This window comes from Myotis myotis, unplaced genomic scaffold (assembly GCF_014108235.1).
Source record: "Myotis myotis isolate mMyoMyo1 unplaced genomic scaffold, mMyoMyo1.p scaffold_m19_p_5, whole genome shotgun sequence".
Taxonomy (NCBI): Eukaryota; Metazoa; Chordata; class Mammalia; order Chiroptera; family Vespertilionidae; genus Myotis; species Myotis myotis.
In genome coordinates, this window is record NW_023416357.1 from 21808793 (window position 1) to 21952971 (window position 144179).

Below are 144179 nucleotides of genomic sequence, written 5' to 3' on the forward strand. Positions count from 1 at the left end.
CAATATGCTATACTGATGCCCCTGGTGCTTAACTTTTCTTAATATAGTAAACTCTCCATAAAATGAACTAATTCAGGTGAGGCCCATTATATAATGAAATAGGTTTTCCGAATGCCCATGTTAAAAAATTGACAAATTAGTCCATATGTTTAACTTATGTAGTCCATGTTTGTGTAATTAGAATTAAGTATGGGTAAAAAGCTAAGTTACACAGAAAAGTTTTCTATATGCAATTACAGTAATTTTAAATATATAGAAAAGGTGACATTGGTCTAGTAAATGTGTGTATTCACCAGTCACTGAGAGTAAACAAGTACACATGCTGGAGCGTGGCTTAGTGCAGGTGGGTCACGGTGCAGTCAGACAGCCTTAGCAGAGGCTCCCGCCACCGCCGCTGTGCTCACCAGCTGTGAGCCTGGCTTCTGGCTGAGCAGAGCTCCCCCTGTGGGAGTGCACTGACCACCAGGGAGCAGCTCCTGCATTGAGCATCTGCCCTCTGGTGGTCAGTGCGCATCATAGTGACTGGTCATTCCCCTGTCGGGCCAAAACTGGTTCTCCGACATCCCTCGAGGGGTCCCGGATTGCAAGAAAGTCCAGCCCAGGCCAAGGGACCCCACAAGTGCATGATCAGATCTAGGGAGAGACACGGAAGGTTGGCCAACCAGGAAGGGGCCATGGGAAGACTCCAGGGCGTGTCCAGCCCATCTCACTCAGTTCTGATTGGCCGGACCCCAGCAGCAAGCTAACTTACAGGTTGGAGCATCTGCCCCCTTTGGCCAGTGCATGTCATAGCAACTGGTCGACTGCCCCCTGGTGGTCAGTGCACATCATTGTGAGCAGTTGAGTGACCTTAGCATATCATTAGCATATTATACTTTGATTGGTTGAATGGCCAACTAGACAACCAGACACTTAACATATTAGGCTTTTATTAAGTAGGCTATTTGTTTTTGTGTCACCCTGACATAACCTATCTATTAAAACTTACGTTTTTTATACAGGAACACATGAAACACAATGATAATAGAGTGAGTGTTATACACCTTTGTTAAAGGCACAGTTTGGCTCTATTTTTATTACTGAACTAAAAAAAAAAAATGTGTTGTTTTTTTTCAAGATTAACTTTAAGACATAATACAGAAGAAAATGCTAATAACAAAGATATTTTCAAAGGGAAAATATATTTTTAGCTAATACAGATATTGCCAGTTTGCAACTGTAGTGGCTCTTTTAGCTTGGGGGAGAACCCCCTGGAATGCTGTAAATGACAGTATCACATGTATTAGCAGATGTGGTACATCGCAGCAGCTCAGCTAGGTAAATTTCTGATCCTACTGAAAAATCTCAGGTTATATTACAGTTTATGATGCTACTAGATTTTGTAATTAGCTAGCTTTTCTTATTATGATAGCTCAAGACATGTGACTTTAAATTTTTTGCTATATGTAGCCATAAATGCTGTTATTAAAGAAAAAGTATTACTTTTATAGAAAATGTCCCATAAGTCACTTGTTTGATATTTTTCCTTTATAAAGGATTAGTCTTTCCGAAGTTATGATTATGTACTCAGCATGTTTCATAAATGAATTTCTGGTGTACATTTATGCCAAGTCCTGAAGTTTTTCCAAAGCACTTTTTTCCCCCTAAATAGAGGTTGGAAATCTCTTCATTAATGTTTCCAGTTGCTAAGCAATACCCCCTCTTTGCTTGTTGCCATAGTTTCCCTTGAATCAGAGAGGACACAAAGCCATCTGTTTAAACCAACATCCCTCCTTTCTCTGAAGTATGACCTGCTCTATTTATCCAGAGGCAAAATAAAGTTCAATATGACTTAAGGTCTAAGTATTTATGAAAGTAAAACTTTGAGATGGTTAATTTTTTTTAAATTAATCATTTGTAATAGAACATATAATCACTGTACAGCCAAAATACTATTCACAATAGATTGAAAGTACACTCTGAAATGATAAACAAGAAAAAGACAGTAAAACAAAACAAACAAACTAGCTTCAGGTATTTTAAAATAATCGGTTTTATTATTTTTTTATACCGTGGTTTTTGTTGTCTAGAAATGTACTTCCTAAAATAATATTTAAAAAGAATGTTTGAGTTGGTCACTAGAAAGCCAACTTGTTTAATCCAATGGAATCTTTGGGATAGAAGTGAACAAATTGGCACTAGAATTATCCAGAATAAAAACTGGAATTTGTCTTTGTTTTTGCTTTCCCAAAGTGAAACTAAGACTATTTTCTGGACTCCTAAGTAGGTGGTTTCAGAATGTGCCTAGGGAAATGGCTTCATTAAGGTTGAATGTTTCATCAAGTACCCTTTCTAGATGCACAAACATTTATAAAGAGACTGCTATTCTCAAGAATTTGTTCCGCGTCTGATAAAATAAGTAGAAAAAGTAAACTTTCACTTAGTTGGGATGTTAACAGTTTTGGAGTTTACCAGTATTTTCATCACAGTAAACATGAACAATGACCTTCATTCCTAATAGTATTTCTATTACAACTAGAGGCTCAGTGCATGGATTCATGCATCAGTTGGGGTCCTCAGCCTGGACAGCACCCTCTCATAATACAGGACCCCTTGGGGGATGTTGGACTGCCAGTTTCTGTCCAATCCTGCAGGCAGTCCGACATCCCCCGAGGGGTGTAGCAGTGCATGAAGTGACAGGTGGCAGGGGATGAGCCCAAGCCAGGCTCGATGCTCAGTGCTTGGTGCTCTGCGCTCCTCACCACTCACTGCTAGCCCCTAACCGCTCACCACTTGCCCCTAACCACTCACCCCTTACCACTCACTCCTTACCGCTCACCCCTAACCACTTGCTCCTTAGCACTGCTGTGGAGGTGGGAGAGGCTCCTGCCACCGCCGCTGTACTTGCCAGCCGAGAGCCGGCTTCTGGCTGAGTGACGCTTCCACTGTGGGAGCGCACTGACCACCAGGGGGCAGCTCCTTTGTTAAGCATCTGCCCCCTGGTGGTCAGTGGGTGTCATAGTGACCAGTCATTCCGGTCATTCAGGTTGTTCTTTCGTAATGGTACCTTAGGCTTAGATAGATAGATGATAGATAGATAGATAGATAGGATAGATAGATAGATAGATAGATACATACATACATACATACATACATACATACATACATAGATAGATGGATATTGCCATAGTATAATATTTGTTTTTCAGGTTTGTGTGATTTAATATCATTTTAAAATCCCGTGTTAAAAAAGATTATTAAAACAGTGAGTTCTGGTGATTCATCTTTGCATACCTCTCTTCTGGCCATTAGCTAAAATGTGGTAGAAACTCCACAGACTTACTTTTGGGGGCTATACTTGAAAATATATACTGTCAGATCATTTTAATTACATATAATGCATTATTACCTCTAAAAGTACTGTGATGTTCCAGAGAAAGCACTTTCTGGTTCCTAATACCTAACTGACTTATATGTATAAGTTTAGTTGTTTGCAAGAAAAATACACCTACTTTTACTTTAGCATCAGTTAGAATATACACTGAGTGGCCAGACTATTATGACCACCCCATCAGTACTTCATTGGGCCACCTTTTGCCTTCAATACTGCGGCAATTCTTGGCATTGACTCCACGAGATGTTGAAAGGTGATGTTGAAAGGTGAGGAATCTGACACCATGCCTGATGAATAGCACTGTCCAGTTCTGTGAGATTTGATGGCTGTGGAACCAGCTGCCTGATGGCTCTTTTAACTTCGTCCCACAAATGCTCATTTAGATTGAGATCTGGTGATCGTGGGGGCCACCTAAGCAAGGTAAAGTCTCCCTCATGTTCTTGAAACCACTCCTGCACAATATGAGCACCGTGGCATGGCGCATTGTCTTGTTGGAAGAAGCCATCTCCATTGGGACACGCCATCAACATGATAGGATGAACTTGATCAGCAACGATACTTAGGTATGTTGTGCTATTCAGATGTTGTTCCACACGAATTACAGGGCACAAATCGTGCCAGGAAAACATGCCCCAAACCATAACACTGCCCCCACCAGCTTGAAGGGTTGTACTCATGCATGTGGGGTGCATGCTTCCATGCCAAATTCTCACTCTGCCATCCGCATGATGCAACTGGAAAAGTGATTCATCGGACCACATGACTTTTTTTCCAGTGATCAACTGTCCAATCCTTGTGTTCCTGTGTGAATTGGAGACGTTTTATCTTGGTAACTACAGACAGCAAAGGTGTTCGAACAGGCCTTTGGCTTCCATATCCCATATGATGCAGTGTACGGCTAATTTGCCTACGAACGTCAGGTGGTCATAATATTCTGGCCACTCGGTGTATGTATTTACTAACTGCCTTATTAATCCTGAAATAAAAGTATAAAGTCAGCATTATAATGTTTTGGTTTTATGGCACACAAATGTCTTTAACTCAATATAGATTTGCCAAGGAGAAAATAAAGCTATTTCTTTTGAGTCAAATTAGACTCACTGTATCAATATTGTTGATTGATATTGTTGAATTAGCTTTTATTATGTTATTTTCTCTATCAGTTTTCTGTTTATCTTTATTTCATGAATTTTTACTTTCATCTTTACTGTTATTTTTATTTTTTGCTATCTTTGAGCTTAATTACCTTTGTTTTCTATTTTCTTAAAGTGGAAACTTATATCATTAATGTGAGACTTTTATTAATTTCTAATATAGGCATGCAGAGTTTTTATTTGTCCATAAGTACTGGTTTAGCAGTACCCCACAATTATCTATTATATTTTCATTTTTATTAAGTGTATAGTATGTTTTACTTCATTTTTCTTTGGAATTATTATTTAACCTAAGTATTGCTAAAAGTTTGTTGTTTCCAAATTTGGGGATTTTACAGATATCTTTTTAGTACTAATTTTGCATGTAAATCCTTGTGATCAGAGAACATACTGTATCTGACTGAGATTATTTTAAATCTATCAAGATTTATTTTATGAGTCACAATATGGTCTATCTTGGTAAATGTCTCATGTGCACCTGAAAGAGTGTACACTCTACATTCCTTTGAGGTGGTGTATTTACAAATGCCTATTAGGTCAACTTGGCTGATGGAGTTTTTCAAATCTATATCTTCACTGATTTCCTGACAATAATTTCACATCTTTATACCCAATACTGGTATTTAGTGGTATAGGTCACCTCTAAGTGCTCTTCTATTGGTATCCCATAAATTTTAATATGCTGTGTTTTTATTTTTATTCAGTTCAAAAAATTTTCTTCTCTTTTGAGTTGTTTCTTTTTCACCCATTAGTTGCTTAAATATGTGTATTCCACTATTCACATTTGGAGCATTTTGAGACATGTTTATGTTATTGATTTCTAAGTTGATTCTGTCTCAAAAATCATGTCTTGTATTACATGAAACCTAGTAAACTCATTGAAACATTCTCTATGGATCAGAACATGGTCTATCTTGATTGTTCCATGAGCCCTTTGAAAGAACATGTATTCTATTATTGTGGAGTGTTGGGAGGAATGTTTTTAAAATGCCAATTAGGTCATGTCGATTGATCATGCTATTTAGGTCTATTATAAACTTCCTGATTTGATGCAATATCAATAGACTTATATTTTAGCAAGTGTGAAATTCAAGATATGTACTTACGTTTATTGCTATCAGAGCCCACTAACTCTATTAAAGCCATATTTAGTAAATACATACTTTTCAGTGGATAACCTACCTTAGTTATGTGCTAGGCATGGATGACCTTTTATTTAATTATTATGATTAAATAATAATAAATAAAACACTCAGCATGACATCTACTCTCTTGACAAATTTTTAGGTGTACAAATAGAATATTGCTAACCCTAAGAATAATGTTATTCAGCATCTAGAACTTATTTATCTTCTATCATAGTACCTATATACCCATTGAACTGCAACTTCCTGCTCTCTCCTTCCACTGTTTCTGGCAAACCACCATTCTACTCTGTTTTTAAAGATTTGACTATTTTAAGTCTCATATAAGAGCAACTATTCAAGTATTTGTCCTTCTCTGACTGACTTATCTCACTTAGCATAATCTCCTTCAGATTCCTTCATGTTATCTCATATGGCAGGATTTTCTTCTTTTCAAAGGATGAATTATATTCCATTCTACGTATGTACCACATTTTCTTTATCTAATTATCCACTGATAGATATATTTTTATTTCCACATTTTGGCTATTTTTAATAATGCTTCAATGAATAAGGAAGTGCAGATAACTCTCACCAATTCTGATGTCAATTCTTTTGGAAAAATACTCAGATACAGGAATTCTGGTTCATATGGTAGTTCCATTTTTAATTTTTGAGAAACCTCCATACTATTTTTGGTAATGCCTGCATCATATTTTATATTCACATCAACATTCCATTTTCTCCACATTCTAACCAACACACACACACACACATGCACACATACTTAAATGGCCATTTTAACAATTGGGAAGTGGTACATCATTATGGTTTTTATTTGCATCCCCCTGATAACTAGTCATGTTTGTTTGTTTTTTAAATATATTTTATTGATTTTTTACAGAGAGGAAGGGAGAACGATAGAGTTAGAAACATCGATGAGAGAGGAACATTGATCAGCTGCCTCCTGTACACCCCCCACCGGGGATGTGCCCGCAACCAAGGTACATGCCCTTGAACGGAATCGAACCCAGGGCCCTTCAGTCCGCAGGCTGATGCTCTATCTGCTGAGCCAAACAGGTCAGGACTAACTAGTCATGTTTGATATAGTTTCACAGCCTGTGGTAATTTATATGTATTATTTGGAGAAGCTTTTATTCAAATATTTCTTTTAAATATATTTTATTGATTTTTTACAGAGAGGAAGGGAGAGAGATAGAGTTAGAAACATCGATGAGAGAGAAACATCGATCAGCTGCCTCCTGCACATCTCCTACTGGGGATGTGCCCGCAACCCAGGTACATGCCCTTGACTGGAATCGAACCTGGGACCTTTCAGTCCGCAGGCCGACGCTCTATCCACTGAGCCAAACTGGTTTCAGCATCAAATATTTTACCCAATTTTTAATAGGGTTATTTATTTTTATGCTATTGAGTCATATGAGTTATTTATATATTTTAGAGATTAGTCTCTAATAAGATATGTAATTTGTAAATTTGTTTTCAATTTCATAGGTTTTCTTGTTACTGTGCATTTTAGTTTGATATAGTTCCACTTGTTTATTTTTCCTTTTGATACCTCTGATTTTGGTGTCATGTCCAATAAACTATTGTCAAGAACAATGTTATAAAGTCCCCCCCCCCCCCGCTAGGTTTTCTTCTAGGAAACTTATAGTTTCACATTTAGATTTAAATATTTCATCTATTTTTGAGCTTGTGTATGGTATAAAATAAAGATATATTCTTGACACTTGTCAAAAATCAGTTGGCCATATATTCATGTGTTTATTTCTGCACTCTTTATTCTGTTCCATTGGTTTATATGTTTATTTTTTGCCAGTACCATACTGTTTTAATTATTCTAGCTTTGTAATATATTTTGAAATTTAAAAATGCAATGACCCCTACTTTGTTCTTTCTTTAGATTTATTTAGCTATATGGAGTCCTATGTGGTTCCAAATTAGCAAATCAAAGTCAATGGCACATTAAAATGATCATACATCATGACAAAGTGAGATTTATCCCTGGGGTATAAGGATTGTTCAACATAAGCAAATCAAATAATGTGATATATCACATTAACAGAATAAAAGATAAAAACCATGTGATCATCTCAATAGACTCAGAAAAACAATATGACAAATGTAATACTCTTTTATAATAAAGGTGTCAATATACCACATGTAAAAAATCTGTAGCTTACACTATTGTGAAAAAATAAAAATGTGTTCTCTAAGAGTAAGAGCTCTCAAGGATGCCCACTCTCATCACTTCTATTTAATATTGTTCTGGGAGTCATAGTCAGGACAATTAGGTAAGGAAAATAAAACACAAAAGACTCAGTCCTCAAAATACTCTTTGAACTAATAAACAAATTCAGTTAACTTTTGAGAGGCAAGTTAAACATACAGAAATCAGTGTGTTTTCATGCACTAATAATAAACTAACCTAAAAAAAAAGAGAGTGAGAAAGAGAGAGAGAGAGAGAGAGAGAGAGAGAGAGAAAGAGAGAGAACAATCCCACTTGCAATAGAACAAAAAACTTATAAATTAACCAAACAAGTGAAACATTTATGTAATGAAAACTATAAAATATTGATGAAAAATTAAAAAGACACATATAACTAGAAAGATAAGTCATGTTCATAGATTCCAAAGACTTAATATTCTTAAAACATTCATACTATCCCAAGCAATATACAGATTCAATGCTGTCCATGTCAAAACCCCAATGGCAATTTTCATAGGAATTAAATTAAAAAAAAATTCTGGTCATGGATGATAATGAACGCAATAAATATCCTTAATACAATGAAATAAAAACTAAAATTGTGAACAAATATACACTTACATAAAAAAAAACTATTCTTAATGTGTTGATGTGCCTGACAAGGTTTCAAAATATAACTGTTTTATTTGCAAATTTATGCAGTTTTGAATAATACTACATGATTATTTACTGAATGGTTACTCAGAGAACATTACTATTCAAAAATTAATTATGCCATCATTTCCTTACAAAAATAGACACATATGTGTTCAAAGTCCCAGAAACTGAGAGCAAAGGATGAACATTACATAGGAATATCAGTCCAGAAAAACTACTTTTCACATATACTGGCAAGTGAAGGATAAATGAGAGAAACTCGAGGAGATAACTCATGTAACACCTTATCTCACTGATGTCATCAAAATTATGAATCATCTCTTGGGGGAAATTTGCAGAATCTATCTTTATGTGCATTTGCCATTACACTAACTCATTGGATTCTAGACTCCAATTTGAGTCTTGGTATATATTTTTAGAGCACATATTTTTTAATGCAATTAAAGGATTTTATTACCTTGCTATTCACAGGATTCTGTAACCATTGAGGAATTTTTGACAGGATCTAGTATTAACTAGCTGTAAACCTAGACAGTATTATAAAGTTACAGATTTTGTTGGTTTAGTTTCATAATTAGCATGAGGTATCTTTTAAGTAGTGTCTGTTCATTATTTAAATTGGAATTGAATCTAGTTAAACTTTTATGTTGACAAAGGTCTTCAAAAAGGAGTTATTTCAAAGAAAACAGAGAAGCAATCATTCATACTTACTATCTTGACATATAGATTTAACTGAATAAGGGATCAAATAATTCAAAGGAATGGATAGACTTATGCATATTATAGGAGGAAAGAAATGCCTGTGTTTTGAAGTATACAATTTAAAATAAGTAAGATTTTCTTTCTTCCTATTGCAGAATAAGATGAACAATAATACTGTTTATTTCTGTGGAGATTAAACAAAATGATAATGTGAATAATGGTTGACAGCTGTAAGATAAAAATGGTGTTACCTTTATTGTTTGGAAATATTTTAAACTGATTTCAGAGAGGAAGGGCGAGGAAGAAAGAGCTAGAAACATCAATGATGAGAGAGAATCATTGATTGGCTGAGAATGGCATTACCTTTACATCTTCTTCACAGAAGTATCTATCTCCCCTACTACTCAACTACAATGCATATCAATAAAGAACCAATAAGTGGAACCCAAGGGGTTCATTGAATATTGATATGTATAAACTTAGAGAAAATCCTATCTAATAAAGAGGGAACATGCTAATTGACCCTTACACTGCTGCAAAGATGGCAGCAACCACAGCCAATAAAAGGGGAATATGCTAATTGACTGCCCCGCCCTCAAAGATGACAGTGTCCACAGCCAATAAGGAGGGAATATGCTAGTTGATTGTCACACCCTCAAAGATGGTGGTGCCCACAGCCAGAAGATGGCAGCACCCAGTTCTCTCAGCCCCTGACAGGTTGGTAGGTGTGCAGCAAAGCTGGGCCTGCCCCCAAGTGGGCCTGGCCTTGCCGCACACCTGCCTCCAGAGTCCCCCAATCCCCTCAGCCCCTCAGCCGCCCAGGGCCAGCCCAAGGCACAGGTAACCAGGGCTGGCCAAGGCTTGCGCTGCTGGCAGTGGCAGCAGCACAGGTGTTATGGGGTGTCGCCTTCCCCTGATCACTGGGTCACCTCCCGCCCCTGAGGGCTCCCGACTGTGAGAGGGGGCAGGCTGGGCTGAGGGTCCCCCCTCCAGTGCATGAATTTTCATGCACCAGGCCTCTAATTAAATGATAAATGGGACTTGGAAACCATAATTAAGGAATGGAGATTAGCTCTTGAAAAAAAGGAATAATTGTCTGAAAATCTTGATCATGCTAACTAAAATAGATGGATAAATTAATCATTCAATCCACACTTGTTTAGTATAAAACATAAGCTAGGTTGTACTAAATATGTAAAGATTTTACAAACTAGAGAGTGCAATATGGCACAATAAACTAAAATTAATAGTAAGAACTATGAATATAAATAAAGATTACGAAGGTAATTTAAAGAGGCCTCATGAAAGAACAAATGAATGGTTTGTTTTCTTTGGAGGTGAAGTACTGGTAAACAATATGGAATATGAATGAAGGCATAAACATGGGAATAATATTAACTACAATAATTTCAGTGCTGACATTTTCAGGCAGGATCAATCAGTACCACAGACCTCTATTATGAATTTATTTTGTATTTTCCTGATAATTAATAAAGTTAAGCATACTTTTATATCTTTTTTTGTTCTTTGTTAATCCTCACTGGAAGATACTTTTCTATTGATTTTTAGAGAGATAATGGAAGGGAAAGGGAGAGGCAGAGCAAAACATCAATGTGAGAAAGACACATCAATTGGTTGCCTGCTGCATGCACCCCTACCAGGGCCAGGAACCTGCAACCAAAGCAAGTGCCCTTGAACAGAATCGAAACTGGGACCCTTCAGTCTAAGGGCCAACACTCTATCCACTGAGCCAAAAGGGCTAGGACATACTTTTATGTCTTAAAATATCATTTTAAAATTATATTAACTCTTTAACACCAAATAGGTAAAATAATTTTGTTGTGGGCTTTTGGTTTTCTCACATTTGGAAATAAGAAAAATGCAGTAACAACTTTTGTATAGACAAATTTTATACTATAATGGTTGGAGCAAAACTAGATTTACAGTATGAAAAATAATGCCATAATAAATACATAATAATACAAGAATAAACTACGTGTTTGTGTACTCACAATTGTAAACCTATTTTTGCCTTACCTTGTATTTCATGAGATTTTAAATAGTTTTAAAATTTTATTTTGAAATAACTTTAGATCAAGTAAAGTTAATACATTTTAAATCATTCTTTATTTGATAAATGTAGTAGTTAATTTTTGAAATACACATGGGAGGGATGCAAATTCTTTGAGAAATTGCAGATGTTTTTACCATAATTTTCTTTCCCATCTTTCATTACTACTTATGCTAAAGCTTTTAAGTTTACTATTAACAGTATGGAAAATAGGTGGAAAGTATAAGAGGAAGGCAAAATAAATTAAAGTTGAATATGCAGATACAACAAAGGAAAAATGTAAGAACTCGATCTAAACAAAGGTCTATTATTGGCCACCCTTAGAGAAAGTTGCAAAGTGAAGGATACAATAGGTAGTAAGAAGATACATAAGGCAGTAATAAGAGGAGTGTGGGACGGAGAAGGGGATTAAAATAAGAATGATGTGGGTCTTTTATTTCCTATATTGTTTTCTTCTATTATTCAATGTCCTCCTCTGTGCTGTACCTCATTGATTATAACTATAAAACTTAAAAAATGAAGGCTCTCCACATAGCCAAGGAGTAGGGTACTGCTTTAGTTATTTTGCAGTTTTACATTATATACTTTCTATTTATTGTTTCTTCTCTCCATTCTCCTATCCATCTTTGGTAGTTTGATGACATTAAATATGAAATAACCTAAACTGGCTATTTATTTTTATAGGTGATAAAACTTGGGTTTATTGGTATAAAAAAAGCTTGCTCAAAGCCCTACCTTCAGTTGCTATGCTGAAATTCAAATCTAGGGCAGTGTTAAAGGTAGTAACATAAAACTTAGTTATAAAAGGATGCAATGACTTCACATCAACCAGTATGGTTGAGGTAGAAATTCTTTCATTCAACGAATAATTACCAAATGCCTAATATCTGCCAAACAGAGAGTGCAAGGATGTGTAGAATTCATTTTCCACACTTATTTATGTCAGAATAGTGACGTAAGTAAGAAAATAAAATTTAAGGAAGTTACCTAACATTTTGTTGATATTATGGTGTAAGTATGGAAAGGATGCTATCTATAGCCATACATTAAGAGAGAGGTGTAAGAAAAAATAAATTAAGGAGTGTGTAGTCAAAGAAGGAAACTGGAAACTATGGGACCCCAATTATAAATGAAGAAAGAGTAGAAGTTAGTCCATTAAAGTACTTGTTGACAAGCAGACAAAACGTATATTCTAGGCTAAATTAATGACCAGAAACATTATCTACTTCAGTGTGTGTGTGTGGGATTTATGTTAGCGAAAAAGGGATGTTAGTGAGGAGGGTCTCTGTGGGGATATTGTATCAAAGATGTAAGTAATGTGTTCTTAACTTATTTTATGGACTGCATATATCATTCCAACAGTAACCACTACAGTTAGGAATCATTTGGTTGTTGGACAACAGATTTAATACAATTTCAATAGAAGACGACCTTTGCTTGCCAGACTATCTCTGATTACCAAGTGTTAATCACTTTACATGAAGATATATTTGATCTCTTAAGGTCCAATATCCCTTTGCTTATCTCCCAAATCCTAAATATCTTTAAGTCTCATCATTTTGAATCTCTAATATGCTCTGATAGCTAGTTACTTACATTTAATGCTTGCACCTGAAAAGAGAAGGCAGGTTGCCAAGAAACAGAATATTTAAGAGGGGAACATCACCCTTAAGCCTTGGAGCTTATGGTGTGAGACTGATTGATTAGATAGCCATTGTGAAATATAAATCAAAGTTGGCTGCCAAATAATGTATTAATAGAGCGGACATCCAAATTCCCAAAGTCAAAAAACTATTCAGCTCATGTTCCATCACTGGCATACAGAAGCAAGGAAGCAACAATGTATGAGAAGTGGGAATACCTTGCATGTTCTATATTAGCCTCCGAAGGGAAGGCAGGGGAGGGTGGGCGGGAAGAGAGCAACCAATGAACTTGTGTGCATATATGCAGAGCCTGTCAAAACAGACAGTGGGGTTGGGGAGGCACAGGAGCAGGCTGGAAGAGGTTAATGGGGGGAAAAGGAGGACCTATGTAATACTTTCAACAATAAAGACTTTTATAAAAAACAAGACAATGAGTTTGTCTGTGAAAGGGGTTTCCAAGCCCTGACCGGCTTGGCTCAGTGGATAGAGCGTCAGCCCGAGGACTCAAGGGTCCCAGGTTCGATTCCAGTCAAGGGCATGTACCTTGGTTGCGGGCACATCCCCAGTGGGGAGTGTGCAGGAGGCAGCTGATCAATGTTTCTCTCTCATCGATGTTTCTAACTCTCTATCCCTCTCCCTTCCTCTCTGTAAAAAATCAATAAAATGTATTTAAAAAGAAAGAAAGAAAGGAGTTTCCAATATCACACACACAAAAAGAAGGAAACTAGTAAAAGCCAGCTTCAATGAGAGATACAGTATGGAACTAGAAAGCCACCAGAAACTAAAGAGCAGCCTAGCATTTTCCCACTTGCTTAGCTACACTGTCACTCTTTCTCTCTCTTAGTGGTTACTTCATTCTTCTCATTAGTTGAGGATTGGTTGCCTGTACTAAATTAAAAAGGAAGATACTATTTTTAAATATGCTTTTGTTGATTTTAGAGAGAAAGAGGTAGGGGGAGGGAGAGAAAGAGAGAAACATCAATGAGAGATAAACATGATCAACTACCTCCTGCATGCCCTCTACTAGGGATCAAGCCCACAATCCTACCCAGGGGCCTCTTAGTGCATGGGATGATGCTCAACCAACTGAGCACACTGGTCAGAGCGAGAGAGTACTTTGAAATCGCTGTTGTATTAATACCTTTTAGTATGGTATTTGGAATACGCTGCCTGCTCAGTAAATACTGTTTAATGTTTATTGTTTCTCTGCACAGGCAATGGAAAATGCCTCCTTTAGATTTATGCATGTCTTCTGAGATTGAATATTGAATCTGAGACTAACTCAAATGACTGATAAAATTACAAATCACTGGTAGAGAAACACTAGCCTTATTGGAATTCCTTTCTTTATTGTCTCCTCAATGACATATGTGAGAGTAGATTCTTATAAAACAGATTTGACTGAAGGGAGTATGGAGTCATAGAAAATACAAAGGCCAAATCTTTTATGCACATATATATTTTATACAATAGAGATGGTGAGAAGAGTAGGTATTTATTTTTAACAGAGTATAAAAGATCACTAAATGTTTCTGAGAGGTGAAACAATATAATACAATCATATGTCCTTAGAAATAATCGCTGAAAGCAACAAAATTGGTTGGTGTTAGGGAAGACAGGATCCTGAGAAATCAGCGGGTAAAACAAGCTAAATGGTCCACTTAGAAATGGAAAGGAAATGAGAGATAAGTGATACAGTTTATAGCAATTAGAGCGACATGTTATATAATTTAAACATATGTCAATATATTAATGGACTAGGAATATGATACAGTAAAAGGTTTAATTTAGAAACAGGGGAAAAATCAATGCTTATAAAGTTCAAATAGACATGCTCTATGAATTTGAGCTGCCATCGTCACGTGTTCCTCTGAGTCACCAGATGAGTAACTATGAATGGGAATGAGAGCAGTTAAATCCACATCTCTGAACAATGTTGATTCTTAGATTAGGTATACTCTTCATTTCAGCAATGGATTATGTAGCTAAGAAGGCATTTGGGACATATGTGGATTTCAGATATCTATGAAATCTTCCTTGAGAACAGCTTGAGAAGGTTATTATGATGATACTAAGATCTTGCTGGTATAAATTACATTTTTAACTCAATTTAAATAATTTAAAATTTCTAATCAAATAATTTGGCTTTACTTTGATAATCTAAATAACCTGTGTACTGCATCATAAATACAGCTTTACAGAAAATAGACCCCTTGATTTCATTCACCTTTCCCTGTATCTGTGTGCTTTTCTGACTGTTTTGATCAATAGAATATGGAAATAATAACATATTGGAATTCTAAGACTGAGTTACAAAAAGATTATATCGGGTGTTGCTTAGATTAACTAGTTTTCTTTTGATTGAGCCTGTTTTCAGGGAGAAACATATTGGGGGAAAAAAAGCAGACCCAACATTTGAGTGTCAACCAATAACTGGGGGGGGAATAGCTAGATGAATGCATTATTTCCTATCTACTAAACACATGACATTCTCATTAAATGTTACCATTTTATGTCAGTCCAATAAACCTATTTTTTTAACCTAAAACCACTTATTTAAGTGATTTCTTTGTTTTTACTAATCAAAGTAGAAAGGACTCATCCATGGAATATCACAATGAATTCTGCCACTCTTTTTATAGTTTTTTAAAAATATATATTTTATTGATTTCAGAGAGGAAGGGTGAGGGAGAGAGAGATAGAAACATTAATGATGAGAGAGAATCATCTATTGGCTGCCTCCTGCATGCCCCCCAACTGGGGATCAAGCCTGCAACCTGGGCATGTGACCCTGACCAGAGTCAAACCCCAGACCCTTCAGTCCGCAGGGCAACAATCTACCCACTGAGCAAAATTGGATAGGGCTTATCTGCTACTCTTAACAGGAATAATCATCTCTATTCAGATATCTGAAACAGTTAAAGAAAATAAACATAATGAGCAGAAGTCTGAGGGAGCATTATCTTGAGTGAAACAACAAAAGGGAAAATACTTTTTTAATACAAATCATAAAAATTGTGTCTGTCTTGTTGAGATTTGAGTCTTTCCAAAATGAATCATTCAGTGTAGTGTCTAGTATGGAGAAGGAATCTCTCCTGCTACTTAGCCAAGAATCCCCATAAAAGTTCTAGCACAGTCATCATGACAGGGTTGTGAGTAAATTTAGTGCTCTAGTAAGTTTTTAAGTAAAATTGTGAGGCATTGTCTTTTGTCTTTCCAATGCCATTTCCCTTTTTATACTTGCTGATCTGTTTGGAATTTAAAAGTATGCTGCACTTTGTTATGGGTTAGTAAAATTTGAAGAAAAAATAAATTCTATATTCCAAAAAGGATGAATCAGAAGTCTTTCCATATAGTGAATGGCTGAAATAAAATTCTGCCTCCACCTAGGGGGCAATCATTTGTCTGATACTTATAAAGTTGAAAATGGTTCTTAAGTTGGATAAACACAATGTTAACCTTAACATGAGCAATGAGTTAAATTCATCATAGACAAGTGAGCATGTAGCAAAGTGATTGATTGTTGGCTACAGTTTTCAAAGTTATCCTAAATAAGTAACTACCTTTCTTTTTGTTGTAGCTAAAGTTTGGTGTAAGTTTTAAGGAAGCGTGGTTATCACCCTAGCGCAGTGGTTGGCAAACTGCAGCTCGTGAGCCACATGCGGCTCTTTGGCCCCTTGAGTGTGGCTCTTCCACAAAATACCGACTTGTGCACATGGGCCACGGAGTTTCAATCGCACTGTATGTGCGTGCCTGCACGTGATATTTTGCCGACCACTGCCCTAGCCAGTTTGGGTCAGTGGATAGAGCATCTGCCTGTGGACTAAAGGGTATGGGTTTGATTCTGGTCAAGGGCACATGCCCAGGTTGCAAGCTGGAATCCCAGTAGGAGGTGTGTAGGAGGCAGCTGATCAATGATCCTCTCTCATCATTGATGTTTCTATCTCTCTCTTTTCTCCCTTCATCTCTGAGATCAATAGATATATATATTTTTAAAAAACAGTGATTATTAACCATAAAATATTTAAATAGAAATGGCATGACCCATCTTGAAAATATGATCTTCCACAATCCTGATATCTCAAAGCTATTTTATATATAAAGTAGAGGCTCGGTGCACGAATTTGTGCACAGGCCCCACCTTGGCCTGGCTGGTATTCGAGGCCTATCAGGGTGCCAGCCGGCTGGGGAAGGTTGGCTGGCTTGTGGGAGGGGCCGTGGGAGGTTGGCTATGGGAGCACACTGACACTAGGGGGCAGCTCCTGCATTGAGCATCTGTCCATGATTGGTAGACCAGTTGTTCTGGTTGTTCTGGTTGTTCGGTCCTCATGGTCGCTTAGGCACAAAAATTTGTGCACTCGGGGGGGAGGAGGATCCCTCAGCCTGGCCTGTGCCCTCTCGCAGTCTGGGATCCCTCAGGGGATGACCACCTGCTGGCTTAGGCCTGCTCCCCGGGGGATTGGGCCTAAGATGGCAATCAGACATCCTTCTGGCAGCCCAACAGCCCTCGGTGGATGTCCACTTGCCAGTGTGGAGCAGGACTAAACTGCAGGCAGACATCCTTAGCGCTGCTGAGGAGGCAGGAGAGGCTCCCACCACCACTGCTGTACTGGCAGCCATCATCGTGGCTTGTGGCTGAGCAGAGCTCCTCCCATGTGAGAGCACCCTGACCACCAGAGGGCAGCTCCTGCATTGAGCATCTGCCCCCTGGTGGTCAGTGTGTGTCATAGTGACCAGTCATTCCCAGTCCTTCTGCTGTTAGGGTCAGTTTGCATATTACCCTTTTACTATATAGGATAGAAACCTGGTGCACAGGTGGGGGCCGGCTGGTTTGCCCTGAAGGGTGTCCCGGATCATGGTGGGGGTCCTGCTTGGGTGCCTGGCCAGCCTGGATGAGGGGATGATGGCTGTTTGCAGCTGGTCACACCCCCTTCAGGGTGGGGGTCCCCACTGGGGTGCCTGGCCAGTCTGGGTGAGGGGCTGAGGGCTGTTTTCAGGCTAGTGGGTGACTGAAGCTCCCAACCTCTCCTTTTTTTTCTTTTTTTTTAATTCTGGGATTTATTTACCTGCTATGGCTGTCACTGGAACTGAGAGCTGGCTTTAGCTCTGAGGCTTGGCTCCAGCTCTGAGACCTCTGCTGCTGAAAGCAGGTATCTGGGTTTGTTTGGCTTCTATAATTGAAACACTGTTGCAGCTCTAGCTCTGAGGCCCGGCTGGCTGAAAGCAGGTTTCTGGGGTTTGTTTAGCTTCTATAATTGCAACATTGTTTTTTAGAGTGCAGCTTAGAGGCCGGCAGTGGCAGGCGGGGAACCTTGGCTTCCTCCATCACTGGAGCAAGCAAGCCTCCTGTTTGCTTCAGCTGCCTGGCTGCCGGCCACCATTTTGGTTGGCAGTTAATTTGCATATCGCCCTGATTAGCCAATGGGAAGCATGTCGGAGGTATGGTTAATTACCATGTTTGTCTATTATTAGATAGGATATATGTAATTTAATTAAACTTATAAATATAAATTGAATATATACCATATTTAAAGAAAAATATAGTTTTAAATCTGATATGAAGAGATCATTAACTTCTAATATAGATGCCAGATAAAGTTAATATTGCAGATAAATTTGATCTGGAGAAATAACTTTCACTACAAGATGCCAGATAAAATTACCAGATAGGTTAGGGAAGGGAAGGCTATGGTTTGTTCTCCAATCTGAAGTTCTACTTTCACTCTTCTTCAGACAAATGATCTAAAGACAGAATGATTTGTCTTTCCTCTGAAAATAATTGTAGACTATTCCTCTAATTACCAAAGAGCTAATTAAGAGACAGCTTATTGGAAAATCTTCAACTGTAACTCGCCTGTAAGACCATGATCTATCTGTAACATACTGAGAACACTCTGGAGAATTTGTATAATCTTAGTCATTATGAATGTGTGAGAAACATGAAAAACAAAGCCAAGCTAGAGAAGATTGATTTGGGGGTGATAAGAGCAAATGGGAACTTGTGGAGCTCTTCCACTACAATTGATCTCTTCCACTACAATTGAGTAATCCAGACCTGACTGGAGGAAATTCACAGCTCTGAGTCTAGACTTACAGGAAACAGAGAATTCCTTTATCATTACTACCTGCCTTACTGCTGCTATTCACCTCCTTTTAAATAACTTACTAACTTACATAATTCTTTCTTAACTTTCATTATATACATTTTCTATATAATCCCACCAGTAGTTAATTTGGATTTTACTCTTATGCAGCTTAATAAAAAGATGAATAATAATTTACTCCTCTCCTCCCAATATAACTTAATGACAGCTTTGGTTATACTAATATGCATTATTTAATTGTTATCATTTTTAACGTGGTTCACTTGTGCAGTAATTGTTTTGAAGTGAATAACTGTCCTATGGGCCATGCATTTAATTTTACATATTTTTCCCTAAATTATTCCTATCTCTTTAGTAAATTCTGGAACATCTATAAAATGGTCTATATCTGATATTCTTTTCTATTTTTCTTTCTCTTTTCTTCTAGATATGCGTGTCTTTCTATTATTGTCTGCATGGGTTGATTTCTCTACACTTCTCTAGGGTGTTTTTTACATTTTCTTGAATATGGCTATTATTTTTTTTTCCAGATTACATTTTCTTTTTACTGGGTATTATATATTCATCTTTCTTCTTGCCATTGTTTTATTTTTTATATTTTGTATAGCAAATATAAATATATAAAATAAAAACCTCTGTAAATAGACCATAATTTAATGTTAAAGTGCCTAAATACTCTTGTGAAGAATTAGAGAATTATAACTTCCTGATTTCTTTATCACTATAATTCCTTGATTTTAGATAAAGCAGTGTAAAAGCATTACTTAGAATTTAAAGCTGTGGTTTTCTCAGAATTTCTAGAACAAGTAGATGTTCAACTATAATCCAATTTAAAAAATAACTTAACCGTTATAAAGAAGGATAGTATTTTTTAGGAATAGATTATAAAGTATAAGGTAAGTTCTTTAGGAATTTACTATAATTTCAGCACATGATCAAGTGCAGACTTCTCTGAGCAGTGCTGCCAAAGGTCTTTCTGGAATAATTCTAAAATAGTGAAATCCTCTTGTGGTATCACCAAACTCCTAAAAACAGAAAATAACTGAGGTCAATGCCTCCTCCAGTTCAGAGGGTTTATATATTATCAGTAGAATTTTTAGTGATGATATATTTTTATTCAGCAACTACAAACCTCTGTTTTAAAAAGGTGTTTATCACTTATGGGAATTTAAAATAAATCATATTGCCCATTGTTTATAGGCATGATATTAGTTTTGCCACATGATACCCCCCAAAAAATAGATAAATAAGTTCTAATCACACAAGTAACATTATTAGCATCAATTATAAGATAAGTCATGGGATGTAATTTACAACATGATGACTGAGTTAACAACATTGTATATTTGAAAGTTGCTAAAATAAATCCTAAAAATTGTAATCACAAGGGAAAAAATTGTAACTATATGAGGTGATTGATGTTAACTGAACTTATTGTGATAACATATCACAATATATACACATGTAAAGTCATTATACTGTTCATGTTAAACTTATACAGTGCTGTATGCCATTTATATCTCAATTAAACTGGGAAAAAAAGTTTTAAAAGGACAGATTACTTTTTTTTAAGGAAAATATCGGTACGACACCAGCATGGTAGTAATAATAAAGGCAAACAAGAAATACAGATTCACTGATGAATTTATGTTATACTAGTGGCCCATTGCACAAATTTGTGCACCTGGAAAGGAACTGTGGGCCGTGAGGCTGTGGTGGGCACAGGGGCGGGTCTCAGCCCATGCTCCGCATCACTGCCTGGCCCCTCCCACCTTGGCCCTGATCCCCTGTCTACCAGAAGCCCCTCTCCCACTGCCGCTCCCATGTGTTGACAGCAGCAGCCCTGCTTGAACCCCCTGACTGCATGGAGCTATTGGGGCCAGTGCCAGCAGCAGGTGTGAGTGAGGCCGGTGCCATCAGTGGGTGCGAGTGATGGCTGCTGCCCCAATTGCCCCTCAGGAGCAGGGGAGGTGGAGAAGCCCTAAGGGGCAATTGGAGCTGGGAGCCACCACTCGCACCCGCTGATGGTGCTGAGCAATTGGGGGTAGCGCCGGGCGCTGGCAGCAGGTGTGAGCAGGGCTGTCACCGGCAGCAGGTGTGAGAGGTGGCTTCTGGCCCCGATTACCCCTCAGGAGTGGGGAAGGGGGTGAAGAGGCCCTAAGGGGCAATTTAGGCTGGCACCAGGCATTGGCAGTGGGTGTGAGCAGCAGCTCTGGCACCAACAGCAGGTGCGAGCTGGGCTGGCGCCAGCAGTAGGTGCAAGCGCCTACAGGACCGCGAAGTGCGAGAGCAAAAAATTTTCAGTAACCACCAGAGGCTCACCCCGATGACAGTAACCAGTGCCCCATCTTGGTCTGGTGCCCCTGCTAACCTGCTCCACCATTCCACCGTGGCCAATGCCCGCCATGTTCTGTGCTTGACCCCTGGTGGTCAGCACATGTCATAGCAACCGGTTGTTTGGTTGTTCAGTTGTTCTGCCGTTCGGTCTATTTGCATATTAGCCTTTTATTATATAGGATTACTGACTAATTTTTTTTTAATTGCTGTGGAAAATTGAATAACTGAAAGTAATGGATTCTTTCAGTTAATTTAAATATTCATCTCTAAAGTCACTTCTCTATTTAAAATCAATCACCAACTTTGAGGTACAATCTAACCTAATTAACTTGGCATAACACCTTCCACAACTAATCCTGGTATTTTTTCTCAGTTTCATCTACCCACTACCTACCACCCCAACCACTGAAATAGTAAATTATTTTTTGCTTCTGAGAATAAGCTTATTAATCACTATATAGAAAGACTTTTTCAACTATTGTTGATATCTGCAGAGAGTGAGAAAGCGAGATAAATACGAAGATGTTTTTTAGCTAGACTGCACATTAATCTTCTTTCTCTCTGCATTTATAGTAATTTCTGCAGTATAAGTTGCTGGAATAGAGAAACAATAAGGTCTTATTTTACCATCATTATCATTATTGCTGTTGTCATAAGCAATCACCTGCATCCTCTCAAGAAGTCCCTTAAAATGCCAGGTCTTTCATATTAAGAGAGGATCAATGACTGCATGTAATTATTTTGAAAACAACATCAGCATCAGTAGAAACAAAAATATACATACAAAAGAAAACTCCATAATTTATCAAAGTCTAACTATGTGAAAGTAACATACACATTTGTTTGGCCATGCACTTCCCCCTTCATGTATAAATATATATTTGGCAAATGCTTAAAAATATAAGAAACTATGTTTGATAAAAGAAAAATAAATTCAATTAATAACAAATGTTTTCTGATGTTAAAGGAAGTTTCTAGGCTAGAAGGAGAGACAGGTTTCTGCTAGTTCCACAGCCTGTGCTAGTTCTACTGGCCCACACACATTCACACAAAACTCTCCTGTCATAATTGATGTCCCTGAGAACTCATATTGGGAAGAAAACACAATGTGAAAAAGTACAGAAACAAGTCATTTCCAAAGCCTTGAAAAAAATAATTAAGTAGGGAAATTAAATGAATTTAATTGAAGGATGAGAAAATGAACACTTGCAACTTCATTCTGATATCAAAAATACTGTCATATATATGCACATGCACACAGATACAAATATATATATATACAAGGTTGGGAAAATAATTTACAGTTATAAGCACATGAAACACAGTTTATTCTTTTATTACTTATTAATTATTGTATTATTTTCCCTGTGAACAACTGTAAGTCTACATTTGCCTCACTCTGTATCATTTTGTGTATAAATATATATATATATATATATATATATATATATATACACATTTTATAACACATTGACTTTTATTTCTGATTTTATTTTTGTTTTGACAATTAAAATAATATAAATATATACTGTGGGATTAATAAAAATGCATCCAGATATAAATTCTCCCAGAAACATACTAAAATTCAGAATTTTAAAACAGATTCACATAATATTAACATTCAGGAATTATGTGAATCAAGAGGTCAAATAGTTAAATGAGAAGTTATCTCCTGAACTATTAAAATAGTGTATGAATATAATCTATAATAATAAAAGCATAATATGGTAATTAGACTGGATGTCCTTCCATCCTTCCAGAGGAAGCCAGGGCTGCTAGGGGAGCCCAGGTCCCGGGTGCCAGAGGGAAGCTGGTGCCAGCAGCTGGGGGAAGGAAGGCCTACTCTTGCACAGATTTCATGCATCGGGCCTCTAGTTGCATAATATCTGCTAATCACTGCTGCTTTTCTATTTGATATCAGCTTAATGCTTTGGGGGACACAAAGTTACTTTTATAGTTTGTTAGAATTTTTCTCTGCTTAATTTGGCAATGTTTGAGAAGTATTCCAAACATGTGTATTAAGTAGTGATAGCTACCTCCAAATTATCTATATAAAATTAAAACGTATTTTATGTTGTCATTATATAGAAACTATAGGCCTGATGCACGAAATTCATGCAAGAGTAGGCCTTCCTTCCCCCAGCTGCCCACACCGGCTTCCCTCTGGCACCTGGGACCCGGGTTTCCCTCCCAGAGGGAGGCCCTGCCCACTCGCTGTAGCCCGCAGGTCAGTTGCAGCCGTGGTGGCTTTCCTCTGCCCTTGCAGCCGCAGCAGCTTGCCTTGGCCCTCATAGCCCCAGCTTTGTCCAGAAGGTCATCTGGAAGGTCATCCAGTCTAATTAGCAATGTTTTTATTTTTTGCACTATCTAATGTAAAATACTTACATATCATACATATCATACCTATAATGACAAAACACATTTAAAATATTATCTCTTACATGATATAAATCATGCACCTTGTTTGGTCAAAATTATGTTAACTTTCCTATAAGAACTGAAAAAGATTCTATATTTAATTACTTCAAAGAGAGTAAAACTAGATAACTCTATGTAACTGGATTAAAAGTCAGAGACAGAGAAGCATTGATTAGACCGCCAAACCTCAGAGGGAAAGTAGGGGAGGGTGGGAGTAAAGGAGAGAGATCCTATGTGCAACCAAAGGACTTGAATGCATGCACAGAAGCCTAACCAATGGACACAGACAACAGGGGGGTGAGGGCATGAGTTGGGGGGCAGGGGGGGGGTTAATGGAGGGATAAGGACACATATGTAATACCTTAATCAATAAAGAAATTTTAAAAAATCAAGGTATTATTTAATTTTGTTCTCTTTTGTATCTTCATTAGCTGATAAAACAGATTTCCCTTTTTTGCATAATGACACAGTTGTATTTCTCAAATTTAGTGATATGTTTTTAAGTCATAATAGTAATTTTGTATTATTTCTTTGGGGATTAATTTCCTTATAAATCACAAAATATAAATTAATAGAGAGCATAAGTCCTTCAACATAAAACACTTTTCCTATAAAGCAATGAAAAAAGTAATTGGAGGCTGAGCAGCTTTAGACATTTATATAAATGAATGCGTGTCAGCTATGAACTTTTGCACATCTTAATATTAAGTAAAGTTAAATTCAGCTATGAAAAAGTGCAGGTTGTTTTTTTTGTCCTTCTAGAAAATGCTATTTTATCTTTAAAATATCTTTCACTTCCAGTTTAAAAGATAATTCATTCACAGCTTTTAATAGATTAAGAAAATTATCTCACAAAATTTCTGATACGTGAAGTTTATTTGCTCAATTTTTACAGAATATGTTTGTTATTAATTTTCTTCCCTAAATTGTATATTCAAAGTGTAGTATAATCCATTATAGTCTGCTATCTTAAATTGACTGATTCTCTAAGAATGTTTAGAGCCACTTAGACTTCCTCATCACTGGGTGGCAGTTTTTATAATTTTATTTTAAAAAGAATTTTCCATTTTCTCAAAATTGCCAACTTTATTGACTATAAATTATTTACATAGTCTCAAATACATAAGGTTGTCTCATTATTAATTATTGTTATTGTACTTTTTATAATTTCACTAATTTATTTCAATATTTAATAGAAAAATATCAACAATAATATTTTCTGAAATAACTATTATCTTTGTTTCAATTTTATTATATTTCTAGTTCATTAACTTATGTCATTTTTATTATTTTCTCCAGTTTGCATTTTTACATTTGAAATATATGTTTCCAAGCATTTTGAAATGGGATATTTATTCAATGGTTTTCTACCCTGTTTCTGTATAAATGAATACTCTTAAGGTTATAAATTATCTTCTGAGCGAAGAATAACTGCATCCCACAGCTTCATATGTTGTTTCTTCATCATCCTTCTTTACATTTCTTTTAATATTCCTTATAAATCATAGTTTACTTAGATGTGTTTTGTTCCAAATGAGTGAAATTTTCAATTTATTTTTCTTTGATAGTTATTCCTAGCTTAATTTCACTGTGGACAAAGAACACTTCTTAATGATTTATGACACAGCATATAGTCAATAACTGTATCATATGCCTTTGAACAATGTAAATTATTATTGTTTGGTACATATTACATCAAAATTACTGACCCCACTTCAGACTCACCATAGTCTCTTCTCTACAGAGCTTTATGGGAAAGATTCACTGAGGCATAATAATCTAATTAAAAAAAATATGGTCCAGCCAGCTTGGCTCAGTGGTTGAGCATTGACCTATGAACCAGGAGGTCATGGTTTGATTCCCAGTCAGGGCACATGCCTGGGTTGCGGGCTCGATCCCCATTGTGGGGCATATAGGAGGCAGCCTATCGATGATTCTCTCTCATCATTAATGTTTCTAGCTCTCTCTCCATCTCTGATCTCAATAAAAATACATTTTTATAAATATGTTTTTTGTTCATTAGATTCCACATGTGAACGAAATCATTTGGTACTTGTCTTTCTCTGACTGGCTTATTTCACTTAGAACAATGCTGTCCAGGACCATCCAAGCTGTCACAAATGGTAAGATTTCCTCCTTTTATATAGCTGAGTAGTATTTCATTGTATAAATGTACCAAAGCTTTTTTATCCACTCATTTCCTGATGAGCACTAGGGCTGCTTCCAGATCTTGGCTAGAGCTGGCTGACAGCTGTCAGTGGTGAGCATGGTGGGGAGGGGGGCTGAGTAGAGGGGGTGGAGTGATTGAGCTAAAAAGGAAAACAAAAGGGAAAAAAAAAGCATGAACACAGACAAGAGTGTGGTGATTGCCAGAGGCTGGGGCAGGGAAGGGGAGGGAGGAAGTGGAGGAGGGCATCGGGGGGATAAATAGGGATGGACAGAGGCTTGACTTGGTTTGGGAAACACACAAGACAGTGTACATATGATGTGTTGTGGATTTGTACACCTGAAGCCTGTATAACTTTATTAACCAGTGTCACCCAAATAAATTTAATAAAAAGTAAAAAAATTAATAATATATGTTTTTAAATATACTACTGAATGAACTTCACAGGTTGAGAACCCCTATGTAACCATGTCTCAGATCAAGAAATACAGGGTGTCCCCCAAAAAGTATACACACTTTAACAGCTGACACCTCACTTAATTTTAGCTCCTTTTCAGGTTTAACTTATTTGAAATAATGGGTGAAGCCAGACTAAGGTTTGAACAAAGAAAATTTATCCTAAAGTGCCACTGGACTTTTTTTTTTTTTTTATGAGGACACATAAAATATAAAGTTTATGGTACAAAACTGGCAATAGTAGACAAATTGAACGCACACAAGTACCGAACAAAATTACATATATATTTTATTTCAGAAAAGAAGGGAGAGGTAGAGAGAGATAGAAACATCAATTATGAGAGAGAATCACTTATCGTCTGCTTCCTGCACGACCCCTCCTGGGGACCAAGCCTGCAACCCTAACCAGGAATCTAACTGTGACCTCCTGTTTCATAGGTCGATGCTCAACCATTGAGCCACACCAGCTGTTCCAAAATGATTTTTTCTGGCTTTATAATATTCCTTTTTAATTTAAATTCTTTATTGTTGAAAGTATTACCTATGTCTCCTTTTCCCCCATTGACCTCTCCCCACCCACTCCCTTCCCCCAGCACATGCCTACTGTCTGTGTCCATTGATTATGATTATATGCATGCATATAAGTCCTTTGGTTGATCTCCTACCCCTCCCACACACCCTCCTCTGCCTTCCCTCTGAAGTTGGATGCTGTTAGATGTGTCTATGTCTCTGTATTTACTTTTTTTCACCAGTTTATGTTGTTCATTATATTCCACAAATGAGTGAGATCATGTGATTTTTCTTTCTCCAACTGGCTTATTTCACATAGCATAATGCTTTCCAGGTTCATCCATGCTGTTGCAAATGGTAAGAGTTCTTTCTTTTTTACAACAGCATAGTATTCCATTCATTTTGTAATGGTACATCTACACAATGGTGCCGGGGTCCAACCCCAGCGGGTCCAGGGGTCCCCAAAGGTGTGGACGGAGTCGGCGAAGAAGGAAGGACACGGAGACAGCGTTCAGTTGATCAGCAGCCTAGCCAGGATCTCTAGCCAGGATCTCCAGCCAAGTTCTGGTCCGGATCTCCAGCGAAGTTCTGCTGTTTATTGTCTTGTTACATCCGTATTTATCCCAGTTGATTTTAATCCTGTCAATTTCTATTACAAAGGTTAGGGCATTTCTTATCTCCATTCCAGGGAGTAAAGATTATGTAGCTTAAGCATGATTGTTTGTAGTGATTAACTACCCGCCTGGCACTTAGTTAAGGAGTTTCATCCCCTCCCTGACTTCAGGGAAAAATTCCTACCTGGGGAAACAACCTTTCTTGGAGAGGTGACCTTGGTTAAAACACACAGCGCTAAGGGGAGCAAACATATTAAGAACAGTATGCTATATACGCCAGGTCCCTTGAAACATATGCTGTGCAGATGTTTCTTTCCTGCAGCGACTGTGTCAAGCAGCAAGGATGGACCGGCTTCCGGCACAATGGAATACTACAAAGTGACTCTTGATGTTCACTATTCCATTGCTTTGCATTATCACCAGTGCCTGGAACAGAATGGTCATTAGTTTGAAAACTGGTGTTGACAAAAACACATTATTCATTTCCGTAGGTTCTTTTAAAATTTGAAAGTGAACTTTATGTTAATAAGCACTGACTTTATAATCATTCAAATTGTGTATACATTTTTGGGGAAGACCCTGTAGAATACTGCCCACTTCAGAAGCCACCATAGGTTTACATCCAAGTAACTAACCCTTTCTACTCCATGATGACAAATGCCATCTTGTCTTCTAACATCATGGATTTGTTTTGTGTCATTTAAGGGATAAATGGTGATGGAAGGAGACTTGACTTGGATTGGTGAACACACAATACAGAGTACAGATGATCTGCTGCAGAATTGTACACATGAGTTCTGGCTAGTGTGACTCAGTTGGTTGGGCGTCATCCTGTGCACCACAATGTTGCTGGTTAGATTCCCGATCAGGGCACATGCCTGGGTTGCTGGCTTGATCCCAGGTAGGGGGTGTATCAATAGATGTTACCCTCTCACATCAATGTTTCTCTTTCCCTCTCCCTCTCCCTTTTTCTCTAAAAATCAAATTAAAAAGAAAAAAAAAGATTTGTGCCCATAAAACCTGAATTATTTTGTTAATCAGTGCCACCAAATACATTCATTAAAAATTTAATTAAAATAATATAAAATAAATTAGTAAAATTATACTTTAGTTTGCTTCTTTTCTTATCATCTTGTGAGTCATCCTGCTGTGTTTTGTTCATTATCCATCGTGACAGGCAGTGAACATTTGAACTGTTTCTTGCCATCTGTCATTATAAATAATGCTGCTCTCAACATTCTTGTGGCTGTTCATACTCATAAACATTCTGATATACCTATATCAATCATGAGTGCATGTATTATTAAATTTACTAGAAAATGGCAAATGGTTTTCCAAAGTTTTTCTACTGATTTAAAATCCCACAAGCAACATTTGAGAGGTCCAGTTGCCTCACATTTAATACTTGTTATTTTCAGGTTTTTAAATTTTATTCATTCAGGGGTGTGTAGTGATAGCTCATTTTTTTAATGAAATTATTAATTTATCTTAGTTTGTTTAATTTTCATTAAAGCAATTGATAATAAAATGAAGCACTTTTTAAAATGTCTATCAGTCATTTATCAGGTACACTGTTTAAGGAATTACTTGCAAAAGACTTCTTACCCATTTTTCTATTTTAGTGTCTTTTTTTCCAATTGATTTATAAATATTTTTCATGTTTTCTGAAAAGATTTTCTTTAATTTTTACTCTCAAAATGATGATTTTTATAGCAAAAGTTAATTTTAAAATAGTTGAATGTATCAATTTATGCTGAGTAATGTTTGATTTCCAGTAAAAAAAAATAAATTATTTTCTACCCACATTTATAAATTAGCTATTCCTAAAATAATGCTTATCGCATAATCTTAGCTAAAAAGTATTCAGGAGGGTTAATGTTGGCAACGCTGCGCATAGGGTGCAGCTGTGTTGCCTCTGCTTCAGGCTTCAGCTCAGTTGGGATGTTCTTACAAGTGCCTCTCATCCTCCTTGGACTAGAGTGCTTGCTGGTGAGTGTTCTCTAAGCAAGAACAGAGTAGACGGTGAAACACTCAAAGCCTCCTAAGTTCTCAGCTTGAAAATGGTACCCTGTCACTTCTGGATCATGCTAATTAACAAAGCAAGTCGAAATTTCAAGCTGTCAAATCCAAAATCAAAAGGGGACAAGAGGTGAAAGGGGGAGAAATGACAAAACCGTATGCCAAAACTTGGGTCAACAATAAAAGCTATTTCATCAAATTAGTGAAAATATTCTTATATGCCACCTAATATAATAACTTTTAATGTTCTCTTTTAGATACAAATTCTATCTAAATCTGATATCTGGGAGTGTCCAAGGTATGCATCAAGTTTTATTTATTTACATTTTTATATAGATATTTCAATTTAATAATTGTGATTTCTGGGGTCTCTGTTCTGTTCCATTGATCTATATGCCTGTTCTTGTGCCAGTACCAGGCTGTTTGGGCTACAGTGGCTTTGTAGTATGACTTGATAATTGGTATTGTGATCCCTCAGACTTTGTTCTTCTTTCTCAAAATTCCTGCGGCTATTCAGGGTCTTTGTTAGTTTCATATAAATTTTTGGAGTATTTGTTCTAGATCTGTGAAATGCGAATTGGTATTTTAATAGGGATTGCCTTGAATCTATAGGTTGCTTTGGGTGGTGTGGACATTTTAATGATGTTGATTCTACCAATCCATGAACATGGTATATTCTTCCACTTGTTTGTATCTTCCTCTATGTCTTTTTTCAACATCCTGTAGTTTTCTGAGTACAAGTCGTTTACCTCCTTGGTTAAGCTTATTCATAAGCATCTTAATTTTTGTTGTTGTTGCAATGGTAAATGGGATTGTTCATTTAGTTTCTCTTTCCGATAATTCATTATTGGTTTATAAAAATGCCATCAATTTATGGGTTATAATTTTGTATCCTGCTACATTGCTGAATCCATTTATTAAATCTAGTTTTCTTGGTAGAGTCTCCAGGATTTTTTATTTACAGTATCATGTCATCTGCAGATAATGAGAGTTTTATTTCCTCCTTTCCAATCCGCTTTTCACCACTCTTACTCAACATAATACTGGGAGCCCTAGCCACAGTGATCAGACAAGAAGAAAACATAAAAGGCATTCAAATTGAAATGCCATTTTTAAATAAATATTGGTCTATTTTTTGGTCTTTTTATAATACATGTTAGTTCCATATGTATACTTGTGACAAACCCACATTTTTTATTGTAGATTTAACTATATCTATTAAATTTTCCATTATTTTTTTATTTTTCAAGAAGATTTTGATGAACTCCAAGTAAAGTGTTCTAGTAGAATTATACATTCAAAGTCAACCAAAATAAAATGTGATGGTGTTTTGATTGGTACTGCATTCATCAATACACAAGATTGAGTATAATTTAAATCTTCCCATTTATGTAAATTTAAAACTTTAAGCAACCATCTACTGATTTAAGTATTCATTAATGTCTTACAATAATACTTTATAAATGCATTATAATTTTCTGTATAGTCTGGCAAATATTTTGTTAGAATTTTTACCTAGGCATTTAATAATTTTCTTTCAGTTCCATTACATAATTTTAGAAAGTCATGTTTGTACCACTGACACATAGAAGTACATTGGATATAAGCCATAGCTTTGCAAATAGCAGTTTTTAGATCCACCTCAAGTAAATAACAATTATTTAAAGACAATATTCAACATATTGCATATATTTACTATATATACTACTTATGTATAAATCTATTTACTATATATACTACTTTCTAACTCCCCTATTATAATATACTAGAGGTTTGATGCACAAAAATTTGTGCACTTAGGAGGGAGGGAGGGTCCTTCAGCCCGGCCTGTGCCCTCTTGCAGTCTGGGACCCCTCAGGGGATGACCACCTGCTGGCTTAGGCCCGCTCCCCGGGGGATTGGGCCTAATATGGCAATCAGACATCCTTCTGGCAGCCCGGCAGCACTCGGGGGATGTCCACTTGCCAGCGGAGAGCAGGCCTAAACTGCAGTCGGACATCCTTAGCGCTACTGAGGAGGCGGGAGAGGCTCCTGCCACCACCACTGTACTGGCAGCCATCAACTTGGCTTGTGGCTGAGCAGAGCTCCTCCCATGTGAGAGCGCCCTGACCACCAGAGGGCAGCTCCTGCATTGAACGTCTGCCCCCAGGTGGTCAGTGTGTGTCATAGTGACCAGTCATTCCCAGTCCTGCTGTTAGGGTCAGTTTGCATATTACCCTTTTACTATGTAGGATAGAGGCCTGGTGCACAGGTGGGGGCCAGATGGTTTTCCCTGAAGGGTGTCCTGGATCAGGGTGGGGGTCCCGCTGGGGTGCCTGGCCAGCCTCGATGAGGGGATGATGGCTGTTTGCAGCTGGTCACACCCCCTTCAGGGTGGGGGTCCCCACTGGGGTGCCTGGCCAGTCTGGGTGAGGGGCTGAGGGCCGTTTACAGGCTGGCGGTGACTGAAGCTCCCAGCCTCTTTTTCTTTTTTTTTTTTTTATTCTGGGATTAATTTACCGTCTATGGCTGTCACTGGAACTAAGAGCCGGCTTTAGCTCTGAGGCTCAGCTCCAGCTCTGAGACCTCGGCTGCTGAAAGCAGATATCTGGGTTTGTTTGTGTTCTATAATTGTAACACTGTTGCGGTCCTGCTAGCTCTAGGTCTGACGGCTGAAAGCAGGTTTCTGGGGTTTATTTACATTCTATAATTGCAACATTATTTCTTAGACTGCAGTTCAGAGGCTGGCAGTGGCAGGACGGGAACCTTGGCTTCCTCCATCACTGGAGCAAGCAAGCCTCATGTTCGCTTCAGCTGCCTGACTGCCGGCCGCCATCTTGGTTGGCAGTTAATTTGCATATCTCGCTGATTACCCAATGGGTAGGGTAGTGAAGTTACAGTTATTTACCATGTTTTTCTATTATTAGATTGGACTAGAGGCCTGGTGCATAAATATTTGTGCACTCGAGGGGGAGGGAAGGTTCCTCAGCCCAGCCTGTGCCCTCTCACAGTCTGGGACCCCTCAGGGGATGACCACCTGCTGGCTTAGGCCCGCTCCCCAGGGGATTGGGCCTAAGATGGCAATCAGACATCCCTCTGGCAGCCCGGCAGCCCTCGGTGGATGTCCACTTGCCAGTGGGGAGCAGGCCTAAACTGCAGTCGGACATCCTTAGTGCTACTGAGGAGGCAGGAGAGGCTCCCACCACCACCACTGTACTGGCAGCCATCAGCCTGGCTTGTGGCTGAGCAGAGCTCCTCCCATGTGAGAGCGCCCTGAGCACCAGAGGGCAGCTTCTGCATTGAGCGTCTGCCCCCTGGTGGTCAGTGTGTGTCATAGTGACCAGTCATTCCCAGTCCTTCTGCTGTAGGGTCAGTTTGCATGTTACCCATTTACTATATAGGATAGAGGCCTGGTGCACGGGTGGGGGCTGGCTGGTTTGCCCTGAATGGTGTCCCAGATCAGGGTGGGGGTCCTGCTTGGGTGCCTGGCCAGCCTGGATGAGGGGACGATGGCTGTTTGCAGCTGGTCACACCCCCTTCTGGGTGGAGCTCCCCACTGGGGTGCCTGGCCAGCCTGGATGATGGGATGATGGCTGTTTTCAGCTGGTCACACCCCCTTCAGGGTGGGGGTCCCCACTTGGGTGCCTGGCCAGTCTGGGTGAGGGGCTGAGGACTGTTTTCAGGCTGGTGGGAAACTGAAGCTCTCAGCCTCTTCTTTTATCTTTTTTTTTTTCTTTTTCTGGGATTTGTTTACCTTCTATAGCTGTCACTGGAGCTGAGAGCAGGCTCCATCTCTGAGGCCTTTGCTGGCTGAAAGCAGGTACCTAGGTTTGTTTAGATTCTATAATTGAAATTCTGTTGCCATCACTGGCTGCTCTAAGCTCTGAGGCCCCGCTGGCTTAAAGCAGGTACCTGGGGTTTGTTTAGGTTCTTTAATTGCAACATTGTTGCATCCGGAGCTCAGAGCTGGGCTGCAGCAGGCGGGGAACCTTGGCTTCCTCCATCACTGGAGCAAGCAAGCCTCATGTTCGCTTCAGCTGCCTGACTGCCGGCCGCCATCTTGGTTGGCAGTTAATTTGTATATCTCGCTGATTACCCAATGGGAAGGGTAGCGAAGTTACAGTTAATTACCATGTTTCTCTATTATTAGATAGGATGATCTGCATCAGAAAGGACTTGTTCATCTTTTTCATCTCTGATATCCTAACACCTAGAAAATTATTGATCTATAAATGCTTGTTAAGTGTTAAAAGTTTTTAAACAACTTACTACTTTTTATTCTTTTATAGCACATTTGTACTATTATTCCACACACTCCAGTTCCCACTGAGCCCTGAGTCTTGGCACCATCACCTATTTAAAATCAAATATTTGCTCCATATTATTACACATACCAAGCCTTATCCTAGTGCTACCTTTATATGCACAGCATATGCCTCTTGAACATCTGCTGTAATTTCAAACTTCAATTTCTAAATAAACATTGTCAATGTATTCTGAGGGGTGACAGTGTTGTCTTCAACTCCTCAACTCTATAATGCAATTTTGGTGAAATGTTTTTCTTGTCAAAATGGCAGCTTACTAAGGCTTATGTAATCTGCTGTTTTTACTTTTTTAATAGTTTCATGAATAAATAATTGCAGCAATGTACAAGCTTAAAATATATGCATGGCAAAATGAAAATCATTTCTCCTATAACATGAATCATATTCATAAGACTGCTGCTTTAATCATATTATTTTATAGAAGGTAGGCAGTAAATGATAGGAGATAGTCTCATTGTCAGTAAGTGTTTTATTCATTCTGAAATAGCTGTCACAAGTTTCGGTACAACAATGAATATGCTAAATATGAGCATATACCACGAACATGTGACATGATGCTAATGTCTCAGCTTCCCCATTCTCTGTGTGAGTCAAAGAACAGAATGTTTTGCCCTGGTGGGGTAACTCAGTTGGTTAGGCAAGCAGGTCAAACTCGCAGCCTGTGGGCCATATGCCTCGTTTCTTTGGCCTTTGAGTTTGACATGCTTGGGTTAGAGCATCGTCCCCATATGCCACAGTTGCTGGTTTGATCCTTGGTCGGGGCACATACAAGGATAAAGAAGAACAGAATGTTTGGGGTCAGTAAGTTTAGAAGGATAGAACATGGTGTTGATAATTCACAGAACAGTTTACTGTAGCCACTTAAAGATCATTGAGGTTCTCTGATACAGTTAGACACAAAAAAATCTATCCAAAATAATACATAAGCATTTTTTTTCACTTTAATAATATATAACCTCAATAATTAAAACTTATAAGAACACACAAATGCACACCACTTTATACAATAGGGAATGATTACCAGATTCTAAGAAAGAGACATACAAACTTTTCCCTTCTATTATTTCCTAAGTAATGTTTTCTCCTGTATAATGTATAAATTACTTTTGGACTTTACCCTAAATGTTCCATAATACCTTCATATATAAAATGAAATAATTATATTCTAAAGCATTTCTTTAACAGACAGTCACTTGTTATTTTCATTATAATCCTTCAATATAAGGGACATTGTTCCCTTTACTATATCTGAAAACATAAATTTAGAAATTAACTTTCTGAAAATTATTCTATTAGGAAACTGTTACTCCATTTCATTAATTTATCAATTTATATTTTTATTTGTTGAGATAACCCAAACATGAAATGAGATATGTTCACTGATTTAGCAATATGAAAGTCAGTGGTGACTTCATGAATAAAAGTTTAGGTTCAGGTATATGACATGTCAACAAGAGTTGTGAAAGAGAAATCATAGGCTTTAGAGGAAAAAAGTAGCTAGTAGCAGGGTAGAGGAGTTTTTGAGGAAAAAAAAAGATATTTTGTTATTGCTCTTGTATGTGTGTGTGTGTTTGTGTTTTGTTTTGTTCTTTATTTTAATTAGAAAGACAAAAAAAAACACTTCAATATGTAGATGTAGTGGAACTTTAAAAGCAAGAAGTTAAAATAGATATACATGGATTCATAAAGTATGTTCATTCTTCTGAAAGTATTTGTCTCCCATTTAATCAGTGCCCTGAAAAAAACAACAAACAAATACATACAAAACTTTTTTTCTATACAGAAAAAAAATGTTCATTCTTGATTCTAATTTCATATAATCGTTACCATAATAGAATTTTTTGAAAATAGGAAATACTAGTTTTAGTGTGAGCAGGAATAATTCATTTTAACCTTTATATTTTGTAACAAATTATAACCCTGCTTTTATGTATATGAAAGGGAATGTGATGGAAATATGGAGTTAAATAATGTTAAATTTATTATTGATGGATGAATGACCACCATCAGTCTAACTGTTGAAACTCTGAAAAAGAATAAAAAGTCCTAAAGAAGAAATATTTGGTGTGTAGTAGTGAAGGCATCAGAGGAAAATGCTATAAGAAGCAAAAAAAAAAAAAGAAAAGAAAAAAATATTCTGAACACCAGCAAAATAAGACATTCCATAGCTCTGAAGGTAAATAACTAATTATCAACTCACAGAAGTAAAATGGGGATGTAATTCTTAAAATCTAATTATTGTCTTATATTTCGCTACATAATTTAATGGGACTAAATTTTTGATTGAGTATACTATTTCCATAGCTACTCTAAATGATGAAGCTCTTTAGCTCTCCTCCACCTTAAATGAACTTTATTACTTTATTAACTTATTTGGCAAATATACTAGGACTCTTAACCCATGTCAAGAACTCTTCAAAGTACTCTAGATACATAGATGGCCCATTTTGTGAGGGGACTCAATAGCTAGGGGGGAACATACATATAAACTGCTCAGATGCAATAAAATTTGCTAAGTGTAATTGCAGATAATACAAAATGTGCGATGAGAAAAACAAGACTGAGCAATTATATACTTAGGTATCTGGGGGAAGGTAATATCTAGATATCTCCTGAGGAATCAATAGGAAAATCTTCCCAACCATTAAAAATGAGGAAGATAGATTTTCTAGGGAGAAGAGGTAGTTCATTCAATAGAACATTAATTGGGCAAGGAACACCAGTATGGTAAGTTAACTGCTGTTTTACCATTTTAAAGTTCTCATCACAAGAATTGTATGCAACATAATGAGCTGTGACATGCTAAAGTGTGAATAATATGCTCAGAGACTCACCTGCCTGGGCTCTGAGGTAGAGTACATCATTGTCATTTCTAACTTGTGGGTATCTTCCATTAGGTATCAATACTGTCATTAGTGTGTCCTTCGGAGGATATCTTAACCAAAATATTATAGCTGACTTAAAGAGACCACAAAGCCTTCATATATCATTCTCATGAGTCTATTGGTTAAGAGAAATGTATCAATTGAGCACAAACAAAAAATCTAGACTGCTTTCACATTTGAAATGGATAACTTTACAATGTCATTCATTCAGTAATTCATATTTATTCCTTTTTGTATTTTGTTACTTTTTCAGTACTTTTTTTTAATGTACCATCTTCCCATCATATTATGCTGAGTCTGTGGATAAAGAAATTAATAAACAGACTTAGTCCTTACCTTACAAAATTTATATTTGAGAGATGGTTGTGGGTGGGTGTGTATTACATCAACCTTGACAAAATTACTTATTCAGTTAAAATTTTGTGGAGTGTTACAAAGGAGATGTACTTGTTGTTTTAGGGAAGTGGAAGTGGAAGTAAGCTTTCTAAACAGAGAACATTTCCCAGAGGGAGATAAAATAAACACTGATACTATCTAAAAAGAATATGATTGCCCTAGTCGATTTGGCTCAGTGGCTAGAGCATTGGCCTGTGGACTGAAGGATCCTGGGTTGGATTCTGGTCAAGGGCAAATACCTCGGTAGCAAGCTCCTCCCTGGAGGGTCCCTGGTCAGAACACATGCAGGAGGCAACCAATGGATGTGTTTCTCTCTGTCTTTCCCTCTCTCTTCCATTCTCTCAAAAAATCAATGGAAAAATATTTTCTGGTGGGAATTAAAAAAAGAAAAAAGAATATGTTTCCTCCTATAGCTGCTGTTATTAATAGTACATTCAAACTAATTATCAGAGCATTTAATCTTCCGTATGCATGGTTGCTATTCAGTTTGACTGCATTTAGTCATCAATTTTAACATTTTAAGAAATCACTGCTATCTTAGTAGTAGATTCACTACCACGCTCTCCTCTTGCCTGACATCTAGTGGGAGAGATAATCAGTGGGAAAATCACCAGGGGGAAAATAAGTGAGGAGGCCAAACTACCGAAGGAATAGCAAAGGAACTGCCTGTCTGGATCATCATATTTTATATAGTGAGTAAGACTGTACAACTTTTATTAGTGTAGCACCCTTACTGTGCTTTAACTCTATGTTCTATAGTACTTTTAATATATTTTCCTACAAAATACCCTAGTAACTTGCTAACGGTATTCTTCACTGATGTTGCATCACTGGCAGAAAAGTAGCTTTCTCCTCTTTATGGCTTTTTTTATCTTGCTAATTCTGAAATACCACATGAATATATAATTGCACATGATCTCAAATTAGCTTATTCAAGCTTTTCCTAGAATATGGGGGTACTATTTAATGGTGTTTATTTTTTCTGCCATATCTAATTTTCAGACTCATATAAATATGGATTCCAATATAGAGAAATTGAATTAAATAGCATGCAAAATACATGCCTTTTACAAATGAAATTAGCCAATGTGTTACTATAGATAAAGCATAGAAGTAAATGTGTATAGCCTTAAATAACACATTAAAAGATACTCAGTGGAGGTAAGATTTAATCCTATGAAAGTAGTTGTTGACATTCATAGTTTACCAGTGAATCTTTACTGATAATACAGAAAACATATTTCCTTCTGCTCTGATATTTTATGTCTATGATTTTATGTACATATTATATGTACATATATGTGTGTATGCATATATGTACAAATATGTCTGTGTACCTTTTAGATGGTTTTCAAGTTTCTTTTTGTAAATAATTCCATAGGATGTTTTTATACCTACAATTAATGAGGGGAAAAAACCTAAATTTTCAAAAAAAACCTTTAGATATGAATATATTCTTCTTCCATAGGCAGGCTCACACTGGTTAGTAAAATAGAAAATATAGATGTATTGATATTTCCCTTGGGCCATTTGAAAGCACCTTTTTTTTTCATCATAAAATCTCCTTATATTCACTTTCTGTATTCTATTTTCTCTGATTCTGCTTTTAAACTCTAGTCATTTTAGAAAATTTCACTTTGCCATTTGTCTGAAGTTATTGTTTGTCATTGTTCTTTTGTTGTTGTTTTTTTGAAGAAGGAAGTCAGAAATATTCTCTATGGCAGTGTGTAATAATCAGAAGAAAATTGTAAGTCAAAATTAAGTTTAAAAACGGGTCAAGTAGGTTATACTGGATTAAGAGACATCGATATGCAGTTTTCTTTAACTTGAAAAGAATGTGTTTTTAAAAATTGATGAAACATTCACAAGAAAAAAAACATGAAGCTAATGAAACAGGCATTATAAAAAAGAGAAATAAAAAAAATTAAGAGACTTGGTGAGTACAAAAAACAAATTTAACAGAAACAAATTCAACTGAATGTCAATTATAACAGTAGACTATATCTTTAGGCTAAACAAGAAAATCTATTATGAAAACTAATATGAAATCCCATATATATTTGAGATTGTAGATAGCTCACATATGAACCACAATTTAATTATCCTAATAGGGATATTAAGTCCTAATTATCATCAACACAGAAGTAACCAGCAAATAATAGAAAAAATGCCTGTGAATATATATATATATATTACTTAGGGGAAAAAGAAAATGACTGAGCCTCTGAAAAATAAATTTAGTTTTATAAATACCTTAATTGCCCAGCTGGCGTGGTTGAGCATAAACCTATGAACCAAAAGGTCACAGTTCTGCCGAAACCGGTTTGGCTCAGTGGATAGAGCGTCGGCCTGCGGACTGAGAGGTCCCAGGTTCGATTCCGGTCAAGGGCATGTACCTGGGTTGCGGGCACATCCCCAGTGGGGAGTGTGCAGGAGGCAGCTGATCGATGTTTCTCTCTCATCGATGTTTCTAACTCTCTATCTCTCTCCCTTCCTCTCTGTAAAAAATCAATAAAATATATTTAAAAAAAAAAAAAAAAAAAAAAGGTCACAGTTCATTCCCAGTCAGGGCACATATCCTGGTTGTGGGCTCGAACCCCAGTTTGGGGTATGCAGAAGGCAGCCTACAATGATTCTCTCTCATCATCGATGTTTCTCTCTCTGTCTCCCTCTCCTTTCCTCTCTGAAATCAATAAAAATAGATCCTAAAGATAAATTTAAAAATACCTTAATTTAGAAACTTAGATATTGAAAAATTGAACTGAAAGCAAGCATATGTAAGTCATATATATATATATATATATATATATATATATATATATATATATGTATATATATATGTATATACATATATATGTGTGTGTGTGTTTATATATATATATATATATATATATATATATATATATATATATATATATTTGATAAGTTTCTAAAAAATAACTTTAGCCATGGTATACTTAAAAACTAAAATCCCTTGATAAGCCAGTCAGAGAAAGATAAGTATCACATGATCTCACTCATATGAGCAATCTAATGAACAAAATAAAATAAAGAACAAAATAGATCCAGAAACAGCATGGAGTAGACTGATGAACCTAAGAGGGAAGAGGGGAGGGGGACTGGGAAGAGATTAATCGAAGAATTTATATGCATATATGTTTAACCCAAGACACAGACAATAGTGTGTGAAGGCCTGGGCGGGTGTGCAGAGTGCAGGAGTCAATGGGGGAAACAAAGAGGCATCTGTAATACTTTCAACAATTGAAAAAATAAATTAAAGGAAAGAACCCCTCAAATTGAACAAATAAGCTACATTGGGGGCCTTCATCCTTTCTATTTGGGCTAAGAGCAGAGAACTGTAGCACATCAGAAGTTCAGAATGCTTTTGAAAATACAATGTAACTATTAAGGATGCATTAAATTGATGCAAATTCTGTGAAAAGATAACATTAATTGAACACATTTATTTTATACTTGTCATATACAGCCATGCCCACATATTAGTATATATAATGTGATCCAGACCCCATGTGAAGCCATGCAGAGGTCTTTTGAAATGTCAAGTCATTGTAATCAGGGTCAAGTTTTCTTCTTAAAGGAGAAAACATATAACCTGGCTTCAAATGGTCTGACATGCACACCTGTGAACTTCAGCTTCTTAGGCATTATTTGTGGAACCTTTAAATAGGAACACAGTGAGGTGAAGACTAGAGAAATATAGGAAATTATTGAATGTTTAGAGTGGTCCATACTTGTTGATGTACTACCTCCAATCTCTTATCTTAGATATCTTATGTACAGTGTTCTTTGCAGGTTCCTGCTCAATACACATGAAGTGAGAAAGTGGAATGTCAGAGGAATCAATATGTTTTATACTCTTATCTAATCTGCTTAAATATAATTATAATTAATTTTAATAATAATTTTGAGGTCTATCCAGACTATATAAAAATCACTGAAAACCTTTAACCTTTACTAGTTTACAACATGTCTGCTACCTTTAAAATTTTGTTGGTTTGTTCATTCATTCATTCATTCATTCATTCATTATCCATTGCCAATTCTCTACTGTAACTCTATTTTTATTTAGCTACTCATCTTTGAAAAAAATAAACTTTTTATCATGCATATTATAATCTATGTTTTTAAACTGTCTGACAGAATAATGACCACTTTTAGATCCTATTAATATATCACAATTAGAACTGTATGGTTGATAATATCATAATTGATCATCCCATTTTGCACAACATCCACTCTTTTTTTTAATATATATTTTTATTGATTTTTTACAGAGAGGAATGGAGAAGGATAGAGAGTTAGAAACATCGATGAGAGAGAAACATTGATCAGCTGCCTCCTGCACACTCCCTACTGGGGGGTGCACACAACCAAGGTACATGCCCTTGACTGGAATCGAACCTGGGACCCTTGAGTCCGCAGGCCGACGCGCTATCCACTGAGCCAAACCGGTCAGGGTACAACACCCACTCTTGAAAAAATTAAACTCTCTTGAAACTAGCTTTGTTTAGATCAAATGCTAAAAAATAGAATACTAGAAGATTTTTTCTGTATTTAATGTTCTACTAAATATGAAATAAATCATAATATTTTAAAATAATAAAGGTGATAATGAGGTTTCTAATTGATTTTAAAGATTAAGTTAATTACTGATTATCAGGAGAAATTAATAATATGTAATGGAATCTACTTTTTATAATACTACAAATAAAAAATAATCATTGTTATTAGGAGTGTTCTACCCTGCCACATTATAATATGTTTTAGAGTAATTTGTGCTTTTTATTAATTTAACTTTACTCATTAAAATGAAAATGACTTGACTACCATAAGCTAAGAGTCATTGGAGCATGACTTATATATTCAATAACAGTTTTCTGATTTTACAAATATTTTCATAGTTTACATAAAACTGTCTTCTCCCCTCTCCATTTTAAGCAGCAGGCTATTAACAAGGTGGATAGGAGCTGATAGAGGAATGAATCCTGTGTTTATTATTTATTATATAACTTCTTTCTCTAATAACATTTCAGAAATATTCTAACACAGCCACTGTCAAATCAGCATTTAATATGAAATCACTGCAGATTGATTAACATTTACATACCTATCCTATCTAATAAAAGAGTAATATGCAAATTAACCATCACTCTGTCACTCTGTCACAAAGATGGCAGCGCCCAGTCCCCTCAGCCCTGCTGCTGAAGTGTCCAGGCCCGTCATTGCTCCGGCGGGCCAATGCAGCCTCGCTGCTCTACCTCTGCCACCGCCGCCACTGCTACAGTGTCTGGGCCTGTGGACCCACGGGGTGAGCAGCGAGGCACAACCCACCCACTCCGGCAGGCCAATGCAGCCTCACTTCTCTTCCACTGCTGCCACTGCAGTGTCCGGGCCTGTCACCCCCTCCATGAGGTTGAATGCTGTGTCCAGGGGGCACACACAAGAGGGTTGGGACTTGACTCTGGGTCTTCTGGCACAGGGGGACTTGATGCTATGTCCCCGTTTGTGCTAGCCAGCAGGTGGACATCGCCCGAGGGATCCCAGACTGTGAGAGGGCACAGGACAGACTGAGGGGACCCCCCCACGCCAAGTGCACAAATTTTTGTGCACCAGGCCACTAGTATGAGAATAAGAGAGAAAGCATGGGTGCACAAAGGTTCAAGCGAATCATTTGGATTTGTGAATCAAATTGTAAAGAATGTGGGAGCTTTTCAATTTATGATCTGTGTTTGTTAGTGTGCTGTTGGGAAGGAAAATGCTACTGGGCATTCTCAGCCTAACAACCAGTTCTTTCCACTCATGTTCCTTTCTGGCTTTTATAAATATTTTGTTTGACCAATTAGTCTCTTACTATTTTACTCTTGATCCATAAAAGGTATCTGTAGTGATGCAATCACTTCATGTGTTAAACATGCTTTTATCTATGAAGATATTGCTAATTAACATTCCTTCTTCATATCACTGAACTATAATTATTAAGCAGGAAGATTAATTCAAGTCAACTACTTAACACAGTTACTCACATATTGTCTTTGTAATGTTTCTTATTGTCTATTGAAATTGTTTAAATCTTATAATTACATAGGTGAAAACCAAAAATGGCACCATCATCCATTCAGGCATTCAACAAACATTTGTGGACAGTACAGAGTTGAACAAAAGAGATTTTTCATTGACCTTAGAAAGCTTCTAGTCAAGGTAGATAGAATATAAGCAGAAAGATAAAAGATCTTTTATATAATAATATGCACTATGAATAAACACAGCCTGGTAAGTGAATAAAGAATGGTAGTTGCTCTTATAGGTGACAACCTTTCAGCCAAAATCAGCAGAAAAGATAGTGTTCTCCTAAGGCAAGGGGGAGATAGGTTGTCCAAGACATAGGCAAGTTTGGTCTGCTCAAGGAATTAACAGAGGGAGGGTCAAACATTTGGTAGGGGGAGAGTTTCAAGAGATAAGGCCAAGTAACATGGGCTAACAGTAAGAAAAGACCGAAAGAAGAATGTTGGACTCTGTTTCAAGTAATATATGAAAAATCATTTACAGATTAAGCACACGAGATCCATAATTTAACATCTATAATAATAAAAGCATAATATGCTAATTAGACAGGATGTCCTTCCAGAAGACCTTCCTGATAGAGCTGCGGCTGCAAGGGAAGCCCGGGTTCCAGGTACCAGAGGGAAGCCAGTGCCAGCAACTAAGGGAAGGAAGGCCTACTCTTGCATGATTTTCATGTGTCAGGCCTCTAGTCTATACTAATAATAAAGGAATATGCAAATTGTCTGGGATTCCATCACATAACGACCAATCAGGATGGAGGTGGAGCCACAGCAGAGAGCTCTCAGCAAGCCTGTGCCAGGGGTCCGAGGGCATGAAGAGAAGGGGAGAGCAGATAGGCAGTCATGGGGATCAGGACAGGAGGGGAGAGTAGATAGGCAGTCATGGGAATCAGGCCAGGAGGGGTGCACAGATAGGCAGCTAGGGTGATAAGGCCAGGAAGGGAGAGCAGTTAGACAGTCAAGGGGATCAGGCTAGGTGGGGAGAGCAGTTAGGGGGATCAGGCTGGCAGGGGAGTAGTTAGGAGCATCAGGCAGGCAGGCAGGTGAGTGGTTAGGAGCCAGTGGACCTGGATTATGAGAGAGATCCCGAAATGGAGAGGGTGCAGACCAGGCTGAGGGCCCCCTCCCCCCCCCCCCGCATGAATTTTATGCACTGGGCCTCTAGTAAGTTATAAAAGGATCTCCCTGAGTATTTTGTGAAATGTAGTGAGTGAGCTGAAAGGGGCAAAACTCTTTGTGCTATTGAATGCTAGTAAGCAATGACCTTAAGAAATTGTCTTTCCCCTTCATTTCCAGTACACTATACTGTGCTGGTCCTCCACTGTGTCTGTGGGTCTTCACTTTTTTTTTTATTTTTATCCTTTCTGTTCTCCAAGTATACATGTCAGAGCCTCCTCTTCATTGATTAATCAGAACATTTTTCTATTTTCTGACATTGTTTCCCTGATGATTCAGTCTTGTGCAGCTTAATGACAGAGATAGTTCTGAGAAATGCATAGTTAGATGATGTTGTCATTTTGTGAACATTATAAAGTGCATTTACACACACTTAGATGGTATAGCCAAGGATAGTGAACCTATGACACGCGTGTCAGAGGTGACACGCAAACTCATTTTTTTGGTTGATTTTTCTTTGTTAAATGTCATTTAAATATATAAAATAAATATCATAAATATAAATCTTTGTTTTCCTATGGTTGCAAATATAAAAAAAGATTTCTATATGTGACATGGCACCAGAGTTAAGTTAGGGTTTTCAAAATGCTGACACGCCGAGCTCAAAAGGTTCACCATCACTGGCCTATACTATATTCTACACTTTTATTACATTGTTCTACACTTTTATTACATTGGCAGTACAATAGGTTTGTTTATACCAGTGTCATGACAGACAAAACAAAAATTTATTGTAGTATGAACCTCATAATGAAAGTGCCCACCTTAAGCTTTGATTGCTGAGGCATCCACTTTCCAGGCGCAGCCATTTCAGCAAACACTATCTCCAATAAATAGTAACTGGCCAATGATGCATTATAGCTTTTCAGATGTGAATGGTCTTGGGAAAGAGAAGTAACTCCTTGTTTGACCCATTACCACATCACAGACAATACTAACCAAGAAAAATGGCTGAGAGGTGAGATCATGGGAGAAAAGAATTCAAGTGTCAATGACCTTTGTAAGTGCTTTCCTGAGTCAGTTGAAGAGTAATGAATTCACTCTAAATCACCATACTAGACCTTGTGCACTCAGGCTAGACCTTGTAAGTGGGATGATCTACCTGGAGCTCATCGCCAAAAGAGTTCCCAAAATGCAGGAAGACTTATAGCCAAATGAAAGAAGACTTAAATAATGATAGATAATTTATTTTAAAAGTTATACAAAATTTAAACCTACCAGCTACCTACCTCAGGCTACTGCCTCAATACAAATGTTTATGTTGAGTAAATAGTTGTATAGACAAGTTAGCACCTATTTTAATATTGCTATTAAACAGAAAGTAGTACATTCATGCATAAATGTCACAAAGAAAATGGAGTAAACAAAATTTTGATAAAAATACTAGATGATGAGATATAACGGAGGATGAAAATTTTCATGACTGTGAACAAAATTTCAATCAGATAATTACATGTCTGATAACCTCTTTAACAATTATGTAAAATGTGACAGTAACAAAGTACTAAATTCAAAGTATACAAATACTTTGTCAAGATAATTGTCTTTTTCCCTAAGCATATCTATTTAAAATGTTACAGAGCTTGGGAATGTAAGCTCTTAATGATGCTTACTAATAATGGATTATTAATTTGGGAATTGATACTAATATTCATAAAAAGTATAGGTCATAAAATATCCAAAAGTGTGTATGAAGCATTGCTATTGAAAATTAATGGATTCTTCATTTCATCATTTTTTAAAAAATAACATTTAATAATTGTGTAGTAATTAATAATTTTCTTTAGTTTCTGCATATGTGTGTATTATTCAAGTAATATAAAAATAAGAAGTCAATTAAGTAATGAAAAATAATAAGGATTGTTCTATTTAGTAGAAAAAATATTCTGTTGACATACAAATAACTGCGTCAGCAATCTGCATTCTTGTACCTTTGAGAATTTAGATTTCCTTTTCCTGTATGAAGTTGGATTGCTTGATGAATATAAAATAACAATGAACAGTTCTTTAAAAGGACAGCCAAAGGAAACTTGGCAAGTTGGTTCATTCGGATTCAAATGTCAGTCTCAAAAATTATGTTGCAGTGAGATTCTGTTTAATATTTTTTCTCCCCAGTTTTTTTTTAAAAAAAGATGAACCCTTAGGAATAAATGATATATTAAGTATAGTTACATTTATTTGCTTGATCATTTTATTACATATATAGTTTTAAGCATTCACAAAATTTCACAATGTTAACATAATCTTTATCTTGTGTAAGCATGTTCTATGTTCACTATTACAACAAGTATGTTTTTCAAAGATAGTACATTTTTCTGAATGCGAGCATCTTTGTTATTAATAATAGTGACACAAAAAATAGACTGAAGAAAAATTCATGTTTAACAACTTTTTAATATCAAACCCTACCCGCTTATTTGCATGTGTTTGGAATGTACTTAAGAGAAATGGCATACAGATATTTAGTACTATATTGTGCACTAAATGTTGTATTATTACTGAATACAATGATTGCATGGGTTGCGTATTATTATCCCCATTTTGTAAATGACAAAAGTAAGAAAAAGGACTCTTCCCAAAGGCACTCATAACAAGAAAGCAAGAGGATTTGAGTCTAAGCCTGTGATTCCAGAGTGTGCTGCAATGTACCTCCAGGGATGTGTTCAATGTTGCACACTACTCAAAAGGAAATGTTCTTATATTATTTTAATCTGAATTACTCCAACAGGACAAATATTGCAAAAATAATTTTAATTTTTTTTATCTACTGGCTTCCATTACAGACAGAATTTTTTATCTGTTTTTAAATTTTGCATAATAGTGTACAGATAATATTTCTATTTTAGGTGCATTCACTCAGATTTAATGCTGTATTATAAAAACAGATTTTGGCACAATAAATTTTGCAGTATTTGTTTCTTTTACCGTGTCCATATGGGGAAAATCAATTAAGAAAAATAATGAAGTATCGACTCATATAAATGTTTTTATTATTTATTATCTGATTGCTTTTTTCATCACAAAGTTCATATATTTAGGGGAAAAGGTTATAATTTCCACTTTAAAAAATCATGTACATGAGCTAATTAAGTTTTAATAGAATTTACAGTTTTCATTAAGTTAAGCAGCTTTTTCAAAGTCAAATAAGCATGGTAGATTACACATAACATTTTCTTAGCTTTTACTTTTTATTTGCCATATCAATTTCAAATGATACTTTATAAATGATCTTATACTTTCATTAATTTTAATAATTTGCTTTCATGCTAAATATAAGTAAGTTCATTTCTAGAAATCATAAACTATTTTTATAATTATCACATAAATATTAATTTATGAAATTATAATTATGCCTTACAAATCTCAAATCAATTTTCACCACCCTAATTGCATTTCATTTGTCTTCAAGAACTTCTTTGATTATTATACTTCTTATTAAATTGATTACCATTACTCAAAAATCCTTTTTTATGTTGACTTTAAGTGCACTTATTAATGTGTTAATGTAAATATATGTGTGCATGTGTGTACATACACACACATAAATATCTGTCTTTGCTTCAAGAAGTGTACATGTTATTTATATGCACTAACCTCTCTTTTACTCCTTGGCTTGTCTTATTCCTACACATTCTTTTTTTTCTCAAAAAATTATCGTTTTATAATGTGAAAATATTTCCTGACTTAAACAGATCTTCAGGCTATAAAAGAGCAGGGGAGAAAATAAAGAAGGTTTATAAATGTCAAGAGAGTAAGGTATTCATAGGCAGTTACTAGAGTAATCCTATATAATAGAAGGCCAGAGGCATCACGATCACATAGACCAGAGACCATACCACCATGGCCCATCATGGGCTGGCCCCACCCCCAAGCAAGAGGTTAGAGGCAATCAGGCAGGCAGGCAGAGTGGTTAAGGGTGATCAGGTAGGCAGGCCAGCAGTTAGGGGAGATCAGTTAGGCAGGTGGCCCCTCGCCAGGCTGGCCCCACCCCCAAGCAAGCAGTTAGGGGTAATCAGGCAGGCAGATGGAATGGTTAGGAGAGATCAGGTAGGCAGACCAGTGGTTAGGGGTGATAAGGTAGGCAGACCAGCAGTTAGGGGCGATGAGGTGGCAGACCAGAGGTTAGCAGTGATCAGGTTGGCAGGCCAGCAGTTAAGGGAGATGAAGTAGGCAGACAACCCCTCGCCGGGCTGCCCCCCCTTCCCCAAGCAAGTGTTTAGGGGCAATCAGGCAGGCAGGGAGAGTGGTTAGGGGTGATCAGGTAGGCAGATGGCCCCTCGCAGGGCTGGCCCCACCCCCCCAGCAAAGAAAGAGGGAAGCCCAGGCCAGCCAAGCCATCACACCCCAGCCTGTCACCTGAAGAGGGAGGCCACCGGTGGCAGGGGAGGTGGAGCAGAGCTTCACAGATGGCAAGCAGTGACAGCAGTGGGGGTGGGGCCAGATGCCTGCAGCCGGGGGAAGGAAAACCCCCATAGGCCCTGATCTCAGGCCAGGGCTAGGAACCCTATCCGTGGGGTCCCGGATTGTGAGAGGCAGGGCTGAGGGATCCCCACCCCAGTGCATGGATGTTCATGCACTGGGCCTCTAGTTCTATATAAAATTAAAGAAAACAGATATTCAGTGTTATATATTGAAAGAAGAAATGGATAAAGCCTATATGGAAATAAAATACTACCAATATAATATAAAATGAACAAAAGTCTCTAGAAATAAAACAATTATGTGTAACAAGGGTATAAAATCTATTTTAATGACTCTCACCCTAAAATAAAAGCAAATGGAATAGATTTTTGTGCCTCTCAAAACTATTTTTACAAACGAGTATTACAAATGAGAACTTCAGCCTCAACTTTAACAATGTTTTTAAAGTATAGAAAGGAAATATGTTTGATAATAAGGCCCACTCTTCTTTTACTTAATATTATTATTCCAATTTAGCAATATTAATGACCTTTTAACTTTTTCTGATAATGGGCCCTTGTACATACATCCATCTTACTGTGCTTGAATGAACAGAACAGACTTTGAAAATGTGTTATTTCAGTATTTAAATGTTTATGTCATGCTCTTTACACTTTCTTAAAGTGTGTAGTACTAATGGACATTGAATGTGGAACAATGAAATATATATCAAGTACATATCAAAGGTAATGTCTAAATCTCTACTATCCCTTCAGAGATTATTGATCCACTCATGTGTATTTGATAAAGTCTGATCTAGACTTCTAGTTTTGGGTCTGGCATACAAGGAGCTTGGAAGTCATCATTCTCCCCAATCACAAGTAAACCTATGGTCACTAAGTCAACAGCATCAACACTTTTAGAAATGCAAATTCTTGGGCCAAATAGATGGAGACTCTGGGGTGGGGCCCACAGTCTTGTGTGTTAACAGGCATCCTGCTGATGCCAGTGCTGGCCAAAGCAAGCAGTTTGGACAGCTGCAGGTCCTCAGATTAACAGCCATTTTCAGAAAAGAGAAGAGAAGGCAGAGAAATGAATAGAGAAATCTAAAATGAATATGATTTATATAATCATGGCTTAAGATTTCCAGATGGAATAGAGGAAATGTGGCAAAAAAGGGGAGATGTGATTTGTTCATATGAAGTTATGCAAAGGGTTTAGAAGCAGTGCTTTGGAACTGTTATTAGGGCACTTTTGTTTTATTTTAGTTCCTTGAATAGATAAATGATGATAGACAGATAGATGATGATAGATAGATAGATAGATAGGTAGATAGATAGATAGATAGATAGATAGATAGATAGATAGATAGATAATAGGTGATATATAGATAGGAAGACAGGAAAAATGAAAAAGGAAAGAAGGAAGGAAGGAAGGAAGGAAGGAAGGAAGGAAGGAAGGAAGGAAGGAAGGAAGGAAGGAAGGAAGGAAGGAGGGAGGGGAGGGGAGGGGAGGGGAGGGGGGGGGGGGGGAGGGGAGGGGAGGGGAGGGGAGGGGAGGAAGGAAGGGTAGTTTTCTGACTCATTTAAGTTAGATGAAAAACAAGCTAGATTTCAGCTCTCAAGCTCTGTTATCAGGTGTCTTTTGATATCTCTTTGGCTTCTACGTTTCTGTCTTTGTGTTGGCGTTAAATTCAGCAACATCTTCCCATGTGCAAAACTGGGCCTCAGATTTTCTTTGCTGAAAGTCCTTAAAATTAATCACATCTGAATCAGTGCCCCCAATGCCTCTGATTGGTGCTGCTCATGAGGTGTGCTCAACCTGGTAGTAACCACTGCTCTGAAGGAATATAATTCAAGAAGACTTGCACGGTAGTGCCCCTTGTCAATGGCTTTGCTCCCCACAGTTCAGTTGTCTACAATCAGAGATAAAGAATTCTTAAATTCTAATTTCTGCGCCTTTTTGAGCAGCATGGTGAAATCTCATGCTGTCCTGCTTCACCCAGCCCAGGATGTGAATCATCCCTGTGACCAAATTTCCACACTATATATGCCACCCAATTAGTTACTTAGCAGCTGTATTGGTTATCAGATTGACTCTCATGGTATCAAAGTGCTTGTGTTCAAGTGACCCTTGTTTTAGTTACTATGGGACCCAAAGTGCAAGAGTAGTGACGCTCGCCATTTGGATATGCCAGAGAGAAATTGTAAAGTCCTTTCTTTAAGTGAAAAGATATGTATGTATAGGAAAAACAAATGCTGAAAGTAGGGATTGGTCCTTTCTGAGGGTTTCAGGCATCTACTGAGGGTGGTGAAATTTACCCCACAGATACGGGGAGACTACTTTATATCCATTCCTATTTGGTTGACTGACTACCTTCCCATAATAACATGCTCTGACCCATTATCTACATGAGCAAAAAGCAAAGGGACAGATGGCTACTTTGTAGGAATTAAACAGATATATTTACTGCTTTGGGAATTTTTGAGGTAAACTAGAATTTGAGACGGACTTAGTCCTAATATTTTCTTGGCACAAAATTTTGACAGGGTATAGTCTAAAAAGCTTAAGCAATAATTTGGAAGCAGCATGACTCATCAGCTTTTATAAACCTCCCTAGGTGGCAGGATTCTAGTAAGATAAAGACTGAATAGTGTCCATTCAAATTAGTGACAAAAAGAACTATTGGTGACCTTGGCAACAAAAGCTACAGTGGATTGACAGGAAGGGAGCCAGCTGGCGGTGCATTGGGAAGTATGAATGATAAATGAGGGAGCAGAGATGGGGAAGAAAACACTTTTAAAACATTTCATGGTAAAGCAAAGTTAATGAAAATAGCAGTTTTCTCAACTTGGAGGAAATATGATAACAGTCATTATCACCATGTTGTAGAATTGCAAGCAACTATAATTTTGTTCATATTTCTCATACATTCTAAATTAGCCACATTGAACATACATCACGTTAGAGTCAGAAAAAATAAACAAACTTTTAAAAACAAGCAGTCGGGCTAAAACCCCCAAATGCTGTAAGGCCAAAACGCATCAAACTCACATTCCAGTTTCCGGCACACATCCAAACAAGGCGAACATCTGGGTCTCCTGAAGCGAATGGAGAGTTGTGCGCTTGCCCTGTGGCTGCCAAGTAGATCCAGTAAATTCACAGAGGAGTTCAGGTTTATACCCCGGAGCTGTTATGGCAAACTGTACATCTAATTGACAGCTTTTCTGCTGAAAACATCAATAATCTTTCATTGTGGGCTCCGGATCTTGAGCAACACTCTGAGGACTCATTTCAGTAAGTTATAGCTTTGCAGGTCACCTTTGCAGCAGATTTATTTAAGGATCTGACAGAGGAGAAGACAAGGTGGAAGGATGTTTGGGGTTATGTTCTTATTCTCTGCAAACCTGGGTTAAAGCTCTGCCTTAACACACACACACACACACACACACACACACACACACGCACACACACACACACGCACACACACACAAACAGCTAAAAAACAACTCACAAAACTTTTAAGTCATTTTCCATTCTAACTTAAATTTACTCAGTCAACCACATAAGTAGCCTGTAATTGTTTAGTTTTCCATCTCATGAAAGTGATATGAGATTTTTTGGACTAGAACAGGTGGTGTTCCCCTGAGCAGGATGGCTTCCCCGGATTCTTTATCCATAGGAGTTGAAAACGGTACCCAGGGTCGAGCAATCCACTTAAAATTATGAAGGTGAAAATTGTATGTTAAGAAGAGCACATAAGAAAAGAGTTTTGGTCTTTGGACAATGGTATGTTGCAAACCGTTTAACACAGTGAGAAAAATTAATTTTTATTCAGTCAAACCACTTTAGTTATGATATGGAAATTTTGAACTGGAACCCGGATTCTTTGTCCGCCAAAATTGAAGAATGAATCCATGGACAGACAGTAGTATAGCAAAGGTGGAGATTTATTGAAAAACAAGTACAGACTCCCATGTGGGGAGAGGGAAAGAGCCCCACAGAATGGACTCCCATGTGGGGAGGGGGAAAGGGTCCTGCTGAGTTCCTTTTCCCTATGGCTTATAAAGGCTGCAGATCCTGGTGCCTTGATATGCCCTCTGATTGGTCAATATTCCCTTATACTGGTTACTATAGTAACTCCTGGGCTCACAGGTTGAACCTCACATGGGACATGTGAAGTTCTCCCCCCTCCTTCCTTATTGTTTTCCTATTCCCTTTGGGCTTTCTTCTTCTTCTGGATGAAGGGCTTCCTTCTCTTTATTTTGTAAATATAGACCTTTTGCTGTTCCAGCTCCCTCATTCTATGAAAATGTACCTGTTGCAGCTTTTCAGCTCCCCCATTCTATGGAAATATACCTCCTGCTGCTCTGCAGCCCTGTGCTTCCTTCATGGTCCCCTTAATTTCCAAAATTTCTAATATTTCCTAAACCTGTCCTATTTTACTCTTAAAATTTCTGTTTCAGTAATATCTGATATATAAAAATAAAATGCTAAATTATATAAGGGCTTTCGTAGAAAAACTGCTAGCCAGGTGCAGGGACTGGGCTTGTAATGCAATGCCATTTTTGCTCCTAATATATAAGATTATTTGTGAATAGGACAAGGACTCATTTATGGAATACACCATGCCCATAACCACATTTCTGGTTTCAGTACACTCATTAGAAGCCACATTTCTATTATGCGTTTTCCTTATGGTAGCACTCACAGTCAGCCTGATATATCCAATGGTTGATCCATTTCTGTGCTTCTAAGACTCCCACTAATCTCCTTGACCAAATCATGATTTAACTTCTCACTTGCTTCTGTATTTTGAGCTCCCCTGGAAGATTTTACCAGTCATTGCATGAGTCAGAATTTTCTTTGTTTCAAATGCAGTAAAATGTCATTATCCATGAAGCTCAGTGGTGGACCCAGCTAGAACACACTTGCAATAATTTATCTGTTAGTGATGTTAAACTGCTTCTGCTGAAGAGAAACAGAAACTTGCTACAGCATCCTGAAATAACATGGGAAGGGCTGGGGATGTGGAAACACTGCTATATTATTGAAAGAAAATTAAAAATGATAATTATAATATATGAAATAGGTACATAATCAAAATTAATCTATAAAATGATCCTACAAATTTACTTGACTTTTATTAAATGAAATATCATTCTACCATTACTTGGCTTTTGCCCTTCATTTATATTTTATTTTTTAAATATATTTTAATTTCAAAGAGGAAGGGAAAGAGATAGAAACATCAATGATGAGAATCATTGATCGGCTGCCTCCTGCACCGCCCCCTCCTGGAGATCAAGCCTGCAACATGGGCATGTGCCCTTGGCTGGAATTGAACCTGGGACCCTTCAGTCCTCAGGCCAATGCTCTATCCACTGAGCCAAACTGGCTAGGGTGGCTTTTGCTGTTTAAAATGCCCTTTCAAGCCCTAGCTGGTTTGGCTCAGTGGATAGAGTGTCACATGCTGTCTGAAAAGGCTGGGGATCGATTCCAATCAAGGTTGCATGCCCAGGTTGTGGGCTCAATCCCCAGTAGCAGCGTGCAGGAGGTAGCCAATCAATGATTGTTTCTCATCATTGACGTTTCTATCTCTCTCCCTCTCCCTTCCTCTCTGAAATCAATAAAAATATATTTTTAAAAAATAAAATAAAATGTATTTTCAAATTTCCCTCTTTCAAAAATTCAGTTACTCAGATATCATTTATATATTTTAAATAACTTATTGACAGATGCTAAAAGTACCAAAAAAATATTAACATTGACCTGAACAATGTTACAAAGAACATATCCAGTTCTTTCAGTGATATGTACTTTCTTGGATTAATTTTATCTTTCCAAAGGGGAAGAATTTAATTAAAATACATAATTTTAGAAATTATCATTCCTTCTAAAGCAGTGGTTCTCAACCTTCTAGCCCTTTAAATACAGTTCCTCATGTTGTGACCCAACCATAAAATTATTTTCGTTGCTACTTCATAACTGTGATGTTGCTACTGTTATGAATCGTAATGTAAATATCTGATATGCAGGATGGTCTTAGGCGACCCCTGTGAAAGGGTCATTCGACCGCCAAAGGGGTCGCGACCCACAGGTTGAGAACCGCTGTTCTAGAGTATGTGGCCAGTAGTGAAATTGCTAGTCTTTTGGTATTCTAAAATTTTGAGTTGATTACAAATTATTATTAAATTTATTATGTGGGCCCCATGATTTCAAAAGGATTCTCACTCCTTGTCTTAAAACCACAATGTTTCCATGACCTTATATCTGTATAAGCTTCCCTTTGTAAGCTCACCTTTACCCACACACAGACGCTTCTTTCCCCAGTCACACTACAGAATTCCTTATCTTCTCTGAATATTAGACAGTTAAACACCAGCATCTAAATATATCACATCCATGCTGAAACCGGTTTGGCTCAGTGGATAGAGCGTCGGCCTGCGGACTGAAAGGTCCCAGGTTCGATTCCGGTCAAGAGCATGTACCTGGGTTGCGGGCACATCCCCAGTAGGAGATGTGCAGGAGGCAGCTGATCGATGTTTCTCTCTCATCGATGTTTCTAACTCTCTATCTCTCTCCCTTCCTCTCTGTAAAAAAATCAATAAAATATATTTAAAAAAAATAAATAAAAATAAAAAAATAAATATATCACATCCAAACCAAAAGTGTGGGTGTCTGAGTCCAAGTTCTTATCTCACAAAATCAAAGGATGAAATCAGGGACAAAAAATGATGAATGACACCAAAGCTTATTGGGAGAAGCCAGGCCTGGGAAAGGAGCAGCTGGGGTTCCAGGAGCAGACCAGTGTCCAGAGCTTCCTTTTCATGTTACAGTCGGGAGTGGCTTAGTTTCCAAGCTAATTCAAGTCAAGTGGCCCACATGGTCATAAGCCTGTGGATGCAGGGATGTGCTCCCCCGCCACAGAAGTCAATGTCAGGAACCCATTTTGTGCCTGGGAGAAGAGAGAGGATGAGAGGAAGTGTGCACCTTTTAATTTAGGGGGTGGAGGCAGCCTTGCTAGCTCCTGATTGGTTTTTTCTAATAATTCTGCCTCAGCAACATCCTTTGGATGGTGGTTATCTGCAAACTGCCTGTCTTAGTAATGTCCATACATTTTAATGTTCATGCCTCTCATGAGCACCCTTCCTTCCCTGTCCAGTTGGGGTATCTTAGTAACTCCCCCCAGTTGGGTTCTTGGATTTTACTTTCCCTTCCCATGGTCCTGACCCTATCTGCTTACCTTTTTCTGTCTCCTCAACATTATTTGAAAAATAGATTACCTTTTTCCTGTAATTTAAAACAAAATAAAACACTTAACTCGTAATGTTTCTCCAAAACTCATCATTAGTCTGAATTTCAGCAAGTCTTCTATAAAGGCTCTTCATAGTACTTACATACTCTTATTTCCTGTCTGTGCACACCTTCAGCTCATTTTAAACTTCTGTCATTGTCTGATATTTCTGTCTCTTGTGCTGACTGGACATCTTTCTTCATAGTGTAGTTTTAAATATATTTTTTAATTACCTCCCAGCTTCATATTAGTAGAAACAACTACCTTGAATTTTCTGATTACCTGTCCAAGTTTTCCCAAGTAATTTTTTGGGAATCTTATTAAAATGTTTTCAAGCTTCAGAAATACATAAACTGAAACCAGCTTATTACTCAACCAGTACAAGTTATTCTTTTTCTCAGTTCAAATTTATAGCAAGCAAAACAAAGTAACTATATGGTATATAATATTAGATATTTCCATCAAATATAAGCTGTTAGTCCCCTGTGGGGTACTTTCCGGTTCATAGCAAGCTTCAAGAATGCCAAGGTGGGAGATGCACTGTGAGTGAATCTTTGGGCCATATCACATCAGTAAGTCAAAATGGCATTTTAAAAAATAACTGTTCACTCAAATATAACACAACTTATAAATTATTTAAAATATTTCTCTCTCTTAAAATTATGCTGCTAAACATCTGTTTTCAAAGTATTTCCATCTTACCCCCTCACAACTAGGATTTTCTCAAATAAGTTGACCATTTTATTCTATTTGTGTATAGCAAGATAATCACTTGGTTGAGCTTCACCCAAGTATTTATAATTCTTGGTGCCTTTCTGCATTACAGAGAGAAAATGCTAACACCTTTCAAATGCAGACATTTTATCAAGTGAAAAATAAGTGTAATTTAAAAGTTATTCCCGCCAGCACCGGTTTGGCTCAGTGGATAGAGTGTTGGCCTGCGGACTGAGGGGTCCCAGGTTCGATTCCGGTCAAGGGCATGTACCTTGGTTGCGGGCACATACCCAGTGGCGAGTGTGCAGGAGGCAGCTGATCGATGTTTCTCTCTCATCGATGTTTCTAACTCTCTATCCCTGTCCCTTCCTCTCTGTAAAAAATCAATAAAATATATTAAAAAAAAAAAGTTATTCCCCTTTTGCATCCAGATACATTAACATATGCATGGCATATGGTAAAGAAATATTTATCAGTCAGCATTCTAGAATAAAAAGGAGCTAACTCAAACTAGATAACTTTGAGAAGAGCTTAATAAAAGGATTATTATATGGCAAATGAATAGGGAAATCAAAAGGGGAAGTGCAGGGCCCCAGAGTGCTGTAATTACCCACAGCCCTGGAAGGACAGTAAGAGAGCAAGGTCACTAGGAACCAGGACAGGCAGTCTTAAGAGAGACGTGCCTTTTCAGAAGCTGGGGTTTTCATGTTGCATTAGAAGAGGCCTAAGCAACCATCAATGTGGCGAGCCAGGAAAATGAATGCGATAGCCTCACTGTTCATGCTGTCTCTCAAATCTCCTGGTATTTCCATTTGTTCTAATCATCTGAAGCTAGAGAGCAAGGGATCCCATGGAGTCCATACAGGTCAGCCTCCCAGAGCTGAGAGCAGATGAAGAAAATGGAGAATTAATGGAAAAACACAAAGGGAGCATTTCCAAAACAGTCTATTCCATTACCCCTCAGCATTCTTTCCAATATTTCACTCTGGTGAAAACTTAATTTTCACAACACCGGAGAACATGAAGTCCAGCAGCTGCCACATCAGCCTTCACTGTTGTCAGCTATGTTCAACTTTCCCCTGAAACTGAATATATTAAACATCATTAGTTTTCTCCATATAAGGCGGTGGGCTTAAGGTGCTGGGAAAATCCAATCCGTAATATAGTACAGTCTTCACTTCTTTAGATGATCGGAACTCCATTTGTAGCCGTGTCTTTATATTTCTAGCACTCAATTACTTTTCTATCTTTCAAGTAGTAAGCCAGCTTGATGGAATTTTTAACCAATAGGGTGAGACTTAACTTCTCTGTTGGAATTATTTTCTATTTGAGTTTACTTCAGGTTTCTATTAACCAGAATTATTAGGTAAGATAGCAGTAAAAGGGACTCTCAGTGTATACACAGGGTTCCAGGCACTGTCCTGCAATATTCCAAAGTATATCAGAAACCAGTTTTCTTCTGGTGATTGGAACCAATCTCCCTGACTAGCCAATATTCTTCTCTTTATGTACATTCAAAAACATGAGAAATCCAAGCTAGCTGGGTGACAACACATATTTTTAATTCAGTAAAATTCTGAATTTTCCCCCTAGTAAAAGCAATCATTTATCTGTTTCAAAGACCTCCAGGTTAATCACACCTAAAGTTGTGAGGTTGAAAACAAATCAACATTATCCAAGTGATTTTTTAGGTAGTCATATAACTGGTTATCAATTCCATTCCTTGGTTCCCAGAATTATGTATTCTGATTATGGAAGAGACGACTTAACATCAACTGCTGGTTTATGATAGTGGTCCTATCCTATAAAATGACATCCTGACTGTGCAGGAATTCTATCTCACTTCAGCAGAGCATTCCTTCTTTCCACCAAGCCAGTTTTTCTAGGTGAAGAAACATGAGGCAGTTAGTTCTATGAGTGTTAATCCATTGCCACACTTCATTATTTGTAAAATGTGTCCAGGGCTCATGGGAAATACGTGTGTGAACTACAGAAATAGGTAAAGCAACTGCTTTGGTATCAAATGCCCCTCCCGCGCCCCCCCTCCCCAATTTTCCTTCTAAAAGAAAATATGTAATCTAATTTCCAGCAAATAGTCAAGCTGTTTTTTCTATGTACATGGACTTGCTCATGGGTTTAGCATTGGCTTCGGCTATAAGCATGATGTACATTCAACTGTGGTACTACCAGATTAGCTTTGATGAGAGGTCTGTGTTGGTAAGCTCATGCCTATCCCCTATGCTTGTCTCCATTACAGCTTTATACATGAGGCCACTGAGTAAGCACTGTGGGGTCTGGAAGGAGAAGCTAATATTTACAGTGCTAGTCATCTTATCCTTTTGATAATGGCATGCTTTCTTTGTGGTAAATGCTCTCTGGTATTCATTTACATGCAGTGTAAATATCTTCACACTCCATGCCTATGCATTCCTACACCTTTCCCCCAAACGTTCTGTACCTTGCTCCAATATTAATTTTTTTGTCCTTAGAGCCACCGGTCACTGAGTCAAAGCACTAGCGATGGCCTATGGAATTCTGTAGAGCTCTGCATCAGGCATCCTTTCCTTTCCTAGACTGAACAGCCAAGCAGCTGGACCACTCAAAGTTTGGCCCACAGGATCATTTCATTCTCCATCGTCTATTAAAGTGGGGCTACTGTATAAGGAAGAAGTCACTCCTTTCTTAAAGCAGAATGTGCAGATATAATCGCACAATCAGGCTCATGCTATTCTCTGCTTTAATTTTGAACAGAGGCTACAGATGGGAGCTTAGAGGGAAAATGAAAAGCCAAAGGAGACCGAAGGCAGGAATCTGACATCTGCCCAAGTAGGTTTTTGTTTGTTTGTTGGTGTTGTTTGTCTGTCTGTTTGTTTATTAGCTTGCAGGACCTACTCAGGCCCAGTCTCTTAAATACCTTTCCTAACATGTAATTTAATACTGTTGTGCATATCTATGTTTTAATTTATGAAAATATTTATGTATGTGTAAATTGATGTATTTGTACATAGGCATTTATTTACTCTATGACAGACAGCAATCTGTGCATAATGAGCAGTTGAAATTGAATGATGACATTGTGTTAATCATTTTATTAATTATCTATTAATAACCAATGTATTAATGTCATTTTGCCACGATAACAATTACCACAAACTGAGTGGTTTGAGTAATTCAATTTTCTTACAATTCTGGGTGTCAGAATTCCAAAAATCAACAGGCTGCACTCTTTCTGGAGGCTTTAAGCGATTATCTGAAACTGTTTTCTTGCCTTTCTTAGCCTTTAGAGGGCACCTGCATTCCATGGCTCATGGCACTATCCTTCATCTTCAATGTTAGCAGTGTAGCACCTTCCAATCTTTCTCTCTCTCTCTCTTTTTCCCCCTTCATCCCTCCCTCCCTCTCTCCCTCTCTCTTCCTCTCCAAATCTCTACTTCTGTCATCTCTTTTTTATAGCATTGAAATTCTTGCTTTTCTCTTAATAGGACTCTATACTTACACTGAGTCCACCTAAATAATCCAGGAAAACATTTCTACCTCAAAATCCTTAATTTAATCACATCTGCAAAGTTACTTTGTTGTTGTTGTTGTTGTTGTTGTTATATAAGGCAGCATATTTACAAGAAAAGTCCAGTATGAGACAGACAATATTGCAAATGGGAGATAATTTGTCAATAGAAAAGGGTATGACATGGCGTTATTCACAAATCCTATGCTTTAAGGCCCCTAATCTCTCTCTGTTGTTTGTCAGAGCTCTATGAAATGTATCTCTATGCACAGACACTTTCAATAACAGTGGGATTCTGGGACCTCAGGTCCAAGTGTCAAGGCTCTAGGCTCAATTTTGAAACAGCAGCTTTTCATGTTACCCAGCATGTGAACTGGAATAACATGACTAATTGTGATATGTATTGTCTTCAAAATCCTTAAACAAGACCCATTAAGTATTGTGTCTGTTTGTTGACAGCGATTGTTGAAAGGTGCAAAGATTTTTCTTGCTTTCTACAACATAAAAATAGGTTTGAGACCATTTGACTCCAAAATATTTTATTAATTTCACAGATCCCTGAACACTGAGGGGTTAATTTGTTACCCTTTAGCACCCTATGTTTTACTAAGGATGTAGGATGCTGACTGTGTCCTGTTTGGGAATAATGATACAAGCAGGAATATAATGGACCAGTGTTGTGTTCTTTGCAGTATCCCGGACAACACATATTCCCAGCCTATTTTATGACAGAGCTGGGGAGTTGACATAGCCCTAGAACAAGACAGGAAGGATATACTCTTGTATTTTTTATGTGACAGCAAACTGCTAATGTTTCTTTGCGGGAAGAAATGGGGGCAAATGCATTTCTATTTCAATAGCTGTATTCCAGGTGTCAGGTTCTGTGTTAATTTTCTCCAGGGGAACTACCATATCTGGGAATGCAGCTGTGATTGGAATCACTGCCTAATTAGGTGGGTGATAATCGACTGTCATTCTCCTTGATACATCTGGCTTTACACTATCCAAATAGACATATTAAATAGGGATGCTGTAGGAATTAGCTCCCTTGCACACTTCAAGTCATTGATGGTGGCACTGATCTTTGTAATTCCTCTAGGGGGTGTGATATTGTTATTTTGTTTTGCTTTCTAGCAACTTAGGTTTGGGCAGGTGCAATTCCAGTGGTCTCTACTTGGCTCCTCTGCCGTAACAGTCCCCCGTCCATGGATTGGAGAACCAATGTGGGAATTTAGACAGTTATTTATGTCTGTACCTTCTATGTATTTTGAGTTGAGAGAAATAACTACCAAAAGCAGTAGAGGTGAGCTGGATTGAGGCTCTCTTCATCACTTGAGCTCCCTAAAGCCTCACTTTATCATTGGTTTAAATAAACACTTCAAAGCCGGGAGAAAATGTTCGTTATAACATGTGGTGTTTCCCTTCCTCCCGGGAAGGTTTAAAGGAAAATTCAAAGTATATTTCGGTTACTGTGTTTCAAGGTTCCTCCTCCAGGGAATTCTGGCTTTCTCTAATCAAGAGGCTAACGGTCTATAAACTGGCTTCGTTTTTGAAAGGCTTTAAGAGTCCGCAAATCTGCACTATGATGTTTCCAATAAGGTTTCTCTCTCCTGGATCTATTGTTTTTCTTCTTATTTATGTCAATAAACACCATATTAGTTTGATCCCTTTCTAAACCCCCAGTAAAACAAAATTACCCAACACCCTAAATCCCTGAAGATCAACCAGTCAATAAATAAGTAGCTCATACTATGTGGTTTATGGCTCTAATTGTTCCCATTAGGTCTGCAAGAGTTAAATACTAGCACTGGCATCAACCTATAAACAATCCTATTATTCCCATTCAGATCAATCAAGCCAGTTCTATTGTAGCATCTCCCACCATCATCTCTACCTTACTGAAGTCATTCACCATGGGCCCTTTCAAGGATTGTAGTGGTCCTCTCATCAAAGCATTTCTCCATTCCTTGGTAAAGGGTGAATATTTTCAGGCTTGCTCTCCCAGGCCATGTGAATAAATGATGGCCAAGCAGACTGTATATAATAGATCCATTTTAACATTCCCATCAACCTAAACTGTTGTACTAATTGCATCATAGTATAAGTGATATATTAGAATTTCAGTCTCATTAACTATAGGCCACCATTGAAACCAAGATTTATTTAGCCAATTTAGCAGATCATTTAGTGACTTTTGGGAACTTGAGACATTTCATTAAACCATGAATTCCAGTTAAAACAAACAAACACACACAAAACTATCTTTAATTTCTCCTGATAAATCCGTCTTCTTTATTTAAACCTCTTAGAATTCTCTGTCAAATAACCTCTCTACCAATGGAGCAATACAATTTGTTAAAGTGTTCTAATTTTTTATGTGTATAGACTATCTCCTGCTGAATTTACACCTTCTACTTCTTTTTACCTTTTCTCTTACAGTCATTTTTGTATCTGCAGTATACAGCCACTGTCCCTTAAGCTCAAACTCAGAATTACTATGCTACCTGGTATCATCACTTGTGTTCCCTGCCTGGCAGCCTTCTCTGCTTGGAGCTGTAAATAACAAGAGTTTTGCCTCTCATTTACCTGAGTATCTTGTGTTGCATTCCACCATCAAAAGAATCTTTAAACCTTATAAAACATTGGCACTGTAAACAGAAGCGTGTGGCCATGACCTTGGACTCTTGGATAACTTCTTGGGGGACTGCTCTTGGATGACTATTGTTTGTAAACCACAGTGAGAGCTGCATTGGAGAGAATTACTTTGGAGGGCAAGCTCATATTTGAGCCTTGTTGCTCTCTGCTGTGTCTACTACTGATTGTCATGTCTCCTTAGTGTGAGAATATTCAACACAAAAAGTGAAAATTTCTAAATTGTGGCTAGACACTCATTTTAGATGGGGCCACTGTGGAGCAGGGGGAGTGATGGGCAATGGGAGCCCAACTTTCCAAGGTCTGGTTCCAGTGGGTTTCAAGCCATGGTAGGGAAGACCTGGGAGATAGACTGGATCTACTCTTGGTGGGATCCTCTGGAAAGCAGAGGATCCCACCCAAAAAGGGAACTGCTATTTCCAGAATGAAAATAGAATAGGGTTCAAGTGGTAGTGAAGGTCCATAGAGAAAGCAGGAAGTTTACCCAAGGTGACCTTAACATCTCAGTTTTCAGAAAGCTCCAAAAGTTCCTGCAAAATCACATTCACAAAAATAAATGCAGTGCTTCACCTGTAAATCAAGGACTGTGTCTCTTGGTGATGGTGGCCCTTGAGGTAGTTTGAGAAGACAACAGAGAAATTCAGTTGCTGCACAAGCTTTACTTCCCAGGTTGGATTCTTTTATCGGAGGAGTGGTTGCTACACCAATTCCCATGCTATACAGAAACACTCTCTCCTGTAGCAATAGAGGAGGGAGCATTGGTAGGCAATGTTTGAAAACTTTCTTTTCCTAGTTCACTGTTTCCTGAGGAACCTCTTGAAATAGTTCAGGAAAATTCAACTAAATAATATGAGTAACAGAAAAAAAGTGTGCCTTCAGTAAAGATATAGTTACATCATCATAAATTTGATGGCCTGGCCAATGTGGCTCAGTGCTTGAGCATTGACCTATGAACCAGGAGGTCATGTTAGATTCTCAGTCAAGGCATATGCCTAGGTTGCAGGCTAGATCCCCAGTGTTGGGCGTGCAAGAGGCAGCTGATCAATGAATGATTCTTGCTCATTATTGATGTGTTTCTCTCTTCTCTCTGAAATTAATAAAAACATATATTTTTTAAAAAAATTTATGAAATTTTTTTAAAAATTTGAATTCATTTTCCCCCCTTTACACTGCTTTCAAAATGTAGAGAATTTTCTTTCAAAGATGCTCCTTTTTAGAAACCAGAGAGGATATTTTCAACAACAGTGTTAAACAGTAAATAAATTTGCAAGTTAGGCGACTGGTGATCTTGAAATTCTCTTCTTTAAGGAAATTCTATAGTAAATTGTGACCATGTTAAATTTCTCATGTGTTTCTCTCCTAACTTAACAGTCTTGTTGACACTTTCTGAAACACATTCTGTATCTTCTAAATATATCTGAAAAGTTCCCTGACTCCAAAAGCAAAGAGAAAATTACTGCCTGTTTTAATGAGGAAATAGAAGGCTGAATTAAGTTGTTCTTCAAAGGGACAACACAAAGTAATTACATAGTAAGGGCTTAAGCAGGGTGTAGTAGTTAAATGTTTCCCTCTAAAACCTACAATATTAGGGGATTAAGATAAAAGTAGGCCATTCATCTATGATAATAAAAGGGTAATATGCTAAGTAGACCAGTCATACTTCAGGACGTCCTTCCTTACAGAGAGAGCCACAGTGGGCAGGGGCCATGGCAGAGGTGGCAGAGGCCCCCAGCTGTGGCAGCGGCAGCAGCAGGCGGGGGCCAGGGCCAAGGCCCTAGCACAAATTTTGTGCATCGGGCCTCTAGTTAACTATAATTGGTCACTTTTTAAAAAATAAATGAATGTTTGTTAAGCTATTAATTTGGTACAAGTGTTAAATTTTGTTTCCATTTAAAAAAAAAAAATCAAAAAAAAAAAAAAAAAGCCGAAACCGGTTTGGCTCAGTGGATAGAGCGTCGGCCTGCGGACTGAAAGGTCCCAGGTTTGATTCCCGTCAAGGGCATGTACCTGGGTTGCGGGCATATCCCCAGTAGGAGATGTGCAGGAGGCAGCTGATCGATGTTTCTCTCTCATCGATGTTTCTAACTTTCTATCTCTCTCCCTTCCTCTCTGTAAAAAATCAATAAAATATATTTTTTTAAAAAAAATAAAAATAAAATAAAAAAATCAGTGCCAAAGATTCTCAATAGAAACAGGTTAACTCTTCCTTTTCTTTATATTATTTTCTATGGTAAAAATTTGAATGTAGTTTCAATACATTATACCCGTTTACCTGGAGTTGAATATTCACATAATGGAATAGTACAATTGGATTAACTTCATCAATTAATTCTCTCAGATTGCTGCATGATCTTTGTCATTGAATTTAAATATTCATCATTCAGTATTTTATAAATTGAAACTCTTTACATTAAAGAGATAAAAAAAACTGTCACATTATCTCATTTCCTACTAATAAAATATAGTCAATTTATATCTCATCTTCCTATCAGGGGCATGTCTACCCTTCTAATTTTCCCTCCTAAGGAACCCTCTTAATAGTAGGAGTAAAGACTTTAGTCCAAATTATTTTGATAGAATTTTTTTTTTTACAGTGAATGGTTAGACCTGCATCCTTCTGATTCTGCAGTAGAGGTAAAAATAAAAGTCAACTGACTACTAGGTGTACCGGCTAATAATGAGGATTTTGTAATCAAAGAAAACACGATAATTTCAAGAGAAACATCAAAAGTGCTTTATTCAAAGTATGTCCATCACTAGCTACACATTTCCCCACCTTTCAGGTAATTTGTGGATACCATCCCAATAGAACTTTTCTTGTTTTGAGGCAAACCATTCAGAGACCCAATTGTCCACTTCTTTGTACGTTTTGAAGTGCTGCTCAGAAAGTGCATGTGCCATCGATTGGAACAAGTGGTAATCTGAAGGAGCTAGGTCTGGTGAATACAGCGGGTGGGTTAATACTTCCCATAAAAGATCTTTTAACTTGTCTTTAACTGGTTTTGAAGTGTGTGATGGTGTGTTATCATGAAGCAAAATTACTTTGACGTGTCTTCTGGCCCATTCTGGTCATTTTAAAATCAAAGCATGGTTCAAATTAACCTGGACTTACTTTGTCTTTCACATCAAAATCATCACTGTTAGACCTTCTAAACCAGTGTTCACAAATATCTTGAGATGGAGCATGTTCACCATAGCTTCCTGAAGTATACGATAACTTTCAGCAGCACTTTTCTTCAAAATAAAGTAATGAATTAAAACTTCCCACAAATGCTCTTTTTTTGGCACAAAATTCGACATTTTTAATCGTAAAAATATCTATGATGTTAACACCTTCAGAAAATTTGACATATGAAGTTCTGAAGCTTATTGTCAATACAACAAAATAGCATACATATCAAATCGCATATATATCAACATACGTGTAACTCCATCCATTGAAAAAAATCTGCATTTTTAACCAGTACACCTAGTGTTATAGTGTACCCCCCGAATCGCACAAAGGACGCCTCAAGAAGCCAAATTAAAGAGTCACATTTATTCAAAAGCCGGCGGCTATGAGTGGGCAAAGGCTCTCCAAATCTCGTAGCCCTGAATGGTAGTAACATCAGGCTTATAAAGGCAAAAAAATCACAAAGGTAGCAATTATGTCCCTAGTGTTAGAATGAGGAACTGTTTTGCAAAAGCAGTTTTGTACAGAAGCTAAATTGAGCAAGTTAGTTATCTCTAAAGATTAATTATAGTTTTAGTTCTTGGAGCCACTGAGTCAACGGAAAACATTCCCAGAGCCACTGAGTCAATGGAAAAGCGACTAAAGCACTTAAAGCAATTTTTGCTATTCTGGTTCCCTCATGCAGAAGAATGTCCTGTTTAAAGACCACAACCAGCAGGGTATACAACCGAATGGGGTGATTTATATAAGTTCAGGAGATCAAAATAATTTCTCTATTATTTTAGCAAGCAAACAATTACAGAAGCCAGAATAGCAGGGTTAAAGTTTAAACAGTAGTTTTTACCCAAGATGACTGTTACTATGCTTCACTAGTATAGTTATTTTTTAACACATTAAAGTTCACTACTTCATCAATATTCTTCAAGTAAATTTAAACTTTAAATGATCTCACCTCAATATTATTAGGTTCTAATAATCCATTTAAAAAAGTTTTTTTTTTTTTTTTTTTTTTGGAGAGGATGGAAGAGAGAGCGAAAGAGAGAAATATCGATGTGAGAGAAACACATCAATTGGTTGCCTCCTGCATGTGCTTAGACCAGGGCTTGGGCTGAGGAGGAGCTGAAACCAAGGTACATGCCCTTGACCAGAATCAAACGCGGGACCCTTCAGTCCACAAACTGGCTAGGGCTTTTTAAAAATATATATATATATTTATTGATTTTAGAGAGGAAGTGAAAAGGAGAGAGAGAGAGAGAGAGAGAGATCAATGATGAGAGAAAATCACCCACTGGGGATTGAGGCCGCCACCTGGGCATGTACCCTGACCAGGAATCAAACCATGACCTCCTGGTTAATAGGTCGACATTCAACCACTGAACCACATCAGGTGAGCCATTCTTTTTTCATATTGCAATATGTTGCAGTGCCCAATTCCTGCATTTATGCAAAACAGAAGGAAAATATTTAATGTCATTGTAACGTATACTGTGCTCAAGGAGTAATGGTTATTAGCCAAGTATTTTTCTTAAATTGAATTTGCTTCCTTGAGTCTGTCATCTTAATAATAATTTAAATAATTATCACAATATCTGAGCAGGCTCAATAACTCAGGACTTAGAGAAGCAATATAGAACTTGTTAAGAATGACACTGTGATTATGGAATAAATGATGTTCCAGGTGGGGCAAAAGTAAGATTACAGTTGGGAATATGTGAAACACAGTTTATTCTTGTATTATTATTTATTAATCATTTTATAATCTTCCATACCAAGAACTATAAACCTACTTTTGCCACATACTTTACAATTTACTAATGACTAACGAAGAACCAAATTAATAACTGTCAAATTAAAATGTTATGTATGTATGTTCGTGCTAGTAATATACAATCTTTAAATACAAAAGAATTGCTGAAACTCTTTAGGAAGGCTAGAAATAAACATTATCTTAGGATTCTCTTCTTTTGTTGTTCTGAGTTACAGTATTTATTAATCTTTTAAATCATTTATGTTCAAATCCCTATTTGATTTATGTCATTTTATATTGGCACTTTGAATACCAACTATATAGCACATACAATGGGGTAAAGATAGTCTATTCAATAAATGGTGTTGGGAAAATTGAATAGAAACATGAAAAAATATATACACAAAAATAAACTCAAAGTGGATTAAAGACTGAAATGTAAATCATGAAATTAGAATCTGTTATTTAAAGGAATCCCATTGCAGACAAATAGGGATTTGTCCCTAACATTCTTGCCTTAAAACAGTATTTAATATTCCCCCAGGCATTCTGACATTAAATGCCTACCATAATTTGGCAAATATCTAACATTTGGCATAATATAATTTTGTATATTTGTCTAAAGAAGTATACTTGATTTTATATGAAAAGGTCTCTAAATATTTTAAGCTTTCAATTAGTCAAATATATATTTCATACTAGATGAAAAATTATTTAAGCTTATTTATTTGTTTTACTCATTTAATTATTTTGATGGCATACGAAATGCATTGAATTCAAATATTTCTGTGAGTCTATATTTAAACTCATAAACAATACAGGAGATAGTTAACATTTTCAGAAAAATTCATTGACAAGTTTACACATTGTAACCATCTTTCTTTTTAAATTCTAAAAATTTCCCCTATTTCAATAATTGAGATGTTTTCCAAATGTAAAAAAATACATATATATAATGTGAAACAAAGATGCAAAAATTGAATGTTTATACATCCAAAAATGTATATACATTTTAACAGCTGATAGCTCAATTTTGAAATTGAGATGTACATTTATAAACAGTGCCTTTATAATTATTCAAAGTGTGTGTATACATTTTGGGGGGATACTCTATATTTGTGCTAATATGCACTTATATATCAATTTCTAAAATTAAATTTCAATAGCGTCATATCTAAAACTGTGTAAATGACTGTCTCTGGAATATTCATTTAAATTGGTAACAGTCTTCAAATTATGCTATGCAATACAAGTGCTCCACAAATAAAATAGACTCAAAACACCATTTTTGTTCATCACTATTAATATTAATAAATTTAGTTATTAAAGGGAATCATCTCAAACAACTAAGAATCATTCCAAAGCTAGTGAAAGCTATTGACAATTCAATATTAACATTATGCCCTGAAAATAATTTATTTGAGTTACATTTGACTAAAAAAAAACAGCTTTGAAATACACTTTCCAGAGTACATTTAAATAAATAAAAAAGTTGTAGCAGTGGAAATTATTAAAAGGTTAAATTAATTGGAAGTCAACTTGGCAGTATGAATAGTCTTGATGATCAGTTTTGTATAAAGGCTATTTTAGAGATTAGATATGTGTGCATATGGAAAACGATATAATAATAATGAATAAATAAAAATATAAGAAAAGCAGTTTTGCATAGTTGCAACTGTAAACCTACTCCCCCCCATGCTGTTTATGTGTGTTTCATGTAATTTTTATTACAGTACTACTTTTAATCCAGTTTTTAAAGCCAACCTGCATGAGCCTATGAGAGCCACATTCAAGAATTCAAAGAGATTATTTATTTTCTAAACTATTATCATTCTCTCTTATGTAACAGTTTATTGGTTACCTTAAAATGACAGAAATTCTGCAGCAAGTGACTTTTGTGTGAAATAGAATGTTGAAGCATTTTTTTGGGGGAAAAAGAGTTCCTATAAATGTTTAAATGTAAGTTTTACTGTTACAGAACATTGTGCCCATATTAACATCTGTTCCTATTTGGGGAGATTTCCTCTTGGCAAGGTAAAACCATATCCATCTAACGGTTCTCAACCAGCCCCACAATGTGTGGAGAGCTGCTTAAAGGGCTCATCACTTTGCACCTGTTCAGGCTGCACAGCCCACATTTGAACTGCAGAGTGAAGCCTATGGTGCAGTAATTCCACAAAAAGGAATCACATTATGTGTCCCTTGTTGTCAAAGTTCACGAATACCCACATAACATGATAGTAAAAAGAAAAATCATCAGATTTATAATTGCAGTCTTTAAATCTTTAAGACCATGCATTGCCGTTAGAATTTTATAAAGTGAACTTCCAGTATAATTAATTATTAACCTAAGTTAAATGCTTCATATACCATATTTCCTACTTATTCAAATCAGTCATCTTATGACATACTATTCTCATCCATCTGCTAGGGAAGGCTGGCTGCTTCCAGAAGCAATAGCTTCATGTAAGTCATTTAACTGTGGAGACCTAATGGATCTTGTGTTCATCATTAACACTGAGACCTGTAGAAATCAAGAAGAAAGTGCGAGTCTGAATTCAAGGGCCCAAAGGGTCCTATTTAGTAATATCCCTGTCATGGGAGTTGACACGTAAAAGGTTGATTGGGCTCAAAGTCTAAGGGAATGATGCTCCACTTATATAAAATACAGAAATTCCTACAATTCCATGGATTCTCAAAGTCTATCTATGAACTAAAGAAAGACACTGTGCTTAAAGTATTATTTTACCATACCACTATTCTAACACACAGAGTATGGAGAAACTGCTCTTTTAATAATTTTCTTGAAAATGTATAAAGATTCAGGAAAAAACAACAACACATACAAATGAAGTTTTTCCTATTTGAGAAAGAATTTGGCTCTTGCAATCCTATTTAAACTGCCAATATTTGGGAAATACACAATGGTTAGAAAATAATACAGTGAAATTGGATATTCACAAACAGGCCAATGAAATAAAAATAAACTCACTCATTAGGTTTTTCCTAGCTTCCAAAGAAGTTTAGAATATCTTTAACTATTCAAGCAGAAAACTGATGCAACCAGTTAGCACAGCCAGCAAGAGTTAAAGAAATCTGAATATTGCATTCAAGACTTCTTTGTAACAAAATGAGCTGGTGCCTAATCTTTATAAAATTTCCATTATCAAACTTAGAAATCCATCTTGGGATTGGTTTTTGAGCCCATGTGTGTCTCAAAGATTAAGTGATTTATTACTTAGAACAGCAAATCTTGTACCAATAAAACCCATGTTGGTGATGGGGGTCTAGGTAACAATGAAAATAACATATCATTGGGATATCACGAAAACACCTTTTAGTGGATGGAAAGGTAAATTATGTGAGGGAGAAGCTTTATTAGCCATTGTACAACACTTGAATCCAAGCACAAAACACTGGACCTGTGCATTACTGATTTCAATCTCTAGTTTCGTGTTGTTCTTTCTGTTAAATAAGTGAATTAATGACTGCTAGATAGTGCATATTATTTTAATGAACATATGAATATAATAATAAACATGGCCAAATAATTGTGTAAAAGTACATTTAATTACATTTGAATATGTTTTGACAAATCAAATATTGCATAAACATTTATTATTTTCCAATTGGGTTGAGGAGTTGGCTTAATTTACAACTATAAAAGTATTTCTGCAGAATTCTCCATGCCCGTGGTCTCTAGCTGTCACTGAAATCCTGTTCACATTACACTGTGCAGTTGATGACAATTTGTACCGATGTAAAACTAGCATTCATAATAACTCTTGGCCACATACCCAAAATTCTTCAGCAGATCATTATGGCAAAGATGTCTGCAATCTCAATTGTAGTGCTATTTTAGTATATCAACACAGAATTATCTATAAACAAAGCACCCTGTTATTTAAAAAGCATTTCACATGAATTATTGTATTTTATTTTTCAAAATTAGACATATATTAGGCAATGCAGGAATTACATAACGATATAAATTAAAATTAATAGTTGAGGAAACAAAGGCTCACAATTACTTTTCATTTAAGTTGTATCAGTATTCTTTTTTATTATTCTCCAGTTTTTATTATTTTTATTTGTTTATTTTTTATTTATCTTTATTGTTGAAAGTATTACAGATGCCCCCTTATTTTCCCCAATTGACCCCTTTACCCCATGTCCACCCCCCACCCCCGGCCTTCACTGCTACAAAGCAATATGCATATGACTGCTACTTCTTCTGGGCTTAGAGGTGCCCAGGCTAAGCCAAGCCACTAAAGCTGGGCCTAGGCCCATTTAGCAAGAGGTATAGGGTTCACTGAGGCCAGATGCTACTTGCTTGAGAGATTTTAGGAAAATTTGAAGCCTGAGTTAAGACAGGCCATTTCTATGGTAAAGCCATTGGAAACAGCTTGTGTGGGCCCAAACATTGGTTGGGGCAGAGTATCAGGGAATCACCAGGGTGGGTCAAACAGTGTGAGCTAGGTTGATGGAGCCTCATATATGATGGCGCCCAGCTGCTGGCTCTTTGGGGGAAGACCTCATCAAAGGAACAATGGCTTCTGCCAGCACTTCCCTCTGGAAGAAAGCTCCCCTCCAGCTCTAGCCCTGATGCCAAAGAATTCAGTTCCCCCCTTATGTCTGGGGCATATTTCAAGCTGCTGCTCCTATGCTGGAGCTCAGAGGGAGTAAGTCTGAGTCACTTCATGCACGTATAAACATTTAAATAAAAATCAATAAATGAGGACACAAAGGCTCACAATTACTATTCATATAAGTTGTATCACTATTCTCTAGTACAAGAATTAGAAAACTAATCTTATGGTTCTCCCATTACTTTCTGACTAATTCCTATTACTGCACAGTGAGAGAAAACAGTTATAATGATGGTGATATGTCAATGGTTAACAATGAAAAACAAAGTTTATGTTGCATAGAACCATAAAGATGTTCAATATTTCTACTTCATTTTTATGTGTACTAATAACACTACATATTTATTCAGCATAATCTTTATTTACAGGTGAACAGGTGAGGATACTCTGCTTCCATATGCCTTCTCTATTTTCTGCAGCCTTCACTTTATGGTCTGCTGCTTTTAAAAACACATGGCTATTCTGGGCACTTTCAGTGTCTACTCTCCTTTCTGTCGTAAATTGTAATTTTTGAGAGACTTTATGGTCTTAACATAAGTACATATCATGTTAGTGCATACACTATCACAATTCCTTCACTGTTAACCAAATTCATTATTGCTAAGGTGAATAGTTTCTCTATAATATACTTTTATCTAATTAATTTTGGACCATCATTGTGCTTATTGAATAGCTTTCTTTATTCAAATATAAAATATAGTGGATTTTAATTTTGCTGAGGCATTTTGAAAGCATAAATTTGCAACAAAAGCTGCCCATATTTATTGATTCTTTTAGTGTTTTGTTATAAAGGCCTTTTATAGAACTCTTTGTTTTAAATCAACCCAAGGTTTCAATGTTTTTGAATACACATCACAATAATAATTTGTTTTTTTATTATGCAACTGAAGCAGATTCCCAAAATGAGTCCCTCTGATGTCCACATCCTATCTAATAATAGGCAAACATGGTAATTAACCGTAACTTCACTACCCTTCCCATTGGCTAATCAGGGTGATATGCAAATTAACTGCCAACTAAGATGGTGGTTAACCACCAACAAAGATAGTGGCTAATTTGCATACTGCAGGCAGATCCCGCTGCTCTGCCCAAGGTGAGATCCTGGCCTGCTGTGTCTTGGGCCAGGTGGGCGGGGCGGGCAGCAACAGATCTGAGCTGGGCGGGATCCGGGCCTGCCGTGTCTTGGGTGGGGCGGGCGGGGCGGGCGGCAGCAGATCTGAGCGGCCGCTCACCCCTGCAAGGGATCGAGGTCTGCAGTTTCTTGGGTGGGGTGGGCGGGGTAGGCAGGGTGAGTGGCAGTGTGATCCGTGAGAGGGCACAGGTTGGGCTGAGGGGCCCCCCTTCCCTGCCAGTGCACAAATTTTTGTGCACGGGCCTTCTAGGCCTATATAATAAAAGCCTAATATGCAAATCGCCTGAAGAGCAGAATGACAGGTTGTTATGATGTGCACTGACCACCAGGGAGCAGACGCTTAATGCAGGAGCTGTCCCCTGGTGGTCAGTGCTCTCACAGGGTGAGTGCCACTCAGCCAGAAGCTGTGCTCACAGCTGGCAAGTGCAGCAGTGGTGGCAGGAGCCTCTTCTGCCTCTGTGGCAGTGCTAAAGAGCAGCAAGCTGAGCCATAAGTAGTGAGCAGGCAGGTGGTAAGGAGCGAGGGGTCCAGGACTGGCAGACTTCCCCCAAGGGCTCCCTGACTGTGAGAGGGTGCAGGCTGGGCTAAGAGACCCCCATCCCCCCCATGAATTTTGTGCACCGGGCCTCTAGTGTCTTATAAATGATCTGATGTGTACTTAAGAGGTCCATGTATGTGGGCCTTTGTTGGAGGAAGAAGAGGAATTTCTGATGCATTAGGTTAAAATGGGAGTGAGTAGAAAACATGTGATTTGTCATAGATTGTGTACATGAATGAAATTGACTCTATCTCATGATTTTAAGAGGTGTTGCATTTAAGAGAGAAAATTTACAAGACACAAGTTTCCAAGCAACACTCTTCTATAGTAAAGGAACATTTTCCACTCTTCTGCTATAGAACACCAAATAGGCTGGCAGAGAAACAAGGAAAATCATCAAAGATGTGCAGGAAATAGGAAAAAAATTACCAAAATTACCAAACTTAATGGTATAAAATGGCAGGAGATAAGGCAGGGTTGTGAAATAGCTTAAGGGGAAAGAAATGAAGTTGGACAACTAGGTAGCTCAGTAGACTTTTTATAACATGTACAAGGAAACCCTGGGAACTCTAAAAATAATCGATTAAGGCTTAATCAGTGAAAGAGATGCTACACTAAGCTACCCGGTACAATTTAAGTACATGCAAATAGAAATTAAATAAGACATAAATAGATAAGCTTATTATATTAATTTGCATTATTTTCAAGCTTTGTATTTTCTACCTAACATAGTATTTGAAAATGTTGAAACAAATGGATGAATTCAACCTGAATTCAACATTCAATTTCACCACCTGTTGGTGTGCACACACTTGAGCGAGTTATTAATTTTCTCTCATGCTCAGTTTATCTATTTGTGTTACAAACATAAAACCCGATTCAAGTTTTTGGTTCCTCCCCCTCAAAAAAAATTGATAATCTAACTTCAAAAAGCTAGAGATAAAACTAAATGTACTCAGTTGGTTAGAGTGTTGCTTGGATACACCAAGGTTTTGGGTTCAATCCCTGGTTGGGCACATATAGGAAACAACCAATGAATGCATAAATAAGTGGAACAACAAGTCGATGTCTCTCTCTCTCTCTCTCTCTCTCTCTCTCTCTCTCTCTCTCTCTCTCTCGTCAATAAATAAAAAGTAAATAAAGTCTATTGGTCTATCTTGCACTTTGGATCTCTTACCTATGCTAAGCAAAATAAGCCAATCAGAGAAAGATAAATATCACATGATCACACTCATTTATGGAATATAATGAACAACATAAACTGATGAACAAAAACAGATCCAGAGACAGAGAAGCATCGATCAGACCATCAAAACTCAGAGGGAAGGTAGGGGAGGGTGGGGGTAAGGGGAAGAGATCAACCAAAGGACTTGTATGCATGCATATAAGCCTAACCAATGGACACAGACACCAGGGGGGTGAGCGCATGAGTGGGGGGTTGAGGGGGCAATGGGGGGATAAGGACACATATGTAATAACTTAATCAATAAAGAAAAAAAGTAAAAATAAATTTAAAAACCATAAAAAGCAATACTATAAAAATTAGTAGGTTTATTAGTATTCATATTATAGTTATTTATAGTTAAATGAACACTCGATTTTGTATACTTAAGTTTTTAATTATATTGCCATCTGACTTCTTTTTTGCTTTGGATAAATTTATCGTCACTTCCTATATCCATGGTGAACAGGAAGTAAGGAAGATTTTTAGAAACCATCTCAATGGTTTACCTGTATATGTGTTTATATATGAAACTCTGTTCAAGTGGTTAATAAAATCAGTGAAATTTAAAACATGATTCCTGAAATAAAAAGCTTAACATTTAAATGCTAAAGATATATATAGGGAGCTATTAATGCAAGATGAAATGTGCACAGGTGCTATGTGAATGACCGTGTTATTAAATTCCATAGGAATTTAAAGGAGGACTACTGTATTATGGAGAAGCATAATTTATAGAGGATTTATAGAGGAGTTTGGCTTTGAAGAATATGCATTTAGGCATAGAGAACTAAGTGAGTGAAAATAGAGATATGGAATCATATGGAAAACAATGAGAAGATTATTTGATTGGAATGAGGAATTTGTGTAGGGGACTAGCAGGTAATATGATTGAAAGGGTATGTTGGTGTTATGTAAATGAATAATTTTTACACCAAAGGCCTACCTATTTGAAATAAATAATATAATCTTTAAAAAAAACTAAATAAGGCACATTTTAATCCAAAATTTCACAAGACAATCAGAGTTCTGTGTCCTTTTAAATTATTTGCTCCTCTGAGTTTTGCCTTCAATAAAGTACAAGCACTTTATGTACTCTTTATAATAACAAAAATGACTGGGTACATTTTAGTCCTTAAAACACTGTATCATTTTGTCCCTAGGACATGTCCTATCTTCCCAGAAGATGATCTAAATTTACTATGATTGGATCAGATAAGGTCAGATGCCCACCCTAGAATAATGTGGTTTTGTCAGGTAAGTGGGAAATTCTGATTATCTTAACCTACAGAAAGAACTTCACACTGTGAACCAGAAAGTGGAGTAGCATTCCTGGACAATGTTCAGTTTCTAAAAAAGGGTGAGAGAGGTTAGAAGACAAAGAGGTTCATTATTGCTAAGAAGGAAACCATAAATTATCTGCTATATTATTTCATAAGGTTGTGAAAACTAACTGAAATAATACATGCAGAGTCATTTGCACAATGTGTGGTCCTTAATAAGCAATTATGTTTTCAGCAAAGATGATAGGATGTTCTTAGGATGTGAATTTACAATATAGTAATGCATTTAGGCAACTAACCCTACTTCTAGGTAACTTGGGTAATGCTATCTAATTCTGGACCCCCTCTTAGAGTATCATTGAAAAAACTGAATTTAGCCGAAACCGGTTTGGCTCAGTGGACAGAGCGTCGGCCTACGGACTGAAAGGTCCCAGGTTCGATTCCGGTCAAGGGCATGTACCTGGGTTGCGGGCACATCCCCACTGGGGGATGTGCAGGAGGCAGCTGATCGATGTATCTCTCTCATCGATGTTTCTAACTCTCTATCCCTCTCCCTTCCTCTCTATAAAAAATCAATAAAATATATTTAAAAAAAAAAAAAAAAAAAAAAAGAAAAAACTGAATTTAGAAAAACTAGAGGCCTGGTGCAGGAAATTCATGCACTGGGGTTGGGGGAGGTGTCTCTCAGCCAAGCCTGCACCCTCTCCAATCCCCTGGCACCCCTCAGGGGATATCCAACTGCCAGTTTAGGCCTGATCCCCGCAGTCGGACATCCCTCTCACAGTCCGGGGACTGCTGGCTCCCAACCACTCACCTGCCTGCCTGCCTGATCGCCCCTAATCACTCCCCTGACAGTTTGATCTACGCCTAACTGCTCCCCTGCTGGCCTGGTCGCCCCCAATAGCCTTCCACTGCCAGCCCAGTCACTCCTAACTGCCCTTCCCTCTGGCCTGATCGCCCACAACTGCCCTCCCTTGCTGGCTATCTTGTAGTGGCCATCTTGTGTGAGGGTGTGGTAGTCAATTTGCATATTACCTCTTTACTATATAGGATAAAGATTATAATACATATCTGTAGTAGAAGTACATATTGGAGTAAGTTAGTGAACCCACTGATATTGGATGCCATAGTGAGCAAGAATACCATGTCTTATCTTTTCCACAAAAAGAGGGATAAATAAAAGAAAATAGTACCAGTTTACAACTACCCAAAACTTTAAAGAGTTTTTCATCATAAAAGCAATGGTTCTGCAACTGACATCCCTGGAAAGCATTCTCTGTTTACTCCTCTTAGTTGATTCAATGAATTGGAAAAATTAAACTACCATATATTTTAACATTTTCTTCATTCCTTACCTAGTTCTGAACAATTTGTACATAAATCACTAACAAAATTCATCTCAACGTTAAATAACTATCAAGCAGATTTTATTTGAAAGAATAAATAATCAGCCAGATGAAAGAATTTTTTTAAGTAAAAAAAATCTAAGCAGTAGATTAATAATTGCGTTAATGCAACCATTATTATGTTTTGGAATTTTTTTATCATTTGTTTACTATAGAAATATAAAATAACTACTCATTAAAGGAGGAAAATGTTCAATCAGAAAATATCATTAAAGTTCAAAAATATGACCAGTTTATTAAACACATTTTGAAGAGGGAGAGTAATCAGTTTAATGGTGTAACAAATCAAAATAGTGAAGTTGCAAATATTGTCAAGGTTATATTCTTTTCTCAAAGGGAAGCTATTTTAAAGTGAATTGAAACAAGTAAAGGAAAATAAAGTTAGAGAAAATTGAAAATGTTATAATAGGAAAGAAAGGATTATAATAAGCAAAATAACTTTTTTAGAACTTCATTTATGATATGGAAGCAAATAAAAAAGCAAACTAAACTTGGGTTTCTAAATCAAAAAAACCTAACAAAAAGCAAGACTATATGAATGAAATGTGACTCCGAAATTTTAACAATATGATTGTAATATTTAAATTACAAAGAAAAATCAAATTTGTGTGTGGAAGAGGAACTAGTTTATATAAAGGAAGAAAGAGATTTGTGTATGTGAGTGAATATAGAGGATAAGATTATTAAATCAGATTTATCCAAATCAGAGCCCTTAACCAGGATCAAGCTCTAATAATAACATGAAATAAGCATGCATGTTGCCCTGCTGATGTGGCTGCGTGGCCTGGCTGAGGTGGCAATGGAGCTCAGTGTCAACCTATGAACCAGGAGGTCATGGTTCAATTCCAGGTCAGAGCACATGTCTGGGTTGCAGGCTAGATCCCCAGTGTAGGGTGTGCAGAAGGCAGCCAATCAATGAATCTCTCTCATCATTGAGGTTTCTATGACTCTCTCCCTCTCCCTTCCTCTATGAAATAAATAAAAATATATTTTAAAAAGCAGGCATATATAGAGTGTCAGATACAGCTGGGAGGTTTGGGGGCATTCTTTGTCTTCAATTCTTGCATTGGACATAGCTCTGGCCCCAACTTTTCTCCAATTTTTTTTTAACAGAATGATAAGCCGGTTAACCAAAAGACAATCATGATTTGAATCTTTCATTGGGAAATAATAATTCACCCTGCAAACAAGGTAATTTTGACTACCTTCTCTCTAAATCAAATGCATTCTACCATCTCTCCAAATCAAATTTTCCAGTTCAGCAGGCGTTTTATTTAGTACAAGTTAACGATAACAGTATTTCTACTGGAAAGGGCTCCTGATCCCCACTTGCTCCAAGGCATATAGCGTGAGCTATAACAAAAAAATATCTGCCTCTGTCACTTACTAATGGGGGAATTCACCATAAGCCTTAATGAGGCTGGATGAGGTAACTTTATGACCCAACCCTAAAGTATGTATCTCCGCAATGCACATTGCCAAAAATTATGTTATTGATGTGATATTTGGGTGTCAACTTCCTTGGGAATACTTATTTAATCTCAGGTCTGGGACTGCTAGGTCAGGAAAACAAAATTTTAAAAAATTGCTTTGAGAAGGTAAAGTTATATAGTTGTGCAATTGCATTCTGTCCCACCTTGATGTTAGAAATCTGCCTTTAATATTCAAATTCAACACACATTAATTTAACTAACAAAGATGTACTTTTTGCAACCTGTTTTAAGTAAGAAGAATTTTCAATGGGCCATTTCATTTTCAGTGAGGCAGTAAGACTCCTGGTACCTCCATATAATACTATCTTTTCTTGTTCATTTTTGTAAATTGTAGCTGTGAGTTATCCACCTTAACATATGTTGCTCAGAAAGAAATTCATCCAGGTTGGCCAAATTTATAGAGTTTGCTATTAAAGACCTTAAACTCCTTTCTTCGAGGCTGGTTCTGTTATGGGATAAGCAAAGACTAGAGTAGAAAGGTATTTTCCCTACTCCAGGCTAGAGGAGAGGTCTAACACATTTCCTTGACTCTTGGCCTTGGGCAGTTTTACTTACAGTTGTTTTCAAGTACTGCTGTTCCTGTTTATACATTGGCACAGTGGTCTCATAGTTTGGTGATTTGGTGCATGGGATTGTGACATCTCTTAGTCCATCAGATTCAAAGTCTAATTATTCAGACATCTACAATCAGGCAGCTGGCTTTCAGGATATAACCAAGCCTCTGATTATCTGATTTAGCCTTTGAATCTTTTCTGGGCCTGCAACTATGTTTTTGTTATTGGTGGTGATGGTGATCTGTACTATCCACTTCTTCAAATTCCTACAATGATTTGTATTCTGGACCTGTTTTCCTAATACATAAATGCTATTGACTTTATCCTAAGATTCTTTGAGTATTTAAATGAAATGTTGAAAGTAGCAGCCTGGTAATTCTTTCACTGATTATATATATAGTCTAGCCTTGGCCTTGGCCAGTTAATCAACATATTCCTGAAGGCAGTAAACTCCCCTTGAATTCTGCCCCCTTTAGTATTTTGCTTAATATAATCCACTTTTGAATGAGCTTTGCTAATTTGTGCCCTCTGTTGTTTACTACCCCAAAGCCACTTACCTCAAACTATTAAATTCAGCCTAGTATTCCACCTTTATTTCACTCTCAGCGGTCGGGTAAGATCTTGACCTTTCATTCAGTCTATTTTTTTTTTTTTTTTAGATTCTATGGCTTTAATTGAAGCAATAAATTCAGCACCTTCTTTGAGAATTATCTGTTATAAATCATGATCCTCATAATTGGATTTGAAATCTTTCAGACTAGGATATAGAGAGGGAATTTGCCAAGGTGTTTAAGGAGCAGGGAGTGGGAGGGGAGTGGTCCCTTCACCAATAAAACAGATGATTAGCTGTCAAACTCTTAATGGAAAAAGTCCATGTATGTATTCTTTTGTCACTACATTTTAAAAAGGCGAATAAACAAATCCTCCCAAATAATATGTCATTTACTCACCTCTTTTCAAGTTTTGTCTTCATGTTTTCTTTCTGTTGCAAAGTGTGTGCTTTTTCCCCTCATTATGCCGTTCTTCTGTACAGTAACTGAGACAGTTAAGCCCCTGCCTGCTGAATATTCCCCTTGCTTCCCAAGAGCAAGCCTTTACAAGGCATCCAAGATTGAGAAACCCACCCTATCACCACATTAATCAATATTCCTATCAATGATATTAAGTTTGTTTCTAGGATCATCATAAAGAAAGTGTAAAACCACTTATATTGCTAACATTTCAACCACTTAGGGATGATTCAGTTTGTGTGTGGGAAACGATAGGGCAGTTACTTCTATGAGTAGATGTGACAATAGTTGTATTTATCTACTGCTGCAAATTAGCTGTACATATGCCTGAAAACTCCTACCTTGCTGTCTGTTGAGGCTCTATCCACTCAACTAATCTATCCCATTTGATAGAATCAAAAATTACTGATGTGTCTTCTGAATATTAATTATAATAATACTAGAGACCAAGTGCACAAAAATTTGTGCACTTGGAGGTGGGGGGTGTCCCTCAGCCTGGCCTGTGCCCTCTCATAGTCTAGGACCCCTCGGGGGATGTCCACCTGCTGGCTTAGGCCTGCTCCCCGGGGGATTGGGCCTAAGCTGGCAGTCAGACATCCCTCTGGCAGCCCGGGAGCCCTCGGGGGATGTCCACTTGCCAGCAGAGAGCAGGCCTAAGCTGCAGTCGGACATCCTTAGCGCTGCTGAGGAGGTGGGAGAGGCTCCCGCCACCACCACTGTACTGGCAGCCATCAGCCTGGCTTGTGGCTGAGCAGAGCTTCCCCTGTGGGAGTGCACTGACCAGCAGGGGGCAGCTCCTACATTGAACGTCTGCCCCTGACGGTCAGTGTGTGTCATAGTGACCAGACATTCCCAGTCGTTCTGCAAAATATGTCAATTTCCATATTACCCTTTTATTATATAGGTTAGAGGCCTGGTGCATGAGTGGGGGCCAGCTGGTTTGTCCTGAAGGGTGTCCCGGATCAGGGTGGGAGTCTTGCTGGGGTGCCTGACCAGCCTGGGTGAGGGGCTGAGGGCAGTTTTCAGGCTGGCCACACCCTCTTCAGGGTGGGGGTCCCCACTGGAGTGCATGGCCAGCATGGGTGAGGGGCTGATAGCTGTTTTCAGGCTGTCCAAGCCCCCCAGAAGGGACCCTCACCCCATGGGGGTCTGGCCAGCCTGGGTGAGGGGCTGAAGGCTGTTTTCAGGCTTCCCACAGCCCCTTCAGGGTGGGGGTTTCTGCTGGGGTGCCCAGCCAGCCTGGGAGAGGGGCTGATGGTTTTTTTTTCAGGCTGACCACGCCCCCCAATGACCCAAGCTCCCAGCCTCTCCTTTTTTTTCTTTTTTTCTGGGATTCATTTATTTTCTATAATTGAAACTTTGTAGCCTTGAGTGGAGCCCAGGGCCCGCCAGGGCAGGCCAGAAGATTGGCTTCCTTCATCACCAGGGGTAACCCAAGCCTCCTGCTTGCTCCAGCTCCATAGAAGCCACCATCTTAGTTGGGTTAATTTGCATACTCGCTCCTGATTGGCTGGTGGGTGTAGCTTGTGCATATAGCAGAGTGGCAGAGTGATGGAGTAATGGTTAATTTGCATCTTTCTCTTTTATTAGTGTAGATATGCCTGCATAACTAACTAGGTTTCTGTCAGTATCCTACATAATAAAAGCCTAATATGCAAATTGCCCCCTTGACCGAGAGTTTGACCAGGGGGCGGGGCTGGCCAGCCAACTGCCCATGGTCCTTCTCCCTGGTCAGCCCACCCTGGCCAGTGGCAGCAGGTGGCCGGGGGAAGGGAGGCCCTGGCCAGAAGCCAGCAACCACTAGGGAGCCTACCTGTGCACGGATTTTGTGCACTGGGCCTCTAGTTTTTCTATAAAAGTATCAAGCTACTTAAAGGAATACTCTCCTTAGCATCCAAATAGCTGCACATTCTTACAGATAATAGATTACCTTAAGTGTGTTACTTTGTGAGTATCACATCTCTCCATAGCCATAAGGCTCCTTAAGCCAGAAGATTAAGAGAGTTTTCCAGTGACAGGGAAAACTAGTTTCATATACATATTTTTCATCTACTATCTTCAACTCTTCTTTTAGATTTTTAGACTGGGAGAGCTATTAGGAATAACCAACAAATAGAAATTCTACCATCTGTCCTTCAGTCTTATACTGCATAACAATTGTATTTAGCCAGATCCACTGGATCTATTTTCTCCAAATTCCACAGATATGATTTTCCACATGCATTTACCCCATCATTTTCCTCATACAAAGTATGGTTAGGTGGAATTCTGTGGTCAGAGTCTCATTGCATTCTTTTTATTCCCAACTTTTCTTCTTAAAAGTGTCCTAGCCATTATGATATATGAGTCTGTAAAGCACTTCTATTCACAATGCCAATGAAGACTAACATAAAATTAAATTGTCAGATCTGACTTACACAAATCAGAGACAATTTGCTGCCTTAAATTCTAATAATCTGAAAGATACAACGATTCAAGAAGCAAAGGCAAAGGTGGGAGTGTCCTGGCACATTCTTCAAAGTTCCTTGCTGTGCTAGTCTTACATTAAACACATTGCATCTGGTCTATTGTGACACACGAGGTCACTAACTGTAACTTGGGAGCCATCTTACTCAACAGGGGGAGTTTGGCTTATGAAAAACCTTTGTTTTATACCCAGATGATTGCAGGGCTTGTGTGACATTTTCCAGGGAGTCATGCCTCATAAATCCATAGTTTCTAGGTTTGTTTACAACAAGTAATCCTGAAGCATGGTCATTCTACTAAGACCAATCCATAGATAGTACTCTCTTCCTAGCAAATATCAGAGTTTATTTATCAGAAGATCAAGGTATATTTACAAAAAATAAGACAAAGACATCAGCCTTCTTTCTCTAAAATAACTTTGTCCGACAATTTTCCCTTGTTATTTGGAGAAACATGGATTCCCAGCCAGTGGCTTAATTTCTTTTCCTACAACCCAGGATGGGTTTATGCTACTAGGTCACTTTATAATCGAGACTTTATATTAGAAAATTAATGGAAAATAAGTTTGATCTAAGATCTCTAAATTCAAAACAATGTGTTTTACATATAAGCTAAATAGTTCATGTTCAAGTATAGATACTTTTTTTTAAGTGTTTCACATGAAATTTGGCTTTATATCAGGATTTCTACTCTATTTCATTGGTCTCAATATTAATCAGGAGCCAATACCAAAACATGTTTCATTATGTGGTTTATAAGTCTGTTCAGGTAGCTGTAACAAAATACCACATTCTCGATGGCTTAAACAATAAGTTAATTTATCACAGTTCGGGAGGCTGGGAAGTCCAAGATAAAGGTGCCAGGTAATGGAGTTTATGCTGAGAGGTCTCTGTGTGGTTTGTAGATGGCCATCTTCTCGCTGTGTTCTCACAAAGCCCTTCCTTAGCATGTATATACATGAGAAAAGTGGTGGGGGTGGGCAAGAGCATGCTAGCTCTTTCTCCTGACTCTTCTTATAAGGATACTAATCCTATCCAATAAAGATCTTATCCTTGTGATCTAGTTTAACCTTAATTTCTTTTTCAAAGTTCCTAACTCCAAATACAGTTACATTGGGAGCTTCAATATACAAATTTTAAGGGAACACAAACATTTACTTCATAATACAGGATCTTTATCATATATATATATATATATATATATATATATATATATATATATATATATATATTATTACCTAGTAGAATTTATTCTATAGCACATCATTCTTTAATATTATTTTCCCATTTATCCTTTTTATATTCCTATATAAATACTAGAATAAATTCTTCTCTTGCACACACACACACAAAAAAATTTAATATGAAGTAATATGATCAACAAGCTATTTCACATGTCTATATGTTTATATTTATACTAGATGCCCAGTGCACAAAATTCATGCATGGGGAGGTCCCTCAGGCTGACCTGCACCCTCTGCAATCCAGGAGACCTCAGGGGATGTCCTACTGACGGCTTAGGCCCACTCCCATGGTTCTCTGCTCTCTGCAGAGCCTGCCTGCTCCATACCATGGTGATGGGCAAGCAGGCCCTGCTGGGTGCTGCCTCCGGGCTGCGCTTGCCTGCTCCTGGTTCGCCCTGGCAACGACCAAAGCAGGCCCTGCTGGGTGCTGCCTACAGGCCACGCTTGCCTGCTCCCGGGTTGCTGGGTGCTGCCTGTGGGCCACTCTTCCTTCTGGGCTCACATGGCTGGGGCGATGCAGCCAGCATCCCGCCCCGGCCTCTGTGGGCGCTCCCATCTTTGTCATGGAATGATGGTTAATTTGCATATTACTCTTTTATTAGATAGGATTAGCAATCATATTTACATGTGTTTGTATTCTTATAATAAAAAGTACAACTTGTTTTTCAGAAACACTTGGGTCAAAGGGGAAATAAAAATAAATGGGAAATAATCTTTTGAAAATGTTAATGAATATAATGTATACCAGAACTCATGAGACACAACTGAGGTAGAGTAAGTGGTAAATATTCATACAAACAAAATAAAAGAATAAAAATTAAATGAATTAACAACTTCAAAAACATATAAAATTTCAACAAAGTAAACCAAAAACTAAAGCAAAAAAGTGGTAATTACATAAAAAGTAAAATAAAAGTGACCTAAACACCCATAAAACAGAGCTTTTAAATGAATTAAAATGCTAAGTATGTTAAAAATATATATACAATATTGACAAACCATTACGTAAATTAAATAAAAATGATTATAAATAAAAGAAAGTACAAAGGATAAGTATTAGAATGATAATAATTTAATGTATTTATACATTTATATTTTCAAAACTTCATGAAATATTTTTCAAAATGTCTTAAATTTATAATTTCCTAGAAAAATATAACTTTTATAAGTGGCCCCAATGATAACATTTTTAAACAGATCAATCAGTTGAAGGCCTGAAGAGAACAAAAAGGCTGACCCTCCCACATGCATGAGGTCCCTCCTGCTGCTTGAGTGCCTGAGATGGGACATTGGTCTTTTTCTGCATTTCGAGTCCAACAAAACATCAGCTCCTCTTGGAGCTCGTGCCTGCTGGCTTTCAGATTTGAACTTACACCTTTGGCTCCTTGGGTCTCCAGCTAGCCAGCTGAGATCTTAGAGCTTCACAACATGCAGGATCAATGGAATCAATACCTTAAATACATTAAATATATTGCTGGTTCTCTCTCTGTAGAAAATCCTGAGTGATATTCACTTTGGAGCTGAAAAGTGGGTGCTGCTATAACAAATACCTAAACATGTGGAAGTAGCTTTGGAATTAGGTAATTGGTAGAGGCTAGCAGAGTTTTGAGGTGCATGTTGGAAATATGGACATTAAAGACAATTAGGGTGAGGTCCTAGAAGTGAGGAACATCGTATTGGAAAATGGAGGAAAGGTCCCCAGTGGTTTCATGGGAGCAGGATGATTCTGTCCAGTACCTCAGAGGAGACAAGAAGTGCAGGGGGCAGGGCAACCTACAGAGCCATGGGGATGACTCTGCCATTGCAGTCAGCCTGGAGGAGAGAGTTTCAACCTGAAGAGGAATATTTTCAAATCTTAAGATCTAATGGAATTTACCTTGCTACAACTGAGATTGGCTTGGGATCCACCCCTTCTTCCTTTAGGAATTGGAAGGTGTATCTTATATCTGTTCACCATATATTTTGAAGTACATAACTTGTTTGGTTTCACATTTTCACACCTGGAGAGAAAAATGGTCTTAGGATCAATAATACTTTGAATCTCATTCACACCTGATTTAGATAAAACTTGTTAAAGTTGATGCTGTTTATGGAGCTGTTGGGATGGAATAAATGTATGTTGCATGCAAGAAGGACATGAATTTTGAGGGCTCAGGGATTACATTTCCCCCTAAAATTTATAATGCTGAAGCCCTAATGCCCCTATCCATGTGACCTTACTGGAGATCAGGCTTTTAAGGAAATAATGAAGATTAAATGAGGTCTGATACAACCGGTGCCTTTATTAAAAGAGAAAGATCTCACTTTTTATTTCTACTTTGATCCAGTCATTTCTTAATAGCATGTTGTTTAATCTCAAATATTTGCAGGTTTCTTTACTTCCTTTTGGCAGTTGATTTCTAATTTCAAAGTATTGTGATCAGAGTATACGCTTGGTATGCTTTCAACATTCTTAAATTTGTTGAAACTAGTTATGTGACCCAATATGTGGTTTATCCTTGAGAAAGTTTCATGTGCACTGGAGAAGAATGTATAATCTGACGCTCTGGGATAAAAGGCTCTGTAAATGTCAATTATGTCCATTTTGTCTAATGTGTCATGTAAGACCAATATTTCTTTATTGATTTTCTGTTCGGATGATCTATCTAGAGCTGCCAATGGAGTATTTAGGTCTGCTACTATAATTGTGGTCTTGTCAGTTACTCCATTTATTTCTGTTTTTCCCCATATACAAAAATTAATTCAAAATGAGTCAAAGACCTAAATATAAGTTCTGATACAATATTTACGTAGAAGAAAGAATAGATGCTAAACTCATAGGCATAGGTCTTATAGAGGATTTTATGAATTTGACCCCAAAGGCAAGGGGAATAAAGGCAAAAATAAATTAATGGGATTATATCAAACTAAAAAGCTTCTGCACAACAAAATAAACCACCAACAAAACAAAAAGGCAACCAATGAATGGGAGATGATATTTGCACATAACAGCTTGGCAAAGGATTAATATCCAAAATATATAAATAACTCATACAATTCAACAACAAATAATCCATTTAAAAAAAAAATGGGCAGAGGACCTGAACAGACACTTCTCTCAACAAGACATACAAGTGGCCAACAAATATATGGAAAGATGTTCAAACTCACTAGCTATTAGGGAAATGAAAATTGAAATCACAATGATATATCACCTCACACCTGTTAGAATGGGTATTATAAACAAGACAAATAATAGCAAGTGTTGGTAGCAATGTAAATGTGTATAGCCACTATGGAAGAGAATATGGCAATTTCTCAAAACACTAAAAATAGAGCTACCACATGACCCAGCAGTCCTTCTTCTGTGCATCTACTCAAAAACTAAAAAACAAACAAACAGAAAAACAAAACAACACAAAGAGGTGCGTTCCTTAGATCACTCCTTCCTGCTGGTGAATGCCTCGGAGTAAGCATCATTGGAATTTCCCCTGTTGCAGTCATCACGTCTAAGTCGGAGTCTCCCAAAGAGCCGGAGCAGCAGCGGAAGCTCTTTATTGAAAGTTTGAGCTTTGGCAACCGATGAGAGTCTGAGGAGCCATTTTGAGCAATGGGGAACGCTCACGGACTGTGTGGTGATGAGAGACCCAAACACCAAGAGCTACAGAGGCTTTGGGTTTGCCACCTATGCCACAGTGAGGAGGTGGATGCAGCCATGAATGCAAGGGCACGCAGGTGGACGGAAGAGTGGTGGAACCAAAGAGGGCTGTCTCAAGAGAAGATTCTCAAAGACCTGGTGCCCGCTGAACTGTGGAAAAGATTTTTGTCGGTGGTATTAAAGAATATACTGAAGAACATCATCACCTAAGAGATTATTTTGAACAGTATGGGAAAATAGACATGATTGAAATCATGACTGACCGAGGCAGTGGCAAAAAGAGAGGCTTCGCTTTTGTAACCTTTGATGACCATGACTCTGCAGACAGGATTGTCATTCAGAAATACCATACTGTGAATGGCCACAACTGTGAAGTAAGGAAAGCCCTATCTAAGCAAGAGATGGCTAGAGCTTCGTCTAGCGCAGTGGTTGGCAAACTGCCGCTCATGAGCCACATGCGGCTCTTTGGCCTCTTGAGTGTGGCTCTTCCACAAAATACCACGTGCGGGCGCGCACATACAGTGCGATTGAAACTTTGGGGCCCATGCACAGAAGTTGGTATTTTGTGGAAGAGCCACACTCAAGGGGCCAAAGAGCCGCATGTGGCTCACGAGCCGCAGTTTGCTGGCCACTGGTCTAGCCAAAGAGGTCAAGGTGGTTCTGGAAACTTTGGAGGTGGTCGTGGAGTTGGTTTTGGTGGAAATGAAAACTTGGTCGTGGAAGAAACTTCAGTGGTCGAGGTGGCAGCCATCGTGGTGGTGGATATAGTGGCAGTGGGGATGAATATAATGGATTTGGTAATGACGGAAGCAATTTTGGAGGTGGTGGAAGCTACAATGATTTTGGCAATTACAATAATCTTCAAATGCTGGGCTTATGAAAGGAGGAAACTATTGAGGCAGAAGCTCTGGCCCTTATGGTGGTAGAGGTCAATACTTTGCCAAACCACGAAACCAAGGTGGCTATGGTGGTTCCAGCAGCAGCCGTAGCTATGGCAGTGGCAGAAGGTTTTAATTACTGCCAGGAAACAAAGCTTAGCAGGAGAGGAGAGCCAGAGAAGTGACAGGGAAGCTATAGGTTACAACAGATTTGTGAACTCAGCCAAGCACAGTGGTGGTAGGGCCTAGCTGCTACAAAGAGACATATGTTGGACAATACTCATGAATGGGCAAAAAAAACTTGAGGACTGTATTTGTGACTAATTGTATAACAGGTTATTTTACCTTCTGTTCTGTGGAAAGTGTAGAGCATTCCAACAAAGGGTTTTAATCTAGATGTAATCTATTGCTAAATGTAATAGTCTGATCATGGAGCTGAATAAATGTGTCATTTTTTAAAATGTGCCGTGTAAAGTTAGTTTGCTCTGAAGCCATCTTGGTAAATTACCCCAACAGTGTGAAGCTAGAATTCCTTCAGGGTGATGCCAGGTTCCATTTGAAATTTATTTATAACCTGCTTGGTCACAGAAGCCATTGTCTTCGGAAACTTTGGTGTAGTTGAATTGACAGTTACTGTGTTGTGACCTGGAGTTCACCATGAAAAGGGTCACCCAAGCAGAGTCATGGAGTTTATTTGGTTATTAATGATTATTGGCACATCCTATGCAATATATCTAAATTGAATTATGGTACCAGATAAAATTATAGATGGATATGAAGCTTGTGTATCATCTATTATCATGTGTAATCAATAAACAATTTACTATCCTCTTGAAAAACAAAACACAAAAAATATTTATTTCCAAATGAGCCACAAAAAAATTCAACTGGAGCATTCTGAGTTCCCAGGTTCTTGTCTCAGTGTTTTGAAGAACGAAGCCACGGATGAAAGGTGACAGGTGAAAAGTACAGAAACTTTATTGCAGGCAGACACTACCTCTAAAACCTAATTCTAAATCCTAAGCCTGAGACTCTGTCCCTCCTGGACGGACAGAGGGGCCCCTGAGAAGGGTGGCCGCTGCTCTCTTTGTCTTGAGGCATTACATAGGCTGCAGTTCTTTGTCTGAACCTGCCCCTTCTTATTGGTCATTGTGCTACATAGAGTAAGTTTTCAAAGCTCAAAGCCCACGTGGTGTCCCCTACCTTCTCTCCCCCTTATCTTGTTGATTGGAGTCACTGTTGATTTATCTTATAGCTCTCCCAGTTGTGTTGGCAGAGAAAGCCTTATCTCATGGCCCTCCCAGCTACTCAGGTCAGGGCTACTTTTGGCGTAATTTATGGTCACCTTAATGGCTCAGGCCAGAGATACCCCTGTCCTTGGTTTATGGCTGTCTTAATTGCATGGGCCAGATATATTTCCATTTACATGTAGCATTTCTTTATTCTCTGTACAAGTAAGATAAACACGCTGGCGCCTTCAAGTCTCCATTATGTATTTCTTCCCATGGACCATTTTCATTCCTAAAACTTCCTACGTCTGCCTAATTAAGCTAGTTAGCTACCCCTTTCACAAAGATATATGCACCTCTATGTTCATTGCAGCACTACTCACAATGACCAAGATATGGAAACAACCAAAGTGTCACTTGATTGGATAGAAAAGATGTAGCACATAAAATACAACCATTTGTGACAATGTGGATGGACCTTGAGAATATTTTGCTAGGCCAATGAGTCAGTCAGAAAAAGCTAAGAACAATATGATTTCCCTCATAGATGGGATATAAAGTTGAAACTCATAGACGCAAGAGTGTGGTGGGTGCCAGAGGGAAGGGAGTTGGGGGGTGGTGGAAGGTGAAGGGAGTGTACAGTGACAGAAGACAATTTGACTTTGGGTGGTGGGTGCACAATGCAATGTACAGATGATGTATCATGGAAATCTACACTTGGAAACCTATATAATCTTATTAACAAATGTCACCCCAATAAATTTAATAAAAATATAATTATAAAAATGAGAGAAAGAAAGAGACACCATAGTCCTCTCTCTTGGATGAAAAAAGGGCCACATGCTAACTTGACTAACTCAGGGAATGAAGGCCTGCTTATTTGCCTTGCAAACTGAAGAGACCTAAAGTAACTACAAAGGATGATCTGAAATTAAAAAGCTCTAATTGAAAAGCAGTTTATAGTGGGTAGTTCTGTCCTAGGCCAGTATCTTCCTTGACAATGGTCAACTTTGATCTTTACTGAGCCTATCATCTTTTTGTATCTAAGATAACATACCTATAAAATGTTAGGATAACTTGTAACATCCCTTTTTCCGGATCCCTCAGGGCACAACCAAATGTGCTTGAGCTCCAGGATGGAGACTACAAATTCCTTCATTGTTGTTGTTATGTTAATTGTTGACTGTTAATTACCCTGTACCTACCTAAGTAAAAGAAGTATGTATCTATCATTTCACTTTTTATCTAATCCCAGAGGATTCCCAGCTTGCTTTGTTTTCTCCTGATTCCCTAATATATCACAAATGGATTTCATGTAACCCACTAACCCACTTACGTCTCCTCCTTTGATTGTAATGTATAAAACAAAGTGAAAAACTGCCATTTTCAGGAGCATTCTCCCAATATGTTGAGATTCTGCTTCCAGGCAATTGTGAATAGTTTGATTAAAAAACAAAAACAAAAACAAAAACAAAAAACTCACAAAGATTTTTTACAGGTTTGAATGTTGTGTTACCAATAAAATTACTAAAATTACTAAAATTACCAATAACCGTAGATCTTTTTTTTTTTTTTTTTTTACATTTTAGTGACATAATCAGTACCAGGCAGAGAGAATCACTGAACAATTTGAGTAAATTTTAATTGTGAGAACTACGTTTCCCCAAAACTACTACTCATAATGGCCAAGATATGGAAATATCTTATTTGTTAATATCTCCATGTGACCAACAAGGAAAGGCCGTGTGAGGACACAGGGAGAAGGCAGCTGCCTACAAATCAGGAAGAGAGCTCTCACTAGAAACCAATTGGCTAGCCCCTTGATTTTGGACTCCTTAGTCTCTAGAACTTCAGAAATACACATCTGTTGTTTAAGCCATCCAGTCTACGGTATGTTGTTAGCCTGAGTAAATTAAGGCAATGGGTTTCATAGCCACATGAATCCCCTCCCCTGGTCTAAGAAACTTCTGACTAGGTATATTACAGCAATGGTGAGGAATAAAAGACCTACTAAAAAAATACCAGTCACCCACCGAGATTTTTAAAAGCCCCAAATACCGCTAGGAACTGCTCCTTACATCACTAGCTCACTCTAACAAGCGCTGTCACAGTTAGTTTCACAAGCCGCCTGGAACTCCTGTCTCTAGGAGGCTTTGACAGCTGATGGAGACACTGCTGGTAGGCCTAGCCACTGAGGATCTTCCTCAGGAAATGTTCCTGTCAAGTGTGTCTACGTCTGGGAAGGGGCACTGCTGTCAAGCTCAGCCCTTAGGAAAAAGCAGGCCCTGTACCTTCACTTTTAGAAAGAAAGGGACTCAATGATGAAGTATTAAAAAACGTTTGACATGATAAAACTGAAGAACTAGAGAGTGTTTAACTTGGAAATTTTCACATTTTGGTGATGTGGTAAGTCCATTTAAATATCTGAAGCCATCCATCACAAAGAAGGTATTCACTGTGTTCTATGGTGTCTCAAGAGAGAAAATTAGAATATCGGGTGGAAGCTTCAGGAAGGCAAATAATGACACATCATAAAAAAAACCTTTTTTTAAACTTTTAGAACTATCCAAAGGTAGACTTTAACAGCAATGACTTTTTTTTTTAACTTGTTAGTTTGAAATAATTTTAGATTTACAGAGTATTTGCCAAAATGTACAGTGTTCCAAAGTCCTTCATCTAGATTTCATATTATTAAGATCTTACAGAACCATATAATAATGATCAAAACCAAAATAATAATATTGATATAATACTATAAACTAAACTACACAATTTATTTTTATTTCACCAGCTTTTTCCTTTGAAGTATTTTTTTCTGTCCCAGAACCTAATTTAAGATCTCACATTATGTTTTCATGGGTAAATGATTTTTAATATTTATTAAACCATGCTACTTTATAACTAAAGGCAGGAATTAAAATTGTATTACCATGTTTGTTGTTATAATAATAACACATTAGTTACTCACAACTATTTTGTGACAAGGCAAGTCAAAATTCATTTTGATGGATCAGCTTAGAATTTTGATAGAATGGCATATAATATGATTAAAAAAGATATTGCAAGAATGTACTTATACAGCATGCTCCAAGATGCCCTGTTTTTGATGATACTCTAGGCAGGGACAGGGAGGAGGTGGGTAAAGGTGGGGGGTATGGGGGACATCTGTAATACTGTCAACATTAAAATAAAATCAAATTAAACTAAATTAAATTAAAAATAAACAGATGAAACTGATTTAAAATAATAATAGAAAGTATTGATACACAAAATTTTGAAGGAGTTAGTACAAACCTCTAGAAATGGTTCTTTAAGTATTAACTTCATGCTTTTCAATGATTATAAAAGTGTTTCACCCTTCTACTTAAACATCTAGTCAAGCTAATTACATCTCACTCGTGTAATCATGGGTGATATGGATAAGTGGGAGAAACAGGTTATGAGGTGGACTTAGCTCATGGCCACAGTTTATTGACCCCCCTAATTTAATACAAATGAATTACTAATTAATATTACTCCTAAAGAAAAATCCCTGTATTTATGCATTATTTTCAAAACTATTTCAGATTCAAATGTGTTTCAAGGATTTAGAGCTAGATAATAAAGAGGGAGGTGAGATCTGAGATGTGTTTACATATAAATCTCCTACAACACCTTACTGATTACACTTTGAGAGAAAACTTACAGCTGTGTGGAGGGAGATGCTTGAGTTGAATTCTATTTTTTTGGGAGTGGAGTGGTAGAGGCTGGGCTGAATAATATCTATATTATATTATGTTATATTATATTATATTATATTATATATTATATATATGACACAGCTTGAAGGAATTGAGTATCAGAAAACCTAGATAATCGTCTGTTATCAAAGAAAGACACAAGAGCTCTGCCAGCATGGCTCAGTGGTTGAGCGTTGATCTATAAACCAGGAGGTCATGGTTCCATTACCGGTCATGGCACAAACCTGGGTTACAGGCACAGTCCCCAGTGTAGAGTGTGCAGGAGGCAGCCGATCAATAATTCTCTCTCATCATTGATGCTTCTATCTCTCTCTCCCTCTCCATTCCTCTCTAAAATTGATAAAAATATATTAAGAAAGAAAGAGAAAGAAAGAAAGAAAGAAAGAAAGAAAGAAAGAAAGAGAGAGAGAGAGAGATAGAGAAAGAAAGAAAGAAAGAAAGAAAGAAAGAAAGAAAGAAAGAAAGAAAAGAGAAAGAAAGAAGAAGGCGAAGGAAGGAAGGAAGGAAGGAAGGGAGGAAGGAAGGAGGAAGGAAGGAAGGAAGGAAGGAAGGAAGGAAGGGAGGGAAGGAGGGAGGGAGGGAGGGAGGGAGGGAGGAAGGAAGAAAAGAAAGACACAGGACACTCAGAAATAAGTCTTTGGAGAAAGTGCTTTTACTGCTCACTTGAGCTTTCAGTGAGTCTCCATTTTGACTGCTCATTATAATTGTCCCAGAAATTTAAAAATATTCTGTATTAATTCATGCAGAAATGAAGAAAGATTATTCATAAAAAACAATGTTTTAGCATTTTAAAATATTAATAAGATGTCGAATGGTAAATTGTAGATTAAAATAACAAATGTATATAATTGACACATAAAGTAATTAGTGCCCTAGCCGGTTTAGCTCAGTGGACAGAATGATAGAACGTCAGCCTGCAGACTGGAGGGTCAGGGTTCGATTCCGGTCAAGGAAACATGCCCGGGTTGCAGGCCCAAACCTGACCTTGGTAAGGGTGTGTGGAGAAGGAAACCAGTAGATGTGTCTCTCTCACATCCATGTTTCTCTCTCTGTCCCTCCCCATCCCTTCCAGTCTCTCGAAAAATTAATGAAAAAATATCCTCCAATGAGGAGTAACAAAAAAATAAATAAATAAAATACAGTAGTTAGCTATATATGAAGCAAAGAAATGAATCACCACAAAAGAAGATTAAGAAATATGGATTTCTGATTCTTCTACAAATTTAATAGAGCAATATGAAATAGAGATTATTATTCAAACTAAATAGAGTTATATGAAGTAGTGATGTGAAGCATATAAGTGTTTGTAGAGAGTGCCTGGGAAGGCACATGGGCATTTCTTTAATTATTGTCAACCAAATCCAGTGGCATTGGCAAAGCCACTTCCTGGAAACACACTTTGCCCAAAGGCAGGAGTGTTGTCAGCTTGACCTTTAGCCCAGGTGCCAGGGGATGGGTTTTGTTATTTAAATCCAGCCAAGCACCAGGAATGAATAGGACTTGGGCCCACCCAAGAATGCACATAATCTCCTTTGTCTTGACTTTTAGTAAAACTTCCTGTTTTTTGCTGTATAAAATAAACACACTGTATTAGCTCTGCGTCCCTGTCCCTGTCTCTCTATCAGAGGACAGTGGTCCCACCTGGTCCCAGTTTTTTTCTTCCATCTCTGTGTCTGTCTCTTTCTTTCATTTTCTCAATCCCCAGTGGCCCCTACTCAGGAACCGGACCGCTCTCTAGCTGCGCTGAATTCAGAGAAGAGAGAGATATTCACAAGTGTTTGTGTTTTCTTAGATGGGCAATTGGGGGGAAATGAAAGAGTGATTGAGAATGATAACACACGGTTTTAGAAATATTTCTAGAGAAATATAAATTGAAAGATGCTGATACAAAACAACTGTGCCAATTTTATAGACAGGAAAACAGATTTACATACTTGTATCTAAATATCTGTGCTTGTAGAATAGGCCACATTAACTGTTTTGTTATTTAGATGGATCTAATAATATTTATAGGAAGGTACAGTGAAACCAAATATTAATGAACCCCATAATTACATGTTTACTTCCTGTGTCCCAGACTTTGCAACAACAAGGGAACAGTCACTAGGCTTGCTCTATTCCAGCAATTTTCCACCTTTTTCATCTCATGGAACACAGAAACTAATTACTAAAATTCTGTGACACACCAAAAATATTACAACTTTTGCCAATGTAATGAAAAATATAGGTATAACTTTGGTTCATTCATACCAGATGGCTATTGTTGTGTTAGTTGTTGTTATTTTTTTATTTGACAAAATCTAAGGGAAAAGAGGTCAGTCCCCCTGACTAAATAGTCAAGTATTGCATGTTTTAAATTCTTCCTGCACACTAGTGTGACTCTTGCCACACACTGGTTGAAAATCACTGCTCTATTCATTTCATAACATCACAATGTACACAATTTATATTTCTAACCCCATTTATAACAATCTGGAGATACTTTATTACTGTATATATATGTAACACCCAGTTCTGCAGTCTAGGAATGTTGACTGTGACAGGTATGCTCTGCCTGTATTTAAATATCGGGACATTGACTATTCATTAGGTTCATGAAATTGGTTATACACCTCTTCAAGTAAAGAATTTCCCACTCAATGAGACCTATAATTACAAAGTAAAGAGCAAGAACCTAAGGGGGCAGAACAATTATAGGGAAATAATTATTTAAATAACTTGATTAAACATATGTATATTATTCTAATTTAGCATAAATAGCATAAAGACAACTCCATTTAGATCATAGCTTTTGGAAAAGTTTAGTCCTAACGTTATATTGCACTGATGCTGTACTTCCCAACCAGCCAGGGAAGAACATTCCACTTTGGGTTGCTTACACAGCATAAAACAACCCAGAATAGAAGGCAGAAATAAACCCCTTGCGGTCTCTGTGTAAAGGGGGTCTATCTATCATATAGTTTCTTAAAATATGAAACTTTTTTAAAAGGTCAAGAAAGAAGAGTAGGAGGTAGAGGAAGAAGAGAAAGAGGAGACAGAGAAGAAAGGGAGGGGTTCAAGTTTGGAGTTTGTAAATATCTTTAGGAAGAACAATATATCAGGGTCAATCAGAAGGAAGGAAAATAAAAATGTCAAAAAGGAAGCTATCTGGCTGTTATTTTAAAGCCTACTAGATCTATAATTACTATATCAAGAATGCCTGTCTATCAGAAAGTATCAACTCTGCATTCTCTAGAAGGACGAAGGATAATAAAGTTACTAAGAGAGTATGTTTTTGATATAAAACCAGATTGTTATCCTGGCCCTTACTAGATTTATACTCCTGTCGAACTTACTTTCATAACCATAAAGGTTTCAATCCTCATAGAATGACAGTAGTAACTTTTTATTTATAAACTAATTGAGAAGAATAAATTAGATCACTCATATAACAGGCTTTCTAATGGTTCGTGTTATTTATTGTTGCTTCTGTCATCTCACCCTTTCAACTGGGACAGTTGTTAAAGCCACAGGGATCTATCCTATGGCAATTTCTCAGGTGCCTAGTCTCTAAATACAGGCAAAAGGCTTTTAAACATATTTCATCGAAGGAAAATGATTTTCCAAAAACTACTTTGACTATGTACATTTACAAATTTTCCTCCGTGGTTCTGCTTCTTATGCAAGTAAATCCTAGAGTATTGCCAAGTTAATAATGACAGTGACATGTGTCATATATGCCTCCTCAGGGAAACTACCCAATACTTGTAGGGTCAGCAGAAGACTCTGTTCTTTACCGTGAAAGCAATGTGCAGGCTGGACATAAAGAGATGAGAATTTATGAGAACATACATTTCGAGTGCATTGTTGGGGATGAAACTATGTGGGACGAGTGTGAAGACCTCTTCTAGCACAGATTCTGGTAGATCTAGATACCAGGTTTTTCTCCAACAGATTGATTGGCTTCAGAAAAGGCAGTTCTATTGTTTCCCCTGGTTCAGCAACAACTAAACTTCAGCATAATATGGAAATATGATTGTTGATTTTGTGGTTGCTTGCTAAGAAAGCACTGGAATTTATGCTAGTTTGGAAAATATGGCTATGTGCAATGCAGGGTGGATTTACCTTTCCCTCTCACTTTTGGGGTTCTGCTGTTTGTGAAACCTGTATTCAGTTGCTTCTTAGTCCCATGCTCACTTGATTTTCAAACCTGATCTACAGTATGATATTGTACTTATTGATTCTATATAACACACAGAATTAAAGAGAAGGTGAGAGAAAATTTCTATGTTAGGGCTATCCTATGTAATAAAAGGCCAATATGCAAATCAACCGAACAGTGGAACGACCAGTCACTATGACACCAGGGGGCAGACACTCAATGCAGGAGCTTCCCCCTGGTGGTCAGTGTGCTCCCACAGAGGGAGTGCCACTCAGCCAGAAGCCAGGTTCACGGCTGGTGAGCACAGTGGCGGTGGCAGGAGCCTTTCTCGCCTCTGTGGCAGCACTAAGAATGTCTGACTGTTGGCTTAGGCCTGCGGGGAGTGGGCCTAAGCCATCAGTCAGATATCCCCTGAGGGCTCCCAGACTGCCAGAGGGTGCAGGCTGGGCTGAGGGATCCCCCACCCCCACCCCGAGTGCACGAATTTCATGCACGGGCCTCTAGTTTTTAATAAGATCACATCCTCACAGTCATTTCTGATGATATTAAGGATCTCCTTTGCCAAAGATTTATTATAAAATAGTTTCTAGGTTAGAAAATGTAGAAAGCCTTTTACATTGTCTTTATGGTATTAAGGACTAGAAGGGAAGGTAGATTTTTATTGGTATTGCTACAGACTGAAATTTTGTTTGCTGCCCCCCCTCCACCCCCCCACCCCCCGCCCAAATTCATAGGTTGAGCCCTAATTCCAAATGTGAAAACATTAACAGATGTACCTTTGGGAAGTACTTAGGTTTAGATGAAGTCATGAGGGTAGAACTCTCAGAATGGAATGAATACTCTTGTAAGAAAAGACCGGAGAAAGATCTCTCTGATATGAGTGAACAGTAAGAATACTCTAATATTCAAGTCAAGAGGAGAGCTCTCACTAGGAATCCAAATGGTCTACATCTTGAACTTGGACTTCCCAGGCTCCAGAACTGAGAGAAATAAATGTCTGTTTAAGCTTCCCTGTCTATTTTTTTTTTTTTTTTTTTTTTTTGTTATAGCAGCTTGGGCTGCTTCTGATATGTATACAAAAATTCTTAACTTTTTTTTTAATAGCCATGAATTGCAGAAACTTCATCTACTGGCATTTTGAAAATTTAATTTTTCAAAAATGTGAATTCTGCTTTCTTTCTCACCTCCTCAACCATCTTTATAAATAAGCCAAAGACTAACAAAAGTCAAAATATCAAATGACTATGGAGGATGTAAGTGAAATCTTTCTGTTTAAAATATTGATAACTACATCAACCAAAGTTTATTTATGAGATGAAGTCAGCCCGTGGGCCAATATGACTTTTTGAGCTAAAGTATCATTTGGAGTACATGCTTTTATAACCTTTTAATACTTTATACCAAATTCAGCCTTCAAAATGTAAGAATATAGTGTTCAAATTTAAATATATATTTTTATAGATGCATATCCTATCTAATAAAGAGGGAATATGCAAATTGACTGTCACACTGTCACAAAGATGGTGGTGCCCAGTCCCCTCAGCCCCGCCGGAGTTCCCCAGTCCTTTCAGCCCATCCGGGGGGGTGGCAAGTGCGTGGTGCGCTGGACCCGCCCTCAGCATGCCAGCTGCCTAGGGCCACCTGAGGCTCATGTAACCAGGGCCGGCCAAGGCTTGTGCTGCCAGCAGTGACAGCAGCAGAGGTGTGATGGGGCATCGCCTTCCCCTCATCGCCGGGTTGCCTCCCATCCCTGAGGGCTCCTGGACTGTGAGAGGGGACAGGTCGGGCTGAGGGACCCGCACTCCAGTGTATGAATTTTCATGCACCGGGACTCTAGTCCTATATAATAAAAGCCTAGGTGGCATCTCGCCCTTGCATCTTCACAAGATGGCCACCCCCATGTTGTCACAAGATGGCTGCCACAAGATGGCCACCTCCATGTCATCACAAGATGGCCGCCCCATGTCGACACAAGATGGCCACTCCCATGTCATCAAAAGATGGCTGCCCCCATGTCATGACAAGATGACTGCCACAAGATGGCCACCTCCATGTCATCACAAGATGGCCGCCCCATGTCGACACAAGATGGCCACTCCCATGTCATCAAAAGATGGCTGCCCCCATGTCATGACAAGATGACTGCCACAAGATGGCTTGCAGGGAGGGCAGTTGGAGGTGATTGGGCATGCAGGGGAGGGCAGTTGGGGACGACCAGTCTGGCAGGGGACGGCAGTAGAGGGCAATCAGGCCAGCAGGGGAGGGCAGTTGGAGGTGATCAGGCCGGCAGGCAAGGGAGTTGGAGGCGATCGGGCCAGTAGGGGAGCAAATAGACGTAAATCAGGCTGGCAGGGGAATGGTTAGGGGGCGATCAGGCAGGCAGGCAGGCGAGTGGTTAGGAGCCATTGGTCCTGGATTGTGAGAGGGATGTTCCAGATTGGAGAGGGTGCAGGCTGGGCTGAGGGACACCCCTCCAGTGCATAAATTTAGTGCACCAGGCCTCTAGTATATACATAAATGCATATCTATGTATATGCATACATATATGTTCAATGATTTAGAATATCATAAAGTACATCAACAGTTAGCATTGCTTACATTTGAACTAACTGTTGCAAGATATTTAAAATATATTCACATCAATATTTCTGACCTAGATAAATAAGCAATTGGAACAATGAAGAAATTTGAAGACAAAAATAGTAATCACTAAAACTCCAAAGGAGTAATTTTTTTTTTTAACTAGGCTAGAAAATAATAAATAAATAGAAAAATCCTCTCTTAAAGTGTACTCTTGCAAGGATTATTTAAGTGACTTTAGTTACATAACAGAGCAAAAACTCTAAAAAGCTAAATAATTGTCTTCAAAGATATTAACCTGAGAGGATTATGAAAGGTTTTTTATTTATATAATAATATAAAAAGCATTTTGCCAATGCAAAAAAAAAATACTTTAAATGCAGTTTAGTACAGACATAAAGACACACTCCAGGCTACTGAGGAAACTCTACTTAATTTTATTGATTTTTTTTCTCTTCAGTTTAAATTCCTTAGTCCTCATGGTTTTTCATCATTTTTATTCAGAGGCAAATAAGAGCTCAAAACTCAATTCTGCTATATCTTTCAGATTATTATTTATAATCACACCCTGGAATATTGAATATCATCAGCCATTTAAAATTTCAACCCTAGAGGTATGCTTTAGAGTTCTCTCTAGGAGATATTAAATTTCCCATACATTTTACATAGGTTATATATTTTTAAAGAGATAGAAACATTTCTGAGGGAGAAAGCACTGGAAGTATTCACTCTTATTAAGCTATGAGTTAATTTTAGAAAACATAAATGACTTTTGATTTACATTTCTTACTACATATATAACTGTTAATATATTCTAAAATGATTGATAGAACTCTTCCTATGCATCCATCCTTCCACATTCCATAAAATATTTTATGCTATTTCAAAAAATAAAATTAAAATGTCATGTATCCTAGCTAATCATAAACAAACATGGTAATTGACCGTACCTTCACTACACCTCCCATTGGCTAATCAGCACGATATGCAAATTAATCCAGCCAAGATGGCAGCCAGCAGTCACGCAGCTGAAGCAAGCAGTGATGGAGGAAGCCAAGGTTCCCTGCCTGCTGCAGCCCAGCTCTGAGCTCCGAAAGCAACAAAGTTTCAATTATAGAAGCTAAACAAACCCCAGATACCTGCTTTCAGCAGGCCGTGGCCTCAGAGGTGGAGCTGGCTCTCAGCTCCAGTGACAGCAACAAAGTTTCAATTATAGAAGTTAAATAAATCCCAGAATAAAAAAAGAAAAAGAAAAAAAGGAGAGGCTGGAGCTTCAGTCACCCCCCAGCCTGAAAACGGCACTCAGTCCCTCACCCAGACTGGCCAGGCACCCCAGTGGGGACCCCCACCCTAAAGGGGGTGCAGACAGCCTGAAAACAGCCATTAGCCCCTCACCCAGACTGGCCAGGCACCCCAGTGGGGACCCCCACCCTTAAGGGGGTGTGACCAGCTGCAAACAGCCATCAGCCCCTCACCTAGGCTGGCCAGGCACCCAAGTGGGACCCCCACCCTGATCTGGGACACCCTTCAGGGCAAACCAGCCGGCCCCCACCCATGCACCAGGCGTCTATCCTATATAGTAAAAGGGTAATATGCAAACTGATCCAAACAGAAGAAAGACTGGGAATGACTGGTCACTATGACACACATTGACCACCAGGGGGCAGACGCTTAATGCAGGAGCTGCCCTCTGGTGGTCAGTGCGCTCTCACATGGGTGAGCTCTGCTCAGCCACAAGCCAGGCGGATGGCTGCCAATACAGCGGTGGTGGTGGGAGCCTCTCCTGCCTCCTCAGCAGCACTATGGATGTCCGACTGCAGCTTAGGTCTGCTTCCCGCTGGCAAGTGGGCATCCCCCGAGGGCTACTGGGCTGCCAGAGGGATGTCTGATTGCCATCTTAGACCCAATCCCCTGGGGAGCAGGCCTAAGCCAGCAGGTGGTCATCCCCTGAGGGTCCCCGGCTGCAAGATGGCACAGGCTGGGCTGAGGGACCCCCCACCCCTGAGTGCACAAATTTTTGTGCACTGGGCCTCTAGTAAATACATAAAATACATTTAATAGAGTTCACACAGGTTTTTTTTTTAATTTTTATGGAATTGTTTGGGGTGATATTGGCTAATAAAATTATAAGGGTTTCAGTTACACAATGATTTAAAATAAAGATTTGAATCATACATTATAAATATTTCTCAGTTATTTGTCATTTTCTTCTTGGTGAACTTATAATTGTATCTATGCTTTTAAACAAATACTCTCACTTTATTTTTCTTTCTTTTTTTTAAAAATTGATTTCAGGGATGACGGGTGAAGGAGAGAGAGATACAAACATCAATGATGAGAGAGAATCATTGATCAGCTGCCTCCTGCATGCCCCTACTGAGGATCAAACCCACGACCGAGGCATGTGCCCTTGACCAGAATCAAACCTGGGACCTGTCAGTTGGCAGGCTGATGCTGCATCCACTGAGCCAAACTGGCTAGCGTCCCACTTTATTTATCTAACACAAGCTATACCAATGCCACATCTACTTCTTTTTTTTTCCCCCATTAAAAAATAATTGTTTTATTTGATACACTCAACATTTTAAAAAAATTCTGCCTTTTTAGTGCTTAGAAGACCTAAATTATTGTTTATTGTCATTTTCTGTCAAACATAGAACATGTTTGGTCACTTCTTAAATAATTATGTTTCAAGAATTGTGTATGTAATGTCCATGTCAGATATCCATAACAAAACCCTGAAAATAAGTGGAGTCTCTGACTGCTCAAAAACCATTTACTTGGTTTGATAACATGCTCTGCCTCCTGCCATCTTGAAGGTCATGCTGATTTTATTGATCTGGTTTGCTATTTTTCCCCATTAACTTTTCTGTTCAAGGCAATTGTGCTGAAGAAGAGTCTCCACTGACAGTTTTCGCTCCGTGTCACCCATGGAGATCTTCCCTTCTTCCTGCTGTTTTCCTGGTTGAGGCTGCTAATGAGCTGTCTTCTTCAGGCTGATTGTCAGTTCATGCACGATGCTGATTCAGCTAAGCCACCCCTACCTCCTGCATGCGCACTTGTAGAGAAGGGTTATCGGTTCTCTGAAGTCTCTCATTTACTAGTATCTAAAGGACTTATGATAATGCCCTGGGCCTACTGAACTACCATTTTGATGATCTATTCAAGGCTGCAAGGATGTTCTCAACTAGATATTTCTCGACAGTTTTCACACATGTTAAAAACTTCAAAAAGTGATCCATATGTTTCTATACAGTTTATTTATTTTTGCATACCTTTAGTGACTAGTTCTGTCCTAATTATATCCTGAGAGTTAGAGGTGTTATTTTTTAATTGCTCCTAATTATTAGCCATTTTTGTTTTATTTTAATTTTGGTTTTCCAAAATAGGTTAAGCAATCTACATGTGGGGAAAGGTAGTATTTTTGGGGATATATCATCTGCGCAATGTATCAAACAACTAGTCTTGTATTAAATAATGTATATTATTTAACATAGGTCATATTTTGTTCACAATATTTGCCTTATGATATTGGCTCGCTAATGAATCGTCTCTCATGTGCTAATTGTTGTAGTTTGAATTTCCATGTACCTGGCACAATTCATAAGGTTTAACATACCCAGAATACTTTTTATTTTTTGCCACAAGTAAAAAGAGAGGGGTTTTGTTCTCCTAATTACTTATATTTATACTTCTATCATAGAGCCATCTTAATGATAGTGAACCCTTTGCCCTCTTGAATGGACTAACCCAAGTTCATGTGCTCCAAGGCAGAAGTTATGGCAACTCTTAAGGGGACTTATTTGTTTTCTAGGATATTTGGATGCCCACGGCTTTCAGGAAATTATGAGGCTCTTGGCCCTTTTAAAAAATACTGGCACTACCAACACATGGGATGTGTGATTTCTTTGGGAGCAGGAAAAGCCAATCGTTTAAAGGAAGTTAATATTAGAACATCTAATTTTAAGGACATGATTAAAATGGAGTTATGGTTGGTCATACTTTATCTTTTGGTATTAATTGAATAACGAAAGAGTATGCACTGTATTAAAGAACAGTCAACATACATTCTTGATGATTCAGAAATTATCCAAGATTTTACCAGTTCTGTTAAAAAGGGAAGAGCAATATCACACCAGATTAATGAGTAGAATTGTGTCTGTGGTATGGTAAATTGCAAAGGAAATTAAATCCTATATTACATAACGAAATATATCTGGTTTAAATGTGGCTGATGATGATAAAATGCTGCCTAGGCTATAATGCTAATGGAAACCTAAAGTATTTACTCAAGGAAATAGTAAATGAATTTAGAAAGTAGTTTGAGATAATCTGGAGAATGTTTCTGCTCAGAACATTAGATTATGAAACAAATTGTTTTAAAGGGAGCACTGGTATGGGAATATAGAACTGAAAATGATCAGATCCAAATATCGTGATTCATTTGTGGTTAAAATTAAAAGAACCCAGAGATCACAAGTTTCTTTTGCATTTTACAACAAAACTTGGAAGGGAATAAAATGGTTTACACAATACTCTGAATATATTACTAGTAAGTGTCAGAGTATTATTGTGCTTGGTTGCAAAAATAAGGCAAAGTGTAAGAGGATGATTACATAAGGGTAACTGCAAGTTAGATTAACTTCTTGAAGTAAATTAAATATGGTCTTTAATTGTGTAAAAGAAATTGCATGTATGCCCCCCACGCTCCCCTCACACACAGCTGGACCAAAAAAAAAAAAAAAAAAAAAGGCAAAAAGCTTTCATGTGATATTATGCAATTAGGTACAAAAAGTTTGTGGAAGCCTCCCGTGAAAAACAAACATTACCTGCAGGGTAAAATTACTTTGGTGTTTAATTACAAATTTTCTGTAGTTAAAAGGTGTTTGTAAGGATGCTTATTAGAGGAAATTTACTGGAATCAAACATAGGACATTTCTGCTTTTAATGGGTAACATACTAAACATAAACTTACCCTGAATACGCCTCCATTATAAGCGTTACACTTCTTCTTTCTCACATTGCTGTTTCTTTCTTACCAGTTTCATTTTCCCTCTGCCTCTCTTTCCTCCTCCACTTCCTTTCAATATAAAAAATATATACTCAGATGAGGATTTTAAAAAATTTGATTAGTGGTGGAAAGGTAAATATTGGCAGAGAAAGCAAGCTATTTCTACATAGAGTTTTTCATCATATTTTCAAAGATTATCATAAAAATACTTTAAATTTTGACATATCATTTTCTGAATCCATAGACAGTACTATTATGCCACTACTAAGAATATGTTTTAAATAAAGTAAATTAAAATTAGATTTCTCTTGTATTGAGTAGCAAATCTTTACTAGTGACTTAAATGATGGCAATAATAAAATGAGTAAAAAAATCTTTACAACTGTAGGAAAAGAACACACAGTTAATTTCATTAATAGGTTTTGATTTATGATGTTTAACATAGAACTAAAAACAATGAAAAGTGCCAAGTAAAACTTATAATTTTCTTTTAGCCATATAAAATACTTTTTAAAAACTTTTCATGTGAAGTCTTTATTATATAAAGTTTTCTTTAACTCAAAATTTAGCCTTGTCTTGGATATAAATGATTTTCTATTAAAAGCTAGACTGGGAAAATTGATCCATTTTATATAAGCCACCAAGCAGTCATTAAACTGAAACCTATCTGTCTTTCATTTTATTCTGATGTGTTAAAGTGGCATTTCTTTTATCAATTTATTTTCTTTTCTTTAGCAATTTTAGTTAATATTTCTCCCTTGACTACTTTTTATTTCTGCTTTTGGAACTTTATCACTGTTAGTTTGCTATTCTTCTTTTTGTCTTTGTTTCAACTAAGTTTTAGAATCATTTTGGACTAATATTCCAAATAATGCTTGGAGGAAAAAACACAACAAAACACTACAATACAACAAACCAAAATATATCTCAATAAGGATTTCTATGTTCCAGCAGTACTATTCATCTTTTCAAAACAACATTCTATTGAGAACTCATGCTCTTGAGGGAGCAATTCTAAAGAATTTCTGCTACTCACAAGCCAAGTTCTAATATTTTATTTTATAGCAAGAAATAAGGTTACAAAAAGTCTAAATCAACTTGCATCAGCAAATAACTGACTGTGATGTGGAAAAGACAGCAAGCCACACTACTTCACAGCTAAAACTTTTTGTCTAGTGAAACAAAACCAGATCTAAGTGCCCGAGTATTTTTTTTTTATATAGCTATAAAACCAACAGTAGCATTTTGAGGAATTAAGAATTTCTCACTTCTTTATTAAGCAAATATTAATTTAAAAGGAACAAGTTGCTGTGCTATTTTTAATACACCTTAAAACATTTTGATCTTGATGCAATTATTTTTCTCTGAAAGTAGTAATTTTATCAACATAAGAATGCACATGAAGAGGTATTATTGTAGAGGGAAGTGATCATAGAGGCCATATAATTCAGTTCAGATGTGCATTCCTCACAAATATGAACACATACAATAAGCAAGAAAAACTCAATTGTCCCAAGTGTCAAAGATATGTCTAATGGAATTTGCTGCTTTGCTACTCCTTCACTCCTCAAACTCCCTTCCTCTCATCTTCTCTACCATATGATCCTGTATATATTAAAATAAATTTATTAGGAAATCAAAACTAAATAAGACAGTCTTGTGTTCTTGTGCATCAAACAGCCTAGTCGGCAGTGGAAAGAAAAAAACAACAACATATATTGACGTTAAATATAAATAATACTATAACACAGTGATCAGTAAAATTAATAAAACTGGGTGATGATTGCGGAGGGGCAAAACTCTAAGCAGGTGTTCGGGCAAGGACTTTCTGGGAACTGAGACATGAATGATGACAGGAGGCAACCAGGAATATCCTGGGTAAAATGTAAGCAGAGCCAGGAAACTAAGGTGAGAATAGGTTTACCTTAGAGGACATGGAGGTTCAGTGTGGCTGACTGGTAATGAGGGAAGGGAACCGCGTTAAAAGGTGGACTTTGCATTGCAATAGGATATTTCAATGGTCTGAGTCAGAAAGGACGAATTTTTATCCATCATTTTGCCTAATAATAAAAAAAGAATCATATCTAATTAAGAGTAATGCCAACAAACAGATAAATATATTCATGATCAGGGAGGCTCTGATGGGAGTTGTGGAGATGAAGAAACAGTAATGACATTCAGGCCAGATGTTGGAAGTGAAAAATATTTTTTAAAATATATTTTATTGATTTTTTACAGAGAGGAAGGATTAGGGATAGAGAGTTAGAAACATCGATGAGAGAGAAACATCGATCAGCTGCCTCCTGCACACTCCCCACTGGGGATGTGCCCACAACCAAGGTACATGCCCTTGACCAGAATCAAACCCAGGACCCTTGAGTCCGCAGGCCGATGCTCTATCCATTGGGCCAAACCGGTTAGGGCGGAAGTGAAAAATTTAAACGTTTCTGTAAATTTAAATGCATGAAGTTGGAAATGAAAAAGCCACAAAGTCAATTCACCTCCTAGATAATTTGGCAGCTTTTCCAAAAGGTGCTGTTGAGTTCTATAGAAATACTAGTGGCCCAGTGCATGAAATTTGTGCACAGGGGGAGGGTTCCTCAGCCTGCACCCTCTCTAATCTGGGATCCCTGGTGAAATGTCCAACTGCCAGTTTAGGCTCGATCCTGCACCAGCAGTTGGACATCCCTCTCACAATCTGGGACCACTGGCCCCTAATCGCTCACCTGCCTGCCTGCCTGATTGCCCCTAGTCACTCTGCCTGCCTGCCTGATCCCCCTAACTGCTCTCCCCTGCCATCCTGATCCCCATAACTGCTCTCCCCTGCTGGCCTGATTGCCCCTAATCACCTCTGCCTCGGCTCCACCACTGTGGCTTTGTCCTGGAAGGACATCCGGAAGACATCTGGTCTAATTAGCATATTACCCTTTTATTAGTATAGATAGTCACTGATAGGAACCTCTACTGAATAGCTGGTTTATTCCCTGTGGTGTGTAGGTCCCTGAGCAACTAGCACGTGGAGTCAGAATTCTCCCATCCTGCCTCCCAGGTCATTTGAATGTTAACAAAATTCACCATCTTCATACATCTCTTATGATAAGACAGAGTAGCAGTGGGATAGGAAGCCTTTATGGGAGAACATTCCAGGGTGTGTTCATATGATCAGTGCCTGTGCAAGTTGTCCAGTAAAACTTTCTTTGTTCATATTCCTCATTATTCCACAGGAGATGAGGGAAAGGCATGGAATAAAAATGTTTTTGGTTTTCAAACTGACCAAGTGGCTTGATTAACGGAAATGGGGAAACGAGAAGGATTGTGATCTTTGTGGGGAGGGTTCTATAATCACTTTACTTTTCAAAAATGATGCTAAAGCTTAAAATAACAACAGATGATCTAGTCAATCCCCTCAAGATGAAAGCTTTGAGAGTATGGGTCAGGAACATAAAATTCTAACTTGTCCAAGGTCATACAACATGTAACTGCTGTAGCTGAGGCTATGATGCCGAAAAGCCCACACTTCAGTCTCCACTCACAGTATAATACAGATTAGTTTACCATTTATCTGCCAAGAAAATATATTAGTTAATAAGTGCTTAGAAGCTAACCTCCTGGAAAACATCGTGGGATACCTTTCTTGTGTACACTTATGTTTAATTCAAATCGCAAACTGCCCTTGGAATGTAAATGAGTGTGTTCTTCTCAGGTTAAGTGGTAACGTTGTGACAGGGAATAATTTAAAATGTAAGCAGTTTTATTAGTTATTATGCACAGTGTAGAACAAAGATATAGTCTTGTGGGTATTAACATTTTATCTTTTCTCTACGTGAAAAAAATGCCTTGGCATTCTAGGGGACCTATGGGATAATGAAGCGTGCCGACAGTTTGGAGCCAACTAATTGTCCCTTGGCTCAGCCCCATCAGGTCTATGGAAACCTACTCATGCACTCCACTCTGCTGTGCCTCAGTTTCTTTTCTGTGACTTACGGATAGGAAGAAAGAGAGTCATAAAAATCAAACGAGATCGCTCCTAAGAGAATGTCTAAGCATGGTATGCATTCATTAAATGTTAGATTTAACCAATACTGGAATATAAGATGGCATGCACTTTATTTCAAAGAGGGTCTGCTCTTTAAAAGGAACCTTAAAATGTTACCTATGTCTTTTCAGGAGTAACTACTCCTACAGTCTCTCTTAAAACTATCATTACATAGCTCTTTAGAAATGTGATTATTCACAATTGAATCACTGGTAGGAACTATAAAAAATGTAAGAGATGTTAGAGAATACTTTTAATGATTGTTCAGCAGAAGTTTTCCTGGGGGGAAATTTAATCATTAAAACTTCCCAAGTATTTTATTATCTTCTCATGAAATTCCCTATATAGCCATATCCCTTGTTAATCCACTAATTTATTCTGAGCCTGGTCCTACTGACTAATGTCCCCAGATGTCTTTTAACTGAGTAGCAATACTGTCAATTAAGGAGCTTCTTTTGACCTTTTGACATTTATATTTTCTACCTAGTGTTGATTATAACATTGGGAAGACATATGGTATGCATAAAGCATTTTACCTGAGTGAAGCACTAGGCATACATTAAAGTGGTAGGAAGAGTTTGTCCTATTAAACAAGTATAGGAATGAAAAACTTTATTTCTAGAAAAATCCAAATCAATTACCTCTTCACCTGGAGATCTAACTACAAACATAAAGCCTTCAGATCTGCTCCCAAATTTCTTATAAAGTTGGCATTAGTATTGCCTGGAATTAAATATTATTAATAAGTAGGAATGTCTGATACAGGTATTTGATTTTAAGAAATAACAAAGAAAGCCATTTCACACTGTATGACATACTATGAGAATGCCATAAAAATGCATGTCACAGTAACATGTATATCTGAATTATAAGAAATCTAGTAAGTGTCATAGAAATTATTTCATCATCCATTTGTTCACTTATTAATTCACTTTACAAGTTTTTAAGGACCATAATTTATCTGTCAGATTCTTTCTAGAGACTGGGAATACAATAATAAAATTAAAAAGAAAAGATGAGACATTTTTCTCACCTAATCTAGCTTAGAATCGACTAAGGGACATATATATTAACCAAATAATCACACAAATAAATATAAAATTAAAATTTATTTATAGAGTGCTACATAGAAAGGACCTTGGTGTTATTAAAAATGTATTATGAAGTAATTTATAATAAGTGAGTTCAGAAAGGGTTGCCTGATGAAATTATAGAGTTAGAATTAAAGACAGAATGGGAATTAAAATGGCAAATGAAGAAATGATTGGGAGAATGATTGCTGAGAGAAGAGGGTATGTGCAAAGGCCCAGTGACAGAGAAAACAGATAACATAAAGGGAAATACAATAAATGGAGTATACCTGGAGCACCAAGATCAAGATGGGAATGTGTTTGGATGAAGGTAGACAGGTAGGTAGAGTCAAACTATCTAGCCTTGTTTTCTAATTTAACATAGTTCTATCTAAAGACAAATGAAAATAAGATATTTTAAGTGAGGGAAATGTAATTAAATCAAAAGTTTGATAAGAGCACTCTACTTGATACATAGAAAATAGCTTAGTTAGGGTCAGCTTTTTATATACTGAGACTAAATTTTTCTATTGGATGGGTGCAATATTTTAAACTAAGGACTGGGTAGCTGGAAATGGCCAGATAATAGAGAAGAAAAGTTGATAGATTCAAGGGATATTTAAGTAATAAAATGTCTAAGAAATATTGATGGCTTGAATAAACATAAAAAGAGACAAGGAAATGTTGAATTTGGCTCCTAGGTTCTCAACTTTAAATAATTATGATGGTGTTATGTGTAAGAGAAGAAACCCTACTAGGCCACAAAATTGGGGAAGGGAAATTTGTGTGTTGTATTTTGAACTTGTTGCTTTTAAGGTGAATTGAGACTTCAAAGGAAGGTGCCATAGCAGAATAGAGATACATAGATATGGAGCCCAGGGGTCAGAGTTGGGATAGAAGTTATCAATGTGAGATAAATCTCATAAAAGTAACAATTGAATTCACTGACATGTGAATGGTGTTTATTCTGGAAAAAAAAAATTTGAAATAAGGTGAATCTTGTTTCACGAACAAGAGTCAAAGAAACCAAAAAATGATAAAAGAAAAAAAAAAGATCAGGAAGAAGAGTCAATCCAGTGCCATAAAAGAAGATGATTAAGTCAAACAAGCCAAGAAAGGAGAGAGTTTCAAGGAGAGTGGTCAACAATATAAACTACAGCAGATTCAGCATCACACAATGGATTTTAGCAAATTGTATTTTTGGGCAATAAGACAGAGGGAGTCCAAATTAGTGATAAATAGGTATAGCTATTTTTATCAACTGGCTGCACAGGTGAATAGGGCACATATGTGCTGCATAAGATGTGGAATGGTTTAATTTAGTTTTGCTTGTTTTCTTCTTTGGAAAAGAAATCCGTGAGCAATTAATTTAATACCATACAAAAGGTAAGAATAAATATGTTAATGAGTTTGAGAAATAGAGGTAGGAAAAAACCCCCATCAAATCACAGTCTTACAAAACAAACAATGAAAAATGGAGATAGTGATGTTATATGAAAAATAAAATGTTCAACAGGAAATAGGAGTAGTTATAATGCAGGTAAATACAACAAGAGTTACTTTTGTGGAATAGCAAGTGTGAAAGAAATTGAATTTCAGTAGGAAATGATAAGAAATAGATTTTTTCCTCTATGCTGTACAAGGGACTCAGCAAGTTTACAAACCAGTGAGTAGGAAAAATTGAATGCAGGAAGAACAGAATGACCATTTGTAGGTATAGAACCCCAATCACAGGAGTAGAGATTGGCCTTAGATTGCAGAAGAAACATGGGTCTTTTTAAGCCTGTGGAAAAATATAAAAATAATGTATGGGAAAGATTAGCTTTCATATACACTGATATATATATATATATACTTAATACACATATACTTGTATACTAGTAGATACACATCTGCATATATGTGAATGAGTATACATATACACTAAAAATAGTGTAAGCTTTTAACCTTCTTGCTGTTCTTTTGATAATTGCTAGTTGCATCATTTTACCATGTTACTTTACTACTTTTGGAAATGTCTCACAATTACAAAGTGATGAGAAAACTGTTCAATGTTTCTTCCAAGTACTAAAATCCTATGAGGACAGGATTAAATCCGTGTTATAGCTCTTAAGACTATATATAGCACATGGGGGAAACAGTCGTCTGGATATAGGTGCCTTCCAAGTATCCCTGAATTATATTTTCCCCAAATGCTTGGATTTTAGGGCTTTTTCTTAGCAATCCCCATTATGTTATGAGACACTTTGCAGTTTTTTTAGCTTCTAGAAGACTTTAAACCAGCTGTGGAACAACCTACACAATTATTGAAGAATATAAGATGTATTTCTCATAATCAGTTAATACTCTGCATTTGAGAAGAGTTCTTTCACCTGAAATTTTATGTCATTTATGTTGTATAATCATCAGTTCCAAGTCATTGTTTCTTTAGGCATTATGGAGATTCTCTGGCAATATTTTAGAACAATCATTGTGTGTTGATACAAAAGATTAGTGTTATACCTCATGTCTTTTTTGAGGATAAAATTAGTAAAATGAGAAGGAGCACATTATAGTGTAAAGACCTGTGATTTTGCAAATAAATTAACTCATTGAAATGCTAGCATTATGTCTAAATAGTTGTATTATGTTGATAATTTTTCCTAAATTTTAAAGAAAAATGTTGATATTCTTACTTGCACTATCTCTTTTTCTTTCTTTTTAAAAGTGTATCTTTATTGTTGAAGGTATTACAGATGCTCCTCCCCAGGCCTTCATTGCAATTGTCTGTGTCCATGGGTTATGCATATGTGCATATAAATTATTTGGTTAATCTCTTCCCTCCCCACCCCCACCCTGCTCTTCCCTCTGAGAATCCTTAGTCTGTTTTATGCTTTCATGTCTCTGGATCTATTTTGTTTGCCAGTTTATTTTGTAGATTCCACATATAAGTGAGTTCATGTACTTCCAATACCTTTATGTTTGCCAGTTGGTACCAGATAGTTTTCAGTTCTCAATATTACGTCCTATTCAACCTGAAAAGAGGGAGGGAGAAGAAATCTGAAATCTATGGCATATAGCTAGATTACGTTGTATTCTTCCTGACACAGCAAATAAACTACCTCCAAGTCCTTTCCCCCATCACATGCACTTCAATTGACTTCAACTGAAGATGATTCAAGTGACTCCCTCTTCTTTGAAGCCCAAATTCTCTCCACCTGAAGAACATAAGGTTTAATTCATTTTGTGGCAGCATTTTTAAGTGTATTAAATAAGATTACTTTTCCTAACATTATTTATTTCCTCTACTCTAACCTGCTTTTTAAAATTATCTCATAATTTAAATAATCTTGGTAAACTTCTAGAAACTATTTTTGTCACTGATTATTATTGAAATTAATGAATATTGTAAAAGTAATTACAAATGAAATTAAAATCATGTACTAGACAAGTTTAAAATCAGTTACAATTAGGAGTTAAAAAGAACCAGGTACTACACAAAATTATGGGTGGAATAATATAAAGAGTACTTTTCTTTTTAAAAATATATTTTTATTGATTTCAGAGAGGAAAGGAGAGGGAGAGAGAGATAGAAACATCAATGATGAGAGGGAAACATTGATCGGCTGCCTCCTATACATCCCCATCTGGAGATCAAGCCAACAAACCAGGCATGTGCCCTGATCTAGAATAAAATTGTGACCTCTTGGTTCATAGGTTAACGCTCAACCACTGAACCATACTGCTTCCCCCCTCTTTTTTAAAATTAAGCTACTGTATTTCTAATTGTGAGTTTTAAAAGTTCTTTATATGTTTTGGATATAGGTCCTTTATCAGATAGGGTTTTGTAATTTTACCCCTATCTGTAGTTTAATTTTCATTCTCTTAATAGTGTTTCTCACAGAGTAGAAGATTTTAAATTAACAAAGTCCAACTTTTCTGTTTTAATTTTCTTATAGATCATTATTTTTGCTTTTATATCTTAAAAACTCATTGGCAAACCTAAAGTCAATTAGATTTTTTCTTTTTCTCTTTTAGAATTGTGAGGTTTTTGAATTTTACATTTAGGACTATGATCCATTTTAAGTTCATTTTGGTCATATTTGTAGGTTCTTGGTCAAGAGTAACCATAATTTGCATTTGTATGTCCAATTTTTACAGATCCATTCCTTAATAGACAATTTTTCTTCTCCTTTGAGTTATCTTTTTGGCTTAGTCAAAATTTAATAGAATATATGTATATGTGTCTATATCTTAGTTCTCTATTCTTTTCCAGTTGATCTAGATGTCTTTTTTCTTTTTTTTTTTTTTTTTTTTTTTTTTTTGCCAGTACCAATGTTTTTGTTACTGTGGCTTTGCACAGTAAATCTTGAGATCAGGTAGTGTCAGTTTGTTTTTCCCCCTAACTTAGTTGTTCTATTTTTATTGTCACGATGACTATTCTGTGTCCTTTGCCTTTACGTGTTAACTTTAGAATGAATTTCTATCATGAAGCTAGAAACACTTCCAGTTGCTATTCATTTTCCAATTCCAAATTCCTTCAAAATGTTTAAACATGAGTAACAGCAGCGTTTCACTCTCACTACCAAAATCTGTGTTAGTATCTGAGGTCTCCCATAACACCACAACCTGAGTCACTTTAAACAGAAATGTACTTATTTTCTCATGGTTTTGGAGGCTAGAAATTCACAATAAAGCTGTTGCAAGGGACATTCTCACCTGGAAGTTTCTAGGGGAGCATCTTCTGTTACCAGAAACCCTTGGTATTTCTTGTTTTGCAGATGCGTTAATTTGATATCTGCCTCCATTGTCCCACGGTATTGTTCCCATGTATCTCTGTGTTCAGATTTCCCTCCTCTTATAAAGACACCCGTGTTTGGATTAAGGCCCACTGTAATTCAGTATAACCTCATATCAACTTGATTAGAGTGGCAAAAACCCTATTTATAAATGAGGATATATTTTCAGGTATTAGGAGTGAGAAATCCACATATCTTTTGGAGGATATAATTCAACCCAGAATATTGGGTAACAGGAACTCATGTAAGTAAGATTTTCATGTGAAATGCTATGTTGATATGGTTAACATTGAGCCGTTTTTAATATCTGCTGTAGCTTTAAGTGCAAGGAGCTTCAAAATTCAGGTGTCTGTTGTTTTTCCTTCATTATGTGAGAAAGGAAGGCTAGAGGGGCTGAAATCAGAGAAATGTCCTGTTGCCAGGTGAAATGGGCTCTTGGAAATTTATTTTTGCTGGAATGTAAGCCTTCCGTGTGGAGAATACTCTCAGCACATTTCAAATGCTTACCTTCAGCCTTGGCGGTGGCTCAGTTGGTTGGAGTGCCCCCTCTACAAAAAGGTTTCAGGTAAGTTCCTTGGTCAGGGTACTTAAGAGAGGCAACCCATTAATGTCTGTCTCTCTCTCTCTCTCTCTCTCTCTCTCTCTCTCTCTCTCTCTCTCTCCCTCTCTCTCTCTCTCCCTCTCTCTCCCCCTCTCCCTCTCTCCCTCTCTCCCTCTCTCCCTCTCTCCCTCTCTCCCTCTCTCCCTCTCTTCCTCTCTCTGAAATCAATTAACATATCCTCTATTGAGGATTAAAAAAAAAAAAAAGTTTACTTTCCTCTTCCGCCAGAAGCATGTTTCTTGATATTTTAGAACCTAGTTGGGATCTTAGAGATAAAAGGCACAACAACACGGGGTTCCCCAAAGACTGCTGACCCCATGAAATCCACTCTATTCTATACACATTTTTTAGCAGTTTTTCAGAATGACCACTTATGGCTCCAGCAAGTTCTGCTTCAGGTAAGAGTCTTATCTGTGATTCTCTGAAATTTGCCAGTTTTTCCAGATTTCAGACTCTCAGCTTGACCCTTGATATTCTTTCTCTGATGGATCCAAAAATGTTGTTGATTCTGAGTTTGTTTGGAATTTATATTGTAAGGATGGGATCGAAAACTTCTAGGCCTTCTTATGTCAGTATTGAAACTATAATTCTGTTGCTTTATATTTTTGAAACATAGTTTTGCCATTTATAAGATACTTGGTTGACTGATTCTTTAAGCATTTTGACTATGTCTTTGCATTGCCTTCTGAACTCATTGTTGCTGATGAGTACTCAGCCATTAATTTTATTGGGTTTCTTTTGTATGTTATGAGTAGCTTTACTCTGGCTCCTTTTGAATTTTTGTCTTGGTTTTCAGCATTTTTACTAAAATATATGAGTAATATGTTGGCTTTTATCGTAATTTTCCTGCTTCTTTCTTTGTTACATTAATTGAATTTTATTCTAATAGACGCTTCTGGTATGAGAACAACTTATCTCTGATTTACCTTTTTATGTAATGTTAGCATCGATTTTTTCATTACTATTTATGTTCAGGAGATCATGTTCCTTTCCTGTAATGTTTTTGTTAGGGTTTCGACTAAGGTAGGTTACGCTCATCTCATAAAATTATTGGGAAGTATTTCTTCTGTTTCTATTAAAAGCTTATGTGAACTTGGTATTATTTATTATTAAAAATGTCAAGTGTTTTTACCAGTGAACATATAAAATTGTGCAGGTTTGGGGGGAGGAGGATGATTTTTAAAATAGATTAATGTGAATCAGATGAATCCTATAATCTTCATTCAGTCTTACTTAATTGTGCTTTGGGGGAATGTTTTTTAACTTTAATTGTTCATATTATTGGGGTAAAGCTGTTGTTAACATCCACTTATTTTATTTTGAATTCCTCTGGTTCTCTGGGATGCACTATCTGTCCTGCTGTTTGGTGATATGATTTGTATACTTTCACTTTTTATTAATCTTGCTGTAGTGTTATCAATTTTAAAACCCTCCCACTATTTTTATTTTTTCCCCGTTGTGTGATACCAGCACTAATTTTCTGTTCTTACTTTTATTATTTAGTTATTCATGTTTTCTTTTAGTTTGTTTTTCCCCTAAACTTTGGATATGAAGAATATGTCACATATTTTCAGACTTATCCCTTTTCTCAGATATAAATTTAAAGCTATACATTTCTTTCTGAGCTTTTTGGCTCAGGTACACATTTTGAAATATGTTATTATTATCATTCTGCTTTTTGTCATTGACCTGTGTTTTGTTTTCTATATTATTTAGGATTATATGTTTTAATGCCAAGAGGTGTAGATGGGGTAGTTCCAGACTTGACTTTGGCTGGAACTGGAATGCCAGAGGTCCCAGAGCCTACATGAGCATTTTCCCTGATGCTATTTCCATCTCAATAATGCAGCTCAGCTGAGTGTGCACAATAATCACCAGCTATATCGACAGCAGTGGTTCTCAACCTTGGCTGCACATTAGAATCACCTGGGAATCTTTTTAAAATCCTGATTTCTGGGCCTCATCCTCCGGAAATTCTGTTTCTTTGTTATGAAGTGGGGCCACAACATTAGTAGCAAACAGAATTTCTGGAGGATGAGGCCCATAAATCAGGATTTTAAAAAGATTCCCAGGTGATTCTAATGTGCAGCCAAGGTTGAGAACCACTGATCTACAGCCTCACTTGTTTTCCTCTTGAGCTCGACTTTTGTTGTTTCTCTGTGACTAATTATAGCTAGGTTCCATTCAGGTGCTCCTGCGTGCACATATATCTATACTCCATGTTGTCCCCCATGAGACTATATCAATAATTGTAATACCACTCCTGTACTCCAAGGGTTCTAATCACCTCACATACCGGCATCAACAGGGTCCATATCACCAAGACTAACGTGCAAAATTCTAACTTTAATCATAAAACTGAGTTATAGCCCTTAAAGGAATTCTCAGATTTGAGGCAGTTTATAGATACAGGACACTTTCCATGGAAGGGAAGCCAGATCCCCTTGAAAAAAGACCCTGTAAAACTGTCAAAACTTATCCTGTTAATCTATCCCCCAGACCTCTTCATAGGGACCACAGAAATTTACCAGGGAGATTGTACATTAGGGGAAAAGGAAAAAAATCACCTTTTTCTAAAATTTCTAGACACAGGGTTTTAATTGGTCCTAATTCCCAGGAATAGAAACCTAAGTTGGGAGCCCATCAGTGGAAGGAGGGGCTTTTGGAGGTTGGGTCATCAAAAATTTTTTTAAAATATATTTTTATTTATTTCAGAGAGGAAGGGAGAGGGAGAGAGAAAAAAAAAACCTCAATGATGAGAGAGATCTATTGATTGGCTGCCTCCTACACAGCCCTCAACCCAGGACTGTGCCCTTGACTGGAATCAAACCTGGGACCCTTCAGTCCTCAGGCCAACACTCTATCCACTGAGACAAACCAGCTCCAGCCATCAAAGAATTTTTAACTCCAGTGTCTCTCCAGTGGGCCCAAAGGATCTCGGAACCAATTTTATAGTTGTTGGGGTTTTGTTTTGTTTTTGTTTTTGTTTTTTTTGGTGTTTCTTTGTTTTTTGTTGTTGTTGTTTCTTTTTATGTTTTGGAATACATAGTTTAAAAAAAAATATTCAGCAACCAGGAGAATGTCCACATTGGTGCCCTGGCCTGTGGAGGGAAAGCTGCTATGGTACAAAAGACCAAGTGGGAACCTCTAGAACTGTTTCTGCCCACAGAATGTAACAAATAGCAATGCCACTTTCTGGGGTAATTTTAGAGCCTTGAGTGCCGCCATTGAGGACTTGAAAGGTGTGGGGATGGGGATTCTTCCCACATCCCATTCAACATGCCTGTCTTACTTGTGAAGAAACAGGTGAAAGTGTGTAATAATCCTATAAAATAAAAGGCTAATATGCAAATTGACCAAACAGTGGAACAACCGAAACAACCAAACAACCAAACAACTGGTCACTATGATGTGTGCTGAACACCAGGGGGCGTGTGCAAAACATGGCAGCATTGGCCATGGCGGGATGGTGGAGCAGGAGAGCGGGGGTGCCAGGCCAAAGTGGGGCTCCGGCCACTGTCATTGGGGTGAGCCTCTGGTGGTTACTGAAAATTCTTTGCTCCTGCGTGCCATGGTTCTGCCTGGCACTCACACCTGCTGCCAGTGCTGGCCCTGCTCGCACCCGCTGCCAGTGCCTGGCATCGGTCTCTATCTCTTGGCACCATCAGCAGGTGTGAGCCACAGCTGCTGGTCCTGATTGCCCCCTGAGGGCTTCTCCACCTTGCCCTGCTCCTAAGGGGCAATTGGGGCAGCCGCTGCCGCTTGCACCCACTGCTGGCGCAGGCCCCAATCATTCCGCATTGTCAGGGGATGCAAGCTGGGCCTGTACTGTCAGTGCATGGGAGTGGCGGCAGCAGGAGCAGGGCTGCAGGCAGACAGGGGCCCGGGGCGGTGGTGGGAGGGGCTGGGTGGGAGCGTGGAAGATGGGCTGAGACCCGCCTCTGTGCCCACTGTAGCCTCTTGGCCCACAGTTCCTTTCAAGGTGCACAAATTCATGCACTGGGTCCCTAGTAATCATAAAATTAATCAGTAGGTGACTCCAGTTGCAAATGGTATTTCAGATGAGAATTTATTGCTGGAGAAAATAAACAGATACTTCAATGCCTGGTGTGTAGCTATACTGAGACAAATGTAGGAGCTTTTGTTCATTTATTTATTTATTTTTCTCTTATCTGTTAGTAACAATCATCAGAAATAGTTTGCTTTCAGCTTGCAATGCCAATAATCCACTTCTTGTATATCAAGGATATATTAATGCTACAGCTCCAAGTTATGATTTAGATTTCAGAGAACTCAATCATTTTTACCTTCCACAAGAAGCATGCTTATCCATTATATTGATAATACCATGCTAGTTGGACCTGGTGTGCAAGAAATAGCAACTACTGTTGATATATAGGCAGGATCTTTGCATGTCAGAGGGTGGGAAGTAAATCCAAGAGGAGAGAGGAGCCTTACAACTTACCGAGGTATCCTTTCTAAGGTGTCGAATAAATTGTCTTATCTGGCTATTTTTACAAAAAAAAAGAAAAAAGAAAACAACAGGTATATTGGGCCTCTGAGCTCTGGAAACAACATATATCTCACTTGTGTGTGTTACTCTGATCTAAGAAGCCCCCAAAACTTCTACTTTTAAGCAGGACTCAAAACAACAAAAGTCTCCACAATGAGTCCAGACTATTATGTAAGATGCTCACTGATGATTTGAGCAACACGATCTAGTAGATCAATTAATATTTGAATTGACAGTGAGAGATCCTTGTGATTTTTTGAACCCATGAAAGGCCTGTGTAGGTGAATCATAATGCTGATTCTTAGGAGTAAAACTCTGCCAACCTCTATTAATAACTAGTCTTCTTTTGAGAAATAGCTTTGTATGATCAAAGGCTTAATGATGTGGGCCACCATTTACCAAACAACCTGAGCTGTTCATTATGAAATGTATGTCATCTGACCCTCCAAGTCATAGTGTTGACTGTTCCTTTAATCAAGTGGAAGTGGTATATATGAGATCAGGCTAAAGCAGACCCTGAAAGTACAAGCAAATTAAATGAGAAAGGGACCCAAATGTCCATGGCCCTTACTCCTACCACAGTCCTTCCTGTTTCTTACTCTGCACCTATGATCTCATAGAGAGTCATAAGTTGTTGATGGTTAAAGGGAAAACTTTGGCCTGGCTGACAGATGCTCCTGTACAATATACAGACACCCCCTGGATGTAGACAATGGAACACCATAGCCCCTTTATAGTACAGCTGTGAAGGACGGTGGTAAAGTAAATTTCTCTCAGTAGGGAGACCTCCAAGTGGTGCACCTGGTTGTTCATTTAGAACAGTGCTTCTCAACCTTCTGGCCCTTTAAATACAGTTCCTCATGTTGTGACCCAACCATAAAATTATTTTTGTTGCTACTTCATAACTGTAATGTTGCTACTGTTATGAATCATAATGTAAATATCTGATATGCAGGATGGTCTTAGGCGACCCCTGTGAAAGGGTCGTTCGACCACCAAAGGGGTTGCGACCCACTGGTTGAGAACCACTGATTTAGAAGGCTAAGTGGCCAGAAATACGTAATGGTCCATATGGGCTGTGGTGAATAGTTTTGATGGCTGGTTTGAAAGAAATAAAATTGGTATCAAGAAGATCTGGAAGAGATGTATCTGGATAGTCCTTGTTGAATATGAAACAATATGAAGATATATATGTCTGATGTGATTACCAAAATGTGACTTTAGCAGGGGACAGTTTCAATAAGGAAATATGTGAGGTAACTCATTCTGATAAGTCAACCTGGCTAGAGCAACTAATCTACCAGCAGCAAAGAATATCACTAAATCCTGCATATGACCCTCATTCCTAGGGGTGGTCAGCAGCTACCTGGTGGCTGACTGAATACCTTAAATTATTTCAGTTATGGAATGGGCTGCACTTCTAATTACTTTCTCTGGGTATAGATTTATCTTCCTGAAGGCAAACTTTTGCCAAAACACATTTTTAGACCTACAAAATGCCTACTCTACCATCTTGATAGTCCATATTGTATTTATGTTCAAAAACTCACTCTGCAGAAAATAAATTATGATGTTGGGCTTATCTTTATAAAATGTACTGTTCATATCATGTTTCCCATAATCATGAAGCCCTTGGCTAGATAGAAAATGTAAGTGGCCCTGTGATGATGGAGTTATAGCACCAACTAGGTGGCAATGTCTTGTGAGGGTGGGGAAATGTCTTCCAGGATGCTCTACATGCTCTACATCAATGTTCAATTGATTCAGGGATGTTGTGCCCAAAGCAAAGAGTTAGAGGTCTGAAAATCAATGTGTGAAAATGGAATGACTCCACTTACTAGTGACCTACTAGGAAAATACATTTTTTTCCTTATTCGCACAATCTTAAGCGCTGATGGTTTAGAAGTGTAAGCTTCAAAGGGACAGATGCTTCTACCGGGAGAGACAATACTAATGTAAATGTTTAACTGCCATTCAGCCACTTTGGGTTCCTATTGCCTCTAAATCAATAGCCAATAAAATGAGCAAAATAAACTGACAAACAAAACAGGACCAGAGGCATGGATATATGAATAGGCTGACAGATCTCAGGAGGGAAGGAGCTGGGGAGGACTGGAAGAGATTAGCCAAAGAACATATATGCATGTATACATAGCCCATGGACACAGGCAACTATGTGGTGAAGGCCAGTGGAGGAGGGAGGGGACTGGTGAAGGGGGCGGGGGGGGGGGGAGATGGGGGACATCTGTAATAGTGTCAACAATAAAAAAGGAAGGTATTGTAATAGATGGAATGATTTTTCATGATATCCTAGGGAAAATTGTGTTGTTATTATAAAATGGAGATAAACAAACATACCTGGAATATAAAAGATATCTTAGGGTTCTCTAACCATGTTCGGTGATTAAAGTCAATGGCAAACTTTAATAATCTAATTGATGCAGGACTTCTAATGATCCAGACTCTTGAGGTTAAGGCCTTAGGAACGGAACTGAGGCTTTCCTGAAGAAGGAATTCTGTGTGTGAACTACAGCTCTAGAAGATGCCAATCTCTCAGTTTACCCTTCCTACATCCCAATTGCAGACTTGTATAGCTAGTACCAATAATCACATAAGGATATATATATATATATATATATATATATATATATATATATATATATATCAGCTTAATTATGTCTTAGCACATAGGCTGATTAAAAACCCAAACTGACAATTTTAGAGCAAGATTTTCGTTCACACATTGAAATTTAAAACAACACATATTAAAATAACTTCCTTAAAGGCATTATATGGAACATGAGCTACAATTTCTAATAAGCAAAGGAATAGAAAATAAAATATACTTTTGATTTTTTTGTGTGTGTGTATTTACTGTTATTAAAGGATTCAAGCCAAAATTCTGTTTTCAAAGAAGTTTTCCCTTTGGCGTGCAGCTATGTGTTTAATCCCTTAAGCAAATTAGCAAGATATTTATAAATTAGTTTTGATGTGTTTTCTAATGTACCACTCTTTAAAGAAAGCTTTACCTAGTTGCATGTTAATATTTAAATTATATAAAAACTCATGAATTTAGAAGCAGGTTTTAGCATGTTAGATCTTTAGGAACTGATGGGAAATGTGCGTACATATTTATAACTATAGTAGTTTAATAAACTGTTATTCATTGTTGAGTATCATTTGTCTTTAGTTACAGATTTGATAATGAACAATAAACTCTAGTAGGGAATGTTTAATTGTTTAATCAAATATACTAGTTAACACATCTTTACTTAGAGGGAAGAGATTATTTTAATACATTTCTTCCACCTAAGTAAAGACATAAATCTACCAATATTCTTTTGTAGAATGAATGCAGTAATTAAATATTTAATACAAATAAAGTACACATATTCAACATAACTTTACTTCTAAAAATGAAAATTTTCTGTTTTCTGCTGAAAAATGTTGGGAAATAGGCTCTCTCCTGTCATTCATTACTAAGAAAAAATACTAAGTAAAAAAAGGTGTATATGCAAAGATATTTCTTTATTCTTTAACATGACTCTATCACCATCTTTAGATGACTAATGACATTTCTGTGTTCATGTTTTAGTTGATATCAATGAGATGAATCTATTCTGCAGTATTGTGAATCATTCTTTGAGTCACCTGATTCTAATGAAACAAATAGTGAAAATAAAGTCTTCCCTTTGTCATACATTTATCAGCATAAATTATTGGTAATTGAAAAAAAACACATAATACAGTATTGGTAATAAATTTTTTTAAAATATTGACTTAATAGGATATAGAATATTATTCTAAATTACTGTAAGTTTTTGCTTTGAACCTGGTATTGCATAATCACACACTGAACAGAATTGCTGATTATTTGGTATTACATTTCTGAAAGGAAATTTGATATATGTATTTATAGATTAAGTAGTGGAGAATTAACAAGCAATGATTCTTATGTTTTTTGGAAATTTTCCAAACAATTATGTAAAATAATCATCATAAAAGATGAAGTAAAAATAATGATTAAAAACCATCATTCTTAATGCAAAAAGTATTTTACTTTTTTATCTCCATAAAAATAAACAGTGCAAAGAGAAATACAGGATACATTAAACAAGCAATGTTATTAAAATAGGTCAACATTTATTTTCATTATTAACATTACCACAGAAATATTTTTTTAAATTAAAAAAATTAATGAGCTAAATTGTGGTGTTATATACAGTATTCACATGCATACACATATACACACATATACATACACACATACTTTCCCTCTCAAGATATCTTCTTCTTTACAAAAAGCAACGTCAAAGGTCCATTTGAGCACCCAAGTTTAATGACACCCATCTGTTTGGCTGACAGTTTTCTCCAGGGCAACCTTGGGTTCCTGACTTCTCTTTTGTTTTTCTTTTCCTAACTAAGGAGTCTGATGTTCTAATTATATATTCATTTTCTAAGTGTACATAATCCTTGTTCATTAAGTTTATTGTTTAGGGTCTTTTCCATGGTTCTTTTCCATCAGGCTTCTGGCTGAGACAGAGCATATATCTCTGGCCTCATAGAAGTATAAGCATAACTGTGTTGCAGCCCTTACTACTTTTATTATAATAATTTCCATGTCCATTTTCTCTTCTAGGCATAACATTTATTATGTTACTACCCCAAGCATCTGCCTATTTGCTCCCTATCATCTCAATCCTTCATTTTCAATGGCATGTCATATAAAGTCATTGACATTATTGAAGTATCTTGACAAGTGCAGGTGGAAATATAAATTAGGCAGCTACCTGAATGTAAGGCTCAAAGCTTGGTTGCAGGAACAGTGTATTCATATTCTGGAATCTATGGTGCTATAGAATTTATGATGGGGTGAAGTTGGGGGGGTGCTCGAATTCTCTAAAACAGGCTGGTTATATTTGCCTTTAAATTATCTCCAGATTCTCATATTCAAAAGGGCACCACAACTGCAAATTGTAGAGTGGCACAGCTTACAAAATATATCATGTTTATTTTTTCCCCTCCAGAATTGGGCAGTATATCTTTTTGAAGTTATGCCTATCTTTATTGTTCAGGTTATACTGGAGTCAGAATGAACTGCATGAAACTATTTAGAAGTCTGAATGTAAAGTAAAATCGCCTTATCTGTGGTATGACTAATGTTGCACCACATTCTTGTTTTCAAGTTGACATTATAAATCTGCTTAAGTGGGTTTCTTAGTTTAAAACATATGCAGTCTTTGTCTCCCCTCTACATTGGCTCTTTCTAGCTAGATGAAAAATATAAGCTTTCTATTTCTCAGCAACAAAGTCAGAGTACCATTAATATAATTAAAACAATAATTTATTGTTGCAAATTCTCACCTAGTCAATTTAATGAACAGCTATTTTATTCAGTTTCAAAGGAAGTCAGTCCCTCTGACTAATGAAAATTTAGTGTATCCAAATGGCATTTGGATGAAGTATTCATAAAACCTGTTACCTGAATTTAGCAAGTACATACTTTCAAATATATTATCTCAAGAAATTAATACATCTAACCCTTTCGCAATACACAAACTTCTCTACTGTATTATAATTCTGAAAGTTGAAGAAGAAAAGAAAAAGTAGCTTCAGTAATGAACTTCTATAGCTCAATGGTTGCATCCTCTTCCTTTATTAGATCCTTTATATTCTCCACATTCAAAAGAATATTGACAGGTTTGTTAAGAGTAATTCATAAGAGACAATGGGTTCATAAAATATTTTTCATATCTAGTGGCATGAAAATTAATATGTTCTAAAATTTAATGTGTAGTTTTATCATAGGAAAATGTGAGCTTTACAGGTACACACTAGATGCTATGGACACAATAATTTGAGCAGTAATTACTTCATAGTCAACAGTTGTAGATTCATTTTCTATTTGGAATATTCCATAAGTAGATATAGAAAATTAACTCTTAGATACATAACAATTTGAAAAAAATTTAGCAACTAAATTAAATATTCACATGTTTATTTTAGCAGTGCCATGCTGTACTTATATATTAACAAGATATAATACTTTACTATATACTATACTTCAGGGGATCACTAGAATATGAGCAAAGAAACATACCACTAATGAACAAATGCATCTTGAGGCACTGGAAGCAATGTATTTAAAAGTCGGAATTTTGAGAAATCATCTAATTGCAGGGACTTCACCAAAATTTGTTCCTCCTGATAGATTTGAGAAAATGTATGAAAAACATTCATTTACAAAATATAAAAATTACAGAGGTGGAAAAAACTAGGTTTAGAGTTGTGAGTATGCAAAACAGTTTATTTTTATATTATTACTAGAGGCCCAGTGCACAAAAATTTGTGCACTCAGTGGGGGAACGTCCCTCAGCCCGGACCCCTTGGGGGATGACCACCTGGTGGCTTAGGCCTGCTCCCTAGGGATTGGGCCTAAGCTGGCAATCAGACATCCCTCTGGCAGCCTGGCAGCCCTCGGGGGATGTCCACTTGCCAGCATGGAGCAGACCTAAGCTGCAGTTGGACATCCTTAGCGCTGCTGAGGAGGCAGGAGAAGCTCCCACCACCACCACTGTACTGGCAGCCATCAGCCTGGCTTGTGGCTGAGCAGAGCTCCCCCATGTGGGAGCTCACTGACCACCAGAGGGCAGCTCCTGCATTGAGCATCTGCCCCCTGGTGGTCAGTGTGTGTCATAGTGACCAGTTATTCCCAGACTTTCTGCTGTTAGGGTCAGTTTGCATATTACCCTTTTACTATATAGGATAGAGGCCTGGTGCACGGGTGGGGGCCGGCTGGTTTGCCCTGAATGGTGTCCCGGATCAGGGTGGGGGTCTCGCTTGGGTGCCTGGCCAGCCTGGGTGAGGAGCTGATGGGTGTTTGCAGCTGGTCACACCCCCTTCAGGTGGGGGTCCTCACTGGGGTGCCTGGCCAGCCTGGATGAGGGGCTGATGGCTGTTTTCAGGCTGCCCGCACCCCCTTTAGGGTGGGGATACCCACTGGGGTGCCTGGCCAGTCTGGATGAGGGGCTGAGGGCTGTTTTCAGGCTTGCCACACCCCCTTTAGGGTGAGGGTCCCCACTGGGGTGCCTGGCCAGTCTGGATGAGGGGCTGAGGGCTGTTTTCATGCTGGCCAAGCCTGCTGGTGACTGAAGCTACTGGCCTCTCCTTTTTTTCTTTTTTTATTCTGGGATTTATTTACATTCTATAATTGAAAGTTTGTTGCCACTCCAGCTCCGAGGCCACGGCCTGCTGAAAGCAGGTATCTGGGGTTTGTTTAGCTTCTATAATTGCAACTTTGTTGCTCAGAGTGGAGATCAGAGCTAGGCCGCAGCAGGGAGGAAGCTTGGCTTCCTCCATCACTGGAGCAAGCAAGCCTCCTGCTCGCTTCAGCTGCGTGGCTGCCAGCCACCATTTTGGCTGGCTTAATTTGCATATCGTGCTGATTAGCCAATGGAAGCATAGCGGAGGTATGGTCAATTACCATGTTTATCTATTCTTAGATTAGATTTATTCTTGTTTATCCTTGTATTATTATTACTTTTCCATATGAACAACTGTAAACCTACTTTTGCCTAACCCTGTAATTATTGAAATGAAGAATTAATATTTTGTAACATATAAATTTTGCAAATGTACAAGGTACTTATACAAAGACACTGTGATGATAGATATCTTATCAAGATAAATAGTAAGATGCCTTGTATATCTTATTGTTTTTATGGATATATAAAAAATCCAGCAGTTGAAACAAGTCTAATGATAAGTAATGAGGATGGCTATATTAAGAATAAAAATATTGTGCTATTGATTCTATTCTTGTAAACTTAGTCAATATTCTAAAATGCATTTTCACTTTTATTTATTGGTTTTAGCTTCAGAAAATAAGTTCATTTTTGCAACTGCATTTGACAGGCAGAAGTTATAACTTGGAGTCAAGTGCCTTGGCTCAACTCCCACAGAGAGTAGATTGCAGGTTGCCACCCTCCTTGATGTTTACATTCTAACCAGAAAAATACCGCTGGGATGCAAAACTGACAAGAAGCTCATTTATACATTTTTTTTAAAATCACCTACATCTCAGATATATAGAGAAACAATCTACAAATAAATTTTTAAAGGAATATGCTAAACGGAAGGAGAGGGTTAGTTCTCTTTCCCTTTGGTACTAGGGAAATCTAAATTTATTATTTTTTTATAATTGTATTTATCCTTACAATGTCTCCTATTAGTTCCTATTTGATAGTAACACATTTTTTCCCATTATCTCCATTGTTATTTCATCTTTCTCTCGGACGAAAATTGGCTATCTAAATATCTAGCAAGTCCCTAATAAAATGCAAAGCTAAACAGTTCCTGGATTATAAAGGGATGATTTTTAAAACTCAAGTACAATATTTATCTTGAGGAATTACCTTTAAATATACTCATGATGAATGACTAAGGCAGATTCTTGATTAGCAATGTGTAAAAAGTCTCCTTTGTTATACATTACTTGCACAACCTCTTGTGATGTCTTTATTGCTTGATTGTGTAGCTTGATTGAGAATCTAAATTTTTACCTAAGGGTTGCTATTGTGTTTTTTTAAAGCCCAATAAATTGCTCTTAAGTTCCCATCAATCATATAAGTAACATTATGTTTACACAATAATCCAGGTGCTTTGATAATTAGTCTATCCTTCCAAATTATTTTTTCCCAGATGTGAAACACAAAGACACTTATGGTCACTATCCAGTATTGATGTCTTTTTATGAGGCATTCATCAAAGTGTCCATACTGAAATTTCAGTGTTTAATGTGCATAGCTCTAATTGTTTTAAATCGTTAATGGCAGGTACAACCTATGGATAATTTTTCACACAGGTCAGAATCAATAGCTATATTAAGAATATCGTCAATTATGTCGGCATGAATGATAGGCATCCACCTTTGTTTATCTAACTATACTTTTACCTGAGAGCACTTAACATTCCAATATTAATCAAATGACATTGGACTCTCTTTCCAGCCTCTGTCAATAAATGCTCGATTTTTGTTTGTCTGCTCATTAGAAGTTGTTCTTTTCTATGTTTTTCTATCTTTTCTGGTGTACTTGTAGCCTCAGTACCTAGTTGTTCCATTACATATGTATAGGAATCCTTATTGAGAATGCAGGAAGTAAAAGTAGTGTAACAAATTAAATGTCTGTTTTCTAGTAGAACAAAGTCCTTAAAGTAATTGAAGTGAATCGGGAGAGCAAGGTAGACCATGAGAATAGTAGTAACTTCTCTAAAATTCCTCCTTTCTGTTGGGTTAAGGCCAGTATCAGTGACTCTGGGAAACTTTATAAGTACATGACAGAAACCACAGCCCACGCCTCAGGAGAGCTTGTGCTCACATTGGAAGTATAAATCCAGCTCGATATTCATTTCACTTTAATAGTTTTCTGAATGATCAGCAGCACTTTAAAGGCCAGTTACTTGGGACAAGTACCTTCTAAGAATCCTCATAAGTAGCTTATTTCATCCAAATCAGTGGCACCATCTTCAGATTATTAAAGACTGAAATTATATATGGTCACCTTTACCAACTGTGACAGATATTAGCTCTTTATGGTGAAAACCTGGATTACCATATTTTTGCACTATCAAAACTGGTGTTGATCTAGACAGGATTTAAGAGCATGTATTACTGATGCTTACTAGATCATAAAATCTTAACATTTAATTAAAGATAAAATCTGCCAATCCAGTAAACCTAACACAAAATGAAGAAAATAATAAAACAGGTTTTTTTTTGTTGTTTCTGTTTTTACTGATTATACATTATAGCAGACTGTAATGTGCATCACAGCTAATCTGCTGAAGAGGTTACACAGAGCAAAAGAAATATCAACCTTTTATTATCGCCAGACATATACAATCCACTACATATTTACTCTCTTTATCCAAAGGCAATATAAAACTTCTTGTATCTTTTCAACAAGCAGAAGTTACAACTTAGAATGAAGTTCCTGGGCTAAACTCCCACTGGAATGCCACCCTCCTTCATGTTCACATTTCAGATAGAAATCTTCAAGTTCCCCAAGAGAACTCTCTTATAATGCAAGATTGGCAAGAGGCTCATTTAACTTTTAAAAATATTTAAATACATCTCAAGGAGACAGAGGAACAATTTACAAATACATTTTTTTCTTAGAAAATGCTGTAAGGAAAGTGTATGGAAGATATCTTTCCCTGTTGGCATCAGAAAACAATTTTAATTAATTTTTTGGTTTGTATTTAATATTGCACTATACATTTTTTAACATAGCCACAAGTAATGAAACATGTTTTGCATGAAAATGTTGAATCAAACTTCAACACTATTTTTAGTTAGGAATGAGATGTTGTGAAAAAGAAAATAGTTGTCCCCACCCTCACCCCCCACATGACCTAACAAAGTACTCCAGAGACATTTCAGGTAATGCTAATGAACTGAGATTAGATAATAACACAGTGTTTTTATTCAACTGTAATTTTATTATTTTGAAAATAAAGCATAATAGGATTTTCAAGTGATCAAATAAAACTTTATATAATTCAAAATATGTTCACTGTGAAGAAGTGTACTTTGACGGTATCTTACTATTGCCATCTTTTCCGTAACTACATTATGTTAAATTTCTGTAAACTTAAGCAATTTAGCAACTTTTTAATAAATATATTCTTCTTTTTATTTATTTATTAAAATATATTTTATTGATTTTTTACAGAGAGTAAGGGAGAGGGATAGAGAGTTAGAAACATTGATGAAAGAGAAACATTGATCAGCTGTCTCCTGCACACCCCTCACTGGGGATGTGCCCGCAACCAAGGTACATGCCCTTGACCGGAATCAAATCTGGGACCCTTGAGTTCGCAGGCTGATGCTCTATCCACTTAGCCAAACAGGTTAGGGCTATATTCATCTTTTTAGACCCTCTAAAATAATTTATAAAAATGAAATTATAAAACAAAATTAATTTTAGAATTAAAAAACAGCCCATATTCAATAGCAAGTGAACACCCAAAAGTTTAAGAAAAATACCTGAAATATTTTAAAGCTTATTGCATTATATTTTAATATAAAATATATTCTAGATATGTGTTTGTCCTCAAATTTATAGATATATAATATTTTATGTATATTAGATTTTATATACATACATTTAACTATTATATATCTAAATACATATATAAATATACAAATGTATTAAATCTACATTTATAGTTTAATGTAAATATATAAGATAAATAATATTTCGTTGGTTTAGTAAATTTGATAATAGAAAATGATTATCTATAGTTTTGTGATTATATCCTTATAAGTAAAATAGTAAATGATCTTTAAGTTTATTATTTTTATAAAATTTTAAAATCTAATATTTAATACTACTTGTCAAGTTCTGATGTGCTCACTATTCAATTTTACAATACCTATTGTCTGTTGAATATGATAGATGAGGAAATGTTAATTATTGAAATTAAATAGTGAATACATTTTGCACATTGGAACATTGTTTTAGGCACAGGTAACTTCAATCTCAGGAAAGACTGACAAAATATGTCATCTAATATTATCTACACATATATCCTCCACTAACTAGTCTTCACTATTATTATTATTATTAATTATTATTATTATTATTTTTATTTTTATTTTTTTTACTGAGAGTAGTTGGATTTTTTTAATGGACCACTTCCATTGTATAGTTAATCTTATGTAGATGGGTAGTGTATAGTGTATAATAAAGCATATGAATCACTTCCAACTCCTTCGTGGTTCTCTAAGTCTTTACCTTGAGAAATTGATTTAAATTTCCCTTGATTAATTTATTTTTGCTACACATAGGTTAAACACTGTATACATTTCAGAGTATATTTTATATGTTTAGTAAAATATATGAATGTTCATAAAACATTTTAAGTGAGTTTCCTGCCACTTAATATTATTTTATTAATACTACCTACATCTCACACCTAATTAGCTTCATTGCACATTACATTTTGAAGTCAGATAAAATTTTATCTCTTAAGACTGTTTCTATTTAAAACATATCAGTAAAACCCTTATTTTGGGTCTTCACGAATTCCTTGTTTTCATATTCAAGGCAAGACCAATGACACATTGTCTGTGGTTTTTTCCGGAAGTACACTGTCTGATCATTTCACTAGGCAAAACTAAAAAACATTATTATTATTATTTTTTTTTTTGCTCTGTCCACTGCAGAGTTCTCTAAGTATTTTGCTCTCTGCTATTATAGTTGAACAATTCTATACATAATGGCTAAATTGAGAATTCACTTAGTTGTCCAAGGACAAAGCTGTGTTAACCACAGACCCTCTCATGTCCTGAAAAACCTCTTTGGTGATCAGTCCATAGCTGACATGGTGCCTGTTTTTTCATCAAACTCTCTTTGCTCTCAGAGAGTGTCAAGATCTTCCACAAAATGCTTCATCATGAAGGTATGGACCCTCACCTTCACAGTACAGCATGGTAGGTAGAATTGAAGTTCAGACATCTCTTTTTGAGAAAAAGATATGGGAACAGACAAAGAAATGGCAAAGGGCACAAGCCAGTTAACTAGCGGGAAAGTTCCTGGCATCTACTCTATGCCACTTTGGTTTGCAAGTATTTGTCCAAAATGTAGACATGTGCATTCCTCGGTAGAAAGGAAATGAGATGTAAATCTTACTCAAAAAAGGAATATACCTTATAAGGAGTTCTGAGGAGATAGGACAGAGAGAATCTCAGTACCACTGGGCACATCTGTCACAAAATGGGCTATTTCTATCCTTGAAATGCCTTTATATCTGGTAGTTTCTTATGATCACTTATTTATTATTCATATCTGAGCATATGTATGATATTGTCAAAGAAGTCTCCCATATCAATCCAATCTACAATTGTCATTTAACTTTCATCATGTTTCCCTATTTAATTATTTGTGGAGTGTGAATCACAGCTTCATTTTTTTTTTTTTAGTATTTGATCATTTATTCATGTTGTTTTCTTGTTTCCACATTCCTTCTCAGAGGAATGCGAGCTTTCTCGGGGCAGGGGTGTGTGTGGGGGGGTACTATCTGTCTTGTTCAGAGATGCATTTCCAGATCTGCAGGTTGTGCTCGGCATAGAATATGCACTGAACAAATATAAGTGGATTAGATGCATGCGCATCAAGTCAATTCTTTACAATTTTTTAAAAAAATCTGAAAAGACACCATGTAAATTAATGCCTACCTATTTTATTACTCTAATCACTTCAAGTATTCTGGGAATATATTACATTAGACATTAAAATAAGTACATTTCTATTATATAAGGAGAGATTCAGTAGTTTTGCACACCTCCACATTTGACATGAGACTGTAGGTGGAAATATAATATAGATTAAATAAACCATGGAATTCTATGTAATTGCTATAAGTAGAAATTTATTCTCAGGATATTAATTCATACACATTAGAAAATAATACTTTGGGGATCCTTAGTACATTTTTCTAGCAAGCTGAAAAGTTGTTCCATTTCAGCATAAAGACAACATAGGCTTAAGTATAGTTATAGCTAGTAGATAATTTTGCACAACATTAAGCCTGCAAATGCTTTCAAGAATTTTTGATGCTGCAGTACTTTTAAACAACTGTAATGCAATTAATTTCTACTGTGCACATAGGTGGCTAATAACCATAGAAGCACCATTGAGACAGTTATGCAGCAAATATGGAAATGGTAAGCAAATAAATTAGAATGAAAAGAACTTGAAAGTAAAGGAAAATCATTCCAGTTTGCATGTAAATATATGAAGAGTGAACTGTGAATCTAGAGCAAAATTTCTCTTGATTTGTTTCCAAATTGATAAAATTAGTGATAAAAGCTTTATAATATGTACATACCAGTCTATTATAAGGTTCCTATGCTTATATTCACCCAGCATCTTATCTGTTGATATATTTGCCTTGAAATTTGGCAATTTTATGACCAACTTTACATATTATTTTACTATAAATTATCTATAAATTATCTCCTTGATGCAAAATGCTTTCTTTCTTTAATCCAGTATTTTTTTAATAGTTGTACATCTTTTTTTTTGTCCATTTGTTTTTAATAGTTGTCCCAATCATCTCAAATCAAAGAAAGATGTACAATATTCCTTCATCTCCTATATCTTTGGTCATATTTTTATAGATCATTGCCATATCTCTCTGGTGATGTCAGAGCCTTTACCTCACCTCGGGCTTCTCTGAATCTGCCACTCTTAGGCCGCAGCTCACCAACTTCAGGGAGCGAGGATGTTTGAGAAACCAGCCTGTCTGGGTGGAAAAGAGTGTGGGAGCATATCTCTGCTTGCTTTTGTCTGTTTTCTCTTTGTAAATCCCATTTCTGGTAAATTCCCACTCTTTCTAAGGGTGACCTGGCTTTTGACAGCAAAAACAGACTCTACAGTTTCACAGCAGACCTCGTGGACTGATTCTGTTTCCTCACCTACAGAAACCAGCAGGTGTATACATTGTGTTCATGTAAAAACATTCAAACCTGTAGAGAACTTTTGTGAGTTTACTTGAGCCAAACCGTCCACACTTGCCAGGAAGCAGAATCTCAAGGGGTTGGGACACTGACCTGGAGAATGGCTGTTTTTCACTTTGCTTTATTCATTCTTCTTTTTTAAATTTAATATATTTTCATTGATTTCTGAGAGGAAGGGAGTGGGAGAGAGTGACAGAAACATCATCGGTGAGAGAGAATCACTGGTTGGCTGCTTCCTGCACATCCCCAATTGGAGATCAAGCCCACAATGAGGCAAGCACCCAGCCTTGGAGAACCGCGGCTACAGAGAGCCTCTGGGCAGTGGGTGCAGAGCAGCAGCCAGGCCCTGCAGAGAACAGAGAACCACGGGGAGTGGCCTAAGCCATCAGGGCTTCCAGATTGGAAAGAGTTCTCCTGAGGGCTCCCAGATTGGAAAGGGTGCAGGTTAAACTGAGGGACCCACCTCACACCCATGCACGAATTCCATGCACCGAGCCTCTAGTGTATAATAATAATTCTGAATAAATTAGTGATTTTTGTGCCATTTTAAAATGATTAGTTGCTTAGAAATGTTTCTTTTTAGGAAGCATTTCCAGTTGTGGCAAGCTGCTTCTCTGGTAGGCTTTGTTATAGGGAATATCAGATCACTTGCCTGGCTCTATCTATTTGGTCACTTCCTTAAACAAATTGGATTTCCTCAAGAAGGTTGGCCTGTGTGCAGCTGATAAGTAGTGTAGCAGGCTTGTATTCGGTATTCCTCCTAGAACTTGGATTTCATTCTTTTCATTCAATTTTCTAGTTGTGATAGTTGGTACTGATGTTTTTCCTCTTCTGCCTTTCCTTTCCCATTCACTCAAATACAATTTCTTCCCTTTCAGTGCTTGAATCGTGGGTTGCTTTGTCAAGCAATACTAATATGCTGTCTCTAGTCACACTCTTCGGAGTGACTCATCCTGCCAAGTAATTTCGCCTTGCTTGCCTCAAAAAATATAGATAAGTAACTACAGAATCTTCAAGAGCTTGGATTAGAATTTAGCAATAAAAATGCCATGTACACTCCATAAGACTTTTAATTTCTAAACTTAGTAACCAAAACTTTTATTGAATATTAGAAAAAAATATAATATTTACTGATTCTTACACTGGTGAATATTAATTAAGCTAGAAGAACAGGAGGTAATACCATGTGATTGCAATAAACAGCAGAAACCCTCTGGATAGAAGTGTAAAAAAGGAAATATGATGGCAAATCTTATCTATTACTTTCCATAGACTTAGAAATTTTCTCCTGTTAGTGAACATACTGGAATAAAGATGGTAGAATGTTTGGAATTGGCAATTGTGGCTATTAGCGAACATGTTTGTTTCTATGTTCATTAATTCAAATAATCTCCAAAATTAATTTAAAATAGTGATATAAACATTACATTGTTGAGCATAATTCAGGGACTGATGAGGCTCAATAAAGGTCCCATATAATCCTTCACAGCTTTGAAAATCAACAACATTAAGTCAAATAAATTTGCATTAAAATGTAAATAATACTAAAATATTATAGCAATAAGGAGGCCAGAGAGATAACTTATTAGTATATGCAAATCAATTAACTGCAATAGCTGAAAAGTGATTAACTGCTATGTAAAGTACTCAATCCAGAATACAGCTTAAAAACCACATTTAAAACAATTAAAATATAAACAGCTATGTATGAGAGGAAAAAAAAAATATTCACTTTTAAGTGAATATTTTCTCTTTGTTTTATGGGTTTTCTTTAGATTATTTAAAGACAAGCAGCAGATAATAGCAGACATTGTTTAAATAGCTTAATCAACTGTAACTAAATTATCTTACTTTTAAATTAGGCAGTTTTCCAAAGACTGTAATGCCTATGAAATATAGCTATGTCAAGTCTACTTTTCCCCAGAAGGTAACATTTTAGTAAGCATGATAAATTGGATCATTAAAGAAATTGACCTAGAAAATGTTTTCTGGTTCTTTTTAAATTCATTTTTCTAAAAATGTATCTATGGGAAAAATCTTTATTTGGATTTTAAATTTTTTCATCATATATTCACTATATTTCTTTTGTACCAATATTGGAGAGAGAAATAGAGAATAAAATATACTTGCATTTGTCTCGATGCTTTTCAAGTTTTGGAATTGCGTTTTATCATTTAGCGCAGTGATTTTCAGGCAGTGTGCCACTGAACACTGGTGCACCACAAGGATGTTTAAAACATGCAATACCTGACTACTCATTCACTGACCTATCTTCCCTTAGATTGTCAAATAAAAATGACAACAGACAATACAACAGTAGCCGTCCGGTGTAAATGAATCAAAAGTATAGCCATTTTTTTTTTGTCAGATCAGCAAAAAAATGTATATATTTCTGGTGTGCCACAGAATGCTAGGAATTAGTTGATGTGTACTATGAGGTGAAAAGTTTGAACGTTACTGATTTAGAGTGTTGAAATAGGCCCTAGCAAGTTTCCCAGAAATATAAAAACATACATAGAAGGACAAAATTAAAAAAACTAAAAACAATAAAGAAAACACTAATTTTTAAAATTGAGATATTTTGACATCTAATGTATAAATTTAAGATATGCAGCATGCTGCTTTGATACAGTTTTTATGACTGCATTGCAATATGATTTCTATCAGAGCATTAACATTTTTCTCAAGTCACATAATTATTTCATATATGTGGTGGGAACAATTTATTTCTAGTCTCTTTAGAACTTTAAGTTTAAAAGACAGCATTGTTGACTATAATCACTATGTTGTGTGTTGGACCTCTAGGATTTATTTACCTACTAATTGGAAGTAGGTACCCTTACATAATATCTCCCCAACTCCCTACCTACCAGCCCTTTGTAACCACCATTCTACTCTGTTTTTATGAATTTGTATTTACTAGTATTACTTTTTTGAAAAAAAAATTTTTAAATCTTTATTGTTGAAAGTATTACATATGCCCCCCTTTTTTCTCCATTGATCCCTTCTAGCCCATCCTCTGCCCCCCTCCCCAGGCCTCACACAAGTGAAAGCATACAGTATTTGTATTTCTCTGTCTGACTTCATTATCATAATACTCTCCAGATCAACACTCATTGTCTTAAGTGGCTGGATTCTCTTCTTCCTCATGAAGGAATAATATTCCATTGGAAGTGTATGCCACGTGTACCACATCTTCTTGTTCCATTCATCTGCTGTTGAGGGGCTCGTATGTTAGCTCTTCTAAGTAATGCTGAAATAAACATGGCAGTGTACTAGTATATATCACTTTGATATACTGGGAAAATCCTGATTTCTAAATAAATTATTTTAAATCTTTAAGTAGTAGGAAAATACTGTAATTTCTTTAAGAGAGCAAATAAACTAAATGTCAGCTTAAACTATATCAAAAATTGAACTGTTTTTGTCAGCTTAAACTATATCAGAAATTAAATTGTTTTTGGACAAATGGCCTATAAAAATGTTGTATTGGGCTTTACTTTCAGTGTCTATAAATTTAAAGTTTCATCTCAAATGTGTAACACAACTACTATAACAAAGTATTGAGACAATTTGAAATTTATTTTCAATCAGTGACTAAAATGTATTCAGCTCAGTCTTTCCTTCAAGGAATCAAAATAGTGGAGTGCTTTATTTAGCACTACATCTTTGGCTCTTCTTTTATTGAATAATGTCATCCAGCCTCTAGGCTATAAAATAATCTCCATTCTGTTTATTGCCAGACTCATAAGTCCATATACCAACAGGCTATTCAGAATCTTCTTTTGGAAATGTAATAGGTATCAAGTATCTACATGCCCCCAAAAGAAGACTTGGTTTGCTCCCTCTCACTCCCTTCCATCAGTTCAACATTGATTCATTCTCACCTTATGACATAAATGTGTGGCATAATTTATCCTATTTACATACTGCTCTCAGAAATTGCATTCTCTATCTCCAAAATATTTCCCAAATGAGCTTATTTTCTTCCACATCCACTAATTCTATTTATTATACACCCATTATCTTTTCTTTAGACTAATATAAGAGCATAACAATTCATTAGATTAGTCAGATTAGTTTGGATTTCTATTTTAAATATATTAAATCTTGTCAAACCTCTGATTAAAATCACCCAAAGGTTTTCAACTGGAATTAGAACAAATCAAACCTTTCTGTCAGAATTTAGAAATCTGATGCCTTCCTCCTCTTGAAGTGAAACCTCTGTAGACTTCTTAAGTCCTACCTACACTAGCACTCTTCTTGCTCCTCAATTATGCCCAGTTTATTCCTATCTCTTAGTCTTTGTTTCTGCAGCTTTTTTTTTTTTTTGCAGGGGAATGTACTAGTATATATGACTGGTTCATCGTCATCATTCATTAAGCCCTTTGTTCATATGTTGCCTCATTACCCTGACCATTCCACTGAAGGTAACTTCCTAGTCACTACTTTTTAAAAAATTTATCTTTATTGTTGAAAGTATTACAGATGTCCCCTTTTTTCCCATTGACCCCCTCCACCCTGATCCATCCCTCTGAGGCCTTCACTACACTATTGTCTGGGCTGTTCCTGGTTAATCTCTCCCCACCTACCCATCAACCCTCCTCCACCTTCCCTCTGAAATTGGTCATGGAGGGACCTGGAGAGTATTATGCTAAGCGAAATAAGCCAGTTAGAAGACGATAAGTATCATTTAATCTCACTTATATGTGGAATCTAATGAACCAAATAAACTGATGAACAAAATAGATCCAGAGACATAGAAGCATGGAACAGACTGACGAATCCCAGTCACTACTTTTCTCATGCAAATTTATAACCATATGGATCATTCTCTGAAATTTCATATTTATTACTTTTGCATGCAATTAGTTGTTTGTATCCCCTCATCTTAGACACACAATGGAAAAGGAAGCTCCATTGTGGCCAAATTTGTTTGTCTTGTCTAACTATGCATCTTCCTTGCTGGCTACAATGATTGACATATCATAGAAAAATATTGGTAAACATTTTCCTGAGTAAATATTGGGGAAATGCCAACTAATTAAAAAAAATAGCAGATGAACAATTCAATTTTTCAGAAATGAAACTGTTTCAACTTTATAACAGGTATTTTATGACTTAAGCTTTTCAAAAAATTAAAGTTACTAGTTTAATGACTTAATTGTGCCAGGCATTGACTTCTTATGAATATCATGTTTATATCTTAGGGAGAAGTTACAAAGAGATTAATTGATTTATGGAGACACTACTGTTAAATTACGGGTCAGGTAATTTACTATATCTACTATAATTTGGTTATATTTTTATTGTTCTTGTTAACTCTCACCCGATATATATTTTTTTTAAAAATTAGAGACAGTATAAGGGAGGGAGGGAGTGGAAGAGAGAGAGAGATAAACAGGGATGTGAGAGAGACACATCTATTGGTTATCTGCCGCAGGAGCCCGGACCAGGACTGGGGATCGAACTTGCAACAGTGGTAGGTGCCCTTGACCAAGAAGGGAACATTAGACCCTTCTGTGCACAGGCTGACACCCTAACCACTGGACATACTGGCCAGGGCACTTTAGTTGTCTTTCAATTTTGAATGTTAAATAATAATAAAAAAAAAAACATTTATATACATGTTTTTAAGATATTATGCCAATGTCATCATCAATATATCTATGATTTAGTTTCTGGAGAAGGAAGGCTTATGGCTTTCCCACATCATAAAAGTAAGATACATTATAGGAAAAACAAAATACATTTTAAAATGACAAAGTCTAGAAATAATCTTCAATGTCTGTTTTTAGTTTTATAATAGTCACTATTCAAGAAGATATTTTAGATGCTATCAAGTCCATGCTTTATTTTGACATAACATTATAACTATTGATACAGAAATGAATAGGTCATGAAAACAATAAGCAATAGTCAGAGAACTATTTATTTAACTTATTTTCATAAAACACAGAGCAAACCTGTCATAAAACAGATGATTACTATGCATGTCAGGAAGGAATTAAACCCCACACAAAATTATTACTATTACTAAAACTTAAAAAAATGCAGTTTCCAAGGTCCTAACATTATTAACAATAAAATATTTTGTTAATTATTTAATTCTAAGTTAATTATTTAAGAAATAATTCCATGTTAAACCAATTTGCATTAGAAATTTTAAAATATGCATGCTTTACATATTTTCCAACTAAGGAAATTAAATTTTGTTATAATACTGTGGTTCCCAAGTGCGTGAAAACGTGCCCCGGGAAACCTCAGTGAACTTACAAGTGCGCCCCAAGGCATTTTAAATTTCCAAAGAAAACCGAGCAACATCTGTCAAACATTTATCAACCAATATATGAAGTGGTTCAGAATTAACTATTTACTAGATTTAAGAAACAGTATAGGTAATACGATACAAAACTTTGAAGTTTTTGTTGTTTTTGCTTTTTGTTTTTATTATTAGGGCTAGCCTGAAAATTCTACTGGCACACTGAGGTTATATAAACTTAAAATGCTTAAGAAACTCTTACTTGTCTTTAGAGATAATCTTTAAAAGCTGTTATTATAGCATAAGATGTATAAGTAATATGTCCATGTAGTTTCATCTTCAACAATTCAAATAATGTTGAAACTCAAATAAGCCTCTCTCAAGCGTGCTCCTCTATACAAAGGCAAGCACCATGAGCCGAGCCTTTGTCAGTCAGCCCATCTACTCAGTAAGTCAGTACCAAGGATTTGTCAAATGCTTCACCTCTGTAAGGCCCTGTTGCTAGAGAAAAGAAGCCTTACACAAGACAGAGCAGCTTTTATGAAGCCTATATTCTGGTACTATCGGTGGAAGTTTGATGTTTATCCTATCACTCCTTATAAAGCCTTTGTGTACATATACAGGTAGCTACAGGAATTTTTACTTAAAATAAATTCTCCCTCTCTTTGAAATGTTCTTCTATACATATACTTTTTCTATTCTATTGTATTCCAATAAAATGATTCTAGTCCTATACTTAACTAGTAAGCTTTGCTAGATTCAAAATGCTAGATTCAAAATGCTAAACAAACATCCATTTCTTGGCTACAAAAGAGGTTCTGAATTGGATGAATCTAAATTCCACTGAGAATTATTTATTTGTATTTACATTGTAAAGTAGGAGTTAAGCTTTATTTTTCAATACAAACATGTGGTCCGTGGAGCAGTACTGACTAAAAAGATGGCCCTCCGCCTGCTGCTTTACAGTGGCATCTTTGACACAACTAGTGTTTCATACATCAGCACTTGTGTTTGTGGGCTCTCTCTCTATCCCAGTACAAATGACACAGGCTTGGGAACTGGCTGCCTTGATTCGTTTCCAACTACCACCACTCACCAGTTCTGCAGTCTTAAGCCAGACCCAAACCTCTCAGCGACTCTGTTTTCTCATCTGTAAAAGAGACTTATGATTATACCTACACTACATAGCTATTGTGAGAGTGTAAATGTAATACATTTGACATGTTTTTAATAATATTCAACACAGAGAATGAACCCAATACTATTAGCTTATAATAACAACTTTACTATGTACTTCTACCACCTAGCCCTATGCTTTGGAATCTTTCTTGCCAGGAATATTTCAACATAAAGTTACTTCCTATGCAACTTTTTAAAGCTTTGTAGTAGTTTGTAGAACCAATGTTCCATAATTCATTAGGTTATTATTTTTTAAAGTTTGTTGTGATATTTTGGTATAAAAAGTGATGCAATGATGAGCATCCATTCACATTTTTCTACAGGTGTGTAAAAAGTATGGGAATTAGTGCCATACATACTTAAGGAGTTTTGATAAGCAATGATTTAATTAGTTTAAAAAGACTTTAATAATTTATACCACTTGTGGCAAAATGTGTGTTTGTTTTCCTGGCATCATTAAGTTCAGATGATGTAGTATTTTTGTAGGTTAACGTTTCTTTTGTAATATGTTAGGATTGATTATAACAGAATCAGAATTGATTAACAACAGTGTTAATATAAAGTCTGTTTTAGAGACTTTCCATCTATAAAAATAAAAGCATAATATGCTAATTAGACCAGACAGCCGAACGACCTTCCAGACATCATTCCTGACATCCTTCTGGATGAAGCTGCGGTGGCGAGGCCCTAGGCAGAGGTGGTTAGAGATGATCGGGCAGGCAGGTGAGCAATTAGTGGTGATCAGGCAGGTAGGCAGAGCAGTTAGGGGTGATCAGGCAGGCAGAGTGGTTAGGGGTAATCAGGCAAGCAGGTGAGTGATTAGGGGCATCAGGCAGGCAGGCAGAGTGGTTAAGGGTGATCAGGTAGGCAGGCTAGCGATTAGGAGCCAGTGGTCCCAGATTGTGAGAGGGATGTTCGATTGATGGTTTAGGCCCAATCCCACCCGAGGGTTCCCGGATTGCGAGAGGGTACAGGCCAGGCTGAGGGACCCCCCCATCCCCAGTGCACGTCTTTTGTGTACTGGGCCTCTAGTATAGATATATTTACCCACCCTTTTAAACTCCATTCCTGCTGTTTACCTGACTCAATGCCT

General features: G+C 37.1%; 1 pseudogene; it reads left to right on the forward strand.

Moving 5' to 3' along the window:
* The first annotated feature begins 58995 nt into the window (after positions 1-58995).
* On the forward strand, positions 58996-89679 carry LOC118655971 (annotated as a pseudogene).
* The last annotated feature ends 54500 nt before the right edge of the window (positions 89680-144179 follow it).